Source organism: Lygodium microphyllum, chromosome 18, assembly GCF_053477565.2.
Source record: "Lygodium microphyllum isolate KBCC chromosome 18, Lygodium_microphyllum_v1.1.10, whole genome shotgun sequence".
NCBI lineage: Eukaryota > Viridiplantae > Streptophyta > Polypodiopsida > Schizaeales > Lygodiaceae > Lygodium > Lygodium microphyllum.
The window spans coordinates 77,665,718-77,809,896 of NC_141152.1; the positions used below are offsets into that span (position 1 = coordinate 77,665,718).

Below are 144,179 nucleotides of genomic sequence, written 5' to 3' on the forward strand. Positions count from 1 at the left end.
AATCCATGCTTCATACAAAAGAAAATCAGAACAAAACAGAAGCTAAACAGAAAGTATTCGAACCAATCAGAACCTCAACAGAACCTATCAGAACATCACAAAGCCTCATATTCCTACTAAGAATCATCATGAGCTTCCAAAACATAATCAATATCATCCAAAAAACTCTCAAACACTTTCAAAAACAACCAAGCATCACTCTAAATCCACAATATCAATCATTCAGACCTCAAAAACAACAAAAATCAGTCAAAAATTCAATCTTTTTCCACTCTCAACATATTTCCACACCTAGAAAGGAAGCGTCCTCGCGACCTAAGGAAAAGAAGAATGTAAGTTTAATAAAGAGCTCAATTCGATCTTCTTTGCTATCTTCAATAATCACCCAAACCACGACCCCAACTTATCACTTGTATCTAGGAAAGAATACTACTAAAGGAAAACATCGGTATGCGTTAACACATCTTATAAACAATAAAATGTCATGACAAATTTGTAAAGGATATAAGAGGTTCTTCAGCTTTGCATCGTAGGCTTTCCATCCACCATCAGCATCGATAGTTGAAAAGAGAGCTCTCGAATAAATTATTCAACCAGCACGAACTCATCACATACAAATTAATACAACACAAACACAAACACAACCATCTAAATGGCACCTCCAAAAAATATATCATTAAGAAGCATAGAATATACATTCAGGGGTATTAGTGAAGATGATCCTTCTTGAAGGCTTGATGATTACGAAAACGATCCAAGGATAAAGACTCATCTACAAAAGATTTTGGAGGATTCTGAAAGAATTGAAGGCAGCACATTTGTTCTAACAAAACAAGGTATCTGCTAGGTAGACAAAGGGCATGAAAATATAGGACATCCGACTGTTGGGAATCAATGTTCACATTGACATTCATACAAAGATTTGGAATGGCTTTCTGATCGTTATGGGAATGCCTATGCATATATGCTAGGTACCAAGCAAAATGGGCTGTCAATCTCACTGAAGGATCTAGAGATTGTGAATATTGTTGGGAAAAATGGAGATAATTTTGGTATGCTTGACTAGCAGTTGTCTAGTCCCCTGAAATTAATGGCCAATTAATATGTGGTCCCGTGAGAGAATCAGTTGAGCTCCATCCTCTTCTTCTTGGAATCTACTGATCAAATCCTTCATACCCACTAACCAACTGAGGGGGTGGCAGGAGATGGAAGAGGAATGAGTAAAAGAGGATGAAGAAATGGGTAGGAAAAGTCATAAAATGAGGAATAAGCCAAAGAAGAATTAGTTGAAATTTAAGTGAATCAGTTAGGAAAGGTGTTAATTGATAAGCAGGAAAAGTAGAAGGTATATGGATAGATGGGGAAGGACAAGGCGGAGAAGGGGAAAGACTCAATCTTCAATGAAAGAACAATAGGTAAAGATTGGAATTTGAGAAAAACCCTGAGATTGGAAAAGGAGAGGTAAGATGGCTGTTGAGTTGGATTGATAAAGGGAAAAATAAGCATCATAGCGATGGGCCATTTTTTGATAATACAATAAGCTAGGAATGGAGAGACCTAAAACAGATCGTCAATGGTAGGCATCAGAGAAGGATGAATCAAATGGATGGTTCTTGGGAAAATAAGCTAGGAGATCCACCCTCAGTTGGTTAGTGCTCTGCAAAGTAGAGGGTGTATTCTGTCGTTGGTTCAGGACTACAGAATCAATCATTGAATGCCATAAAGTGTCAGGGCAAGTAGCCACTTTAGAATAATAGCACTAGAACATGTCATCTATCTTCAACTCCAAATGGTTGACATACAACGCAGCTTGCAAGACCGCATCCCCTACATACCAAGCCAGATCAACATCATTTGAAATTAACAGATCACCACGTAGATACATATAAGACAACAGCATGGTATCCATCATCATAGAATCTTCAAAGACCATAATGACAACGTCTATTAGCAAATCAAAAGACCAGGCTCCACTCCAACCATCTTCTAGAAAGGGGAGATCCATCGTTGAGAGCTTAATATAGAAGGCCAACTTCTGCAGCAGCTGATATGGACAAAAAAGGAATGGTCAGGAGGAACATACTCCTGAAATTAGGTGATATAATGGCTAAGAAAACCCACCACACTATTCCAAGCCATCGAGTTAGCAGAGAGGTATGCTCGTAATTATAGAAAGGATATTCCTATGGAGGCTTCTATTGGACAACAAAGGATTGTTGCTAAACATGGCAACTTTGGTAGCAATTATGGAGGATCAAATACTTCATTTAACAATCCCAAAGTCCTTACATACCCTACTTTCAATGCTTCAAGATAGCAAAATTTCTCAAAGTGAGTAATCAACCATAAAGTGGAGCCTAAGAAAGGTGACAATAGATCCCAAAATAATTTAGCAAATAATGGCACGTTTATGCCTATGGATATTTTCATATGTGTATTCATGCATGCATGTGCACATACAAATTGGAAACTACAATCCTAAAGAGTCCATGCATATTCATGTGTGCACATGTCCTCCTACATGCCAAATTGGAAACTACAATCCTAAAGAGTGCGTGTGTATTCATGCATGCACATACCCTCCTACATGCAAAATACAAGTACTTTGAATGTCTCAAATTTATTAAATAAGTGAATAAACCTTCAATTTTGGGTGTAGTTTTGTTGTAACATTTCCAAATAGTAGTTGTTTACCACCTTATTAGTGTATGTCATGCTATTCACATCATCCCATGTAAGGTATTCATCATAACCTTTTTTAATCTTTATGTTTGTATGCTCTATCTGAAAAGCACAGAATAGAAGCTAGATAATAGTTTCCTTGAGATTATAAGCTTATAGCTATTAGCTAAATGCATGCTACTCTTTTAGTAACACTAAAAATTTGCTATTTTCTTATTGTGTCACTTCATGTCTATAGTTTTTATGACTATGATTTAGTAATCATGCTGTGAATTTATGCATACAAAGCATGCATAACCTAGGATACTTCCATGTGGAGGTATGTTGCATAGAGATATTTATATATAGGATTGGTAGGTTGCATAGAGATATTTATATATAGAATTGGTATGTTGCACAAAAAAGCTTGAAAAAAAAGGATTGATTACAAAAGAACGAAAACGAAAGCTCACAAAAATAAAATCCTCGAAAATAGCATTGTTAGTTAATGCATGGAATACGAGTGACAAGAGTATCTGCTCCTATAACTATAATAGAATAGCCTCAAAACTAATCTAAAACAACTAGAACAAACGAGGGTATCGCTATCCAAAAACTACAATCAAAAGAGTTCCAAAACAAATTGTCTATACTCAAATAAACTACTCAGACATAGTATTTAGCACTAATATCCATACAACTACAATAATTGACCACAAATCAGTAGGCAACTGACCAATGGAATAAGCTCCCACTACAAAGAATATCCAGATAGCAATGGTCGTAGACGTAGTTGTAGTCGTCGTAGTCGTGGTTGTAGTAGTAGTGGTGGTTTTCTTGTTTGTTGTTGTTGTTGTAGTAATAGTTTTTTTTGTTTTATTGTTTATTGTTGTCTAGTTTTCTTATTTGTTTTTGTTGTTGTAGTAGTGGTAGTAGTAGTAGTTTTTTCTTCTTTTCTTGTTTTTAGTAGTAGTTGTTGTTGTTTTTTTTGTTTTTTTTTTTAAGTAGTAGTAGTAGCAGCAGCAGCAGCAGCAGCAGCAGCAGCAGCAGCAGCAGCAGTAGTAGTAGTAGTTGTTGTTGTTGTTGTTGTTGTTGTTGTTGTAGTGGTAGTGGTAGTGGTAGTGGTAGTGGTAGTGGTAGTGGTAGTGGTAGTGGTAGTGGTAGTGGTAGTGGTAGTGGTAGTGGTAGTGGTAGTGGTAGTGGTAGTGGTAGTAGTTGTTGTAGTAGTAGTAGTAGTGGTAGTGGTAGTGGTAGTGGTAGTGGTAGTGGTAGTGGTAGTGGTAGTGGTAGTGGAAGAAGAAGAAGAAGAAGAAGAAGAAGAAGAAGAAGAAGAAGAGAGATATATATATATGTTTTGTTAAAGGAAATGAGAGAGGGGGAGGAGGAGAAAAAGGAAGAAGGAACAAGAGAGAGGGAATAAACATACAGCATAATAAAGAAAGAGAAAAAGAGAGAGATGGAAGGAGAGGAGATAATGAATAGATAAGAAACAAAGAGAGAGTGGTGGCGAGGTCCAGTGAGGTCCAGTGCAATACCACGAGATGGGAAACACTTCGGCATACGTTAATTTGTGGGTGGGTGGTTGGAGACTTTACGTACGTTAATTTTTGCCGAGTTACAAGAGAAGAAATCCCTTCTCAAACAATTTAAAAAAGAAAAAAAGAATGATAACAAAAACAAATTGTTGTCGTAACGTAGACAAAATGGAAAACGATGAAGGTTGTGATGTTCTCATAGGTATCGACAGGACTTGCAAGGGCAAACCATCCCTCAAAAAGTTCTTAGACACTTTTCGCTTATTCCCCGCATAAACCATATGTTTCATACGTCCGGCATGGCGAGCTTGACAATGTGGCATGCGCAGAATAGGTCCACAGATGGAGTTCAACGAATATCAGCGAATTTACGTGCATGGAGCCACATTGACTCTACCTTCCCAGGCTTTTCCCAAGAGCCAAGGAATCTTCGCCTCGGTCTTGCAATGGATGGCGTGAACCCATTCGGTTTGCACTCAACTTCTTATAGTGTGTGGCCTATAGTCCTTGTCAACTACAATTGTCAACTACAATATCCCTCCATGGATTTCTATGAAGAAAGGACATCTCATCCTTAGCTTACTCGTCCCCGGTCGCTACAAAGTCAAAAATATGGACGTGTATCTTCGTCCATTAGTCAATGATCTTAAGATTTTGTGGGAGGAGGGGGTCACCATGCAAGATATAAGCAAGCTCGATGGTCTGCCAATATTCGAGCCATTTTCATGTGGATGATGCAAGACTTTTCGGGATTCAGAGAGTGCTCAAGTAAATAGGCTTCCGTTCTCATTGGTAATATCTATCATAGCTCATTCAAGTTTGTATTCACTGGATAGAGGTGTTGGGACAGGTCTGGTTACCTCAGGTTATTATGCATGTCCATTGTGCGGGCCACAGTTAGACTCCCGAAGGTCACGAACCATAAAGAAGATGGTATATCAAGGACATGCTGCTTTCTTGCCAGAGGGTCATGAACTCAGTGAAAGTTTTCTTGGATGACATGTCTCTAGATTAGATGGCGAGATTCAGAGACATGGCGGACCAGGAGCATACAGGGGAGGAGGGTGATGGCTCGCATGAGAGAGTTGTGCCAACAAGTTTTTTGGCACAGCATCTTGGATCATTGGAAAAACATACCGGAGGGGAGCAAGGACTACATAGTAGCATCGTTGCATGAGAAGTTTTCGGTACCAACTGCAGCAGATAGGTTTTCTATGGGCTGAATGATGGAGTGCATGTGTGCATATATGTCACACGGACGATCGGATGCACGCAAGGCACTCAAGAGTGGGGCTGCAAAGCCCAAGTGGCTAAACATAGACAACTGGCACCGACTCAGGGAGGAGGCTACAGAATCTCCAGGACGTTGGAGACAGCAGCGCGAGGCGGCGAGGGCATGACTAGAGGCCGGAGTGGTCCATCATCTTGGAAGTGGCAACCATAGGACATATCTGGAGGACTTTGTAAGTTTTTCTTTTGTTTTGCTTGCTTATTTTTTTGCAATATCCTTTGTACTGACAATCATGTTTCTAACAGTTATTATTTTGTTTTCTTTGCAGCACTCCATTACAAATCACTATCCAATCGGCCTTGAGACCCGATATGCAGAGAGGCACGGTCTCACTGCATTGATCGACCGATTGTATGGACGCGATGGCCCTGTAAGTCACTCATCTTTCTTATCCGTAGTTACCATGTTTAATTAGAATGCATTATTGTATAGTGGACTGATGTGTAGTTGTTTCTTTTTTTGCAAAGTCTGTTCGATGCTCCTTTGCGGCGGCGGGATGAGCTTTTGGATGGCGATGATCTATAGCTCTCCCTTGGATCCCTGGAGCTCACACACCCTTCTTTTTTGGTCACGTGATCTGTGTAGACATTTTCTATGTAGTAGTGATATCTTGCTATGATTATACCAGTCGCTTTCATTATGAGATCGTTTATTTATTTCATGTATCAGTATTATGATTTAAGTACACTTTGTCTTTATTTACATGAGCATTGTACACAGTGCAGAAACTATTTTGTATGGCCCAAATAAAACACATAGTGCTATATGTGGCAGGGCAGCTTGATTTTTTTTTTCCATGTTACCGTCGCTATTAGCATCGCAAATTTACTGCACGTGTCATTATTAGCGTCGTTATCAGCATCATTATTTGAGTCGGTATCAGCATCGCAAATAGCGACACTGATAACAATGCTAATACTGACTGTTCTATGGCGTCGCAAATAACGATGCTTTTTGCGACAACGGGGGTAAATTTCTTTATTAACATTTTCATCGCTTTTAACGTCAGTAATGAGTAATCATTTGAGTATCTCTTATCTCTTGCACATAGGATTTCCCTTTCTTAATAATCAATAATCACATGCCTTTGGCTGACATAGGAAGGAATATTTCCTTGCTTATTTGTTTTCACATAATATTATGGTTGGGTAAGTAATTGAGATGAAGCCATAACATGGTAGTATAGGGGAACCTGTGGTGGCTAGATGGAATTTAAAATGACGATGGAGATACAAGCTAAAAGAATTACCAAACACATATGACAATATGACTAATTATCTCCCCATTCAATACACACTCTATAATCTATCCAATTAAGGACATGTTGGAGGATCCAGTTTCTTTGTTCATGATAGCCCTAATCCACCATAGCTCTACATACTATCAATGGTGTCTCACTTAATCTGAGCTTATCAAGTGCAACAATTCATGTGTCAACTTGGTGTCGCATGAGTTTGGGTCTCTTAGCATTGATACATCAAGCATATAATGTCTTGATCTTTTTTGAGTGAATAGGAGTTTGATGTAATATCCCAAAATGAATGCGCATTTGCGTCTATGTGAAAATGGGGCTTATGAAACTTTGGTAAATTAAATATTAGTAAGAAGTAAAAGACAAAAGAAAAACTTTTTCATAATCTTTTATTCAAATTCTCAATCTAGATTCACTTTAGTTTCATCTAGATATAGATGAGAGAAGCAACATCGATGAAGCAATACATGTCATTGCCAGCCCAACACATTTCCCAATATAGTGGATATGGGTCATAGATTCAATTTGAGGTAAACATGATTTGATCCCTCTAATTAAAATCCAAAGAGTGCATGGTTGAAGTAAACATAGCTTAAAAGCACTTCCAAGCTTCATCCCTTGAGAAAACTCCATCGTTCATTAGTGGCCAAATATTTTACAAGAGAGTTGTCAACTTAGCCAAAACTTTTAATAATATTTGTAAACAATCTTCTGAGTTTTATAACTACAATTTATTTTTGTTGTGATACCATGTGCAATGTGCCTATCTAATGAAAACTCAATAGGATGATTTTGGTAGTCTATCAACGGAAGTATATTTATATTTGTAGTAGTTGTAGAAGTCCTAATAAACTAATATATGATTATTTCAAGCCATTTTTCTTATTTCTTCTCTCAATATAATTGGTTTGGAGAGTCAGTGTTAATTGTAAAATGGAAAGGCGATAGAATGACAGAGTCAATTGGCAAAGGCTTTATCGACAAAGGCAGATAAAGCCTAGTAAAAGCAAAAGAAGTGCAAACCAAGCAAAATATGTAAGGGACACGATAATTTTTTGTCAATATCCACAGTCATACAAGTAATTGTCAATATCCACAGTCATACAAGTAATTGCCAATATCCACAGTCATACAAGTAATTGTAATATTATTTTGAGAGTTGGGTATAGCACCCATGCAAGTTATAATATTCTCTACCCAAAACAAAAACGTGCAACTTTGCAAGGGTGGGGGTTTTAGCTTTCATTTACTTTCATGATGACCCATGTAATCTAAATATGTATGCATAAATTGGGAAAGCCTGGCCCATAACGCCAAATAGGAGAGACAAGTGTCCAACTTGAGTGGAAGCTCAAACTCAAAACCCCGTGTATAAAAGTTAGAAAGAGAATGGATAAGTGCATTCTTGTGGTGTGCAATCTTTTCTTCTTGCTTCTGTTCTATCTACTTTTGCTTCATTTTAAGAGTGAGGGAGATTGAGAGTGTGAGAGTGAGGGACTTGAGAGGTGAAGCTTCTTCCTTGCATGTGCTCTTCTCTTCTTCTCCTTCTTGGTTGAGAAGTGGATTGGAGGAGAGGTTGGGTTGCTTCTCTTCTTCTTTGCATTTCCTTGTATAGATTAGGTGCTTGTGGATTAGATCATAAGTTATGGAGTAGAGGAGGTGGATCGAGTATCATTACATGGATTTTGGAGCTACCATCATCAAGCTTTCTCTTCATGGCATTGAGGAGAATGTAAGCTAGTGAGTTCACCCATGGGACGTCGTTGGGGGTCAAGACGCTTGTACCTATGCCACAATGTATTTACTTCACACACCTTGACCACACACCTATACATTGCATGTGATGGGTGCCCATCAATGTCACTTTATTCTTTATTCTTTCAGTGACTATTGAATAAGGGAAGACTAGTCACACATTGTGACTATTGGAGTTTCCACATAGAGTCTCTCTCTTTCTCTCTCTCCATCCACCATACCTCTTGCTTTGCTTTTGTTTCCACTCGCACTCTACCTTTTACACCACATCCTTGTTGATTCGTTTATTTTTGCTTTTGTATGGTTTGAGAGAAGAATGGATAGATTGATGAATGTGAGAGATGTGATGGCTGTGTGAGAGGCAGCCATTACCAAATCAAATGAAGCACTTGGAACAATAAGTGCTCCATCAAGTTTGATGGTTGAGGTTACAAAGGCTTTGACATTTTGGTTCCATTGCTGAGATGTGCCAAAATCATATGCGACAGTATACATTCTCCCTATCATGCATTAGAATAGAAGCATGACTTTGAAACCGAATAGAAGCATATACTTTGAAATAGATTAGGAGCGAGGCTAAAAACAAGTGTGGGATAGGATAGAGTGGATGGAGTAGGAGATATTAGATGAATTTTAGTTTAAAGAAATTGATGTAGAGTAGAGTAAGACGTTGAATTTGACCTTAGGAAGCAACCATAATCTTTTAAAAAGACACCAAAAAAAATTGGTCTTTATTTTGCATCTTGTGGGATTGGTAAGGAGCCTGCTTTGCAAGTTCGAAGAAAGGGGTTTGAGAAAGTAAGGGAGTGGATACAATCTATTGCCTTCCATATTCAACCCTCATTCAATCCAACCTCCCTAGAGGCTTCATTTCAATTGCATGGCCATGCAACTTTGATTCATTCGATCTAGTGGAAGCATTCTTGGTCTTCTTTTTTCCTTAGCGGTAGGGAGGAGAGAAAGATATCTTGGGTGTTTCCTAAAGAAAGTAGTTAAGCAAGAACACAATTGAGAAGGCTAATAAGGCCACAACCATTTAGATGGCCAAAGTGGCAATTAAGCTTTATCCACAACCAAAAGTCAATTAGATCATTCAAATGAACTGGCCATAGGCTCCTCTAGCATATTTGAACGATTACTTAGGCCTAATAAGAGGCATTGGTATAGGTAATGCCTTGGTGAGGTACCGACTTTATTTAAAGGGTCAATTCTTATGGGCCAAGTTGTCTTAATCAATAGGCGAATAGGCCAAATTTTTCATTGAAGTAGGCCAATTATTCTTGGACCAAATTTTTTATTGAGGAGTCAATTTTGCCTTGAGGCACTAAATTTTATTCAATACACCGCACTAATGATGTTGTGGTTGATTATTCCCCTTGGCTGAATTTTCATCTTAGACAAATTATTTTAGAATTGGTCCAAATTATCTTGTGAGTGAATTTGATCAAATGGGCTACCTTATTTAAGTGGTACGATTGTGAGTAGGTTGATTTTTGTGAGCCAAATTTTCATTCACACTAGTGGGCCGAATTGATTATTGAGGTTGATTTGGTGATGAGCATTGGGCCAAGTAGTTGGTTAATAGGTTGAGCTATTAATTATGGGTTGAATTGTGATAAAGGGGGTGAATATTTGACAAAAGTGGGATAATTAGTTACCAAAGTGGGTCAATTAGTTCAAAGTGGGCCAAATTTTTGAAATCACTCCAAATAGTCCATCACCTTCATTAAGTGCCTGAATTGGCCTTCACCCTTCCCATTTCCAACTTTAGGCCAAATATGCCATTCATGGGACAAATAGGGCCATTGTTAAGGTCATTCACTGGTAACATATGGGCATTCAAAAGAGCATCCACATGTTATTGCATGTCATTGAGTCATAGTTGGCTTGATAATCATTCCAATCATGGTCATCACAATAGGTGCTACTTGAGTGAGAAGTATTTGATTGGAGTAATCTCATGCCATGTTAGTTGAGTGATTCCATGCTATGTTGATTGAGACTATTTGAGAGATCTCATGCTATATTGGTTGAATCTAGAATCACCTTATGAAAGCGCCACTAATCATGAGTACAAGTGTTGAGATGGATCATCTAGGAAAAACCTTTTTTTATTAAAAAACATCATTCTAGTCTAGGGAGCATTCTTGAAAATAATTTCCATCAAGTTGATGGACACCTATTGATGTAGAGTAGGCCCCATAATGGAAGAAGAGCATCTATGTCACAAGTGAAACATTTAGTGATCGATTGCTTAAATGGGTGTATTGCCAAGAAAAGCAACCATTCCTAGTAAATGGTTGAATAGATGTTGTCCTTTCTATGTTTAGATTTCTTTAAGACATTGACTTCTCAAGACCCCCAACGAAAAATGCATATTGTGGTTGGTAGAGTTGACCGTCTCTTATGCACCAATTCTCTTTTAGTGCATTTATCCATACCATTGGAAGAAGCTTGAGATATCATTTGGAGTGCAAGAAGTGAGAAACTTATCAAGGTATACTTTGAAATACTCAAAGAAACTTATAATTTCATTTGTAGTAGTTCTAGAGGTTCTAATAAACAAATATTCTGTTATTATAGTGAACAAAATAGTAAAGACTATAAAAGGATATCACATTTATTTTGTAAGTACTAGATCTTTCAAGTTGACCCCATAAGTTTTACATTTTCTCTTATATAGCTCCTAATATGGTATTTTCTTGTGTAGCACCATTTGATTGAGGCAAAGAATATCCTTTTGTCGATAAATACGAAATTGTTAGCATGGGGCACCATAGGCATGAAGAAATGCACTGCCAAGCAAGGATGTTTTCCTTATAACCATAAGGCGTGATATCATGCTACAAAAAGCCTATGACAATAGATTGAGAAAATATAGAATGAGATCCAAATGTTACTCAATATGAAGCTTCTCATTACTGTAATGAGAATTTGTACAGTACATGTGATTCTAATCACAATGATTTGTAGAGAATTCAATCGAAGAGCCATGGGGTTAGTTTTTCCCATTTTCAACTTTGTCATCCTTCCCCCCCCCCCCCCCCTTCTAGCAAGATAACATTTATTGTGTTATGCATGATATTTTTTTCCTCATAGCCTTGCAATGGGAATTCTAGATAGATAAGAAGTCAAGATAGAACCACTATAGCATGGGAAATATTCACTTCTTGAACTTGTGAAGCCTAAATCATAGTTAAAATTCTTAATTGCAACATATGTTTCAATAGATATGACCTTGTTTCTATACATTTTTTAGCACATAAAATGACAAGATAGGATCATCAAATTCTTAGTATGGTAAACCTAAAAAATATTTAGGTTAAGCAAAGTAATGGTAGTCAAGTGCAAATTCACCTCAATCTTAGCCCTTGTGCTACCGGAATAAGCTAGAAGATGATCATCATAACAAACTTGTACCTATTAAACGAGTGAAAATTCAAGCTTGTATTTCATAACTTTCAAAGAATCTAGGGTATTGTTTTCCAAGGAGATTTCTTCATTGGTGTGATCCATAAAAGTCCTCTAATCCTCAAAGTTGTGCAATTTATCCATGCAATAGTCCTACCTAAGCCTTGTGAATTTCTTAACATCATTTAGCTAAAGAAATTTATTCCCAAATAGAAAATATTTGAAAAGTATAGGGTAAACAAGAAAAATCTAAGCTTGAAATTGACCTGAACCCTATGACTCATAGGGAGACGATCCAATAATATTGAATTTCCTTTTTGTGCACTATTAACTACAAAAATCTTAAGTAGAAAACATGACTCTTATTTCCTCTATATACTAGTGACATCAATTACTTGGAAAAAATGATAGTTATGTGAGCTAACATTGTAATCTTAAGGAGTATGATAATGCTACTTAGAGACAAAGTATGATAATACCAACTTCTTAGAGAAAAAGATATTATTAGTAGACAAAGTCTGAGATGCAAGGCAAACACTTATATAAATATGTAAATTTTGGATGCATTTTTTTTTTTGTGAGGATTTTGATCATTTTAAAGTGGTCGATTTTTCCATGCCATAGGGTTCTAGTCAGACAACACTAGAAAAAGTGCACTAACTTTCAACTTGAGATCTCGGAACGGGGTAATATTTGTACCTAAAATCATTAGAGTAGGCTTTTGAGCTCATCTACGGCCTTAAAATTATCAAAATCCTCACGAATAAAATATCCAAAATTTTCATATTTCTCCTAGTGTTTGCATTGCATCTCACATATTTGCTCATGATACTATCTTTTTCTTTAAGGAGCAAGTGTTATCATATTCCTTAAGAGGAAATATAATTTGATATAGAAACCTCAAATGACCTTAGCATAGACGACACTTGTATTAAAGAAGGAACTATTATTAGTCATGAGGAATTCCCAATTGAAAAGTTGTTTTTCTTTCTTTATAAGTTAGAGAAACATGTTGCTTTGAAAATTAAAAGAAAATATTCTATTGTACCCTACAATATGTCATAGCAAAATCCAACATTGCAATGTAATGATATCTAGAGTGAAAGTTACGGTACTTTTTGTGGTGCAGTAGTTAAGGACCCTACAACTATACATTGTAGGGTCTTGGTCAGATTGTACCACAGAAAGTGCCATAACTTTCTTCACATTGTAGGCCACCTCTCAATACCTAACAATGTGTTGACCTTCACATGTTGTATCCCTAGACCAGAAAATGCAAGAGTATCCTTGAGTTTCTTTAAAACACTCCTATGTTGAGGATTGAAAGGAGACAAGGGGCTACATGCAACATGAGCTTAAATAATCTTTAAAATTTTCTCCATTGTATTATTGCTCCTATTATGTATTAGATGCATTGAAAAAAGGAAGAGAACATGAGATGGAGAGAGAGGAACTGTAGGTATAAAAAAGACCCTTTGAATACTACCTTACAAGTCCTATTGAGAACTAGGTTCTACACAATTTCTCAAATTCATTACATTACAAATCCTTTGAGAGTGACAATCAGTATCGTCTCCATGTTTTGTAAAGATGTGGATCACTTCAAAGGGTTGTTTCCAATCATTTCAACTTTTTACAACTATCCATTCATGTGGCCAATGGGCTCACTTGCTAAATCTTACATATTACTTCAAAGGGTTGTTTAGTATCATTTCAACTTTTTTCAACTACAAAAGTGATAATCCATTCATGTGGCCAAGTGAAAGTTGGATGTTCTTGTTAGATCCTACATCATGTCTCCTAACTAAGAAAAAAGAAGAGGTTGCAAAGTTTATAAAAGACATTGATGCTTGATGATACCACAAAATGGAGAAAGGGATGTGCCCTATTTATCCATCCCAAGTCAAAGCAAGTATAAGCACTCATCCAAGTAGACATCATTGTAATCTTCTTTATGTGTTGCATCAATCTCATATGCTATAGATAGGAAGGGTATATATATCATTGTAATCTTCTTATGTGTTACCTTGATCTCACATCCTACAAATAGGAAGGTTACATAGCTAGCGATTGAATTGAGAAGCTAATGGACCATGAATGGGATGGGTAATGGTCCATTGGAAAAAGTATATTAACCTGAGATCAATTTGGTGATGGGATGAGACCAAGTGACAACCCATTTGTGTGGCTAGGTGATGAAACTTAGGTAGACTTACTAGATCTTACATCATATTTCCTTATTAAGAAATAAAAAAAGAAGAGGTTGTAAAGGTAATATAATACATTGACATGCAGTGATACCATATAGTGGAGAGAGGGATGTGCATTGCATCAATCTCACATGTTACAAATAGGAAGGGTACATAGTTAATTGTTCAATCGAGAGGCTAGTGGACCGTGAATGGGATGCACAATCGTCCGATGAAGAAATCATATTACACCAAGATCAATTAGTGATGGAATGAGGATTGATTTCTTAGTATATCTCAAGCACAATGTGCTATTCCTTTCACTATGCTTTGGTTCTTACTTAAATGGAGGTTGGGCACACATGCTCCTTGCATGTCATAGGGTCTGACCTCCAAACTGCCTTATTTTTAAAAAAAAGAATTTGTAATGGGCTCTTACAATTTTTGGACCCTCTACTAGTGATAATGAATTCTTCAATTATTTTTTTGGCAAGACTTGTGTAAGAAGCTGGTAGAATAAGGATTTAGTGTGTAAATAATATTGATGCCATGCCATGTCACACTGACATTGGTATAAAAAGAGAGGACATGTAAATTTTCTTATCTTTTTGGCGCATTAATACATTAATATCCTTCTCTTCACCTTGCTCTCAGCTTCAATGGGTTCTTTCTCTTTCATATCTTTCTTTCTCCTCGTCACTCTATTTCTCTCTCTTTTGCACTCTTCACTCTCCTCTTTCTCTCTCTCTAGTTTACTTATTGACAAGTGGTATCAGAGCATTGGTCTTTGATCCATTTTTTCTTCCATTTCAATCCAATTTTTCTCCCATCAAAATCAATTTCAGACAAGTACTTGACAAAGCGAGTGACTAGTAGAGGTTTGCAGAGACAGTGACTAGCAAAGACTCTTGCTTCATTCTCAGCCTCTGTCACTACCTTTGATCATTGGCAAATGAAAACACTCAGTAATCCTTGAAGATTGTTCTCTATTTGTGAATTTTCAGCCCTCCTGTAAACCCTAACCATGCAGTCCATGGACAGCCATGAAAGCCTCAGCCCAAGCTTTTATTTCTCAACAATTTCTTGAAGATTCTTCATTATTTCAGCCTGTGGGATCATTTCAGTAAGGATTCTTGAAGAAATTGCAAGGATTAAGCATGATTGGTCAAAGATTGAAGCTCAAGAGCTTCCATGGAGCCAAAATTTGGGGAAAACAGGTTTAATGCTTCAATCTTAAGCATTTGAAACTTCAAGATTGCTCTCAAGCATTAAACACACAAGTCTTGAAGATTATTTTGGCAACATTGGACCACCGGAGGCTTTATCAAGCATTTGAGGATTGATCAAGTCATCATCAACCATGTCAAAGGTACTCTTCTTCAATTCTTAATCTCTCTCATTAATCCTTTTACTGAGCTTAATCCACTTGATTGAGAGATTAAAGAATTGAATAATCTCCATCAAATTTCAGCCAACCATTTGCTTGAATCAATCCATTCATGTAATGCAATGTTTGCTCTATGCATATTAGTTCTAATCAACAAATTAGAGGCTTCAATTTGACATTTCTAATATTACATTTCAATCCAATTGATTAAGCCTATTGTTTGACGACGTTGTTCATTCTAAACCATTGATTGATTGAATTATTTTACCCAAGCTTGAAATATTGTAAAAGGATAAGTAGTACTAGCAATTAGTGAGTCACTGAATTGCATTGGTAAGACCCTCTTCCTATCCACTTTTTCAAGATTCCATCCAATTGCAATTCATGAAAGGGGCTGAATGAATATTTTAGAAATGCATTTCATGCTGATTGATTAGAGTAGCATGCTAGTGCCATGTTGATATATCCATCGAGGAAACAGGTGGATGTTGGGGGAGATAATGGGACAAAAGAGAGGTGACCCTCCTTCACTATTGAAGACCCCAAAGAGGTGCAACCAACTGACCCGAGGGAAACTTTGCCCACCTCCCAGTGATTCCTCTAGTGATTCGGAGCCCATGTAGGGAGTCTGTCATGTCGTTTTATCCCTCACACAGGTACAACAAGTGGAGAATTGAAGATTGAAGTGTTTTCAAAGACTCAACTACCTTCAGGAGCAAAACAGAGACTTTACAAGACACCTTACAGGGTGGAAATAGGGCATTCACTGGTTAAAACAAGGTGCAGCCCTAGATAGTTCAGACTCAAAGATCGAATTGCAAAATTTTCTATCCTAAACATGTTATAGCGTGTTAAGTAGGGAATCCTTGGCTTTTATTTGAGTTTAAAAAATTTTGAATTAGAGTTTCCTAGCTCAAGTTATAGCTGTTTTTCTTATAGGGAGTATTGCAGGACTGCACTATTATGGCAAGGCATAAAGGAAAAAATAAGGTCTAGGATGATTATGCTCAGCAAATCAGAGATTCTATGCTAGAGAATATACCCCAAGAGAGCCTCAAGAGCCCCAACAGCATGGAGAAATCAATGCACTTAATAATACCTTGTATGTACATGAACAAAGTCATACCCAAAGTCATGAGGACCTATTATCAAGAATGGAGCAGATGGATTTGTCTACTGATCAAACAAAGTCTTCTATTGAGAAATTAGTGGATTCAACTACTCAAACAAAGGCTTCTATTGACAAGTTAGTAAAATCTAACACTCAAATAATGGCTCAATTCTCCCAATGGATGCAAATGCAAATGGGTTTTAGAGAAGCAAAGGAGAAAGCTTATTCAAACAGTGAACCCTCGGTCCCACTTCAAGCACCTAACCAAAATGGTCAAGGTCATGGAATTATTGGACAAAGGGGTATCCCAAATAACCAATTTGAAGCAGGTGAGACTTCACAAAGACATGATGACTATTTGGTCAGTTTGAATGGTGCCAACTCCCAAGCTTTTGGGTTGAATACCCAACTTCCTAAAGGTCCTCTATCGACGAGAAGGTTTCATATTGGTTCTCAGCCACCTATTGGGAGAGTTCCATCACATTTTGGGGGTTCAACACCTAGTACTCATGACCAATCTATTTTGGGGCAACAACCCTTCCATGAAAGAGAGCTGAAAGATAACATCATTTTGGCCAAGTTCAATGGTCAGTCATCTTCACCATCTGATCTAGAGGAGTGAACTTCCAAATTGGAATCTTACTTTTACATAAAACTGATGATATGAAGATTCATTTTTTTTCCTTGCATTTGGAGGGATTTGCACATACTTGGTGGAGGTATATTAAAAATGAAAACATAATTATAGAGAATTGGTAACCTTTCAAGTCACTTATGGATGAAGTCTTTGTCTCCCCTCTTGAAAAAGAGAAATTGGCACAGATGTGGTATGGTTTAGAGCAAAGAGGTCTAAGTGTAAGAGAGTATACTAACCAATTTCTCAATCTAACCATGTATGTAGAGAGCATCAGTGTGATGAGGCTAAGCTCCACAAGTACACATATGGCTTAGAGCCATCCTTATCAATTGATGTCATGGCACAAAACCCTACTTTTCTTTTTAAAGCTATTGAGCTTGCAAAGTGCTATGGAAGGAAATATAGAAGGGAGTCCTCATTTCAACCTAGTTTTGGATAGCCAAGGAGTGTTTTAAAACATGGACAAGTTGGTAATATTTATGGTAGCAATCATGTGCCAAGTGGAGGTTTAAGGGTGCCAACTTATCCACCATTCAATGCTTCAAGACCTCAAAGTAATTTTAGGACAGCAAGCAGTCCTAGAGTTTACTTCAAACAAGGGGACAACAAGCCTAAATCCATTTAAGCCAATATGAATCCCAAGTCTATTCCTATGGACCTCTACAAAGAAAGAAAGGAAAAAGACTTATGCTTTAAGCGTGGGAAAAAGTATACACCTAATCATGTCTCAAACTGTGCATACAAAAATGCCAAAGACAAGCTTTAGAGTATGTTAGTCTTTGAGGATCCTGAAGATGAGATTGATAAAGCTAATGCAATTGCACCTAATGCTTAAAATGATGATCATGAGGAAGAAGTTGGGCAAGACTATTTTTATGATCTAGCTAACTCTTTTCCTTTTGATCCAGGTGGGAGTGTTCCTTTTGACCCAGGTGGGACTTATCATGAGGCACTTGCTGCCACTAGTTGTTCCATTTCCATGGATCCTTGGATGGGTTCTAAGAGTCCTAATGCACTCTGTATGAAGGGTAATATTCATGGAAAGGCTGTGTTCATTCTGATAGATAGTGGCAATACACATAGTTTTGTGAGAATAAGTCCATTATAGACAAGCTGAATTCTCTTCGCACTGATTTACAACATCCCATAAGAGTTCAAGTGGCCAATGGTGAAGAAGAAATCAGCACACAAATATATGCCCACAAGTTTGTTTACACTGACAAAAAATTTTGAAGCAAAAGTAAATTTGATTACCTTGGAAATGGGGCCTATAGATATTGTACTTGGTTGTGATTGGTTGATGACATTAGGCAAAATCACTATGGATTTTCCACAATTGTATACGGAGTTTATATTTGATGGACAGCTCATCCGTTTATAAGGAATTCCTAGTAGATCTGATTTTCAACTTATCACAATTTAACAACTCAAAAGGGAGTACAAGCGGCATTCACATATACTTGTTTTGCATTTGAATAAAGAGATTGAAGATCGGCCCATTAATTCAACAAGTCATCCAGCCTTGATAGCTCTTCTTGAGGAGTATAGGGATTTGTTTGAGGTGCCTACTTCATTGCCTCCCAAGAGAGCAGTAGATCACCCTATTGATTTGGAGCCCAACTCAAATCCAATCAATAAGCCACCCTATAGATTGTCCAAGTGTGAGCAAGAGAAAGTAGCCAAGCAAATCAAGAAACTTCTGGAGATGGGATTCATTGCACCTAGTTCTTCACCTTATGCATCTCCAGTTTTGTTAGTCAAGAAAAAAGATGGATCTTTTAGGATGTGCATTGACTACAAGGATCTTAATAAGATCATAATGAAGAAAGGTATCCAATACCTAGGATTGATGATTCGCTTGATGAGCTCAAGGGGGCTCAATTCTTTATGAAGATTGATTTGAGGTCAGGGTATTATCAAATCCGCACGCGAGAGGGTGATGAGATCAAGACTGCTTTTAGGACTGATCAAGGGTTCTATCATTTCTTAATGATACCATTTGGGCTTACAAATGCTCTAGCTACCTTCCAGAGCTTGATGAACAAGATTTTATAACCTTTTCTCTTTCAATTTGTCCTAGTCTTCTTTGATGACATTCTGATTTATAGTAAGACCCTTCAAGATCACTTATCACACATGAGGAAGGCTTTTGATGTATTGAGACATCACAGACTCTTTTCTAAGGAGAAGAAATGTTCTTTCATGCAGACTGAAGTGGAATACTTAGGACATATTATCACTGAAAAAGGGATACAGGAAGGTGCACTGTATTAAAGATTGGCCAACACCTACTACTACTACTTCTCTTAGGCGATTTCTTAGTCTGTCTTCATTCTATCGCCGATTCATCAAGCATTATGTGGCTATTGCAGCTCCTTTGACTGACAGGTTGAAGAAGGAAGTTTTATTTTGGGATGCTCTTGCAAATAGTAGCTTCAACTAGTTAAAGGAACTCCTTACTTCCGCTCTATTTTAATATGCCCGGATTTCTCGAAAGAATTTACCATACATTGTGATGCCAGTGACCAAGGTGTTGGGACTATTTTGCTACAGGAGGATGGAGTGATTACCTTTGAAAGTAATAAGCTTACAGATAAAGAAATGGCCATGAATGTTTATGACCAATAGATGTTGAGTATCTTGCATGCAATAAAGAAATGGCACCATTATTTGCATGGCAATCAATTTAGAGTTTGAAGTGATTACATGGTCCTTAAGTATTTTCTTACTCAGTCCAATTTTACTCCTAAACAGTGTAGGTGGGTAGCTACACTGCTGATTTTGACATCACTCATATGAGGGATAAAGACAATATAGTGGCTGATTCTCTTTCTCATATGTGGGCTTGCACAGTTTTAGTAATGACTGAGCTGCATAGTGATTGGATTGGAGAACTACAGGAGGCTTATCTTTTGGATGAAGAGCTTAGCCATATTTTTCAAAAATTACAGTAAGGTCTCATGGAAGATAACTTGCATTATTAGCTTAAAAATGGCCTTATTTGGTTAAATGGCAAGATTGTCATTCCTTCTACCTCTTCTTTTACACACGAAAAATTATGGATGAATTACATTCTTCTCCTTTAGCTGGACATCTTGGAGTTTTCAAGACCTATGATAAGATCAACAAAAGTTTCTATTGGAAAGGGATGTGGAAAGATGTCAAGGACTTTGTCATGAAGTGTATGCCTTGTCAACAGAATAAGGACAACACCTATAAGCCAGGTGGTTTGTTGCATCCATTACCCATTCCTATAGGTAAATGGATGCACATTACCATGGACTTCATTATTGGCTTTCCTACTACCAAAAAGGAATGGAATAGTATATATGTGGTGGTGGATAGACTCACCAAGGCAGCCCATTTCATTCCAACCAAGACCGAGTTTACTGCTTGTCAAGTGGCCTTATCAAGTGGCCAGTTAGTTTCATGGAGCAAATTTTTAAACTACATGGATTACCATAGGTGATTGTCATGATAGAGACTCAAAGTTCATGGGTAACTTTTGGGAGGGAGGCGGTATTCATATCCATGGGCACTAATTTGGCTCCTTCTATGTCCTATCATCCATAGATTGATGGATAGAAAAAAAGGCTAAATAAATGGTTGGAGACTTATCTTTGCCATTTCTGTTATGACATCCAAAATTCATAGGATTCTTATTACACTTGGCTGAGTTTGCATACAACAACTCTACTCATACTAGCATTCGAGTTTTGCCCTTTGAGGCTATGTATGGCTATAAGGTGCCCTTACCCATAGTCATCTTTAATGAAAGAATCAACCCTCATGGGAAAGAAGAGTTGGAAAGAATGCAAACCCTCTTCAGCAATGTAAGATGAATTTTAGGAGAGCTCAAGACCAAATGAAGATGTATGCGAATGAGAAGAGGTGACCTTTAGAGTTCCAAGAAGGAGAATCGGTTTTATTGTTGGTGCCCAAGTCTAGGTACTCCACTTTGAAAGATGGATCTAGTAACAAACTTGCTCACAGATTTTATGGCCCCTATCGGATCTTGAAGCCCATTGGAGACTTGGCATACAAATTGGAGCTACCCTCTTCCACTAATATTCATAGTGTATTTCATGTTAGTCAGTTCAAGCCTTTCTATGGTGATCATGTTGATATAGTTGATGAGCTACCCCTATTGATGAAGAAGGTCTTATTCAGTACATCCCAGAGGTTGTTACAAGTCAGCGTCGTGAGAAGAAGCTTTGATCTCATTCCACCATTGAAAATATGATCAAATGGAGATGTTTACCACTCAAGGAAGCTTCTTGGAGGTGTGATTCTATATTAGATGAGTTTCCTTTCCTAAGGGACACATTGGTGGGGTTGAAGCCTATTGATTATGGAGCTAGTTATGGTTTTGACATGGACAGGACAACATGCTATTTTAGAATAGTTTTTATTGTGCCTAATTTTCAGAATTGAGTCACTTACATAGGGTCAAAGTACTCTTCAAGAGCTACATTTTGACATGCGGCATGCCTCATTTGGGCCTCATTTGGACACTTCTACTAGAAGTTATGGCAGATTTGGTCCAGTAGGGTATGTTTACATAACAGGTGTCTACTTCATTTTGAGCTCATTAGTTGAAGATTTTATGCCTCCATATACTTTTGAAGCATTTTTTATCTTGTATATAGTTAAGGCCTACTTTTATTCTTCCATTTTAGTCCATATGTTTATCATCTTTAATTCATTTTTCCATTTGTAAAGCTGTAAAAAATAGAGTAGTACTCTGTTCTATCCATCCTTTTCCAGTCTTTATAAGTTTGTTTTTAAGGGCAAAGAACTTTGGGATGGGATGGATTGTAAGAAGCTAGGAAGAATAAGAATTTAATGTGTAAATAATATTGATGCCATCCCATGTCACACTGACACTGGTTTAAAAAGAGAGGACATGTAATTTTTCTCATCTTTTTGACACATTAATACATTACTGTCCTTCTTCTCTTCACCTTGCTCTCAGCTTCAATGGCTTCTTTCTCTTTCATATCTTTCTCTCTCCTATTCTAGTATTTCTCTCTCCTCGTCACTCTATTTCTCTCTCTTTTGCACTCTTTCTTCTCTCTTCTATAGTCTTCTCTCTCCTCTTTCTCTCTCTCCAGTTCACTTCTTGAGTCCAATCTGATTTAATCTTGATATGTGTCTTTTGAATGTGTTTTATTATCACATACTAGTTGATAAGTAGAAAAAAGTGTTTATAGTGATTCCCCTCATGTCTACAATGGCCGGTGCAAATATAATGGATTTCTTCTTGTAGAAGGTTGGGGTTTTTGTTATTAAAATTGTTTAAAGTATTCTAAGGTTGGTGCCTAATAAATTTCCCAATAAGCATTCAAAAAGAGTGCATCCTGTAATGGAGGAGAAACATCCCTCACTTAAAAGGGATAAAAATATATTTCTTTAGAGCCTTCAAGTGCCTCACCAATAAGATTAAAAGTCTATTCTATAAGTCAAGTAACTTCTCATATTCTCGAAGGTTGGATATTTTAGGCAATATTATGTTTCTCACAAAATTGACAACAATAGTCATTCAGACACATGAAAATTGACAACTGTGGTTAGTTTAAGGCTTTGCAAATCTTACAATACCATGATGTGGCCACTCATTACATTCATAAGCTTTTTTTGCCCTTCTTCCAATCCATTCACCATTTATACTAAATTAGGATCTCATATCCATAGTTTTAGAAAGAATTTGAAGGACCTCTTTTACATTTCTTGTTTACTGATAGATACTTTAGATCCTCGCCCTCCAAATAGATAGTCATAGTAAAGTGATCATTGCTTTTCTTAGAGTCAAAAAATTCCCATGCATGCTTAGTCCTCTTCCATCTCAAATATTTAGACAGCTAGATTTAGTGTTTGTCTTGGAATGTTGTATGACGAGGTGCCGATGTCTCTTGAACAACCACTATTGTAAAGAGATAACATGACTACCATAATGTCCTTGCCATATGATAATGTTATAATACAGTTTGAATAAATTACCTTATGTAGTGACAAAAAATATACTTTATTAGTAGTCAAAAGACAAAGCGGATTTAATCTTCCAAGTACTTTCACCACCCACCAATGTGATAAATGACCAAGAAAGGAAGTTCCTCTTGAAGCAAATTAAGCCTCCTCAAATTAACGGAGAAGGAACAAAGATAGAAACTAATGTTAAAACCTAGATCCAACAAATGGAAGACTACTTCTTTACTATAAGAACCAGTGTGGCATGTAATGATTGCATGTCTTAGGCTCACAGGTGAAGTACACGTGATGGATGCAATGGTGCCATGATAACACTATTTTTGAACCTAGTCTAACTTAGGGATAGATCAAGGTCGATATCTATCACTCACCTATCAAACCTTGAAGACAAATTAACTTTTAAATCTCAAGTAGCAAGGAATGACCCTTGAGGGATACTATTTCCATTTGTGCACTGCAAAAATATGCACTCCATATGTCCATCAACTAGCAAGTAGCCCACTTTTACCAAGGGCTCAATCATCCTCTTAATGGCCAGCTCAAGGCAATGAGGCCTATTGATGTGGAAGATGATCTAATGAGGGGCACATCCATTGCTAGCTACTCTCCATAAGAACAACAATAGGTTTAACATCCATCAAAATGACCTATCCAAAAAGGGCTAGTGTGAGCCAACAATGCAGGTACTATAATGGAGGTCATGCTAGTCTTGCCAACAATCGTAACAACAATAATGACAAGAATAATCAAGAAAGTCAATTGTGATGCTTCAAATGCAATAAACTTGGTCACTTTCAAGCTCAATGTCCCAATAAGGGGGTTAATGCCAACACTCCCCACATTCCTCCAAGAGGAAGAAGCTTTAACAATAGAGGTCATGGCCATGGAGTAGGGTATGGTGTGGGATGTGGATCCGGAGGACGCATGTATGCTATTATAGGTAAAGAGGTGGATGTGAGGACCTAAAAAGGGCCCGGCATTGGCTCTAAGGTTCTAGCCACAAGCCTCCTAAAATCACCAAACTACCCTCACGGCCTCACAGCTAGGAGAATTTGGTCGTATACTACTCTAAATAGATAACGTGTTTGTATCGATTGCAATCTATCACTAAATTGATTGCTTATTACACATTCTCTATTTAGTAAATTTATATCAATAAACTAATGACTCACTTTTATTTAAGTGTTGATGATGATCTAGCATAGCCATGAGACCATTTAGAGACCAGTATTCCTAGTGCATTACTTAATGGGGTGATCAGAGCACTGGGACGATGGGGATATCTGATACATGCAGTACAAGTTATGAAGGGGGAAGAAAGTGTCTGCCAAGTGTAAGAGTGTACACAAGAACCAAAGAGCTACACATAAATGAAGATGGATTGAGTTCTAAGAAGAGGAAGTGCATTAGCATTGTGTATATGTATTTATATGTGCATCCGAGGACACTTGGGAACGTTTACTTGTGTGTAATGAGCATTGCATTCATTTGAGGTCATCCTCTCCCTTACAAGTCAAGGTTTAAGGTCTTTTCTCTCTTAATGAATTAAGGAGAGAAGTAATTCTTTCATTAAGAAAGACGAGAGAGGTAATTCTCTCACTAAGAAAGATGAGAGACGTGATCCTCTGGAAGTGAGGAGAAGTGATTTTCCCTTTCTAAGGTCTAAGATGACACAAGCTTTTATGTGGAAGTCAATTATAAGGTTGAGGCCCAAGGCAATCTAATGAACTCTCCTTATGTATGGCTCAAGGTGGTTACATGGACCATAAGTTAAGAGTAGAGTTTAAAAAGCTGCTTTTCTTAAAATAGACATGGTGAATCCATTTTTAAAATATCTCACGATGATCTTTAAAAATGGCCTGGTGGGTTTTCGAAAACGACGAGATCTACAACTTTCGTGTTGGATATTTTTCCATCTGAGCGACGCACAGAGAGATATTCAAAAATTGGTGCTATAGAGTAGGTCTTGGAACAGCCACATCTTGCATGAAGATCAATCTTTCCAATCTTGGCACTCAAGTCTCTCTCCAAGAAGAGAAGCTCTTAAAGCCTATAAAAGAGGAGGCTCTCCTTGGGTGTGAGGGAGGTGAAGGAAGCATCGCTTTACATGCATCCAAGAGGAGAAGAGAAGGTGCAAGTGCTGTGAAAGCTCTGCTAAAATCAAGTTTCAAGAGGAGAAGAGAAGGTGCAAGTGTTGCGGAAGCTCTACTGAAATCAAATCCCTACACATATTGTGTAGAAGAGAAGGTGCAAGTGCTGCAGAAGCTCTACTAAAATCAAGTTCCAAGAGGAGAGTCCACATAATGTGTAGGAGAGAAGGAGAGACTCAAGAAGGATCAAAAGGTGCCAACTTACAAGTTGCGTAAGTGTTAGCCGGTTGTATACCATGCAAGGAACCATGATCTTGTTCCCAAGATCTACTAGTTAAGAATTGGTTTATGTATAACCGAGGAGCTTGCTCCTTGTCAATAATATAACTCCACAAGGGGGGGGACTGGTCCATATTCCAGTCCCTAGTGTGTTGTCAGTCTGTCTCTCTCTTTCTCTCTACATCTTTATTTTCTCTCATCTGTTATCTCTGTGCCATCATAATATTCACCATATATCTTTTAAGTATATAAGAAGGTTGAGTGTGTATCTCGGAACTTATAACACAATCCAATGGTTCCCTTTCGAACTCCATAAATGGAGTATCCAAGCATACAGGTGATCAACACCTTGATTTACACACATAAAAATTGCCCCCCCCCCCCCCCCCCCTAGTAGAATGTTGTGGCTCCTACATGGCTCTCCTACACCCTAAGGATTGGCCCTAGGATGCACCATCTTACACATAGAACATGAACATAACAGAGTCCTCTCATAATATAAGCATAATGATCTAGGAGACTATATAATTTTCCTCACTTAATCAATTTTCCCCAAGATATCAAACTAACCTATAGCAAAGGAAAATCTTACACTCTCAATGTTGGTCGTTCGTCACCTAAACATACAATTCCCATGCATCCAATAATTTATTTTCTGATAATACCATGTTTAGATTGCATATGCACATTATATGGCATTTTGTGCTCAAACAACTTAACTAAAACCAACCAATGTGAAGTGCACAAACAATATTTTCATAATTTCTTTCTACTATGAGTTGTGCGGCGTTGCTAAGGAACAGGATCAGGCTAACCCTTACTATTAAACCTCTTAAAACTTATACGAACCATGTTGTATATGCTAAGATATGTAAAGAAATTAGCAACTTAATCAAACATATTTCTGTTTCATGTCCACACCCCTTATTGTTTACATTTAGATTAATTACGAAAATGTAGGAGATTTCATGATAAATTTTCATAGAAACAAGCCCTAAAACATGTACTTTAATACATTAAAAAAGGCAAACTAAGGCCAATCCTCGTGCTTTACCTTCATTATACATTCACAAACATTTTCTTATTTTTCATAATTTTCTACACAAAAAAACTATTTTTTCCTAAAATTTTTCTTATTTTGACTATTTTCATGAATTTTTCATTTATTTCAACATAATTTTTTGATATTTCTAAATTTTCTAATTTGTATATCTTATGAAAAGTGTAATCCATTAGTATATTGATTTTCATTGCATATGAACATCATTTGAATCCCCAAAGCCCAAAAACTGATCCCATTTTTTATTCAATCCCTTGTTTTTGGGTTTTGTGATTTTATTATTTTTAATATATGGAACAAAAAATGAATGAGTTTTTGACATCGCAGACATCAACAAACATGTTTCAATCATTTGCAATGATTTTCTCATCATATGCACTAATGATTCATCATTAAAATTAAATAATGATCACTTACTGGAGAATTCACATATTATGTCTCGTATTTCAAGGAAATGGAGCCACTGATGCAATTTCCCAGCCGTGCTGGCACTTCCAAATCACCCAATCTATATTCCCTTACGCTTTCAAAGCATTTTTTATTGCCGATCCATCAAATCAGTCCTCCCTCCCTCCCTCCCTCCCTCCCCCCCCCCCCCCCCCCAACACACACACACAACCATATGAACAAGGAACGAGGAGAGAGAAATAGAAGAGAGAAATATTGATTTTCTATCTTGCTCAATACTACATAATTTCTCGTGTAGATCAGTGTGATTGATGGCAAAAAATTGAATTATTCAAGGCCTAAAAGCGGGGAGAGAATGATCATTGGCAAGACTGGAAAATGTCATTTTTTGGGGGATGGAGGCATTGAAAAAATGTCCTCCCCCTTCCCTTGGTCATGTTTTTTTGTCCTAAGCTTCTTTAAGCACGATTAGTTTTTAATCTTGGAAAAATCTGATTCACCCTTTTGCGTTCATACTCTCTTGTAGTGGTTTTGAGCCGAACATAGAGGCAAACAGTCTCAAAATCGTGATCCAACTAGATGGACAACTTTTTGGCATTGAAATCTATTACTTTGGCCTCTATCACATGCTTTTCGACTTCCAGATCTCTAGTAGCTACTTCATAATGCTAAATCTTATAGCCATCAAACGGGGGTCAAACAAACTCAAATTGATGAACAAACACTTGTGTTGGATTCTTGGCATCGAAATGCATCTAGGTAAACTCTAGCTCCTTGATCCAAAACCATTTTATTTTGCACTAAAAATGTCTCCTTTACGAGTCTCGAGGTCCTTTTGCACTTAAATCCTGGCTTTAAAATCCACTCTCATTGGCGACCAAGAGATAGGGTCACTCAGTCTATCGAATCCATGAATGTTTTTGCACAACCAAAAACCAAAAAGAGCATCAAGTTGCCACATTGTCAAGGAAAATTCACAATAGAGCATAAACATAGCTCGCACCTTACCCCCTAACAAAATCAAGGCATGAAGATCCACAAGGGATAGGCCAAGCATAATTTAACAAATATCTAGAGCTAATTGCTAAGCAATTGCTTTGTGATAGACCAGTTGAAAAAAACTATCAAAGGAGTTATCCTAAGTGGTGGTTTGATTGTCTACCTGACCTAGGATAATTGGACTAGGAATTCCTGCTAGACCAAGACTTCTATAGCTTGGTCAATTGAAAATCATATTTTCTCATGTTACCACATTTTCCTCTTTAGTATTTTATACTTAGGTGTGTAAAAATGAGGGATTTTTCTTGCTTGATCGAATCCTTGCTTCTTCTTCTTCACTTCAACCTTCAAATCGACCTCTCACTGCATAGTGGGAGGACTTGCTCGAGCTGTTTCACCAAACATACACCATACACACAAGAGGAAGCTCACTCAATAAGACAAGCAGAAAGATGAGGCATAAACATTTTCTTGCTAGTTTCTTTAGTTTCTTCTTCTTATTTCACATACAATACAATGTACACAAAGAGAATAGATAAGATATAACATAAAGGAAAGTAGCCTACTAAGCCAAATAGTGCAGAATTGATTATACTAATAGCTATAGGTAGGTGTGATAAACTAAATATAATAAGCGATAAGTCAATGGCCATGTGAGGATCATAATGAGTATTGATGTGCTAAGTGTAAATGTGTAGACCCATCTAAGTAGGTGGTCCATCATCAATTTCTACATGTATTGAGCTTGCCATCTAAACATGAAGTACTCCAAGAATTTGATATTGGAATAAAATACCACCTACAGAAGGATGTTAATGTTAGAAGTATAGGATGAGAACCTTATGTAAGCAAGGGTGCATGAGGGAAGATGAGGTGTGAATGGACTAGAGGATAGGGGAAACCCTAATCCTAGTTCACTTAGAGGCTATATAAGCATGGCCAAAGGTCACTCTCAATAGAGTGTACCAGTTGCAATTTCATGAGCAACTGAATAAGCAAGATCTTCTTCTTGTACTTTGTGAGCTCTCTTCTCCCTCTTATGCACACTCTTCTATGCTACAACTTTGATATTCCAACATGGTATTAGAGTCATCTATGATCCATCAATCTTCCCCTAATCCTATCTCAATTGAGTGTACAAGAAAGTTTCATTCTTCATCTTATCCTCTCAACCTCCATATCTAGATCTAGACCTATAGTTAGTGAAGGACTTTGTGAGGGCAAAGGAGGGCATATTAGATCCTAATTTCTTCTAGGTAGTTCTTTCCCATCTCAAGACGTAGTTGCTCATCATTTGAACCATCAACATTGTCACCTTTCTTAAAACAATGCAGTTTTTAACAAAGGATTTTGTTGATTCATGCGACCTATAAAAGGTTTGATCCCAATAGCCACCATGGGGTATTTGTAGTCCCCCAAGTGGGCTATCCCCATGTAAAATGGTTTTATAAAATTCCCTCTCTATTGGTCACACAAAGTGAAATCCTAACTGCATGTTTGGCTAGCAACCATAGCTAGAAAGATTCAAGCTCTCTTCTTTCAATCTTAATCATGTTGGTTAACACAGATAGTGATTCAAATCACTAACTAACCTTGTATGGATTTCATTGTTGCATATTTGAAAGCTCCATCTTAGGACTTGTGGACACATTTGGTGCACATCATCAAATCCATCAAAAGACTAATATTTCACATCTCAAGTGAGGCATAAACTATGAGATGAGTGCTTGTAAGCACTAATGATACATTTTCCTGGTTATTGCTGGCTAATTTTAATAAAAATTTTGAATGTTAAGTTTGAGATATGAATACCATTTAGTATCTTAATAAGGTAATTAAGTGCTTATCTCACTAAGTGACACTATAAGGCTATGTGTAAAATTATAAACATAAAGACCATGTCACTACTCTCCAAATGTCATCCTATTGACATTTTAATTAGATTTAAATCACTTTCATCCTATTACTTATTTGATATCATTTATTTGTTTTTGCTCTTATTGCCTGCTTTGTAAAGAATTAGACACGACCATTTCCTAGTGCAATCATTAAGACCTTTTTGTCATGGCCTATGTTGATGTAAAACCTCAAAATTGCAAGTTTGATGGGAAAGATGTAAAACCTCAAATTCACAAGTTTGATGGGAGAGATGCCCATCCATGGCATGTATTGGTAAAATATAAAATGATGGAGAGGGGTTACTAGCCCTTCATCAAAGGAATCAAGGCCATTGACCTAGATAATGAAAGAGCCCAAGTTATAGTAATGTTGCACCTAGATGAATCCTTAATCCACCACATTGATAAACTTGCAATTGTAAAAGAGAAGTGGGATGAGCTTGAGAAATTGTATGGTGCAAGAGGAAAGAAATCCAAAATTTTCCTCAAAACAGAGTTCTTCAGCTTGGAATACAAGCAAGGAGAAGACTTGGGAAAGTTCATTTCCCACATGAAGGGGCTAATGGCCCAACTAGCTTTAGTCCAAGCTTAAGTTGCTGAAGAAGATGCCATTGCAACATTTAAAGGCTATAAGAAAAGTCTTCCCAAATCTTGTAACTACTCTAACAAATATACCAAATCCTACACTTGAAGGTGTCATTCAAACTTCTTTGGATGAGGAGAAAAGAAATCAAAAGAAAGGAAGCAACAGTAGTTCAACATCTACCTCAATAACCCATGATACATACCATTTCCACTACATGTTTCTTTTGCAATAAAAAGGACATATTGTAAGCAATTGCTAGAAAAAATATCCCAAAGAGATGAAGTGCAACAAATGTAAGCAAATAGGATATATCACCAATAAATGTTGTAACTTCATTGAAGCACCAAAAGAATTGGAGACACCTTTTCTAGCATCCTTTATAACATCTTTCCATTGACAAACTTGTAGCCTACTTTATAAAGGCATCCCACTGGTTGATTGGGAGGGAGGAACATTTACATGCTATGTAATCCGATGCCACCTTGGCATTGAGGGGGGGAGGGGGTGTTAGAAGTATAGCATGAGGACACTATGTAAGCAAGGGTGCATGAGGGAAGGTGAGGTGTGAATAGACTAGAGGACAGGGGAAACCCTAACCACAGCTCACTTAGAGGCTATATAAACATGGCCAAAGGTCACTCTCAATAGATGAGAGAGTGTACCGATTGTAATTTCATAAGAAACTAAATAAGCAAGATCTTCTTCTTATACTTTGTAAGCTCTCCTCTCCCTCTTATGCACACTCTTCCATGGTGCAACTCTAATATTCCAACAATCGGGACCTAAAATGGGCCTGACAGTAGCTCTCACACACTCAAGATGGACCTCACAACACTAACCCCATGGCCCTACGACCATGAGCAATGGGAAATAGATTTAAAAATCTCTCTCTAAACCTTGACAAACTGCTTTCTTGTCCAATCTCTTAATTTCTTGCCCCAAAATCCAAGCAAAAGTACCTAAACTGAAGGTGTTGAGTACACCATACAAATGTCACAAAGGCATCTACTTGGCTAATTGTCATGGCCTCTAGATATAAGAATAGTCCTCTTATGACTACCATCGTTAGTCATAGCATTAGCATAACAAGAAGGCTCACTATAATCCATGATCATGACATAGTTTAGAGAGGAAGTATATCTAACTAGTAGTCTAGAAACCCTTGTAGACCTATGTAAATAGGCTCAACATGAGCCTCTAGTTGTCCCCACCTATCTATTCTATAAGACATGAGGTAGACCACTATCTTATGGCACTCCTACATCAATATTAGTAGGTTTTACAAGCCAATTATTATCAGAAATAGGTCTTTTGCTCGTGTATTGGTTGTCCATCATCCCGAAATATTACTATGTGAATGTCAATCATTTTGATAGGCTGCTTATATATCTTATTCTCATTAAAGATAACATCATGGTTGTGTACTGCCCTTCTAGATTTAGGACTCCACAAGAGATAGCCCATTTCACTAGACTCTCCATAACCAAGAGAGATACATTTCTTGGACTTGGAATCAAGCTTACTCCGGTTGTCCCTGTGTATATGGGTAAATGCCTCACATCCAAAATTTACGTAAATGATCATAACTAGGTCTCTTCCAAAATGATAACTCCTCTAATACCATGCCATCCATCCAATGGCTTGCTAAGAGACCTATTGATCAAATATATTATTGCCATCATAGCTTTATCCAAAAATCCATTCACGAGACTAGCATTAGAGAGCCTACTATGGACCTTTTGTTGAATAGTTATGTTTATCTTCATATCCACATTATTTTGAGCTAGACTCTCAAGAGTTGTTGACTTTATCTTGATATCATGTCTTGCAAAAAGTTTATAAAGGCATGTGAGGTATGCTCTCCACCATCATCAGTCCTCTAGCACTTAAGTTTCTTTCTTGACTCTCACCTACCAAGTTTCTTAGCCTAGCTTGTCTCTCCAATTTGGCCTAACTAAGAAACTTAATCCTAAGTCTAGCCTAACTATTGAAACAGAGAAAGGGAAGTAGATGAATAGCTCTCAAGATCTATTGATCCTGTGTAGCAAATCTTCAAGCTCTGCACCTCTTGATCCCATGGGCACATGCAAGAGGTAGCCATCCACTCCACAAGTTCCTTCAAAGTAGGACAAGTGTGCTTTGTGTGTGTGTGTGTGTGTGTGTGTGTGTGTGTGTGACTCTCGTTGTTTGCTCTTTATAAGAATCTCTCCTTCTTCTAATCAGGTTGTCACTATGAGATAAGGGAAAAAGTAACAGTTGAGAAGAAGTATATCCACAAACTCCCAAAATTTACTCTAGGAGAGAATAGCTAATCCATTCTATAAATATGGCATGCACATGAGTTCCACAAACAGTGAATGTGAAACAAGGAAGAGAGAGAAACTTTTTGAGATTTCACACATCGGAATTATTTAGATTGATTTTTTTCACCTTAAATATGAGAAGGACTCGCTTACAAATGGGTAGGGCCAATTAAATCATGGTGTTCGTGGCCAATAACTCTTTTCTCATGCAAAAATAGGGTTAATATACATGCCAATGCATCTCATTCAATTCCTTACTAACCTACTCACTCCTAACCCTTTATGTGCACGTAAATTTCTACTCGCTCCTAGCCCTTCATGTGCACGTAAATTTCAGATTACAAGTTGCAGAGGAGTGAGCTCGATGCTCAAATATTTTTTGACATTTTGTGGCTATTTTTGATTTTTTTGATGCGCCTTTCCACATTGAGCATTGGGCCGCATTCGTCAACTTTAAGTCTTAATCCATGTTGTGCCTTTGCTCCTTTTTTTTTTGGCCATACACCCACCACTCTTTTTTCTTTCTAGATGGTGAGGAGCAACTACCAACCTTGAATAGGATTAACGTTACCCCCTCAATATTGAGTGCCAAACCCATGGCACCCGATAGAATACACAAGATGTGAATGAAATGGTAGGCAAGGGTAAGAGGTTAGATTGATGACAATGTAGGGGTGGATCTTGATGGTTCTTTAGAGTCGAGCATGATGTGCCTACAAGGGAGAGCTATGCATCTAATTGGGGTGTCTAAGTGGAGGGTAGGTGGGTGATGTGTGATTAGGAGTTGGGTCTAAGCAAAATGAAACTTCCTAGGTATGTCCCACATTTGAGGTATGGTGATGTGCTAGTGGCACCTAGGGGGACACATCTACCAATTTATTGGGTTTTCCTGCTCTCGAGGAACCTCAATTATCATGTGGGGATAGGGCTAGGGGGTTGGAGATGGAGCCAACTAACTAAAGTTACTAGGCACTTCCAAACTTATGACCCCTAGGTGTCTATTTGTGCGTGCTCCTAAACTACGAGTGGAGTTTTTGCTCTCTTTTCTTTTTCTTTTTGTTTCTCTCTCTCTTTTTCTTTTCCTACTATCCTCTTTCCTTTTTTTTTCTTTGCCTACTATCCTCATTGTAGAGTTGTACTGTGTCAGTTAGTTTGGCCTACATCTTTAGAGTGGGTGGCTTCGATCTTCACCCATTGTTAGTGTTCACTTGCTTTTTTGGATAGTCCCAGCTTGGTAAAGACATCACCTTGTGTCAAGTCACCTTTTCTAGCCTTTATAGCAAGTCTAGTGTTGTTTGCACCACACCTACTTTTAAATGTACTTTCACTTGGTGCAATCCCTCTCTTGTCCCATTTTCTTAATGTGGTTATAGCTCATCAGGAGCTTGATGCACTTGGAGTAATCCGCTCCCCCTTCAAATCTTTGAAAGGTGAGAAGGATCGAAGCTTGCACTCGAGAGCTATGGCGGGAGAGCAAGAGCAAGAAAGAGAGAGACAAGAAATGGGAACTCCAACAGTCACAATGTGTGACTGGGCCTTCCTTTATTCAAACTGTCACTAAAAGAATAAACAATAAAGTGACAGTTGATAGGTGCCCGCCACCTGCAGTGTGCAGTGGCGCTGACTGTCAGTGTAATGATACACGGGCGGCTAGGCGGAGGCACCTTTACCCCCAAAAACCTCCCACTTAAAGGCGAATCTGCCCTAGGGAGGAGTGAAAAGAAAAAAAGAAAAAGACAGTACAACATGTACACATGTACAACAGGATGAGGAAAGATATCATCTCATCCCACACCCATCAACCTCCTGAGGAAGGCAAATTGCTCTGTAGAGAGGCTTTTATTTAGCAAATCTGCAGGATTCTGGTCAGTCGAGATCTTGACAAGGTCAACAGACTTATCCTCAACGACCCCATGTATGAAGTGATACCGCACCTCAATCTTGTTTCGTCTTCGCATGGAAGACCGGATTCTTGGCTAACTGAATAGCACTCATAGAATCCGAATGCAGTGTAGGGATAGCATCAATACCAAGGTCAGCAACCAAATTGCCTCCTTGCAAGCCTCAGTGGCTGCAACATACTCGGCCTTTGTAGTAGAAAGGTTCATGAATTTCTGTACCCTGGACACCCAAGAAACAACACCTCCAGCATAGGTGAATACATAGCCGGAAGTGGACTTCCTACTATTTGCATGTCCTACATAATCAGAGTCAGTGTACCCCATGACTCCTATATCCTGGCTGCCATAGCATATGCACATATCTGCAGTGCCCTTCAGGTACCTCATGATACCCTTCACAGCATCCCAATGCTTCTTGCCAGGTGTAGCCATATAGCGTACCACAACACCAACTGCAAAGGCAATATCTGAACAAGTGGCTATCATGGCATACATAAGATTGCCCACTACGGATGCATAGGGAAACTTGGCCATCTCGGCCCTCTGCTCATCTGTCTGTGGACAATCAGCCTGTGAGACCTTCACATAAGAAGGCAATGGACAGCCAATAGGCTTTACGTTTTGCATATGGAAGTGCTCAAGGACTTTATGAATGTACTCCCTCTGTGACAAGTAGAGGGGTCCCAAATTCCTGTCGCGTCTAATGCGCATACCAAGTATATGAGAGGCTTGTCCCAGATCTTTCATCTCAAAGCTCTTCTTGAGCTAAGCCTTAAGAGCATCTAGCTCATCATGAGCTTTCCCATCCACATAGAGTACCAAAATCAATAAAGAACCATCACAGGCTTTCTTCGTGTAAAGACACGGATCCATAGCACTCCTGCTGTAGCCCTGCGTGACTGTATAAAGGCATCAAACTTATGATACCACTCCCTAGATGCCTGCTTCAAGCCATAAAGAATTTTCTTCAATTTGCACACTAGGTGCTCCCTGCCAGGTTTTGCAAAGCCCTTAGGCTGCTCCATATAAATCTCATCATGCAAGTCTCCATGTAAGGAAGCCATCTTGATATCCATCTAGTATGAATCCAAGTCAAGCTGAGAAACCAAAGCCAAGACTAAGCACAAGGTGGTCATCTTAACCACAGGAGGAAAGACCTCATCAAAGTCCACACCATGCCCCTGCTTAAAACCCTTTGCTACCAATCTAGCCTTGTATGCCGGCTTGGGGTTTCCAGGGGTACTTTTCAGCTTGTACACCCACTTGCATGGCAAAGCTTTCTTGCCCGTCGGCAAGGAAACCAAATCCCAAGTGTCATTCTTATGCAAGGAGTCTATCTCAAACTGCATAGCCCTCTCCCAGGAGTGACTGTCACCCCTGTGCATAGCCTCATCATAAGTGAAAGGCTCTCCTGCACTGTAACCAAGACATAATGTATCAAGGGCTAAAATCTATCAGGTGGACATCTATCTTTAGTAGACCGTCTCACGGCAGGCTCTGTTGCCTGCCCGGTTGCTTGTCCAACACCGTGACCATGAGCATCTGCTGTAGCTGTAGCCTGTCCAACTGGCTATGCGGGAGCTCTCGGCTCCTCCTGAAATATGACCCTCCGGATCTCAACAACTCTCTTAGGCTGCCGATGCATCTTGTCTTCATGGAAGACTACATCATGACTGTAGATGACTTTCCGCGCCTGCGGATCCCAGAGATAGTAACCCATCTCGCATGTATCCCCATAACCAAGGAAAATGCATTTGACACTCTTAGGATCCAGCTTACTTCTCTTGTCCTTAGGCACATGGCAAAATGCCTCACATCCAAAGACACGAAGATGCACATAAGAGGGAGGTTTTCGAGTCCATACCTCCTCTACAACCTAGAAATCCAAACCACTAGAGGGTGATCTGTTTATGACATGCACAGATGTACTAAGTGCCTCAACCCAAAAGCTTTGTGGTAGGCCTGCATGGGTAAGCATACTGTGTACACGCTCTTGGATGGTTCTATTCATCAGCTAAGCCAGGGGAGGTGTAGAGGGCGGTCAACTGACACTTAATACCCCTCTCATCACATAACTGCTCAAAAGCATGTGAAAAATACTCACCCCCATTATCTGTTCTTAAGCATTTTAGCCTATACCCATACTTGTTCTCAACCAATGCAAGCCATCTCTGAAACACAGCCAAGACATCGAATTTCAGCTTAATGGGATAAGCCCAAACTTTTCGTGAAAAATCATCTATGAACGTAATAAAATACTTTGCACCACCCATAGACTGACAAGGCATGGGCCCACAGACATCCGAATGTACCAATGCCAAGGGCTCACTCATGCATGGCCTACCAGACTTCTTATGCATAGACCTAGTCTACCTCCCACCATAAAGACAATGCTCACATGAATCAAAACATGCATAATCAAGGGGCGGTAAGTACTGCAAACCAGAAAGCATTTTTATTCTCTTCAAAGACATATGGCCCAAATGGGCATGCCAAAGAGATACATGTGGGATAGAATCCACAGACAAAACATGATCAAGGGAAGAAGCAGATACAATCAAGGGATAGAGGCTGCCAGCCTGGGCACCTCTCGCAATCACAAGTCTGCCCCACGAGTGATCTTCCATGCAGAGTCTCCAAAAGATACATGATAACAAGCTGTCCAGCTGACAAGAGACTGCGTGTCAAAGCATGTACATGACGTACATCCTGCATAACAAAACCGCTGCCAAAAGGAAACTGCAGTCTAACATTGCCAATGCCCACAATATCAAGAGAGTTGTCATCACCCAAGCGCGCAGAACCCGAAACAGTACGATTTGAATGAAACCACTCTCGACAAGGTGTCACATGAAAGAACGTACCTGAGTCCAAGAGCCAACACTGTGCATACATAGAGTATATCTCTGTCATCTGCGAAGCACTAGAAGAAGCTACAAGGATATAATCATCATCATCAACATCCTCATGCTGCATAACGTTGATCTCTTCAATTTTAACACTAGACTTTGCAGGCACTATGCTGCAACCAGAAGACTTATCCTGCACTTTGTCTTTCCCCTTATCTTTGCGCCTTTCATTGCGTAGTTCATGGCATTGTGGCCTAATATGGCCCTTTTTCCCACAATGGTGACAAGTAACATCTACATTCCTACCACAGGATTTGCTAGTGACTTCCCACGAGACTTGGACTGAGATTTCTGAGAATCCCGTCCACGGCCACTGCCACCGCCATGCTTTCCATATCCATCATTCTTGCCTCTAACTGTCATAGCATGCGACACACGAGAGGCATCCAAATTCTTACGGTTAACCTCTTCCTACAGAAGAGCACTCTCAACATCAGATAATTTAAAGGTAGCAGTAGAGGCACATAATGCAATGTAAAATACATCCCATGACTCATTAAGAGTACCAAGCAAGAAAAGAGAAGTGACATCCTCTGCAAAAGTGATGTTCTGTGAAGTCAAGTTCTTGAATATAGAATGGAACTGGCTCAAGTGAGCAGACATGGTCACATTCTCCTTCATGCGCAGATCCATAAGCTGCTTCAACCAATACATCTGACTCGCTGGACTTTTCTTGTCATAAAGATTCTTGATTTTACCCCACAACTACCATGCACTATGTTCTTCCTCAAATACATTGTAATGAACCTGTTCTGTGAGAGATAATACAATAGTGGACTCGCATAACTCATCAAGCTCAAACCATTCCTCATCTGGCATAGTTGCAGGCGGCTGCCCGCCCGCTGAGCCTCAATGGTTTGATCTGCAATTTCTGCACCAAGACCTGCCAAATCTAGCTCTTCCAATAAGAGTAATTCGTACCATCAAGCTCAGTGATGTTGAAAATAGCATGATTAGTGGACGAACTCGCCATAATGCAGGCTGGAAAACTGTAGACAATTCAAAACTGCTTGATGTTTACTGCATAAAATGACCAAAAAATCACCAAAATTGAGAGAAAATGACAAGAAAAGTGTAACCAAAGCTGTTGCGCACCAAGTGCTAGTGAAAGTACATCATTTTAGAATATTTCAGCATTAAAAATCCATGTCAGTCCGGAGCACCAAGTCAATAAATGACAACCAAGACATGACCAGGGCATGAATTAGCACCAAGCAGTCATCAAGACCCTGAGCAAACACCCAAACATGTCACCAAAGCATCCGATAGTGAGTAGGCATACCCCCTGGACAATAGGGCAAAGTATACATAACACTGGCAAGACCTGACACTAGTAGGTGTATACTCACAAGAGTGCAAAGCCCAAGCTCAGGTCAAAAGAAAGTCCAAGATATCAGTGCATGGACCATGCATCATTTAAGTGTAAGAGATCCCAAAGTCTCAAGTATCTGCAAAATGCTCAAAATAGCATAAACCTCCTGCTCAATGTCAGTCAAGCATACAAGATGCTCCCACTGGCACAAAAGGCGAATAAACGAGCTCAACAACTCAATCAAACCAAGTCAGAGTACCAAAGACAGGTAACCAAGACAATGCCTCAATAGCATCCCAAGAGCATGACGGCTATAAAGCAACTGTAGGTAGCATCCATGAGCAAGACATACCTCCCAATAAATATCTCAGACAACCAAAATAATAGCCAATACAAAATTCTAGAATAGCAAATGAGAATCCAAGCCAAGTCTTCAGAGAGCACTAAAGCTCAACAAGTACATGGTACACTGTGCCAAGACAAATGCATCAAGCCGTAGGTGTTGGGTAAGCATGTACCCAAATAGCATATAACTGTCAAAGCACTGACCACTGTCAAGCATAGACAATGTCAATAAGTGCAGGCTAAAATAAGCTCAAGATTCCAAAAGCATCCGGATCCAATGACAAGCTCGAAGTCATCCCTTGAATATCAATACATCATAACATAACCCAAGACATACACCCGGAACCAATAGGCACATGTTAAAGCACGAAAGATAGCTTCATCCCAAGAGCATTCAATATGCATATAACCTTTGTAAACTAAGAAAATCAGTGCTCAATCCAAGCTCAAATCCATAGGCAAACCATAAGCATACATTCTCGTATGTATAGTTACCAACCGGGCATAATCGGGCATCAAATGCCAAGACTTGTAAGCATAAAATTGAAGTAATAGGTGGCAGCCCTGTTTTGGAAAGATCTGGGATTGCTCAAAATAGTCAATGGCTGAGCTAAATCAGCTCCAAATGCGTCTCACATAAGAGGCATAACATCCACAAGTGATCATCAATAGACATCAACAGAAGCATCACATAAGCCATAAGCATACAAATACATGTTGTCTCAGACCTGAAATCTGTTGCAAAATATTATGTCATCACAATTTGGCAAATCTGACATCACCATCGCGTTTGGAGCGTGCCAAAACCCCAACTTAGACTCTTACCTTGCCCGAATCGGGTTTCGAATGCCCGAGATATGACAAAAAGAGTGATTTTTGGGCCAGATTTTGAAACATGCGGAAAAAAAATGTGAGCTGGCTAGGGGGGTCTACTGTCCCACGTGTCAACAATGGGGCCCAAAGGGGGCACAAATGGGGGCCAAAGAAGGCCTACACCAAGCCTCAGCAAGCCTTGATAGGCTGAAAGCAAGATCCAGGTGAAGGAAGCTCCAAGAGATGTGAGCTATGGCTGCCCACAACCTGTGAAAACCCTGTTTACCTAGACCTGTGGACTGAGATAAATCTCTGAAATAATGAAGCAATACCTCAATGTCAATGCCATGATGGTGCCTCAATAGGCCTGAAGAAGCTCGGGAAGTCGGGGAGTGACGGGAGCTCAAGAGAATGAGCTATGGCTACCGGGAAGGAGACCCAATGCGAGTGGGGAGTCGATGGGAAGCTGAGAATACCACGAGCCAAGTTCAAGAGTTGGAAGCTGTGCTTTGATACCAGTTGAAAGGTGAGAAGGATCGAAGCTTGCACTCGAGAGCTATGGCGAGAGAGCAAGAGCAAGAAAGAGAGAGACAAGAAATGGGAACTCCAACAGTCACAATGTGTGACCGGGCCTTCCTTTATTCAAACTATCACTAAAAGAATAAAGAATAAAGTGACGGTGACGGGCGCCCGCCAGCTGCAGTGTGCAGTGGCGGTAACTATCAGTGTAATAATACACGGGCGGCTAGGCGGAGGCGCCTTACCCCCAACAATCTTTCCATGTATATCTATAGAACACACTGCTCCACTAGTTCCTTTGCCTTTAGTTTCCCAACTACAACCTTGTTGAGGTTTTGGATTTACTAATAGCACAAGTTGTTCCATATTTAGGCTATATCTTTCTTGCTCCTCCTTATTGAAAGGAAATTAAGTTTTGCTAATCTTTTGCGCGCATGACTTTGCCACTAGCTCTTGCCATTTCTTTTAGATTACCTACACATAAGAAGTCATGGTGAGAGATCCCAAATTTTGGAGAGCTAAAAGAATTAATTTGATTTTTTTGAATCACTCTATTTAAAGTGTTGGTTCCCCCACAGTGCCTAGTACATGTTTAACATATTTTCTCATTTAGTGTGCCTAAATTTTTATTTTCACAATTAAATTGTATTTTCCACTATGCTCTTTGGTCCCCTCTACTACTACAAAAGATTGCAATGCTTCCTAGCATTACAAGGGTGATCAATTGTTGAATAGTGGAAGATTCCATGGTGTTGAATTTTGGGTTATGTTTGAATAATGATGCACGAAATGAATATTTATTTATGTACAAAGGAAATGTGGGTTATCTACAAAATTGACTATTTATGCAACAGCCAATCAAAGAAGTGAGGTCATATATCATAGTGTTCCACGCCATATGGTCTTATGCCAATATGGGTGATGTAGGTTAGGAAATTGCTTGAATCTACTCTACTAGCTACATGCAATTCCTTCTCACCACTATTCTATCCACATAAGGGTATACCATTATGTGATCCTTCGAAGGTCTAGATCAAAGCGAGCATCAAAAAATATGTGAGAGCGACATAGGTTGATTCTTTGAAGGTCTAGTATGTATTAAAGCAAGCATCCAAAAAGATATAAGAGTTGTGTATCTTGATTCCATGCTATTGAACATTAGTTATGATCTGACTTTTGATCCTTTTCAATTGTGCTTGTTGAGTGAACCACTTCTGTAGAAACATGAATTCAAGTTTTTCTAATCAGTCCAAGTCATTAGTGTAATGGACGCTCAAGCAATGTAATGGATGCTAAAGCAAGGATAACCCTTGGTTCATATGCAAGCTTGTACAACCCCTAGCCATGAAGTTTCTAGAAGATTCAAAACATTCTAGAACATTCTAAAATATTTGAAAAACTACTAGACGATTCTAAGAAGGTTCTAGATAATTATTTGGAAAGTTCTAGAAGAGCTTGCATCAATGCTTACGTCAATATTGCTTATGTCATCACTTATGTCAACGATACTTATGTCATCATTTAGAAGCTTCCCCTTAACCTCCTCGATTCTAGTATAAATAGGGGCCTTGGGTACAAAACAAAACTTTCATGGACTATGGCTTTGATTCTAGTATAAATAGGGGCCTTGGGTACAAAACAAGACTTTCATGGACTATGGCATTGATAGTTGTTTTGTATCAAGTCTTGTATCAAAACAACTAGGTTTAGTGACACATACTTGGTGGTTATAGTTAGTTAACATCTTTAGAGGCATTGATTGTGGATACACAATTGGATTTTCCACATTGGATATTGTTTTTTGTCTCCTTTGGTTGTTGTTGATCATTGTCAACCTTGGTGGGGAAGCGATAGCCTTTGATAGTTGTGACTTTCATGGACTCTGGCTTTGAGAAGGTATAGATGTTGAAGATGGAGAAGAGTAAGAGAAAGTGGTATAGTCATCAATGGGTCCTCATGACTCTTCTCCTTGTGCTTGGACTTGTTGGTTAGTGGTGAGGCAAAGGTTGGTGGATTTGTTAGTACTTGTTATTGCACAATCGGGACATAAGCAGCTAGGTGTTATTGGGGTTCTAAATTCTTTGTTGTCACAACTAGTTGTGGTGGGAGTACTTGTATTTTTTGATTTTGAGGTAGTAGTGAACTGTGCTAAGCTTGCTTACAAAATAGATTCATTATTTTTATAGATAATCACAAGTTTGGTTGCTTTCTTTATATTAAGTTTTGGTTTTTGTTTGTGACTGTTGGGCTTGCTAGGTTAGTCACTGTTGTGGGTGTAGATGATCGAGCGATAGTTGAGGATGTTAGTGTAGTGGTGAAGGAAATGGATGTTCCTTGAAACTTTGATAGCCAGATCAATCTATTCGTTGCATATTATCATTGAGCATGCAATAAAGCTTTGGGGACCAATTGTGTCTTGGTGCTAATTCTTCTCGTGTAACTTTGATGTCTTGGTCTCAACTTGTGAGAAGTAGATCCCATTGATTGCTTTTGCAAAAGGGGTAGCCTCATTGCTTTTGCATTTAGTCTTGGGAACCCACTTCTCTTTGTTTGTCTTTGGGTTAGACAACTTTCTCACTAGTTGCTACTCGTCATTTTGTGCTTTGAGTAATTCCTTGAGCAATTTTTTTCCCTCCTCACTAGAGGTATCATTAGGTTTATTTGGAGACAAGTGACACCTCTTGCTTCATGAGAGCAAGATTGCCCTTGTTGTAATTCGTGATGATTTTCACATTGGGCAAGGCTAGATGTACATATTATGTGAGAATTATGTGTCATAATTGACATTGCACTTGGACTATTGCTTGAATGTCCAATCCAACAAAGTGTCTTTCCTAATTTCCTCTGCATTTGGTTGTACACACAAGATTGTGGGGAGGCTTTAAATCTCAATGGTCAACATCATCTTGCACTTCCCTAGCAAGGTGTAATGTGTGCCCCAATATGGGCCAACTTTTATAGAACTTTCATTGAATAAGCCTATCCCCTCACCTTCTAGAGTTTTAAGCTCCATATTACTCGTTCTACTAATTTGACACATGTAGAAAGGACCCATGCATTTGAATTTAATTCTTTTGTTTGTGAAATTTCATGGAAGAGCAATACAAGGTTGCCCTTTTCAAAGTCTCTTCGTTTGTTGATGAGAGAGAGAGAGAGAGAGAGAGAGAGAGAGAGAGAGAGAGAGAGAGAGAGAGAGAGAGAGAGAGAGAGGATGTGTGATAAGTTGACAAGCAATATAAACATGGTTGGATGTTTCACAGACACAGACACACACGTAGAGTATATGCTAAGAAATAAGATTAGTGCTACAAAACTTTATTCTCCTTAGAAAAACCAATCATGGTTTTCATTTAGGGAAAAAACAACTAAAAAGTGAAAGAACCACTCTCTTATTCCAATCCATACAAATCCCAATAATTTTAGAGTTGTTTAAATCAATAATTGAAGTTGCATTGTGTTGTAAGTTACTTTAGTGTACTTTTTGGTGATGTTCTCAACAATGAATAGAGTTGTTAATTTTGAGCTACTAAATAATCTTAGAAGCTATAAATTTACCTTTCTATTCGAGTTGATTTGCTAAGAATAAATCAAGCTGTCGAGACACACAAAAGTGAAGTGGCTTTGGCCCATATACTAGCCTTGAAAAGGGATGATTAGTAGAGATAATGTCTACCACAAGAAAGAATTCATGGTCTTTAGAAAATTGCAAGCTAGTCACACGTGATTTCAATATTTTGATTGGCGCAAAAGGAAAGAATAAAACTAGCACGATGACCTCTCGAAGGTTTTGTCCTTGACTTATCATGCTTAAAATCTCATTCCCCTTGACCTTGGTTGTTAGAAGACTTTAAACAAGTGAGAGTACAAATATGATGTAATAACTTCATGCAACTTTAAACGGGACCAAGTAGCCACTGAAAAAGTGGCATGGTTTAGATTTTCTAGAATCTCTTACAATTGACATGCATGTGATGGTTTGAATCATGATGGAATATGGGTAATTAAAGTACATTTTGATTGTTTGGAACAATATGCTATGTAACATAACATATTTCCCAAAAATTCCAAATGTCTCCTTAGGGAGTGTATGGTTCCATGTGCATCATAAAGCAAAGGAATCGATGGCATTAGATGTAGGTGCATATGTGTGACCAGTGCAAGCAAAAAATCTAGAGCCAAGCATTGGACATGGTCACCATATATATAAAGAAAAAAATAGAGGCTATCAAATACACTGTGAGCAAGCGTTGTGCCCATTCAAGATACAAAAGTAAAAAGTAATAGGCAAGTACACATAGGAGGAGAAAAATTAGGACAATGCAGTGAATGGAAAGGAAGTGATAGGCAAAATAAATAGGAGGAGAAAAATTAGGACAAAGCATTGATTGGAAAGGAAGTAATATGCAAGTATAAATAGGAGGAGACAAATTAGGACAAAGCATTGATTAGAAAGGAAGTAATATGCAAGTATAAATAGGAGGATGAAAATTAGGACAAAGCACTTAAAATAGAATGATTAGATGTAAGATAATTCAATGATATACCTAACGTGTAAAAGTAATGGTCGTAATTGATGTATTTTATGCTTAACCAAAAAACTAAAAATTCAAGCAAAAACAACAAATGGAGAAGCTAAAGACTAATTTACTTTGATCTTAATAACTTCGCTACAATAAGGTGTGCTATGCTTATGTTGTGCTATTTTGCTAGGACCAACAAACTAATTGCTCTCACTAAAATGAATTAGTTAGAACATCACTATAAACCCAACTAAAATGTCATATGGCTTGCCCATGAGCTAAACAAAAGGGCTAATGGTGAAGTACTATATAAACCACCATATCAATAAACTCTTAATTGTTTTGCTAACTTGCTCAAATATGAATAATCTACTAGACTAGGCATAATCCAAGTATTTTTCTTAAAGGTTTCATGTTGTGTCATCTCTCTTTATACATGTGATAAAACTCAAATGACTTAAATCTACAAAAGAATACCTCTCCTTTGGGAAAGGCAAAACTACTTTCTAACCTTTCCTTTTTCTATTTGTTTCACATATAACCTCTACCCTCTTAGCAACCCCAATGTAACACTTATTTGGAAGTGTAAGCAAAGAAGATTGTCATGATACTTATACAAAAGAAATGTGTGATAGGGAAGCATTACTCAATGCTTTGGAAAAAAACTATACAATTTTAAGTTGAGAGTGTTTGTGATGTTTCTCAAAAACATTTTCAACAAACACTCATTGGATATTCCAATCACATGGCTTTGTTCTTTTTGTGTGAAACCTTTTGAAATAAGTGCATATCGTTCTCCTAGTTTGATATGTGGCACAATCTCCTATTTTCACCTAATCATTTATAATCATAGTAGCATAGTTGTGCTAGGGTGTATCTTTGAAAGAAGTTGTTTAATGAGAAGGTCCACGGGGTCCATGACTCCAAATGCTTTGATTGGATTAAGTATGCTAACAAGATATTAGATCCATCACTCAAAAGTACACGTGTGGTAGGTGTAGCAAGGTAGCTAATATATTGACCAAGCTTCAAAGGTGAAGAGGAATCATAAAAATAGAAATGTATTATCTTAATAATAGCAACAACGTGAAAGTGGACAATAGAAGTTTTTTAAAGCCCGTTTTTATTGGTGGCAAGTCCCACGTTGCATTTGAAGGTGCAGTAGTGTGGAATTGAGCAATTATGGGTTTTTAACCTTTGACCTCCCATAACTCACACACATTACAAATCATTTGGGGTGCCATTCTTTGCTAGGAATAATAAAAAGTTTATTGTAATGCCATAAGTGTATTTAGAAAAGGTAATAGATGCACTATAGATATGTGAATCTACACCAAACTAGCCAACTTCACAAAAAAAAACTTAGCCGATCCTTCACACGTACAAGTGAGAGCACTTTGAATATCCAATTGGAAACCTATTTATCACATTAAAAACTCATCAATCTTAATAGATGGTGTTTAACACTTACCTTGATGTTGCCATATTCTGTAAAGACCAACCACATTTTTGCACCTTCATCTCTTGCTAGCGAGTGGTATCCCGACATGTTGGTAGAGTGGGTGAATTATTGGAGGTCTCTAGTTCAAAGCCCATATTTCGATAAATTTAGTATATATGATCCTTAGTAATGATATATGTGGTTCTATCGATTTGAATAGATTTGGTTGAGTGACTTAACCCAAAATATTATTGTTTGCTTTGGTTAATCCTTAGATTTAGTATATATGATCCTTAGTAATGATATATGTGGTTCTATCGATTTGAATAGATTTGGTTGAGTGACTTAACCCAAAATATTATTGTTTGCTTTGGTTAATCCTTCGTATAGTAGTGTGGATGAATGAAAAGGTAGCCAAAATTGACAAAGGTAATGGTCTCTGTCAAAGATGCAATAGGTACACTAGATCCCTTGCCCACCTTTTTACTTACAGCTCTAAAAGAATTGTATAGAAAAATGTTTTCTCGTCACTTGTAACCCTACAATTGGAAATAATTTGTCCTTAGGGAAGCTACTAGATTTCCACCAATCTTGTGGGCAATAATAAGGAGTACTTATATGTGGACGATTTGGTTATCAAGGAATGTTGTAATTTTTAACAATAAACCTATTGAAACACACTTGATGCTGAGAAATCTTTTGGTATTGTAGATAGACTTGCTGAAAGACAAGATCATCCCTGAAGCCACCTTGTAGCAATCAAGCCAATGTTGACCTACCTTTCCAAAAAGAAAAAAGCAGGAAATCGAAGTTGCGGAAATCTTGGTCTCTTTGAGATCCAGGATTTAATCCTTGTCTACAATAGAACTCAAGAGCCAATGCTTTAATTGGCTACCTCTAGAAATCTTTGTATCTCCTACCTACCCTTGGATGTTAGTCATAAGCTCTCTTCCTTCTTAGAACCCAGTGAGTCTTTTTGTTTCCTTTTTGAGGTAGGCTCTCCTAGGCTGACACAATGCAAAGTCCTTTTCATTAACTTCTCCATGTAATTCTGTAAATTTTTGAACACCCTCATTAGCACAAGGAGGCCAAGATGTTAATCAGCAGGTCTCCCAGCCTGCCCGAGTGACAACGTCCTAGGGATGCTCCTAGTTCCCTACTGATCCTACGTAAATATTTCCTTTTCAATACAATTTACTTCCTAGGGATGTTCCTAGTTCCCTAGTGATCCTACGTAAATATTTCCTTTTCAATACAATTTACTGTTCTCATTTTACGGTTGATTGCCTGTGTTTGTTCTTTTCTGAGAAAAGGAAGGAGAGCGAGTGATTGATATTCGCAGTTTATTGTCTCTAATATTTCAATATTTAATGCTTTCTCTATTTTACTATTTGGGCCTTCCCAAGTCATCGATCATTGAGGGAGAGATGGAGCAGGTCCTTTGTTCTCTCGCCTGCTCGTCCTGTGCCTGTGCGTATCTGCTTGTTCGTTATTAGAGAACAAAATGAAACCAGGAAGCATATGTTGCCTCCCTGATCTGCAGCTTCCATCGCTCCACCTGTGAAAAAAAAAATAAAACCCTAACCCTGTCGCATTGCCTCCCCCGATCACCACCATACCGTCGCCGCCCTCCCGGGCTGGTGCCGCCCGTCACCAGTACCTTCCCTTGCCTGAGCGCATGCCCGAGGCCGTGCGCGCATCATCTTCCATGGTGTCCGAGCTTCGGCCCCGAGGGCGTACCTCGAGTAATTCCTTACCTGCTTTCCTTCCTGACTGCGTTGCATAGTCCTCCATGTTTTTCCTGTCGTTTCTTTGTCCGATCCGGATTCTGACAGTCTTCAATAGTGGATTGAAGGCATGGTGGAACAGTATCACCATGAGATATGCCATGCAGCCGCCGGAGCTGGGGCAGGTTAGTGATTTTGACCTCCTCTTTTCTTTGTTTCTCATAAAGAATGCATTCTCAGACGTAATGCCACTAACTGCTCTTCAATGAGTCGAGAGAACGAATAGCATAACAAAATGCTGGGCCATATTGCTGCCCAAGGACAACGTGGAATTTCTCTTAATGGAGGAAAAATGATGCATTATTGGAGTCATCTAAAAGTTGAAACTTTTGGGAGTAAGCGTTCTGGAGCTACCATGATCCATGCGGCTCATTTTCACCGTTGTTTGATGGCCTGTGTGTTTGTTGCCTTTACACATGGGAACTACAAGGATTATACAGCTGCGTCACATAGTCGCTAGTCCATAGTATTACAATCGCATCTCAGTATTGATGCCTTGCATGGTTTTGGGACTAAGGTTATAGAAGGTCGCAGAACTCTTAGTTGAGGTTATTTAAAAGGTCTCTGGGATTATGTACTTGTCAGTGTGAAAGTTGAAGAGGCTAAAGAGGCATCTGTTTGTATTTGTGTACAGGAGCCATTGCTGCTACTTTTGTCTGCCCTCTTGATGTTGTAAAGACACGCTTGCAAGTCTATGGGAGCTCTGGGGCCACCTACTCGGGCGTCAAAGGTATAAAAGTCTTAAACTCTCTGTCAATTATTTTGCTGCTGTTAATGAAACAATGCCTCAAGGTCTAGGTGGTAGAAAGATGATACCAATTACCATATATCTCCTTGATTTGCAAAGTGCTTCATACTGAAGGTCACCTTAAGGAGCCATATGTAAGTACTCAAGTCATTCAAGTTACACTGTTTGTAGAGGTGACCCTTGTAGTCTCGCTGGATAGAGAGCGAGCCCCTCTGTACTCTTTGACTTTCTACTGACGTAACCTAGGTATACATGCAGGACATTAGTCTCTATAGTCTTTTGTTACTACCCCTATTCCTCGACCGTGGAGGATCCCCAAATTGGTTCTACAGTGGACCGAGCTCTTAGAGATTAGTCATCCCTTGGACTAGCATTCTCAGGCTACAGTTGGTGCAGTTAGTCCTCTCGGGTGGAGTTATGCATTTTTTCTGTCAGTCATGGGCATTTCCAGCAGTCACCAGTCGCAGTTACCATTTCTTGGGCAGGCTAGACAGGGGCAGGTGACAGTGCCATGTGGCATCCAATGAGGAAAGCGCTGATTATTTTATTGTTTGAGCAGTAGTTGCAGCTTTATTATGCTGGTCAGGCCAGTTTGCTGGCTGCCTGTAATATTTTATTGGTCCTTGTCTTTCTATTTACAGTTAGTGGGTTGACTACCCTTCTCACTTGTCTTTTCAAGTGGTGGAGAGAGATATTGGATTGAGGAGTTACTTTGACAGCCCCTTGTATATCTGCCTTCTTCATTTCAGCATTCATTGAGTGTAGATTTCTGCACTTTTTTTTTTCTCTTTTCTCTCTTCCTCTTCTCTCGTGTTCAGTCTTTCAATCTTGTCCTTACGCTTCCACATTTGCTGCACTCTGACATGGTATCAGATCAATGTAGAAAGAGGTTGAGGTGAACAAGTGAAGTGTGGAGAAGCAGCGAAGTTGCTAGTTTTTGCTGTTGGCAAAGTAGAAAAGGTGGCATTTTCAGCCTTTTGGACTGGATTTTGAGTTTTCATTGCCTTTGGTGGGTGAAGCTCTTTGAGGACGAGTGGAGGAAGCCCTAACAAGAACTGGCATTGTGCGTGGAGTCAAAGGGGGTTGCCCTTGTTTTTTGGCAGGTCATTCTATTACAATGTTGACCGAAATTGATGTAGAGTTTCAAGCTATTATAGAGTGTATAGTCCTCGTGTTGTCAGCTCTTCCTTCGGATCGAAAGCTCGATGGGGAGAACTGTTGCATTTGACACATAATGATGCTTGCCACATTGGAGTCTTATGATTTAGTGGAGCTCAATACCGAGGCTATAGATCATCCTATAGCCCTTGATGTCTCCAAGCTTTTTGTAGATGAGTAAGTGGAGAATGAAGGTATAGGTACATTGGGATGAATTGAATGTTTGTAATTATTCTTTCCTCTTTCTCTCTTACACTCCATCTGTCATTGCTCACATCGAGCACTTGACCGTGGCTCAAGAGAATTATGTGTTATTTTTCACTAAACCCTAGTTATGGTTGGCTTGCAAGTACCAAACATCTCCTTCTATCATAATTTGTACGATTCAATTTTATTGTTTTTGAAGATATGCAAAAAAACATTTTGGTTGAACTTTCTTTATATGATTTAGTAAGATGAGATTCTAAGGTTTACATTTTGTGGGATTTAGGAGCACTTTTTGAAGATTTGAAGCCAAAAATGAATAAAGAAGACTCAAATGAAGTATGTTTCTCGAGGTGGAAAGATTTTAAAGTGAGAAGTGAAGTGGAGTGTAATGTTGACCTTGGGGTAGCAAAGGAATATGCAACCATGATATCTTCATAAAATCTATGTGTTTGGAGCAAGAATTCATGGCAAATTCCCTTTGTTTGGTGAGAAACGGGTGTAGGACAGCAAATGGCCATAGTCTGCTCAAATTTAAAATGTGTATGCCCAATTTTAAAGGGGCACAAAACTAAGATTTGAAAGGGCATCAAGAAACAAGTCATGGAGAGAGAATGGGGAAGAAAATGTAATGAACATGGGCAACTCTATCCTCTTGATGATTTTGACCATGGCATGCTTGAATTCTCATCATTTGTCGTATTTGACATCAAGAATGAAACCTCCTTCTCCTCCTCTACAATAATATTCCATTTGTTTGTGATGAGGTGAAGGATTTCAAATTCAAAGATTTCAATATTTCTCTCTCTTGAAATGTAGTCAATATGAAATATTCCCATGGGCCGAAATTGGTTCTTGCTGATGGTTTTCATCTCTATTTTTGATTGGTTGTTGGTTTTTTCTATTTTTTGTTACGAAGAATAGTGGTTGGAGTTAAATATCAAATGTACAATTGAATGGCCGTGATGAAGTGGGTTTCTTTGGAGGTTCAGATGAGGACTTCGAGTCCTAGCAAGTTTTCTTCTATGCGGGAGTATGTCAATAAGCTTCGGCAATTGTAGATGTAGGCGTAGATCAGAGGGAAGGTGATTACGTCAAAGGATATGGCGATAACTCCTCTCTCCCGGCTACTGCTCCAATTTAGTGCATTTTATTTTGCCTTGATTGCTTCAAGGCAGACAAAGACTCTTAAGTGGGAGGGGTTGGTTCTTACGGTCTTGGACCAAGAGGAATAATTCAAAGGTTAGAATACTCCCAAGTCGAAGGCTTTGATCGGCCAGTCTTCACAACAGAAGGGAAAAAAGAAGAAGGAGAAGAAGAAGAAGAATGAGTGGAAGTCCAAATAGGACAAATCGAAGGAGTCTACATGCTGCATTTGTGGCACGGGTAAATCCTTCTTTAGATGAGATTGCATGCATGCGTTTGATGCACGGGTAAATTCTCATAGGTGACAGTTCTTTGGTCCCCATTAAAGGCAAGGGTGATATGCAGTTGATTTCAAATGGGCAAGGCAATGTCCATACTTCAGAGGTGCTCTATGTGGCGAGTCTACGGTATCATCTGCTTTTAGTAAGGATTGCAAATTTTTGCATTTTTCTCTCTTTTCTCTCTCCCTTTTCTCTCGTATTCATTGTCTTTCAGTTTTGTCCATAGGCTTTCACATTTGTTGCACTTTGTCACAAGTTGCATTATGGAATTTACTCAGCTCAACTCTTGAGGTGCTCGATCTTTTCTCTTCATGAGCTTGAAGGATTTCATTCTTAATACATATGGAGAGGCTTTGGACAACCATGGAGTTGTGGATGAAGTTCTTGTCTCTGTACCATTAGATCTTTGCCTACCATATTAACCTAGAGAGGAAACTTAGGATGCTCTGTTGATGATACTCCTTCTATGAAGGATCACATCAATAACTTGGAGGATATGCAAGATGATCTTGTGTTCCTTGTTTGGACTATCTCATTGGAGGATATGGCAATGATTCTCATGATTTGATTGCCATTTTCAAAGCATGATGTTTTCTACACTAGCTTGCTTACGTGCAAGGTTTGTGATACACTTCTTTGGGAAGAGCTAGCTTTGCTCGTCTTGGAGCACAATGAGAGACTCAAAGAGATAGGAGCTAGTGGATCTTGCTCCACGAAGGGTTTTATAGTAGGTGCAGAAGGGGCAAACAGGAAGGGGAACAAGAACGCTAATAACAAAAAGCAAGATGAGAAGAAGGATTGAAAGGATGAGAATAAGTCCAAGCCGAAGTGCGCACACTGTGGGAAAGGCACTTATCCGAAGAAGTGCTAGCAAAAATACCCCCATTTGAAGCCAAAGGAAGGTTACAAAGATTCAAACACTACCCTAGCTACTATAGAGGTTGTCTTCGTTGATCTATTCAAGGTTGAAGATACAATATGTGCTTCTTTTATAGTAACATGGGATAGGGGATGAGGGATGGGGATGGAGGACGGCCAAAAGCAAGGGATGGGGGGCGGGATGGGGGAGGGGACGACATACTTAAATAACATTCTAAATTTCATAGTTACCATATGTATGCATGTGATGTGGTGGGTGTCAAAAGATGGCGTACCAACGAGATAGTAGGGTTTGCAGGGAGGAACACGTAGTGAACTCCACAAACATGGAGAAGAGAAAAAGAGAGAAGAAACTCTGATGAATGGAATGATGAAGTTCTGAATCATGGAGTGAATGTGATACAAGGGAACAAGGGTGCCATAGCTCAAGGAAGATGATGAAGACAGCCACGAACCACGAACCACAATGTCCTCCTGAAGGGGTGTGAGGGTAGTGGAGAGGCTGGAGAGAAGAGGTGACGGACTAAATGAATCAACTGTGAGGAATGAATGAGAGAGTGGCCTATAAATAGGCATAGTCAGCCTAGGATGGTGCCTCTTTTTGGGGCTGCAAACCCTAAATGTAAAACGCAAAAACACAAACTGCAGGTGAAGGGTTTCTGAACACCCCCTCTCAGGCCAAAAAAGGGAAACAAGAGGAGTGAGGCAGAGATGCAATGCTACATGTTGAAGAATGCTCATGTAGCAAGTGCCACTTGGACAGTGTCCCTCCTGGGGAAATTGTTCACTTGCCCAAGCGCCCTAGTACAAAGATGGTGAAGACATGCAATGCATAGGAGGAATGTCAGACTTTGTGTGGTGCCGAGAACCATAAGGATATGCCCATACACGATCTTGGGAGGTGGCTCCATGTTGACCAAGTGACCAAGGCAAGAAGAGAAGAAAGAAGAAGATGTAGGGGATCCCTAAGATCCAAGATTTCCACCTGCAAGATAACCTGCAGCAAAGAACAATAGATAGAGTGAACTCGAGAACCTGAAATTCAACCTCGGGAGGGAAGCCACTAGCTTCATGCATCCAGACGGGAAGGAATATGAAGGCCTCGTCACCAAGTCGCGGATGAACCTCCAAGGCCCTGATCTAGGTAGATCCTTGAGATCTTGGGTATCAATAGGTGAGATGACCGTTGGAAGGAAGTCACTTCGTCCAAGGGTAGAGGAAGAAGGTAAAAGGCCTCCACCAAGGTGCGCGAAGGATTGAGCGGTGGGTGGGGACCCCTTGTGAAACTAGAGGAATAAGAACTCTCTCTAAAGTCTCAATAGATGTAGATGCCCCCTTCGAGGGCAAATAAAGATCATTCCCCTCTGAATCCCCCTCTGAGGTAGATAGGGAATCCAAAAACTCATGGATCACGGACTCCGAAATGGCTAAGGATGAAGGAAGTGCAGTCGGTCGTGTCGAAGAAGGTATTTGGGGTGGTGAAGAACGCCTCGAGTTGGCCTCTCGAACTTGAGAAGGCGAGGGTGGGGCTCGGACTGAGCAATGAGTGGGCAACGGTTGCTACTTCTCAATGGAGTAGACCGGGAAGCAGAAGAAGAGGAAGGAGTCGAGCAGCCACTCTCTCTCGAAGGAGTGGACTGACGAGGAGACGGTATTGAACAATCACTGTCTCTTGATGGAGCGGACTGCAAAACCATGGGCCATGGTAACCACTGTACCCGAAAATAGGTGGGAGAAGATTGCTGCTAGCATAGTGACGAGCTCCAAGAGGTCGTAGTGCCAATCAATCCCCCATGTGCTCGAAAGGACTTAGTGCGCATCGGATGCGTCTTATTGCCTTGAACATAATACTCTGATAGCCGATGCAGAACGATCTTTGTGACCCAAAAAGGAGAGGTGGCACAAGGAGTGCTTGGTGGAAGACGCATATACTCCGGAGGAGTGGGGAGCAAAGGTCAAAGTTAACAGTCTCTAGTGGGATGACCGTTCGTGTTGGAGTAGGAACACCCAGTAGACTGATCATCTGTTGGGAAAAAAGCCAAAGGTACCAGTGTGCCTTGCTGAAGAAGGAAGAGGTCAACCACGAACCATAAATTGCAATGTTTGCCTCAAGGGGTGTGAGGGCAATGCAAAGCACGAACCGCAATGTCTGCCCACACCCCATTGCCTCAAGGGGTATGAGGGCAATGCAAAGCACGAACCGCAATGTTCGTCTCAAGGGGTGGGAGGGTAGTGGAAGGGCTGAAAGTGAACTGGCAGTGGGATGAGGATACTACCAGCAGTAGTAAAAGGTTGCAACTAGTAGAAAAACGCAGGTGAGGAGAGAGAAAGACTAAAAACTCAAGAAAAACCAGTAGCGGCAGTCAATATGCTGAAATCAGCTTCGAACAGTGTGTGGTAGGCTGGAAACAGGTGCCAGACTGTTGTAGACAGCAATGGCCAGCTCGGACTACGATGTCCTCCACGTTCGGGGTGTGGGCAGCAAGCTGAAATACCTGAAATCTGCAAAAACGAGATTGTTTTCTGAATGGAGAGGCTTTGCTGTAAATAGCTGCAAATTGCGGGTGGAAGGCTGGAAACATGTGCCAGATTGTAGATGACAGCAAGGGACAACTGAGACTACGATGCCCTCCGCGAAAGGGGTGTGGGCAGTGAGCTGAAAACACCTAAAAACTGCAAAAATGAGATATTGATGGAGTGGAAGAAGAAGAGAAGTGGATGCCGAACTCGCCACCGGTCTTTGCCTTCACTGGAGTGGAGGATCTTTGTCGTTGTTTGAGCCGATCCAACTCTGATACCATGTTAAAAGATGACGTACCAGCGAGACAAAATGGTTTGTGGGGAGGAACATGGAGTGAACTCGGCAAACATGGAGAAGAGAAGAGAAGAGAGAGGAAACTCTGATGAATGGAATGATGAAGTTTTGAATCATGGAGTGAATGTGATACAAGGGAACAAGGGTGCCATAGCACAAGGAAGATGATGAAGACAGCCACGAACAATGAACCAAAATGGCCTCTTGAAGGGGTGTGAGGGTAGTGGAGAGGTAGGAGAGAAGAGGCGATAGAATGAATGAATTAGCCGTTAGGAATAAATGAGAGTGGCCTATAAATAGGCACAGTCAGTCTAGGATGGCACTCCTTTTTGGGTCTGTAAACCCTAAACGTAAAATGCAAAAATGCAAACTGCGGGTGAAGGATTTCTCAATAGTGGGTGGATGTGTAGTATCAAAGAACGAGAAAATTGCATGTATAATGTGGGCTAATTTGGTTTCACACGAGAGTATACTAATTTTGTATGTGTATATGTGGGACAAAAGAGGAATAAATAAGCATAAGTGACATATTACATTCCTTGGAAAAAGGCTATAAACACTTCAAAAACCCCAACCCGGGGGGGAGAGCAACATTCCTTATTTAAAATGTCCCCTATCAGTTGTTTCTATCAAGGGGATAGGTGGGACAAGGGGATATGGGATAGGCAACATCACCCATCTCATCTTGGTGTTCCCTTTAAAAGACTTGTTTAGGATGGTGTTTCCCTGTTGGCTCGTAGACAGTGGAGCCTCCAAACATATAATCTACCGACAAGATTGGCTTTGGATATGTGTGCTAGAGGCAGTTCTGTCTCCATTAGTGACAATCCTTCCGTTCGAGTTTGAAGAGTGGGGACTATTTCCCTTTTACCATATTCTCAAGATTCTTCAGTCAATGTTTTTTATATACTAGATTTGGGTTTTAACCTTCTTTTTGTCTATGGTTGTCCATGGTTTGATATAGCTAGGTACTCATGGGTTTTAACCTTCTTTTTTTCCATGGTTGACATATCATGAGGACACGTATTTTTGAAACCTCACTTAACATGTGGATTAATTTTTAATCACATGATTAAGTAAATGTTGCACATGTGAGGTGCAATTGGGCTTAAAGTAAATTTACGAGCTTGGGACCCAAAGAAATCATGGGATGGCAAAGGCAAAAGTTGCTATAAGTTATGTTGCATAGGTACTTGGTGGTATCTGGTGCCAGTTGTTGGCCTAGGTCGTCCATTTGGCCATAAGTATCAGTTGGTGAAACTAGAGAAGTGACATTTAATGGTACCTAACGCCAATCTGATGGTCAAAGATGGTGCAGAGACACTCGCGAATGGAAGTTGCCTAGCCAATTTATTTATTGACCAGTCATATTATTTTTCAGGCCACCGAAATTACTATTAGATTAATTTTCAATATTTAAAGATTGAAAATTAATATTTAATCATGGAAAATGCTGGAAAAACCTTTTGGAAAGGTTGCCACTTGTCAAAAATGGCCATGCAAGACTGAAAAACGTATTTAGAGGTTGGAGATGCACTTTTTATAAATTCAATTTGCAAGAGAGAGGGAGGAGAGGCTGTTGGTTTGATTTGCAGCCATTGGAGGACCTTTTGAGGTTGCCAAGGGCAGGAGAAGACCAATCAACAGTAGGAGACAGCATCTACAGGTTGCTGAGATAGGGCAGCAACAGTAAATAACTGATTTTGTTCAGTTAACAAAACATTTTCAAGCTAGAGAAAAGGAAAACTTTGCATCTACAAGCTGTTGGGTAGGGCAGCAGCTGCATTTGACTGATTTTTAGTCATTTTGTGCGACGAAACTTTGAATTTTCTCTCTCTACAGCTTTCCCTCTCATCTCCTAGCCATTTCACAGCTTTGCTCCGAAGGTCTCAACATTTGGACCCTTGGAGGCTGAGAAGGCCTTTTCCATCTCCATCAAAGCGGGTGAAGGCCAATTGATTGCTCGAATCAAGGGGCAAATCGGGTTAAAGACTTGCTGGTGATTCATCATAGCAGGGGGAGTTGGAATACCGAAAGGGATTGGGAGAATCCCATTGTGAATCAACTTCTTCTTTAATAAAGATAAAGAAATGCCAAAAGGGGCGTCAATTTTGGGGCCAATTGGGTGTGCATTGTCCAAGATCAGTAGGTAAATTTGTATTTTCAGATTTGCACTAATTGTTTGCTGTTGTAATTAAGTTGTAATCAGGCATTTACCACCCATCCACGGAAGGAAGGCTGGTTAAATGACACATCTAAGTACTCTGATGGTTTTCATCCAAGAGGCTATTATAGTTGAGGATTTTTTTCATAGGTGTTGTTCTTTGGATAGGAACATAGGAGGGTGGGCTTTACAAGCTCACTATTCTTGCTATCCGGTCTTTCCAAGAGCTTGGGCTATTTGTTATATGCTCGTTACGGGTACTTCAACTCATTCGACGGGCTTCTTAGTAAAGGGAGTGTGAGTATACCCGTGTGGTACACACAAAGAATAAATGAATGTATTCTTGCTATCACATCCAAGTATAGGTGTTTTGGTGGGCAGCCCAAAATCCTTGACCAAATGACCAAGCCAAACAACTTCTTTCAAAGCTTCAGTGGCTAAAATATATTCAGCCTTAGTGGTAGAAAGTGCTACTATCTTTTGTAATCTAGAGCACCAAGAAATGGCCCCACCAGTCTAGGTAAATATGTACCTGCTAGTAGACTTGCAAGTATCCAAGTCACTTGCCTTGTATGTATCACAATGTTTGTCTAGATCTAACGTACAGCAAATACATTTTCTTTGTGTGCCTTTTAAGGTATCGAAAGATGCATTTCACTGTCTCCCAATGTGCTTTGCCAGGATTTGACATAAACCTACTCACAACTCCCATTGCATGAGCAATGTCAGATCTAGTGGTAACCATAGCATACATGAGTGACGCACAAGCTGAAGCATAAGGAACCTCCTTCATAGAGCTGGCTGCCTTATCATCTTTTGGCCAATATGCTTTGCTAAGCTTAAGGTATGGCGGTAAAGGAACACCAAGTGACTTAGCATGTGCCATAGAAAAATAATCAAGTACTTTGTTGATGTACTTTTCTTGTGAGAGAAATAAGAGTTGTTGCTCTTGATCTCTCATCACACGCATGCCCAAAATGTGTTTAGTTGCATCCGAGTCCTATTGAGAAACCCATTCACCCTTCACCCACAGTTTGCATTTTTGTGTTTTGCGTTTAGGGTTTGCAGCCCCAAAAAGAGGCGCCACCCTAGACCGACTGTGCCTATTTATAGGCTACTCTCTCACTCATTCTTTATGGTTGATTCATTCAGTTCGTCACCTCTTCTCTCCAGCCTCTCCCTTACCCTCACACCCCTTTAGGAGGACATTGTGGTGGTTCGTGGCTGTCTTCATCATCTTCCTTGTGCTACGACACCCTTGTTCCCTTGGATCACATTCACTCCATGATTCAGGTCTCCATTATTCCATTCAGTAGAGTTTCTTCTTCTAGACCTGTAAGTGTCCTGTTTTGACCTTGTAATGCAAGAAAGTAACCTCAAATGGCTACCAAACCCTGCAAAGGGATATATAGGACCTGTGGGTACCCTGTAGTACCTGCCCCTGTACTTCAGTATCAAAGGGTGTACCTGTATCCACCTGTAAATACCCTGTGGGTAACCTGAAAATGCTCTGTTTTACCCTATTTTAATCCAGTAGGTACTTGAGTCGTTGGAAAGTCTTCAATCTTCAATTCTCCACTCGTTGTACCTATGTGAGGGATAAAACGGCAGGACGGGCTCCCTACACGGGCTCCGAATCACCGGGAGGTGGGCACCATATATTTTATTTGCAGCTAACTTTTTGGGACAGTATCTTTCTTCCCCTTCCACTATTCATTGGAGTGCTGCAAAACGTATTCTTAAGTACCTCAAGGGTACTAAGGAATTTGGTCTTATTTATCGTCGTCGAGAGGATTCTTCTTTATCTTCTTCAACTTCTCTTGACCTTATTGGATATACAGATGCTGATTGGGCAAGTTCACACATCCATGCGATCTACAAGTGGGAATTGTTTCTTTGTAAATGGATGTTTGGTTTCTTGGTCCAGCAAAAAACAACGATGTGTTGCAATTTCTACAACTGAAGCCGAATATGCTTAGCATATGCTAATTGCTACTGTTGGTTTTGCCTGCGTTTTTAGCCTTTCTTTCTCTTGCGGGCCGTGTTTGTTGTTTTCTCTCTCCTGCAGCCTGCTTTTTAGTCATTCTCTCTCCTCACATGCGTTTTGTCATTCTCTCTCCTCACCCGCGTTTTTCTACTGGTTGCAACCTCTTACTATTGGTAGCATCCTCCTCCCACTGGTAGCTCACTTCTAGCCCTTCCACTGCCCTCCCACCCCTTGTGGTTGACATAACACTAGCCTCACACCCCTTGAGGCGGACATTGTGGTTCGTGGTTCGTGTGGTGGATCTCTTCCATCTCTTCCTTCTTCAGCAAGGCACATTGGTGCCCATAGCTTCTTTACCAATAGATGACCCCACTACTGGGTGCTCCTACTATGGCATCATCAGACACACCACCGATGCTCGTCGACTTTGACCTTTACTCCCCACCCCCGTGGAGTATATGCATCTTCCACGAGGCACTCCTTGTGCCACCTCTCCTTTCTGGGCCACAGAGATCGTTCTGCATCGGCTATCGGAGTGTTATGCTCAAGGCAATAAGCCACAACCAACGCACACTAAGGCCTTTCGCGCACACGGAGGCTCTAAGACCTTACGAGGTGATAAGCCCTCTTGGAGACCACCCCACTACGCGGAGGTTTCCCCGACCCACTTGCGGGTATAGTAGCTTCCACGGCCCACATCTCCTCCACAGTCCACTCTCTTGAGCCCACGGCTGTTTCCTACCCTTGGCTCATCCTGAGCCTCCTTCTTCTCCACCCTCTTCCACTTAGGTTCGAGAGGCTACTTTTGGGAGCTTTCCAGCTTCTTCTTTCGAGCCCCAGATACCTTTTTGAGCATGACCAGCACCACTTCCTTCGTCATCAGATGCTTAGCAGTCTGTGAGCCATGAGTGGTCGGATTCCCTTTCTCTCTCAGATTGGGATTCAGAGGGGGATTTTCTTATTGTGCTCTTAGAGGGGGCTTCCAATTCTTCTTCAGCTTCAGAGGGGGACTCTTACTTCTACTCCTTCCAATTCAGAGAGGGACCCTATGTGCCATGAAGTTCTTCACACACCACCATCTTTCACTTTCAAGGAGTGTCTCTCCTTTGAGCAGTCATTTGCTCTACTCATACCTATGATCTAGAGGACCTACTTAGTTCGGGGCCCTTGGAACTTCAGCAGTGACTGGGTGGCTAGGCCTTCGTATTCCTTCGAGCATGGAGTCACGGAGCTAATGGCTTCTCTCCCAAGGTTGAGTTTTGGGTTCTACAGCTCATCCAGTCTCCTGACTATCTTCAAAGGTCTCCTTTCAAGTGGTATTCTCAGATTACAGGGTGGATCTTCTTTGTCCCTTGGTCAGTATGGAGCCTACTCCCGAGGTGGAGTACGAGCATATTCTTATGGTTCTTGGCACCACACAAAGTCCGACATTCCTCCTATGCATTGCATGATTTCATCATCTTTGTACTAGGGCACTTGGGCAAGTGCACAATTTCCCCTCCAAGGACACTATCCAAGTGGCACTTGCTGCACAAGCATTCTTCAGCATGTAGCATTCCATCTTTAGCTCACTCTTCTCTTGTTCCCCTTTTTGAGCTTGAGAGGGGGTGTTGAGAAACCCTTCACTCTTCACTTGCAATTTGCGTTTCTACGGTTTGCGCTTAGGGTTTGCAGCCCCAAAAAGAGGCGCCACCCTAGATTGACTGTGCCTATTTATAGGCCACTCTCTCACTCATTCTTTATGGCTGATTCATTTAGTTCGTCACCTCTTCTCTCTAGCCTCTCCCTTACCCTAACACCCCTTCAGGAGGACATTGTGGTTCGTTGTTGATGGCTGTCTACATCATCTTCCTTGTGCTACGGCACCCTTGTTCCCTTGTATCACATTCACTCCTTGATTCAGGTCTTCATTATTCCATTCATCAGAGTTTCTTCTCTCTTCTCTTCTCTTCTCCATGTTTACCGAATTCACTCCGTGTTCCTCCTTGCAAACCCTACTGCCTCGTTGGTGCGTTATCTTTTGACAAGTCCTTCATGGAAAAGGCTTAATTCAATTGTTTTTTTAGTGCATTAACCTAGCTTTTATGCTTACCAGCAACAAGCATATGATCCACATAAAGTACAAGGATTATAAGGCTTCCATCATTAGTCTTCTTTATATATAAGCAGTGATCTGCATTGGTTCTTTTAAATCCATGTGAGAGCATGAAGGCATTAAATTTTTTGTACCACTATCTAGGAGCTTGTTTTAAACCATACTAGCTTCTCTTAAGCTTGCACTCCAAATGCTCCTTTCCTGGCATAACAAAGCCCTTTGGTTGTTTCATGTACAGCTCTTCTTCTAAATCACCATGCAGGAATGCTGTTCTAATATCCATCTAATCAAGCCCAAGATCCATAGATGCTACAATAGCAAACAATACTCGAAGAGTGGTCATTTTGACAAGAAGTGAAAAAACTTCTTGAAAGTCAATCCCTTCTTTCTGTGTATAACCCTTAGCCACAAGCTTGGCTTTGTATTTGGGTTTGCCATCTACGCACTTGATTTTAGCTTTTCTATCTTTGGGCAATGGAACCAAATCCCAAGTATCATTTTGATACAAAGATTTCATTTCTTCTTGTATAGCTAACTCCCACTTTTTCTTAACTCACATGATAATGCCTCTTTATATGTGAGAGGCTCATCCTTATCTGCGAGTAAAATGCAATCCAAAGAGGGATTAAACCTCTGTATAGGTCTCCTGACACATATAGACCTTCTCACCCAATAATTTGTGTTATCAGGCAATGGATCCACATCCTAAGGAATGTCAATGACCTTAGTATTTGGCTGCTGAACTGAATTTTCAAGTAGCTGTGATACATTTTCAGGCTGCTGTAATTCATTTTCGGCATGCCGATTTTGTTGCCCAAGCTGATTTTCAGCATTCTTTTGCTGCCCATTTTCATCTGGCTCAATGATGTTATGCTGATTATCAAAATCAACATCAAATGGAGCTAAATTTTCAGTGGCTGATGGCAATTCAAGTAGCTGATCATGCTGAAATTTCACTTTCTTTTTGTTTAAATCACTAGATGTGGCATTTTTCAGCAACTTTGATTCATTAAATACTACATCTTGGCTGTGTAGTACCTTTTTCATGCTTGGAACCCAAACTCTATAACCCATTTTACCTTCATCTCCATAATCCATGAAGATGCCTTTGAGGGATTTCATGTCAAGTTTGGTTCTGTTATCAATAGGTATGTGTACATAGCATTCGCAGCCGAAGACCCTTAAGTGGTCATATGAAACAGGTTTGCCAGACCAAACCTCTTCAGGGATACCATTTTTAAGTGCACAATGCGGAGATGAGTTGCAAACATGTAGTGCGGTTTTAAGTGTCCCTCCCTAGAAAGATTGTGGGAGATTGGCTGTGGACAGTATGCACCGAATCTTCTTACATAAAGTGTGATTCATTCGCTCAGCCACACCATTAGATGACGGGTTATAAGGGGCTGTAAGCTCTTGTTTAATTCCATTTACATCACACAACTTATTGAATTCTTTAGATACTACATACCCTTCCCCATTGTCAGTTATTATGCATTTTAGTTTTCAATTTTTTTGAGTGCTAACAAATGCATAAAACCTTTTAAAGGCGTCCAACGCCTCGCTTTTTTGCTTAAGCAAGTAAACCCATAGCTTTCTAGAATGGTCATGAATAATAGACAAAAAATAACGGAAACCACTATGAGTTTTTATTAGCATGGTACATACATCAGAGTGAACTAAATCCAAAATAATGAACTCTTTACATGTTTTCCCAAAACATAGTCATCACAAAAGTCAAACTTTGAGTTTTTCACATCAACTCTTCCAAGTGAGAAAAGTGCCTGTAAACCCATTTGGTTCATGTGTCCAAGACGCTTGTGCCATAGCTCCATGTGTGATTGTGCTTCTATAAGTGTAACAAACTTTCCAAGAAGTGCCTTGTAGTGAAGATAATATAGAGTTTCCTTTTGATTGCCTCTAGTGCCTAGCATGGATTCTTTCCGTATCTTCCCACATTTCACCACCAACAAAGGTAGTGAAGTAACCCCTACTGTCTAACAGCCCAACAGAAAGCAAGCTCTTCTTAATGCCAGGTACATACCTAACATCACGAAGAATCAATTCTTGGCCATTTTCAAGAGCCAAGTGTATGGTCCCTACTCGTTCAATATCACATGCATGGCTATTCCTTGGGGAAACTTTCCCAAGGTTACCTGTTGCATAAAAAGAAAAACACTCCAAGGATGGAGTTAAATGAATTGAAGCACCATTGTCAACGATCCACGGTTGTGACAAACCATCATGAGCAAACAACAAGGCATCTATCACATCCCTTTTAGTGATATATATGTCTTCCACTGCCATAGCATGTGGATCTAAAAATGCAACCATCAAATCAACATCTTTATTTTTTTCTATCTCCTCAATAACAACATTAGATACCACATTTTTCTTTTGTGTTTCTTTAGGGGTAGAGTTGCCATCCTTCTCATTATTTTTGCCTTTTGCATTAGCTTGCTTCTTGTATTCTTGCTCCTTTTTATAGTATTTGTAATTGGGTTTTTTATGCCCTTTGTGTCCACACTGATAGCAAGTGACATCTTGTTGTTTTTTCTTGCTTTTGCTGCAATTTTTGTTCTTATTTGTAGCAATTGACCTCTTTCTTTTTCCCATGAGATGGACTTAATGTCAGAAGTGGAGTAGCAATGGAAGCGTAAACATATGCTGTAGTAAACTGCTGAAACACAAGACAAAAGAGAAAGGGAAAGAAAGAACATAATACAGATGAGAACTCAGATGTATGTTCGGGAAATGGAATCCATATATTAGACACGAGACTGTCGCATACAATAGTGAGTCACTGGCTGCGTGGGCATCGATACCGGCTCCTCTTTCCATGGGACCTTCAGTTGGTGAACTAAACTAGTGGAGGAGGAGGAGCCTAGAAAATATAGGTATAAATAATGCTATAAAATATGTCAGGTCGACCAACATTTAATGATGGCCTATTGGTAGCAATAAATGCCACAATAGCATAAAATGCTACACAATAAAAATGTCTAAAATAACTACATAAAGTGCCCAACCATAATACGTGCTCAGACTCACACATGAACTGATGTACTCTGCTAACATCCTCCCTTAGATTATGGGTGATCTCATACAATACAAAGGTACAACGAGAATGGATCAGAAACCATACAACATAGAACCACCAAGTAGAACCATGGATACCCAAGTAGTGGGTGATCAAGTCACTACCTAGGTGCCTCGAAGAGAACCTAATGTCGATGTCGATTGTACCAGCTTCGAAAATAGAGAAGATCATAGCATATCTTTGTGCTTGTTCCAATGTCTCTCAGTAGCATATACGACCATCTTGTCAAAAATACATCTGGAACATATGTGACCATGGATTCCCTTCCTTTGGCTAGATCACCAAAGTGTCTCTTCATATGAGCTCTAGATGAAAGCCACCCGCTCTCTGTCGAAGAACTAGCCCATCATGAACGTGGATGTCAATCCCAGCTCCAAGATTTGGACTTGCCAGACTTCGGTTGATGCGTCAGGGATGTCCCTCTTTGGATCCTATGCAATTGTATAGAAATATAGATTTAGGCATGGTTGCCCCATCCCACCGCTCTCTCAAACTCCCTCTCTGGCATTGGAGAGTCCTGAGGAATGACGTCATCACCACCACTAGAAAGTAGTTGAGGAAGAGGCCACCAAGCCCTTCCTACGATCTGAAGAAGAGGATCCCTTTCGTGTCAGGGACTTTGCCTTGGTCGGAGGATTTGAGTCGGAATCTGAGGTAGATGATGACTCGTCGAAGGAGTTTGTATCCTGCTTCGTATTTTGCTCCTTTTTCTTCTTGGAATCTGCTAACTTTTGTAGTCCTTTTGCAAGTGGCCCTTCTTGCCATAGTGGTAGCATTGGGCCTTCGACTTCATCTTCGAACCCCTCTCTAAAGTTGCAAGAGCCTCACTTGAACCTCCATAATGTGACGGAAGCCACCCTTGTAGTTGCAAAGTCTCCTCATTCTCAAGCAGCATCAAGGACATATGAAGAAAATTGACAGGAGTTGCAGATGTCTGTGCCCGAAAAGTATTCGCCACTCCATCAAACTCTTGAGGAAGCTTGTAGAGTACCGTACCAACAAGATGTGCCTCTAATAGGGCAGACTGCATAGTGCGAAGCTGGTCTTGGATTTGGGTAATTCAAAGTAGGAATGATTGGATCGTATCTTTGGTTTCAAACTTTAGTTGCTGGAGCTGGCCACAGAGAGTAACAACCCTCATGGTGGAAAGAGCCTTGTACATCAATTGCAATTTCGACCATATGTGTGAAGCTGTCCTACAGGAGGTGACCGATGGTAGGACTTCTGTGGAAATACATCGAAGTAAGGCCGAGTAAGCATGGGCATCATCCGAATCCTATGTAAGCACTGCTTCCTCATGGTTGTCTTCATCAAAATCAACTGGAACAGAAGGCCGGTGAGGATGTGCAATAGCTACGCTAACCATGTACCATAACCGCTTCTAGATAAACTAGGCCTTCATCACGGCACACCACGTGTAATAATCACATCCATGGAGCTTGTTATCAGTGGATGTGCATGGTGGAGCCATCTGTAGAGGATTTAGAAGAGGAGTAGAGAAAATAAGGTATTTGGAGAGGGAACACAGCCAAAACACGGGCACAGATTGCAAAAAACAAGAGTTCACATATAGTATAACCCAAAATCTGACCAAAAGAAGACAAAAGCTGCCGCAAAAAGTCAACAAATTAGTCAAATACTGCCAAAAACAGCAAAAACGGCTTGAAGGTACAGTTGTGTTAGCAGATATTAGTCAGCTCATGGTGTGAGTCTGTGTGCAGAGGCTGGGCATTTTATGTAGCATTTTATGCAGTATTTTATGGCACATTTTTGTGGCCATTTATGATGTATTTTTTAGCATTCGGTGCTGAGGAGCCCACGCAGCCAGTGACTCACCGTTGTATGCTGCTGTCTCGTGTTCGATATGGATTCCATTTCCCGAGCATACATCTGAGTTCTCATCTATCTACTGTGTTCATTCTTTCTTTCTTTCTTCTGTCTTGTGTTTCAGCATTTATTTCAGCATATTCTTTACGCTTCCATTGCTGCACCACTTCTGACATGGTATCAGATTTCAGGCTGCAACCTATTTGTGCTGTGTTTTCTTGTTGATTTCAGGATTTACACCCTTCTTGCTGATCAGCCAGCTGTCCTTCCTGCTGGCGACTGCTGATTTGCTGCTGGCGACTGTTGATTTGCTGCTGGCGACAGTGTTTCAGCATTTGCGTTTTGCGTTTTTCTGGACAGATTTGCGTTTACTGCTGTTCCACTCTTTGCTGCCCGTGTTTCTTTCATCCCACTGCTGGCAACAGTCTTTAGCCCCTGTTTCTTCAGTTTGCAGCCTGCGTTTTGCTGTTTTTGGCAGTTTTTGACTGATTTTTTGACTTTCTGCAGCAGATTTTGGCTTATTTTGGTCAGCCTTTGGGTTATATTGCGTGTGAACTCACTATTTTTTGGTGTTTTTGGTTGCGTTTTGGCTGTGCTCACTCTCCCAACGACCCTCTTTTCTTCTACTTCTCTTTTCTACCTCCTCCAGATGGCCCCTCCGTGCACCTCAAGTGAAGATAAGTTACATGGACCTGATTATCTCACATGGAGTGCTGTCATGAAAGCTTGGTTTGTGCAGAAGCAGCTATGGTACATCGTCTGTGGAGCTCTTGCTCGCCCTCTTCGTCCTTTTCCTCTTCCTGAAGACTTTGATGAGGACAACCATGAGGAAGCGGTGCTCACATGGGACTCGGACGATGCCCGTGCTTACTCGGCGTTGCTTCGGTGTATTTCTAAAGCGGTTTTACCGGCGGTTACCTCCTGTAGGACATCTCCTGAAGTATGGCAGAAGTTGCAGCAGATGTACGAGGCACCTTCCACCATGCGGGCTGTCACACTTTATGGCCAGCTCCAGCAGATGAAGTTTGAGCCGAAAGATACTATTCAGTCTTTTCTTCTTCGTGTTACGCAGGTACAGGACCAGCTTCGGCACATGCAATCTGCTCTTCCCGAGGTGCATCTTGTCGGGACGGTCCTCTACAAGCTCCCCCCGGAGTTTGATGGAGTGGCCAATACTTTGCGGGCGCAGACATCATCGTCTCCTGTCAGTTTTACACATATGACCTCGATGCTTCTTGAGCATGAGGCATCCTTGAGATTACAAGGGCGGCTTCCGGCACATTATGGAGGTGAGGCTTATGTAGCTTCAGAGAGGGGTGACGGGAAGAAGAAGTCGAAGGCCCAGTGTTACCACTGTGGCAAGAAGGGACATTTGCGGAAGGACTGCAAGAAGTTAGCGGCTTCCAGGAAGAAGGAGTAGAAGACGAAGCGGGATGCTGACTCTACTGATGAGTCCTCTCCTTCATTAGACTCCGACTCCGATCCTCCGACCAAGGTGAAGTCCAAGGTGCGGAAGGGATCCTCTTATTCGGATCGCGGGAAGGGCTTGGTGGCCCCTTCCTCGGCTGCTTTCTAGTGGTGGTGTTGAGGTCATCCCTCACGACTCTCTTGTGCCAGAGAGGGAGTGTGAGCGGGTGTTGGTGGGGCTGCAGTGCCTCATCTATATTTTGATATAGATGCACAGGATCCAGAGAGGGATGTCCCTGACGCATCGACGGTATCTGGCAGTGAAATCCTAGAGACTGGCGTTGATTTCTGGGTTCATGATGAGTTGTTTTTCTTGACAGAGAGCGAGAGGCTTTCGTCTGGAGCTCACATGAGGGGACACTTTGGTGGTTTGGCCAAAGGCGGGGAATCCATGGTCACATGTTCAGAGACATGTTTGGCAGATTGGCTTTGTATGTCCTAAGTGACATAGGTGACATTACACAGAGAGCTGCTATGATTCTTCTCTATTTTCAGGTGTTGTTGGTACGATCGACATCGACATCAGATACTCTCCGAGGCTTCTTGGTGGTGGGTTGGCCACTCACCGCTTGGACATCCATGGTTCTTCTGGTGTTTCTTTGTTGTGTAGTTTATGACTCTCCATCATTGTACTATTTTATTGTATCTGATCACACATGATCTGAGAGAGGGTGTTAGCAGATATTAGTCAGCTCATGGTGTGAGTCTGTGTGCAGAGGCTGGGCATTTTATGTAGCATTTTATGCAGTATTTTATGGCACATTTTTGTGGCCATTTATGATGTATTTTTTAGCAATTGTTGCTGGCCGACCAGCATTAAATGCTGGCCGACCTACATTTTATGCTCCCCACTTTTGTGGCTATTTATAGGGCTCCTCCTCCACAGTCTTTGGTGCTTCAGCCATCAGTGGAGATCCTTCTGGGAGAGAGGAGCCGGTGCTGAGGAGCCCACGCAGCCAGTGACTCACCGTTGTATGCTGCTGTCTCGTGTTCGATATGGATTCCATTTCCCGAGCATACATCTGAGTTCTCATCTGTCTACTGTGTTCATTCTTTCTTTCTTTCTTCTGTCTTGTGTTTCAGCATTTATTTCAGCATATTCTTTACGCTTCCATTGCTGCACCACTTCTGACAAGTTGCCCATCTAGGAAGGAGTCAAGAACACCAAAACGCAGACTGAGTGTTGCCACAAATAGGCTGAGTCGCAGCAGCCTGAAAATTGAAAACGCAGGTAGCAGAGGGGCCATAGAAAGTAGGTGATGGCAAATTTGCAGAAAACGCAGGTAAAACAGGTCGCCTGTATGGAGCAGCAGTCACCTGATTAGCAAGGGTGAAAACAGTTCTGAAATCAGCGAGAAAACACAGGAGCACAAATCCTGAAATTTGACACCATGTTAGAAGTGGAGCAGCAATGGAAGCGTTAACATATGCTATAATAAATTGCTGAAACACAAGACAAAAGAGAAAGGGAAAGAAAAAACACAATACAGATGAGAACTCAGATGTATGCTCGGGAAATGGGATCCATATATCAGACACGAGACTGTCGCATACAACAATGAGTCACTGGTTGTGTGGGCACCGGCACCGGCATCGGCACCGGCTCCTCTCTCCATGGGACCTCCAGTTGGTGAACTAAACTAACTGAGGAGGAGGAGCCCAAAATATATAGGCATAAATAATAAAATATATCAGGTTAACCAGCATTTAATGCTGGCAGATTGGCAACAATAAATGCCACAATAGCATAAAATGCTACACAGTAAAAATGTCTAAAATAACTACATAAAGTGCCCAGCCCTAATACATGCTCAGACTCACACATGAGCTGATATACTCGGCTAACACCTAATTGACAGGAGTTGTGTTCTCATACGTAGCCTTGAGTTTCTCCCAAACTGCATGTGCAATGGTGAGTCCCTTGATACCAACCAAGATATCATCTGTGACTGCCATTTTGACGTAAGTAATGCCTTTCTTATTCATTTTAGCCCAATCCTCATCTGACAAATCAACATGCTTATGTTCAACAAAAGCATCATCACAATCTTTCAGAAAAAATATACCTTGCTTACAATCTTTCGAAAGATCAAAGCCATTGCTGTCGAATTTGCGAATCTCAAAAAGATTCTTTGTGTTAGATGTAGATGCACCGTCAGCCATTTTCAGCAATAAAAACTGCAATAAAATGCTGAATACTTTAAGCCAAATAGTAAGGTTACTGAATATAACCGCAAGTATGCAAACTCGCACTTTCAAAGGTGCCCAAGAAGTAGATATTATACTGCAATTTCAGTCCCAAGGGCTGATTACAGCGTATATATGAACTAAATCTGATACATATGCATAAAAGATAGTTCCCACTTCAATAATACATCACCATAATGCCCAAATGCAATAACCCAAGTGCTGTATGTACCACTGTTTCACTGCACAATGAGCATTTAGCAATACATGTACCAAGAGAAGCTTCCCTTTTACAACATTTGATACATCCCAAGTCCAAATTTCTCTCACTCAATAGTGAATCTGCTGTAATTTCACTGTCAAAGCACAAATCAGCTCAAAATGCATCACTAATGTGAAAAGCCCCAAATTTTTTGCAATAAATCTGCCCCAATTGCATTAATAAATCATCCAAAGTGTCAAACACGGGCAAATCTTGCAGAAATTTCACAAATTTTGCAAAACCCCCAAAATTTGGGGTCCTAATGTGCACAAATTTCAGTGAAATTGGCTCAGCTGAGCAAAATTTCACTTGTAAATGAAAAACCCCAAAGTTTTTGGAGCAAAAGTGCACAATGTTTGCAATTTTTGGGTCAAATGTTTTTGTTTTGCATGAACAACATCAAATTTGGGAAAAGCCCCAAATTTTTGGTCACAAATCTTCACAAATCTGAGCGCTGTGCTTACGAGCGCAAACCCTCGTCAGTGAGCGAGGGGCGAGCTTGCAGAAATTGTGAAAAATATGACGAAAATTACCTGATATGTGTCGAATCAGCCTGTCACCAGCCGTTGACTATCACGCGAGTTGTGCTTGATGGCGCCCGGTTAGAAACATGACGAAAACTGTCGTGATGTGATGCCGTTGCCTGCTCATGACCTGCGCCTACTGCCGCTTGGCCACACAAATTGCCGTTGGTCAGAGTTGGTGCCGCTTGCTGCTGCGTTGGTTAGAACTGACCCACTGACTGGTCATACAGACCCCACCTGCCTTTTACTTGGTCATGAAGTCGTCGAAGGGCTGTTGCGTGCTGAAGACATTGTTGCTTGCACATAGAAATGACAACTTGCCACTCTCTTCGAGGGTGCATGCAAAAATTGACCTGTGCAGTCCTAAGGAAGTGTGCGCACTCTTGCCATAGCGTTGATGCCAGTTTGAAGGGGAGTGTGAGTACCCAGGTGGTGTGCGCGATGAGAACGGAGTGTGTTTAGCAGCTGAAAGAGCTAAGACTTGAGTTGAGTATGTACTAGTGTGGTACACACAAAAATAAAAGAATGTATTTATATTTAGGGTATGGTACACTCACACCCACAAGGGTGCGATGACATGTACAAGTAAATTTATACACGGGAGTAGCAAAGGGCTCGATCACATGTGCAACTAAATTTATACATGGGAGTAGCAAAGGGCTCGATCACATGTGCAACTAAATTTATACACGGGAGTAGCAAAGGCCTTTACACCCAACACTTAGAAGATTGTGGAGGGGGTTCCAAATTTTCCCCCATCCACACTTTATGCCCTAGTAGCTTACAGGGCAAGCAACATAGGCAACCTCATCCTTAGGTTGCCTTATGGAGGCCTACTACTTTGCTAGAGGTGGTGCATATGGACTTTTGTAGACCTATGGACATAGTCTTCCTTGGAAAGCCAAGTATTTAATGCTTATTGTTGATGATTTTAGCAAGTATGTGTGGCCTTACATCCTAGTCTACAAAATGGAGGAATATTCCAACCTTTGTTATTGGAAGGCGCTTGTCGAAAAGCAAACGACTTTTAGAGTTTCAAGTGTACGAGGTGACCATGGCAATGAGTTTTGCTCTAAAGACTTTAATCGTTTTGCAGGGAGCATCACATAATGGTGTGTTCCCATGTGAACACACCGCTTGGGAATGATGTAGCGAAGCATGTCAATTGGACCATGCTTGAGATGGCTTGATGGATGTTGGAGCATTGTGGTCTCTCTCACTCCCTTTGGGGTGAGAGAGTTTCTACATCGGTTCACATTTGCAATAGGTCTCCAACATCAACTTTATAGGGCACGACTCTGTATGAGGCTTTCTTTGGTAAGAAGCTTTTGTCTCTCATTTTTGCATCTTTGATGCTTATGTCAATGTTGACAAGAAGAAACAGGGCAAGCTCCACGCGAAGTCCAAGAAATTTATATTCGTTGGTTATAGTATGATCATGAAGGGTTATAGGGTCTATGATGCAACTAAGAGAAAGATAGAGGTAAGTTGGGATGTGATATTTTGATGAGATTGTGGCTTTGGGTACGCCCATTGATGGTGATGCTTCTACATGTGGTTCTACAGGTGCAGTGTAGGTACCATCGGTGGGCCACATGTAGATCAGCTAAGATATAGGTTAGGCAGGGTAGTTCTTGTGTCACGCATTTAACAAGATCATGAGCTTGCTGCTATTGATGAGGCTCTTGCAAAGGATATAGAGCATCGTGCTATGCAAGAGGAGCTTGATTCTATTGAGCGTAATCAGACTTGGGAGTTGGTTACGCCTCCAAGCAAGTGGAAGGCAATTGGTGTGAAGTGTGTCTATAAGACTAAATACCTCGTTGATGGCACCTTGGACAAGCATAAGGCTAGGCTTGTTGAGGGGCTTTGCATAGAGGGCAGGCTTGTGCTATTTAAAGATGTTTGCACCACAGTTATGCGCATGGTTGGGTTTATACACATGTGATTCAGCATACCAGATGTTAGGTATGTAGATGTATGAAAAGCCATTTTGTACTTGGCTCATTTTTTGGGTTATTAAAAAAATGAGTTCTGACTGGTCAAAACTGCTGCTTTTTGCCTGGTGATGTTTTTTCCTGAGATCTAGGCATTTTCTCCTGCAGATTACCTGCTTGTGCAGCCTGCATGCTCAAGCCTCATCTTGTTCGTGTGCAGCAAGATCGATTATCAGCCCGTGGATTGTGCAGAACTAGGGCAGTGCGTGCAGAAACTCAGATTCAGGGCAGCATGCTCAGCTTGTGCAAAAATAGGGCCGTGTTCATTGTTCAGCCTGTGCATTGTGTAGTGTGCTCATGCTGAGTGCCCAGCCTCCCTCACCATGTCCAAAAAGTAAGGATGACTGATCTTTCAATGGGGAATGTCCTTTGCACAAAAGAACGGATGAAGGGCAATTGCTGCCTCTTTCCTTCCTTGCATGTCCCAACTTTGAAACAAGGGACGTTCCCCAGCATTAGCTTTGCTGCACACGCTGCCCTAGTTCTGCACAGTGCATAGGTTGATGATTGATCTTGCTAGTTGCACATGAACAGGATGAGGCTTGAGCATGCAAGCTGCACATGCAGGTAATTTGTAGGAGAAAATTCCCAGATTGCAGGAAGAAATGTTGCCAAGCAAAAAGTGGCAGTTTTGACCAGTCTTGAGGGGTAGAAGCACGAAGTGAAGGGAGTGGAGATGGGGCCTGATTACAGTCCAAAGCACAATCCGATCTTTGATCTCTTCGGTCTTTGCAATGATCCTCTTGATCTTCTTGATTGTGATAGTCTTTGCAGCAATTCTCTCGATCTAGGGGGTCATACTGCCGGTCTTCACAAACCTGGTTGCTGCTATGTTGGTCCTCATGGACGTTTGTCATATTGATGATGCACTCGATCTTGCCAATTGTACCGGACCTTGGTCAGCCATTGCCCTTAAAAGAATTTGCAAAAGAAAAACACTAGAAACTGTTGCGTTTGGATGTCGGGAACTTTGGAAGGTGGAGAGGCTTGTGATGACAAAGGCTGTGAAAAGAAGGCAGCCTGCTGTAGAAGGACGTTTTGGGGTTCAGAGTGATGAAATTCTCACTAGAAAACTTGCATTTTGATGTTATGCAGAAGGCTGAGATTGAGAGAGAGTGAAGGTGTTTTTTTTTTTGGTGGGGTGAAATCTGGCTAGAAAATCAGGCTGAGTGGGGCACCTATAAACAGTTGGTTGATCCAAAACCTGCTGACCAACTGAAATGGAGACAAAATGCTTAAACTGGCTGATCATCAGCTTGAAGGAAACTGAAATGCAAATGCATGAACAGCTGTTAGAGCTCCTCTATCTCCATCAGACTTTGATAGAGCTCACAATCAGGAGATGAACAGCATTGAAAATATGAAATGCTAACAGTGGCAGCCTGTGAGGAGGCTATGATGAAAGAACTGGCCACCTTGCAACTTAGGAAAAGGGTGGACGATCTGGAAAGATGACCAAAATATGTCCAACCTGGACAGTGTTACATTGCACAATCACACTAGGATGCCCATGATAGAGAGCTGTACACAATCTCTCAACAAGCACCATGATTTCACCAGCCTCTTTGTCATATAGTGATATAGAGCCATAAGCATAGATGAGTCAAGTGATGGGTCTTACGTATTTATTTTCCTATATTCAAGTTTGCTTCCCATTTTTAGTTGCTCCACTTTTTCTTTACATCATGAAACATTCCATGCAGTAGTAAGAGGGTCCAATAGCGGGAGTAATGTACCTTTTTTGTTCTTTATTTCCTTCCTTCCCTTCTCTTCCTTGAGTGTGCTTCCAACAGTTCTTTCTTCTTCATGGCATGCCTGGAAATAGCATAAAGAATCAAACACACTAAATCATTCAGGCACAAAGAGCAGAGTCCAGACTGTTTTTGGCAGTGGCAAGCTTGAAAGTTTTAGATAATAGTATCTGGTTCTCACTTCTTGCCCGCCAGGATTTAAAAAGTTTTTGAGCAGACCAGTTCTGGGCAGTGTTCAATTGGGTGCCTATGGTACACCTTTTTGGTCAAGTGGACTGTCAGAGTTGAACTGTGTTATCATACTTCAGTCATTACCATGTTGTCTCTTGTTCGATTCGCTGGGGAGGTTTATAGAGCAGACCAGTTCTGGGCAGTATACAATTGGGTATTGTTTGCCTATAGTACACCTTTCTTGCCAAGCGGACTGTTAGTTTAACTGTGTTACCATACTTTGGTCATTACCATGTTGTATTTTGTTCAATTTTCTGGGGAGGTTTATAGCAATTGTTATGTTCTACGCAGGTGGCATCATTGTGGGAACATTGCGACAAATTTTGAAGAATGAGGGAATCAGGGGCTTGTATCGTGGTCTGTCACCAACCATGGTTGCTCTACTTCCAAATTGGGCAGTAAGTTTTGTGCAACTCAGTTTTGAAGGAGATTGAATGATCATATGATTCCTGTCTCTACTTTGTTGAGAACTGCATTTTTCTTCTGAAAGTGGTTTGTTGTGAGGTATTGCATCAGAAAAAATTGACTTCAGAATTTCATACTTGGAAGTGGAAATCTAATTTTAAAAATAGTTTCATCCCCTCAGAAGGGTAAGGAAATTTGTGTAGTTCCACAATTCAGTCTTAACTGGCTTCTAGGTCTCTAGACCACCTATGTGGGGGAGAAAAAAATCTATTGTAACCATGAGCAGAGTATAAGCTCTTTTGCTATCGTTAACCAATCAAAAAAATTCTAAAAGAAATTTTTATTGGGTTGGATTCACTCTATAAGCTGAGACAAGAATGGCCGATTGTTTTTGCAAGCAGATTCTACTAACAAGCAATACTGCCTGCACAGTGTATTCACGTGAAACATGAATTAAGACAATCTAGTAATAGGTTGATTCCAATCACTAGGCAACATTGTAATTAAGAGTATGTGACTACTATCAAGCAATACTGTCTGCACAGTATATTCTATGAAAGATGAAGTAAAACAATCAAGTAATAGGTTGATTCCAATCAATCTTTTAATCATTAGGGAACATTATAATTTAGGGCATGTGTTTGTGTGTTATATTCTTAAGTACTACATCATTGCGGGGATCTGGTTCTAAGATGGTTGTCTTTGATAATTGCAGGTGTATTTTACTGTTTACAATCATTTAAAGAGCCGCTTGGAAACAGAGCACATTTCGATTGATGGCAAGTTCTTTGATTTGACTGTGTACGGATTTGTTAATGCTTGTGCATTTATTTTCAAGGCGTCAGTGTATTTCATTCTTTTATCTGATGGCAAGTTCTTGAGGCATATATCAATACATGAATGTGATGTTATGCATCATCGATAACTTAAATTTGTTAATCTGAGATGTGGTATAACTAGCATGTGCGTATTCACATTTGGCTTGCAATACCTCGTTCCTTTTAATCTGGGTATTTATGTTGTTACTTTACTGAAAAGTATATAAGGCTTATGCTAAGGCTCCATCGGGAACTCCCTGGTTTTATCTCAGCTTCTGTGGGCATCAGAGGCGAGTTGTGGGCCAAACTATCTTTTGAATGAAAGATAAAGTATGCATTATTATGGGAAGCTCTTTCTGACACATCAATGACAACATTGTTGGGTGCAACTGAACTTCTGAAGCACAGTGATCATGTGGCTGTGGAGAAATTTTGGCTGTGCTGTGGATTGTTTCCGTCTTGTAAAAGCTTGAATAGATGTTTCAGCCTTTTGTGTTTTGCTGTCCAACCTTCTGTTTGCATAAATGCATTCAGATATTTATGTCCAGTTGGGTGCAACCGAACTTCTGAAGCGAGTGATCATGTGGCTGTGGAGAAATTTTGGCTGTGCTGTGGATTGTTGCTGTCTTGTAAAAGCTTGAATAGATGTTTCAGCCTTTTGTGTTTTGCTGTCCAACCTTCTGTTTGCATAAATGCATTCAGATATTTATGTCTACTGGAGGCCAAAATAACCTATGAAATCAAAGTTGTTAGTAGAACTGATTTGTGATATGCCCGAAAGAGAACATGATATGATCAATATGTGCAAGAGCTCTTGGCTTTCTGACCATCTACAATATCATTGGGTTATGCTGGAGGGATCTCAACTTTTTGTTGATAGAGTTAGATGAAGCGAATTGCCTTGAGAATGTTTGGTGAACTTGGAGATGACAGCACTGATTCTTAGATTATCTTGTGGGTGTCACTTGGTTGGAGGATGAGTTTTCCTTGTTTTGCATGCACTGTAGCTCTATTCTATAACTACCCCTAATAATCCTACTGATTGGAGCTGATAATGTTGGTCGAGTTTGTGGTCTCATGTCCTACACACCAATGCTTGCTACTCGACATCGGGCCATGTAATGTGTCTTTGAATTTTGTCAATGGGGGAAGGGAGGGAGGGAACTAGTTAGTTAGTTGCCTCAGCAAATAGTACAAGTTAGGAGTGATCTCATCATCGAGTGCAAAATGGTCAAATTGAGGAGGGAGGGATTAATGTATGCAAAAAGCTACCTTACTTGAGCAAATAGTACAAGTGAAGTGTGATCTCTCATGGAGTACAAATGATTGGATTGATATATATCTAAACAATATTGGGAGGCTGTGGAGATTATGATATCTAAAGTGGCTAGCAAGTCTAGGTAAATTTATGCAGATTAAAACACAAAAGCTCATAAGGCTATGAAATGATAAAAAGTGATGAAAATAATTTTACTCCTAACTAAAGATTGGATTAATGACATCCCAAGGTTGTTTCGGCCTTCAATATCCATCTCAAGAGTCTTGACAAGATCTTGTCCATCATCTTGGTGATGAGGTATCTTGATGGGTGCCTCCTATGGTGGGTGATGATAGCGTGGATCTATCAATGGTAAGGGCGATGGAGCTGTCTCCTAGGAGCTCTAGGGCATCTAGCTTCACTTAGGGCCATGGCTCATTCCAAGGAGCCGTTTCCTAGGAGGTCTAGGCCTTGACCTAAAGAGTTTGAGTGCTTGCCTTTTTGTAAAACATCATAATATTGAAGGCCTCAAACAAGTCAAGGGCCAAATGCTCTTTAGTTTTTCAAACATTTGCAACTATTTGGACATTAAACATGTGAGTATGAGTAAAGCTATAAGAATCAATTAAGTATTGCAAGATACTATAATAGGCAATGGCTGCACATAGCAATAATTTATGGTGCTCCTAGCACTCAATGTAGTAGCTTGTCTAGCTTATAGATTTGATATGTGTAATGTAGTCAATGGTCTTGAATAGAGCCTCTACTAGCATGGGAAGTGCAACAAGCTTTGCTTTGATAATCTCATGTGGTATTGAGGATTTAGCCCATAAGGGTTTGAGGTCTCTCCATTTATTGGTAGCCATGGTTGGATAGGTTAGGAGCCCATACCTGTGCTATATACATTTTAGCCAAAGCGACTAATTTATCTAAATTTGTGCCGATTTTCGAAAATGGGCTTGATGACACCTTCAATCCATGTATCACACTCTTGTGAAAGCAAGTTCTATGACGATAGTCTCATAAGTATTTGGAAAGGTGTCCTATGATGATAGCCTCACAAGGGAAAAATGACTCCGCGTGTTCGCAAAGGTGTCCTATGATGACAATCTCACAAGGGAAAAATGACTCCATGTATTTGCAAGGGTGATGCTCAAGTATATACATACAAGTCTTATAACTTCCATGTGACCGCTTATGTGTGTGGTCTTTGTTTCTCATATGGCCCTTGGATGTGTGGAAGACCATGATCCGGTTTACCAAAGATCCTTAAGGATCCCTCATCTAGTGCATCCATTGGGCGCAAAAATCGTATGTGTATCATCATGATGTGATCAGCATAGACTACCTACTCCATATGAATTTAGTAATCTCATCTATGTATAGACCAAAAAGTGTTGGGGCAAGTGTGCAACCTTGCCTCACCCCCATAGTGCTTCATATTTCCTTTGACAAACTGCTTGGGCATCTAACTTGCCATGTGACCCTCATCGATGTATACATCCAAAAGTGTTGGGGCGAGTGTGCAAACTTGCCTCACCCTCATAGTGCTTCATATTTCCTTTGACAAACCCCTTGGGCATCTAATTCGCCATGTGACCCTTTCTTATGTGCAATAATTCACCATACCATCTTTTATTATATCTAAGCATTTGTAGTCTTTGGAGAAGTTGATCTGGTGGCATTGTCTCTAAGGGTTTTGTTGGACCAAGAGGGGGCACAAGTGAGAGAGATGGAGGTCGAGTAGAAGTGAGCATGAGAGTGTGACGGCTGGGGAGAGTATGAGCAGAGTGAAAGTACGAGTCGATTAGAGTGTATCAACAATGTGTTGGTACACAAAATAAAATGTATTTATTCTTAGGGTACGTAAAGGGTGCGTTCACATGTACAATGTGCGTGTACTATAGACGGAGGTTACCGGGTCTTTATATCCCAACAACCTCCCACTTTAAAGGTCCGATATGAACCTCTAGCTAACCAACTCCCACTAGTCAAATGCAATGCTCGTGCTGAGCTTTGCTTAGACTTTTAGTGAGAACATCTGCAGGGTTATCTTGTGTTTTAATCTTGGTCAATGTGATTTGACCATCTTCCAGAATCTATCTGATGAAGTGATATCACACATCTATATGCTTTGTGCGTGAATGATAAATGGCATTCTTAGCCAGATACACAACATTCTGGCTATCACATCCCAAAATTGCAGTACCCATAGACATGCCGAGATCATCTGCAAGTCTACTCAACCGTATAGCTTCCTTAGAAGCTTCAGTAGCTGATATGTATTCAGCTTCAATGGTACTCAGTGCAACGATGTTCTGCAACGTGGAACACCAAGAAACAACCCCACCAACAATTGTAAAGACATATCCGCTAGTGGACCTATGAGTGTCCAAGTCACCTGCCATGTCTGCATCACAATAACCCTGCAAATTAAGTGTACCCTGTCCATAGCAAATACTTTTTCTTTGTGTACCCTTAAGGTACTGAAGAATACACTTGACAGCCTCCCAATGTGCTTTACCAAGATTTGACATAAACTTGCTAACAACTCCCACTGCATGAGCAATGTCTGGACGAGTAGCAACCATAGCATACATAAGAGAGCCACAAGTTGATGCATAAGGAACTCCCTTCATAGCATTTGCTTCCATGTCATCTTTCAGGTTGTTGGCTTTGCTAAGCTTGAGATAAGGAGGTAAGGGTACCCCAAAAGGCTTACCTTCAGCCATGTTAAATCTGTCTAGTACTTTTCCAATGTACTTTTCTTGAGATAAAAACAACAATTTCTTCATTCTATCTCTATGAATCCTCATGCCCAAAATATGCTCTGCATTCCCCAAATCTTTCATGGAGAAAGCTGATTTCAGCTGATTTTTGAGAGTATCCAAGCTAGTCTTTCTTTTCTCAGCTAGTAACATATCATCCACATACAAAACAAGTATGATGGGGTTGCCATCTGCATCCTTTTTCATGTACAAGCAATGATCTGCATGGCTGTGTGTAAACTCATGAGATAGCATAAAAAGTGTCAAACTTTTTGTACCATTGCCGTGGTGCTTGCTTCAGCCCATACGGACTCCGTTTTAGCTTACACACCATCTGCTCTTTTCAAGGAACTACAAAGCCCTCGGGCTGTTTCATGTAGATTTCCTCATCAATGTCACCATGCAAGAAAGCTGTTTTTACATCCATTTGATACAACTCTAAATCCAAAACAGCAGTAACAGCAAAAAGCACATGTAAAGTGGTCATCTTCACAACAGGTGAGAAGACCTCTTGGAAGTCAATCCCTTCCTTTTGTGCATACCCTTTGGTAACTAGCCTTGCCTTGTACTTGGGTTTCCCATCAACTGTCTTGACTTTGTACACCCATTTGTTTGGAAGTGGCTTCCTTCCTTTGGGCAATGACACAAGATCCCAAGTATCATTTGCATATAGAGATTTAATCTCTTCTTGCATGGCCAGCTCCCACTTACTGCTGAACTCACATGACTTGGCCTCTTTGTATGTAAGAGGCTCACCCTCATATGTAAGCATGACATAATGCAAGGAGGAGTCAAACCTATGTGGTTGCCTTCTTACGCGCGTAGACATGCGTACCCAATGATTAACATTTTCAGGAATTGGGTCTACATGTGGAGTTATATTATTTTCAGCATTTATTGGTTGATGTAAACCATTTTCAGCATGCTGTTCATGCTGTACAACACCTTCATTTTCATTTCCAGCATCTGCATGTTCATAATCGGCAAACCTATCTTGCAGTCCATGATCTCCTTGTGCTCCTATTTGCTGTCCATCATCATTTGACTAAAAAATAACCGGCTGATCATCAATTTCAGTCTGTGGTACAGCACCTTGAGGCTCGTTTTCTGAAGTAATGGGTGGCTACAAACTCTGAAATTTCACATTTTTCAGATCTTCATTAGAGGCTAAAGTGGCTTTCAATAAATTTGCCTCATTCAACACAACATTACGTATGCAAATAATTTTCTTGGACCGAGGTAACCACACTCTGAAGATGCCTTTGGTGGATTTTGGGTCAAGTTTATTCCTCAACTCATCCCTAACATGCACAAAAGTATCACAACCAAATATGCGTAAATGGTCATATGAGGTTGATGCTGATTTGCTAGACCAAACCTCCTCAGGGATGCCATTATTTAAGGACCTATTTGGAGAGTAGTTGCAAATGTGAACTGTGGTTTTGAGTGCCTCTCCCTAAAATGCATGAGGGAGATTAGCAATGGACAGTATGCACCGCACTCTTTCACATAAAGTCCTGTTATATCTTTCAGCCACCCCATTTGAAGAAGGGCTGTAAGGGGCTGTAAGCTCCCTCTGAATACCATGCAAGTCACAAAAAGACTTGAATTCAATTGATGTGAACTTACCCCCATTATTAGTTCTCAAGCATTTCAGCTCTCTACCTGTTTGAGTTGTCACAAATGCATGAAAAGTTTTAAAAACAGCAAACACTTCACTTTTCTTTTTCAGCAAGTACACCCAAATCTTCTTCGAACAATCATCAATAAAGGAGACGATATATGCAGCACCACCCAACGATTTCACGGGCATACTACATACATCAGAATGCACTAAGTTCAAGACATTGGACTTACGTGAGACACCAGAGTAAAATGAATTTTTTATTTGCTTTCCAAATTGACACTCATTACAAAAATCAAGTTTAGAGCCTTTTCCATCAACCCTCTTCAAAGAGGTAAGGACATCAAGTCCTTTTTGGCTCATATAGCCTAATCTCTTATGCCATAACTCCAAGTGGCTTCAAATTTCAGCAACTGCAAGAAACTTGCCATTCAAGGCTTTACAGTGCAAACAATATAAAGTGTCCTTCTTGGTTCCTTTTGCAATCAGCATGGAACCCTTTTTCACTTTCCACAAACCACCACCAAACAGTGTGGTGTAGCCATGCAAGTCAAGCTGACCAACAGATAGTAAACTCTTTTTAATGCCAGGTACGTATTTGACATCTTTTAGCACAAGCTCTTGACCATTGTTTAAAGACAAGTGTACTATGCCAATCCCATCAATGCTGCAACCATGGTTATTTCCAAGATACACCTTTCCATAACTGCTTGCATTGAACATAGCAAAACACTCCAAGTAACGAGTCACGTGGAAAGAGGCACCAAAGTCTACAATCCAAGTCTGAGTGACACCATCATCAACTGGCAAGAGTGCATCAATCACATCAACCTTGGTAATCTGCATATCTTGCATGTGATATACAAGGGCATCATAATCAGCTACTCATAATACATCAGCCTCTGTATCTGGAAGCTTCTCTATGACCACACTAGAGACCACATTGGCCTTTTCTTTGCCTTTGGTTGTTTTCGATGCACTGTCTTTTCTTCCTTCTTCTTTTTATCTCTTGCATTCTTTTTTCTCTCTTGTTCTTTCTTGTAATACTTGCAATCAGGTTTCTTATGGCCCTTCTGACCACAGTGATAGCAAGTAATGTCACTCTTATCCTTCCTTTGCTCTTGCTCCTGTTTCTATGTCTTGCATTTGCATTTTTCTTTTCAGCCCTGCCTCTTACATCATAAGTTGAGTTGCTGCCTTCTCCACTAGACATATGTCTAATTTCTTCATTCAAGATAGAATTTTCACCCTATCATACGAGAGATTGGGGTTATTGTTGAGTGAAACCACCAAGGTCTCCCAAGAGTTAGGCAGTGTCATGATAAAAAAGATCGCCCTAAACTTATCATCAATGTCCAAATTTGCATCTTTGAGCTGATTTAGAATCCCTGTAAATGCAATCAAGTGTTCAGCTGCAGGCTTTGACTCATCCAGTGGCATATTCACCAACTTGCGCATTAAATGCACTTGATTAACAGGTGTGGTGATCTCATAAGTAGTTTTCAGCTTCTCCCATATTGCATAACTTGTATCTAAACCCTTAATGTCTGTCAGAATGTCATCAATGACACCCATCTTTATGTAAGCCACAACCTTTTTATTCACTTTGGCCCAATCTGCATCTGACATTAGTGCTGGTTTATCTTCTTGCAAAGCATCCTCACAATCCTTTAGGAACAAAATGCCCTGCATACGGTCTTTCCAAAGGTCAAAGCTATGACATTCAAACCGTTTGATCTCCATCAAACTCTTGATGTTTGAACTGGAAGAAGTTGCAGCCATTTTATCATGAACACAAAAGTAAATGCACTAATCTGCAAAAGCACAAGCTGTACCAGCAAGATGCACTGCTGTTCTTTCTAAACCAAAAGTAAATTTCTGTTGTTTGTACATGAACCAGCCAACAAACGGGCAAAAGATGCAGAAATTTACAAAATTCTGTGCAAATCCCCAAAATATCAAGTTCAAAATTGCATAAATGTCATCCAATCTGACCCAGCTAAGCAAAACTTTGCCAATACATGAAAAGCCCCAAGTTTTTGGGATCCAATGTTGAGGAAATTTTGCTCAAAGGGGCATAATTTTTACTAATTTGGTAAAATCCCCAAATTAATTTGGGTCACTGCTTGCAATGTTTGCAATTTTTGACTCGATAGTCATTGACAGGCATGAGCTATGTCAAATCTGTGAAAAGCCCCAAATTTCTGGCTCGAATCCTCACAGATCTGTGATCTGTGCTTCTGGCGTGTGAATTCCCGTCAATGGCAAGTGGTAATGAGGAGATTAGAGAAAATTTTGATATTAAAAAAAAACAAAAGAACTGAAGGGGGGGGGGGGGGGTCCCGTTGACCCTGCCTTGTCACGTCGCGTTGCCCACAGACGTCGCCCGTCTGTCTAGTCGTGCACCGCCCGCAGAGGTCACCTGGCTGTCGCCTAGTTTCCCATCACGCACTACCCGTAGAGGTCGCCTGACTATCGCCTGTGGTCGAATGACTGTTGCCTGCGTGCCCTTCAACTGGCGTCCACTGCCTCGTCGTCGTTGGTTTGCAACGTGGTCTCTCCACACGCTTGCCTAGTCACCTCTATCAGTATTCTGCTCATCTTTTGCACAGCTGCTCAGTTGCAGGTCTTCTTCACGGGAAGGGTGTACAAAAGTCAGCTCTGATACCAGTTGTTGGACCAAGGGGGGGCACAACTGAGAGAGATAGAGGTCGAGTAGGAGTGAGCGTGAGAGTGTGACGGTTGGGGAGAGTATGAGCAGAGTGAAAGTACGAGTCGATTAGAGTGTACCAACAATGTGTTGGTACACAAAGAATAAAATGTATTTATACTTAGGGCACATAAAGGGTGCGTTCATATGTACAATGTGCGTGTACTATAGACGGAGGTTACCGGGCCTTTATATCCCAACAGATTTATGCTAGTCCACAAAGCAACAATAAAGTCTATAGCCTTGTGACTTTGCTTGATAAATCATGCTCTTTAAGGGGGAAGTATTATGGAAGAATTACTGGGGACATTGGCTTGTCAAGAGGCTCAAGGACCCTTCCTTTCTGTTAAGTCACTAATTGCTAAGATGTATCCAACGACGATTGCCTTGTAATTCCTTGGATCCATGGGATCATTGGATTTGTGCACGGGGGTGATGGTATGCATACTCTTAAGTATGGGAAAATCTCTTTACTAATTTGCTATTCAAGAGATGTGCTAGAAATGGAGCCATAATGGTAGAGGTGTAAGAGAAGTGCTCCCCTTGAGTCCCTAAATGATCAATAGTCCTCTTGAAACTAGCATTCCTTTGGAGAAAGTGGTAATGACCTGATTTAACTCTAGTTATAGCAAGCAAATAAATTCTCACATAAATTGAAATGCAAATGTTAGCACTTAATGTTGGACATTTGACAACTCATTGACCCTAAAACTTGGCACCCTTGCTAGCATTCCTTTGGAGAAACGGTGGTAATGACTTGATAACTCTAGTTATAGCTAGCAAATAAATTCTCTCATAAATTGAAATGCAAATGTTAGCACTTAATATTGGACATTTGATTGACCCCCAAAACTTGGCACCCTTGCTGTTTTTCTTTAACTTGAATTGCAAATGGATGGAGCACACTGAGTTTCTTCAATCTTGAATGCCAATCCAAATGCCTATTGCTGTCACAAATTATCAGCAAGCCTTCTTGTTAGCTTGCCCCTTGACTTGCCTAGGGTTTGACCTTCAATTGAACATTGGCAGGTCAAATCTGGCCCCAAATCTGATTGGGGTGGGCTGGCTTTTGAAATCCTTGGCAATTACTTGAATTCAGCTGCTCATTTCAGTGTACTAAGCTTTCAATGTCTTGCACAAGTCCCAAAGTGGATGGAGCACATTGAGTTTCTTCAATCTTGTCTACCAATGCAAATGCCTATTGCTGTCACAAATTATCAGCAAGCCTTCTTGTTAGCTTGCCCCTTGACTTGCCTAGGGTTTGACCTTCAATTGAACATTGGCAGGTCAAATCTGGCCCCAAATCTGATTGGGGTGGGCTGGCTTTTGAAATCCCTGGCAATTACTTGAATTCGGCTGCTCATTTCAGTGTACCAAGCTTTCAATGTCTTGCACAAGTCCCAAAGTGGCTGCTAAACCCTAATTACTCTTGTAACTAAGGGTTTATAGCAGTGATCACTCTGCTGTCCACCAAATTCTGAAAATTAATTCAGTCCCTTGACCCTACCATAAAATTGGTCGGGCCCATCTACAATTTAATTGGCTAGGTGCCATTTTGACCCCCAAGCTGTCCTACTCATTATTTGACCCTTAAACATGCATTAATTAATTAATAAATGCCTAGTCTTAGTGTCACCATTGACACTTATTGGTCAAATCATTTCTCTAGGCCCAAATTGACACCATGTACCACCTAGCATCTATCAAATATAAGTTATACAACTTTTTCCTCTGGCACCAACTTAGATCTTGGGGTCCTTAGCTTGATATCGTGAAATAGCTTGCTTGCAAATCACATGTGCACCTCACATTTGCACATTTGATTATTAAATTAATAAAATCCAAGCAAGGCATAACAAAGTATCAAAATTTCACGTCTTCGTGAACCTCCCATGGTATAGCCACCTAACAAGTTATTGTACCATGCTAGAGGTGAATACAAAAGGGTGGGTCTAGGATTGGGTGGGAAAGATGGTTGGGGTTGATCTGGGACCAGGGAGAAGATAATAATTAAAGACAAGAACTGAGTAACTAATTGATAGATATATGTCTAATTTGCATACCTCAAACCATGTGATACATGTGTGTAGAAGAAGTGCCTATGTTATGGACTCCATAGTGTGGTGATTACTTGAATAGTGGCAGTGGGTACAATGAGCCTTTGAATCATTTATGGGGCTCATTAAATTTCCTAGCCTTTGGCAATCATATAGCTGGTCTTCATTTTCCATGTGACCCTTGGCTTCATTAGACATGGTCAGCATGTTAATATGTAGTTTAGAAATACAATGTGCTATTTTGTTAGATTTCTTGCTATTTTTGTTAGATTTTCTTAGCTCGGCTTTTTACCACATGATTACTGGTTTTTCAGTTGACCATTTGAAGTCCTCTATGGTTGAAAGCTAAAATGGCTGACCATGTGTATATAGGTTCTGGAAAGTCAGGGAGTGAGCTTTTAAAAGTAATTTGATCTAGTCTTTCCTTGTGCAGAGTTAGGTAACCAAATCAAAACTGCAAGGATGTCTTTGGGTGCTAACATGTTGGCAGCAGCTGGAGCTGGAGCAGCAACAAACATAGCCACCAATTCTTTGTGGGTTGTGAAAACAAGATTACAGGTAAGTCATAAGGTTTTAAAAGGAAAAGTGGAAGAGCAATGTAGAAATAAATCTGTGTTCATAAGAAATCTGTTCTCTTGATGCTATAGCCCTGTAACTCGGCTGTGTTCATGCAAAAATGAACATAAAATGTGTTGATTATGAGGTTAGGCTGAACATGGGAGGCAGGAAGGTAGACTGTAAGGCCATCTGTTGTGGGTTCACAGGCAGTTTTAAAACTTTCTGTTCTATTGGAGTATATGCATGCACACATTCATGGTATATTGTGTTGCATGCACAGTGGCATTGGTGAAACCATTATAATGATCTATATCAATGAGGGCTGTGCTCAGTGTGAACATAACCTGTGTCAAAACCATTGAAATGAAAGAGAGTACAGATCCCTCCTCCAAAGAAAAAAAAGAAGACCAAAACATACATGTGCGTGCACGTGTGTGCTACACATTTTTTGGTGAAATGAAGTTTTCCAAATTAATGCAAATGTACAAGTTTGACACCGGTTTATTTTGCCTATACCTGTTAACAAATTGATGATGTCATTATTGTGCCCTCATGTTTGCGAGAATGTGTGTGCCCTCACATCCCACACACTGCATTTTTGTAGAACCGTTCTTTTGGTTAAGGTAATGGACAAGGGTAATGCTATCAAGGAAGCTAGCACGACAAAAAATGTGGAAGAAGAGAAGGGGCTGAAAAGGGGATGGTAGAAAGTTGCATGATCATGTGCTCAGTATTGTACAACAAATATAGGTGTGTGCACACACACACACACACACACACACACACACATATATATATATATATATATATATATATAGAGAGAGAGAGAGAGAGAGAGAGAGAGAGAGAGAGAGAGAGAGAGAGAGAGCGAGCGAGCCAATGCGATTTGGAGCATGCATAAATCGAAGGCTTGGTGGAAATTGATAGTCATGGAAGGATGGTTGAACAAGACCTTGTTCAAATGCAAGGCCTTTCTTTGGAGAGTGATCATTGGTGGGCTTCCCCTTGCTTCAGACCTTTCTAAGCGCCGAATCTCAAATAGCAATTGTTTTCTTTGTACAACCAACGTGAAATTTTCACGTCACTGATTTATTTCTTGCCCTCTCGCTAGGAAAATTTGGGCTTTTTTGATAGATATTTAGCAAGTGGTTGGTGGTCTATTGTTGCGTCCTTTTGATTGAGCCAAACGACCAAATATTCCACTCTGGTGTAGCCACATATGAAGGTCTTGTTCCATTTTTAAAGATTTTGGGGTTGTTGGTAGAGTAGAATCACTCTAAATGCTTTGGCCTTTGACTCTGCTAGAGATGTCCAAGGACACATAGCCAAACTCTAGGGTCTTCTGCACTGGTAGTTAGGCCTTGTTCAACACGTTGATATTCTCTCTAGGGAGGATTTAGCTCTTTGGCATACAACAATCTTTGTTGCTTCTTTTCTGTGACTTTTGTACTCTTTTAGTTATTTGATCTTTTGTAGAGCGAGTTTATGCACGATGGCCTAGAGTCATCCTGCATCTTGTAATCGTGTAATCTTGTACTTTTTCATAATTAATACAATTATCTATTATGAGAGAGAGAGAGAGAGAGAGAGAGAGAGAGAGAGAGAGAGAGAGAGAGAGAGAGAGAGAGAGAGAGAGAGAGAGACCCCCAAAACGGATGTAGCTTTGTTGAGATTTGAACCCGAGTTAGTGGATTAATAAAATAGGTGGCTTACCACTAGGGTATCCATTGGATTACGAGAGAGAGAGAGAGAGAGAGAGAGAGAGAGAGAGAGAGAGAGAGAGAGAGAGAGAGAGAGAGAGAGAGTATTGAATAAACGGGTGTACCTCGGTTGGTTAAGTTAAACACATGGTGACCAAATGGTCTTGAGTTCAATTCCCACCTTTGTAGTAGCAAATGGCTGAAAATTGGTTTGAATTATGATCTACAGTACCTTCTCTCTCTATCTCACACAAGCTGAAAACTCTTTGAATGGTTGAAACCAAGTCCAAAGATGTTTTCTCAGTTTGCATTGGTATTTTTGCCAAAAAGCAGCCTTCTAAACCAATTTTCAGCATTATCTAGTCATTAAATTAAAATTTAGAATTAAATAATTCTTAAAAAAATAATTTCAACCATTTTGACCTTGCCCAAAATCAAATATGTCCATCCATAAATAAATTAGCTAGGCCATTTGCAACTTGAAGTGGCCCGCAACCTTTGTTGATCCTTACATTGGCATTAGTTAGTTAATTAATGCTTAGTTCTTGTTGTCACTACTAACACTTAGTGGCCAAACAACTGTCCTAGGGTCCAAACTAGTACCAATTGACCACCAAAGCCTAGCTGGCATAACTTATCAGAACTTTTGCCATTGACATCCATTGCATTCTCGGGGTCCTTGGGCGTGTTACCATAAAATAATTGGCATGTGTGTCACATGTACTAAACAACCTTGCATATCCGATTTGTTACTTAATCAAATGTTATCAACAAGATTAAAGCATCTCAAAATTCCATGTCTCATGACAAACTTGATTCACTATATATGAGAGTTGTTCAAAATTAGTAGGGTGGAAGTCATACCTCTCTCTTGAGCATGAGGCAATGCTTGGGACTCTTGTTTTGCTGAATCCAAATGAGCCTAAAGTGAAGTTGGTTCCATGGAGAGAGGGAGCTAGTGCCAGTGCCTTAGAGACAGAGACTCGTTGTTGTATGTGCCATTCTCATGTTTTGTATATGGACTCCATTTTGTGAGCACATCTTTGAGTCCTCTTCTTTTGTGGTGTTTTTCTGTTTTATTTCTTTTTTATCTTGTGCTCAACAATTTATTTCAATACTTGTTTATGCTTCGATTGTTGCATCACTTGTGACAAACTGAGGATCCTTTACCAATTTAGCAAAGACATTTGTAGCTGTCGTCCTCCGATTCTTGAACCGGTCATCAAATTCCTCTTCATTTTGCTGGCCATCAGCCTCATTATGCCTTGAAGGCCCAACATCAACAACATTTTTAGTTTGTTGTCCATGGTTTGAGCCTTGTTGTCTTGAGGACAATGTATTTTTGAAAACCTCACTTACCATGTTGATTAATTTTTAATCACATGTTAAGTAAATGTTACACATGTGAGGTGTAATTGGGGTTAGAGTAAATTTACGACCTCAAGACCTAAGGAAATCATGGGATGTCAAAGGCAAAAGTTGGTATAAGTTATGGGGCATATGTACTTGATTGTATCTGGTGCCAGTTGTTGGTCTAGGTCATTCATTTGGCCATAAGTATCTTTTGGTGATACTAGAGAAGTCGTGTTTAATGGTACATAACGCCAATTCGATGAGCAAAGATGGCACATAGATACTCAGGAATAGAAGTTGCCTAGCCAATTTAATTATTGGCCACTCAGATTATTTTTTTGTCATCGAAATAATTATTGGATTAATTTTTAGTATTTAAAGACAAAAAAATATTTAATTATGGATAATGTTAGAAAATCCATTTTGAAAGGTTGCCACTTATAAAAAATGCTCATGTAAGATTGGAAAACGTCTTTGGAGGTTGGAGAGAGACATTTAGTGCGTTGAGCTTGCAAGAGAGAGGGAGGAGATGTTGCTAGTCTGATCTGTAGCCATTGGAGGATCTTCTGAGGTAGACATGGGCAAGAGAAGACCAATCTACAGCAAGTGATAACATCTATAGGTTATTGATTTTCTTAAGTTTTTTGCAAAGAAAGTTTGATTTTTCTCTCCTTTGCATTCTCTCTTATCTCCTAGCCTTTTTGTAGCCTTGCTTCAAAGATTAGAACATTGAACTACCAGAGGCTAAGAAATTTCAGATTTCTCTGCTGTAAACCCGAATCTGTAGCAGCAGAAATGTTGGGAATAAAGGTCCTCATGCCTTTTAATGTGCTTGAGTGTGAACACACCCTTAGCACTTGTACTTACATATATATATCTATCTAAAAACGTAAAGTGGTACACTCGTCATTGTACCCATAAATCGTGCACTCTCTCTATTCTCACTCTATCTCGGTGCTGCTAGCAACCACTAACTGTCTCGATCCTCGTGCCTCCTAGTCACTACAAACTGGTATTAGAGTATGCAAGGAGTGCACGCTTCTTGAGACGTCGGAAGTGAACTAGTTGACAGGCGATCTCTCAGCGAGTAACAGTCATGGGTCGATAGGCTGACGTAGGATCAAGGTAGGTCTAGCGTGGACCACGGCGACAATATACGTGAAGTAGTCGAGTGCAGCTAACGTGCCAGGCGTCAACAATTGGGTGCAGGAGTAATGGGCCAGGCGATTGGTTAGGTGCAGTCGTAACGACCGTTAGACACACGGATGACTAACGGGATTGGAGGCGATTGTTGTGCGACAAGACGGAAGGCTTGCGCATAACGGGGATAGGGTTTCGGGCTGCACGGATGACGGGCAGCAAGTCAACGGCCCATTTTCTTGTTTTTTTTCTTAATCTTATTTCCCCCCCCTTTATCGGGTGTTCACACCTACAAGCATAGAGTGCAAATCTGTGTCTTGAAATTTGGGGGTTTTCCCAAATTTGGTGCCTGACACACATTGCAGTGATCTCTGGACCAAAGATTGCAGACATTGAATGCACAAGCCTCAGAAATTTTTGGGGATTCTCAAATGCAAGTGAATTTTTTTGCTTGGATGAGTCAATTTCACTGAAATTTGTGCAATCTTGGCCCAGAAATTTGGGGCTTTTTCTGGATTTGGGGATTGTGATGCATGACAAGACAAATTGTCTTAGAAATTATAGGAATTTGTGACATTTTGTCCCGAAATTTGGGCCTTTTCATGTGCATGCAAAATTGAGCTGAAATTTACCCAATTTCTCGACATAGATGCACATTGGACCCTGTGCAATTTGGGGCTTTTGCTGTTTGGGCAAAATTTGTGCGCCATTTGGTCATTTTATGTACATGCGGGTTTAATTCCATGCAATTTGGATATCTAACACTTGGAAAACAATTGGGGTTCCATTGCCTCCATATGTGAAACTCAGTGCAGAGGAAAGCCCTACATCTGATGATGAGAAGGCTGAAATGGCCAAGATACCATATGCTTCAGTTGTTGGCAGTATGATGTATGGTATGGTCACTACACGTCATGACATTGCCTTTGCAGTGGGAGTGGTTAGCAAATACATCCCAAACCATGGTAAAAAGCATTGGAAAGCAGTGAAAGGTATTATGAGATACCTCAAAGGCACAAAGGAGTTGTGCATCTGCTTTGGAAAGTAGAAGGCATCTGTTGGCTTTACGGATGCAGACTATGTTGGTCATGTAGATTGCAGAAAGTCCACTTGTGGGTATGTGTTTACTTTCACAGGAGGAGCAGTCTCTTGGATCTCCATGCTACAAAAGTGTGTTGCATTGTCTGCTATAGAGGCAGAGTATGTGGTTGCTGCTGAGGCATGCAAAGAGGCTTTATGGCTTTCACATGTGGTGGGAAAGCTTGGCATTAGAGAGTCTCTTGTTTTCCATTGTGACAGTCAGAGTGCTATCATGCTAGCACGAAATCCCATCTTTCATGTGAAGACGAAGCACATACAGGTGAAGTACCACTTCATTAAGATGTACTTGATAGCAAGAGCATTGAGCTTGTCAAAGTGCATAGAGATGATAATCTTGCAGATCTTCTCATGAAGTGTCTTCCAGTAGAGCGGTTTTCTCACTGCGGATAGATGATGGGAGTTGGATAGGTATATGTATTTCAGCTTTGTACATACCTAGACTTTGTTGATTCTTTTCTCCTCTTAAGGCACACTGCCTTTAGGGGGGAGGTTGTTGGAAATAAAGGCTCTTGTGCCTTTTAATGTGCTCGGGTGTGAACACACCCTTAGCACTTGTACTTACACATATTTATCTATCTAAAAACCTAAAGTGGTACACTCGTCATTGTATCCACAAATCATGCACACTCTCTACTCTGCTCTCTCTCACTCTCTGTCTCGTTGCTACTAAGCAACCACTGACTGTCTCGATCCTCATGTCTCACAGTCACTACACAAAAATTAGGGTTTAACAACAGCTTGGGGGGTTGTGCCAGAGATTGGAAGCTCCAAGACTTGGATTCAACAAGGTTGAAGCTGTTTTTAGTCAAATTCAAGTGGAGGGATCGGGAAGTCAATGAATTTGGGGCATTTTTCGTCTGCATTAAAGTAGATGAAGGCCAATTGATTGCCCGAATCAAGGGCAAATCAGATTGAAGACTCGCTGGTCATTTTGGACAGCAAGGGGAGTTGAAATATCGCAAGGGATTGGGAAAATCCCATTGTATATCAACTTTTTCTTGAATTAAGTTAAAGAAATACCAAAAGGAGCACCAATTTTGGGGCCACTAGGGTGTCGATTGTCCTAGATTGTGAGTGAATTTGCATCTCTCAGTTTTGTAATAAATGTTGCTATCGTAACTAAGTTGTAATGAGGGAATTACTGCCCATCCACGAAAGGGAGGCTGGTTTCACCTGTCCAAGATCAACATTGCATTTTCTTCTTCCCCATGTGAGTGTCCGTATTGGGAGGCATCATTACTGCTTGATTCCATCTCATTGTATGAAATATTGTTGTAGTTTCTTAGCTGAGCACAAAAATTAGAACTAGCACAAAGCTTTGGCTTGCAATCAAGTGCCTGGGGCCCACCAAATCAAGGAATTAAGTGGTATCGCGGCAATGAAACCATGCAACCATTCTTCTTTCTCGGAGAGGGCGGTAATTCCATGATCAAGCACTTAATTATAGCAATCAAAAAATAAACATAAACTGAAATGTACAGTTTACCTTAGTAATCTTGGATAGTAGATACCCTGTTGGCTCAAAAAATGGTGTCCCTTTCGGTATTTCTTGAATTTTATTAACTAATGGATTGGGTACATGCTGATATTCTACAATCTCCTTGGCTGATCCAAAAGCTTCTTGCTGTAAATGTAATCAACACACAAATTGGGCCAATTGCCCCTTGAATTTTACTCAAGACTTGCTCTAATTGGACCCCAATTGGCCAAATGCTACCCCAAATTTACAATGGATGGGTTGGCATCTAAATCCTTGACAAATCCTCAATTTTCAGATACTAATTTTAGTGTATGATGCCTTCTATTCATGGCATGGGTCTTGAGTTAGTTGCTAAACTTTAAATTCTATAAAAGTTAAGGGTTTATAATGGAATTCCCTCTATTTTCTACCGAATTTGGCTAAGATCTACTCCAAATATTTGAGATAAGGTGAGATCTCTTGAGAATGGCCTGGAATAGGTGATAGAATGCTAGAGATAGAAAATTCAGAGATTCCTCGCAGAAAATGGTTGAATTTTGCATGCAGTTTGTCAAATTTGTCCTTGTAGCTGCTGCCCATTGCTAGAGAGGCCCAACATTGTTGTTACTAGCTTCAAGATGCTGCTGATCCGGATGGTTCTTCTCCTGCTGGTGCCTGTTCCCCTAGGGCCTCTGGCTATTGTTGCTTATAGAAAATGGTTGAAAACTGGTCTGAATTATGATCTGTAGCACCTTCTCTCTCACAAACAGGTTGAAAACTCTCTGAATGGTTAAAACTAGGCCCAAAACCATTTTCTTAGTTTGCATGGGTATTTTTGTCAAGTGGCAGCTTTTTAAATCCAATTTTCAGCATTATTTAGCCATTAAATTGATTTTTAGAATTAGATAACTTTGAAAATTAATTTCAGCCCTTCTAATTCTACTCAAAATTAAATGTGCATAACCATAATTAAATTGACTAGCCATTTGCAACTTGGAGTGGTTTCCAACCTTTGTTGACCCTTAGATTGATATTAATCAATTAATTAATACATAGTCCCTAGTGTCACCAGGTATACTTAGTGGGCAAACAATTGTCCTAGGGTCCAAACTGGCACCAATTGATCACCAAAGCCTACTTGGCATAACTTATTACAACTTTTGCCTCTGATGTCTACTATATCCTCGGGGTCCTTGGCTTGTTACCATGAAATAATTGCTATATGCATCATGTGCTAAACAACCTTGTAGATTTGATGAGTGACTTAATGAAATGTTATCAGCAAGATTAAAGCATATCAAAATTTCATGTCCTCGTGATAGATGGATTGCATTTAATGCAGTTGGCTAGTTGGCAGTTGTCATGAGAACATGCATTTTTGAAACCTCACTGAACGCGTGGATTAATTTTTAATCACATAGTCAAGTAAATGTTGCACATGTGAGGTGTAATTAGGATTAGAGTAAATTTACGAGTGTGGCTGTTTGAGAAAATCACAGGATGCCAAAGATCAAAGGTGCTATAAGTTATGCTGCACAGGTACTTGGTGCTAGTTGTGGCGTTTAATGGTACCTAATGCACATCTAGTGGTCAAAGGTGACGTAGAGACACTCGGGAATGGAAGTTGCCTAGTCAATTTAATTATTGGTCAATTAGGTAAAGTTTTTGGGTATTGATATAATTATTAGATTAATTTTCAGTATTTAAAGATTGAAAATTTACATTTAAATTATGGATAATGTTGGAAAAATCATTTGGGAAGATTGCCACTTGTCAAAAATGCCCATGTAGAATTGAAAAACGTCTTTAGAGGCTGGAGAGAGGCATTTGAGTGCATTCAACCTACAAGAGAGAGGGAGGAGATGTTACTGGTTTGATTTACTGCCATTGGAGGACTTTTTGAGGCAACTGGCGGGAGAAGACCAATCAACAACAATGACAATATCTATAGGTATTTGAAATAGGGCAACATCAGCACATGACCGATTTTGTTCAATTCGTTGCATCTACATGCTGTTGAGATAGGGTAGCATTAGTAAATGGCTGATTTTCTTCAGTTCTTTGTGAAGAAAGTCTGAATTCTCTCTCTTCTCAATATTCTCTCTTATCTCTTAGCCTTTCTGTACCCTTGCTTCGAAGATTACAACCTTGTGATCACCAAAGGCTGAGAAATTTTAGATCTCTCTGCACTAAATCTTAATCTGCAGCAAAAATTAGGGTTTAGCAGCAACCTTGGGAAGTGCGTTAGAAATTGGAAGCTCCAAGACTTGGATTCAATAGGGTTGAAGCTGTTTTCAGTCAAGTTCAGGTGGAGGGACTAGCAAATCAATGAATTTGGGCTGTTTTCCATCTCCATCAAAGTGGGTGAAGGCCAATTGACTGCCTGAATCAAGGGGCAAATCAGATTGAAGACTTGCTGGTCATTTTGGACAGCAAGGGGAGTTTGATATCCCATTGTACATCAACCTCTTCTTCAATTAAGTTAAAGAAACCCCGAAGGGGGTGCCGGTTTTGGGGCCAACAAGGTGTCCATTGTCTAAGATTGTAAGTTAATTTGCATTTCTCAGTTTTGTAATAAATGTTGCTGCTGTAACCAAGTCGTCATTAGGGAATTGCCACCCATCCACAAAAGGAAGGCTGGTTTCAGCAGCAGTCAGCCAGGTCGACTTGTTTTCAACATCTTTTGCTATATATAGCAGGCGATGAGCAGGGGCAGATCATCTCTTTTTCGGTCTTTGCAGGTTTTCAGCCAGATTGCAGTGTTCTTCTCCAATTGTGTGAGGATTGTTGGCTGGCCACTCTGTCACCATCGCCGTCTCCATTTGTGTCACCTTTATCATCATTGTCTCCGGTGCTATCATCACTTTCTAGCTTGATCCGGTGCCCTCATTGATACTTTGGGCTGATTAGTCCGTTGCGCACGCTCACAATTTGAACCTAGGTTAGTGGGTTAATAAAATAAGTGGCTTACCACTAGGGTAGCCACTTGATTATGAGAGAGAGAGAGAGAGAGAGAGAGAGAGAGAGAGAGAGGCCCAAATTACGAAAAAAAAAGGGAGGCCCAAATTGGCCTATGACTTCCAAGACAAATCATTGTACAACAAGTCCATGTCTTGAGTATCATCTAAAAATTGAAAAGAAACTAAATTTAGTTAGATGCATCTCATGTTCAATCCTTATCTAGCGTGTTGTAAGAAACAATCTAAGTGGTTAGATGATAACGGGAAAGTTGGGTCATTTGTTTTTAGTGTCTACCTTGATCTTGAGGGGTGGTGGTGGATGGTGTACTAAGTGAAGGTGTATCAAAGTTGTTAGGGTTGGGGATTGTAGCTGAATGTAGAAGAATGTGAATAATTCTGATGAATGGAGATGGATCTTAGAGGGAGGGAGTGCACCACAAAGTGTGTACTTCTTTTCTAAGGCATTGTGTCTATAAACCCTTATGCTCAAAGTGAATTGTGTCTTAAAAACCTTAGGGGGGCACTTCGGCAATCTGTTTCTATGTACAGCCCTGGAATTTTTGTTTTGAAATCGTTTCAACAGCTAGTCTGCTACAAGTTTAGAATCCCTGCAATGTCATTCTGTAGCCAATTTTGATTGAATTATGAGGCTAAATTGTTTCGCATTTGAATCAGCTGCTTTTTTTTGGTTGGTTTTTTGGGTTGGCAGACTCAGCAACTAAGGCCAGGCCATGTGCCCTACACAAGCACTGCCCGCGCACTTCAGAGGATCTATGCAGAGGAGGGTATACGAGGCCTTTACAGGTACAGTCATGCTAGGTCATCATGTTTTGGTTATATTTGATTAAAAAATGTAGGTTCTAATGATGCTCCTTGTTTATATTCATGAACAGTGGAATTGTACCAGCTTTGGCAGGAATAAGCCATGTGGCAGTGCAGTTTCCTGTATATGAGAGATTGAAAGAACACCTTGCCTGCAAAAGTAAGGTTTTTGTAAAGTGACATACTAACAAAGTTTGTTCAAGCATAATTTTGACTTCGCAGTGAATTAGTTGAGTATTTGACGTGTTTTACATGCTTGGTAGTTGAGATGTTTTATACAGGTGTTCAATTTTTCATGATTGACAGCAGAACATGATGTCTTCAGCACCATGAGACTATTGGATGGCTTCTTTAATCATGGTGTTTTTGAAGTTCATTTCCCTACCTCCGCCTTTGGAAGCAGCACCCACATATTATTTGATCCTACAACTAGGGTTGATAAGTTGTACGCCAAAGTTGTCTCTTGATACCCAGGAACTGCATATCTGTGCTAACTTAGCACAACAATTGTAAGACCACATTGCTCAGCAGAACGATATTAACTTTAGTACATCGAGATTTCTTGATTGAAATGCTTCACTCGAAATGCGAAAGTGGCATTGCAGCTAGAGACTTGATACCATCACCAGGAAGATCTTAGTGATAAGGCAATTACAAGTTCTTAGGAAAATAAGCCAAAATAGGCACACAAGTCATGATGATCTGACAGCTTTAGCTACCTCACATTTGAATGTTTGAGTGCCTGTAGAGACCAAGCAAGTTAAGCTGATGAATTTTCCTAGTCAGATTCTTGTGGAGCCTGTTGCCAATGGATGAAAATAATTGATATGCTAATTGCTTTCCACTTTGCACCTTTTTAATGGTGTGTATAACTACTGCTTGACAGTAGCGCACACTTTTTGAAAATTTTAATGTGCATGATCAAGAGTGTGATCTGGATCAAATAACACACCACACACAAACTCTCAGACACTGAGGCTTTGTTTTGGAAATCTCATCCAATTTTTTAATGACTGCAGAACTGCAAATGCCTATGTTGATTTCTGTTAATTGGCACCCTTGTACTGGTTCTCCTACCTTATCGAGAGGCCATTATTTTGGCACAATGCTTGACGAGAGGGCATACAATTTAGCTGCTAGAGCCCTTCTTGTAACTGCAAAATCACACTTTTGTCCCTCTAATCTTGCTATTCTTTAGGCTGTTATGGTTTAAAGACGTGACCTAATGGAAGTGTGCTGAGAGGTCAAGCTGTACAAGGGTTGAGATTTTCAGGGCAAGAGTAGAGAAGGCTGTGTTTTATGTTTTGGAGTGTGCATATTGTCCCATTCATATAGATATTGGAGTTGGCAGTTGATGCCTTACTTTGTTGATGAATTGAGTTGTGGCATGCTTGGTTTTTAATTTGAACTATGGCAATTCAATTCACCTAGAAAAACATGACATGGTGCTTGATTCGCTCTTGTTGAAAGTGCAAGTCAAACATGTATGTGAGGGTTGTATACTTGGCAGAATGTGCCATGCTTCATTTCCCAAGGATGGAATTATTTAAGCTTCTAAAAAATTGCACCTAGTACACAGTGATATATGTGGTCCTATAAAAATTTGATCCATAGGGGGATGCTTGTACTTTACGATTTCCATTGATGACTTACTTAACCCGTCATGGTTGTGTTTGTGCACCGAAGCACATATCAAAGGTGTTTGCTTGTTTTACAAGCTTCTTGGCCATGGCTGAAAATTGTAGTGGTTGCAATTTTGTCATTGTCATGAGGACATGAATTTTTACCTTTATGCTCTTTGGGATGCTTAAGTTGTGCACAAGTATTGTGAACACATGAGATTATGTTAGATGTGTGTCACAATGATAAATTATTCTAGCTTGGGTGATAGTGTATCCTAGCTTGGGCAATGGGAGATATTGGCAAAAGATGTTGTAGACATGCGCAAGTGGGTTATTTAGGACAGATCTTGGTCAAGGACATTGATTTTTCCCTTGGAAATTACTTTTGCTGTCATGGGGTTTAGAGATTTAAATAGTTTAATGTCCTAAACTAAGGTTTGTGGAAAGTTTGAGTAGTTTTAGATTCAAAGAGGTTAGGAATTTAAAATTGAGATTGAATAGCATTTAATGTTATTTTAATAAGGATAGAGCCAAAGGGCTATAGAGCTTGATTTGCATGTGGAAGCTCCGATGAAAATGGAAATTCATCAAATGTCAAGTTTGGGCCAATTTTAGATTACATACAATTGTATCTTCCATGTTGGGTTGAAACCAGCCTTCCTTCTTGGAAAGGGTGGTAATTCCTTGATTAAGCACTTAACTATAATAATCAACAAATGAATAGAACTTGAAATGCACAAATCATCTTAATAATCTCGGACATTGGACACCCTGTTGGCCTTAAAACTGGCGCCCCTTTCGGTATTTCTTTAACTTGATTGCCAATGGAATGAGTACAAGTTGAGATTCACAATTTCCTTCACTGTTCCATAAAGCCTCTTTGTTGTAGCAACAATCAGCAATCAATTCGGGCCAATTACCCCTTGATTTTTCACCCAGGACTTGTACAAACGGAACTACCAACTAGGCAAATGCTACCTTAAATTACAATGAATGGATTGGCATTTGAATTCCCTGACAATTACACAAATTTTGGGTGCTGAATTCAATGTACCGTGCCTTCACCAATTGGCACGGGTCTCGAGGTGGCTGTTAAACCCTAATTTTTACAAAAATTTAGGGTTCACAACAAAGATCTCTCTGTTGTCCACCAAATTTGGCTGAGATCTACTCAAAATGGCCAAAATTAAATGTGTTCCATCCATAATTTAATTGGATAGGCTATTTGTAGCTTGACGTAATTCCCATCCTTTGTTGACCCTTAGATTGACATTAATTAATTAATTAATTAATGCCAGTTCCTAGTGTTACCATTGACACTTATTGGTCAAACCATTGGGTCGCATTTGATACTGAATGACCGATAGAACCCAATCGGCATAACTTATCACAACTTTTGCCTTTGACACCCACTACATCTTTAGGGTCCTTGGCCTGTTACTATGGAATATTTAGCATATGTATCACATGCGTTTAAACAACCTTGCACATTTGATTAATGTTATCTGCAAGATTAAGGCATCTCAAAATTTATATGTCCTTATGACATGAGCTCTTTTTTTTCGTTTTGGTTCAGAATTTGAGGTTGGTTTGGACCATGTAAGGTTGCAGATGGTTGTGAAGATTAGTTTGGGATAATTGAAGGTAGCTAAAGCACAATTTAGAGCAAAGGACAATAGAACCCTAGTCTGGATACTTTGATAGTTGTAGAATCCTAATTTGTAATTGGCAATTGTTAGGGCATTTTCTATGTGAGAAAATCACAATTCTCTCTCAACTTCCACAAATCTTATCTAGTCTCTCTCTCTCTCTCTCATACACACACGCGTGCACGCACGCACGCGCACACACACACACACAGAGCCCTTGCTCTTTCCCGCCTCACCCTGCCCCACTCTCCCTCGCCCCACTCTACCTTGCCTTAGCCCTTGTCCCGCTTTGATTGTCTTGCCTTGCTCCACTTTGATTGTCCTATGCTCGCCCTCATTGTATCCATCTCCACTATCCCTTTCCTGCCCTCCTTGCACTCGCCTTGATTATTCTGCCCCACTCCAATCCTTCCTTGCCCTTTGCCTAGACCTACCCTTTTTTTCATTGCACTCGTCGTGATTGTCCCACCCTTACCTTAGCAAATGTGATGCCTCTACCTTGTCTACCCTTGTTGATTAGCCTTGCTCTAGTCTTCTTCTCAATTTCTCTTTTCAGCTCTGCTCCATTGACACTTCTCATAGACCAGTAACCTTAGGGTAAAGTAGTTCTTGCCACCTTAGGGCAAGGGACTACCTCTCAGATGGCTAGGATAGTGCAATGGCAACAACCTTGCGGTCCCACCTACATCCCCATCTGCATGTAGAGATGTCATCCAAATCGAGCATTTTCGAGGTATTGTCCTTGCCATTGTCGATAGCAACAACAAGGCCTTCCCCTTAGAAGTGATGCCTACTGGATATGGTCCAACAATTGCAATAAGAAAACAAAATATCAAAGGAGGAGTGGAATGGAACAATGAAGAAAGTTTAAGAATTGAAAGGGTATGTTAGCTAGATAAAGAAATGCGAAGACTCGACTATCCATCAAGTATAACAATTTGAACCATAGAAAAAGATCTTAGTAAAGGAAGTCATGACACAAATTGAAGAAAAGTAGCTTAAAACTTGGGTTGCCAAGGAAATTCGGGTAGGAAGCTTGGATTAGGGATAGGACAAGGTTGAAGTCTTAGAAGCTAAAGAGACCGAGAAAGTTATTTTTGTCTCAGAATATGAAATCATACAAAGAGGGGTGTGTAGAGCCATCCCATGTATTAACATTGGGGATCCTTCAATTGTAGTCAAAGGAATTTAAGATACAGAACCATGCAAGAAAAAATAGAAGTAATGAAGTAAACTAGATTCTTGCAAGGAACCAAGATATGAATGGTAGATGAGCTCACACTCACCTCAACTCAAGAACGAGAAGCAAGAATTGATTAAAGTTCATGAAGCCCAAAGACAGGGAGAATGGGTGGTCTATAAATACCGTAAAGGCATCATTGTAGAGTTTTAGACACTTGAGGCAGAAGGGAAGTGACCATTTGAAAATGTTTAGATGGAACTTTTGACATATTACACCCCTATCTTATAATGATAGGTTGACATTAGCGCTTACTTTTATTTTTCTTCTAAGTTCTGTTGGGTGTAACTTCGGGTGTAAAGTCCCTTAATCTCCATGTATAAACTTATACAGGTGCGAACACACCCTTATTTGTATCGTAACATATGAATAAAATGTACACCCTTATTTGTACCCTAACATATAAACACATTTTATTCTTTGTGTACCGTATCAATTGGTACACTCATCTTGGGATTCTCTCACTCTCACACTAACATTGCTCTTGCTCCACTTTTGACTTGCATTCCCATTGCGCACTCATCCCAACAAATTGGTATCAGAGCCATTGCAAAATCGTGTGCGCTTCTTGAGGACAGTGCGAGTTAGTTCCAGCGCGTGCGCGAAGGAGTTAGGTCATCACTTTTCAGTTAGTTATGTCTAGGGGCAGCAAGCATCGGTTTTGACTAGGCGGCAATCAGTTTTGACCTAGCTGCAGTTAGTCATGACTAGGCGAGTCAACTCTAACTAGCATGACGGTAGACAGCAGCACTTGATGGACAACGTGGACCCAGGCAACGGTAGGTGGCAACACCCTACAATTGAAAGAGACTAGGCGGCAACACGTGACAGCTAGTCAACTATTAGCTTGACATTGGTGCAGATTTGGACCCAAGAAATTTGGGGCTTTTGCAAAAATTTGCTAAATTTGTCTGTTTTATTTTCTCGAGAACTTATATTAATGCAATTGGGGCAGATTGGTCAGTGTAATTTTGGGGCTTTTGCTGAAATTTGTGGATTTTGGCAAAATTGATGTGTGAAATGAACTTTGGGGATTGCAGAAGCAATCTTGGTGTTGTAAGTAGTGTAATTTGAGTTCATTATCTCCCATTTGTGAGATTTTGAAGAAATTGCAGAGAATTTTTTGTGTTCTTTGTGTATCCGAAGTGCTTTTGGGCATATATGTATGCAGCACACATGTAGGCAGCTCCTATTGAGTTGATGTTTTGCTGAATATTCATGGTGCAGCAGTCTTAGTGATTTGGGATTATTGCATATCTATTTTTGGTGATATTGCTGAAGTGGGAGTCACCTTGCAGTGGTGTATGCATGGAATGTATGCTGAAATCTCAGTTATATTGATGAAAGTCATTCTTTCTACTGCTGTACATGTATTTGGATCAAATCTTGCTTTTATTTCTTGAAATTTTGGGCTGAAATTAGTTGATTATTCAGCGTGTTATTTACTGTCATAAATATAGCATTGATACTTGGCACTTTGCCGAAAAAAAATGGCCATTAATGCCTCTAGCAGCAGTGACACGAAATCTCTCCTTGAAATCAAGAGGTTTGATGGCATTGGCTTTGATTTGTGGAAGGATAGGATGCAAGGCATTTTGATTCTCAAGGACTATGATGATGCTCTTTTGGAAAACAACCTTGTAGCTATGGCAAATGAGGATTGGGCTAGACTCAACAAGAAGGCCATTGCATGTGTTAAAATGGTTGTATTTGATGATGTACTTACAAACATTAAGTGTCTTGATATGGCTTATGCCATATGGAAAAAGTTAACAGATACTTATGAAAATACAACTCTAGTGAATCAAGTGTATCTCATGCGTTAGCTTATGAACATGGAGTTGGATTAGTCTAAGTCAGCATTTGAGCATTTGAGTGCTTTCACAGGGATTTTGAGTTAGTCGTAGGACTCTAGTTTGCAACCCTTCAATGATAAACTGAAAGTTATTTTCTTGTTGATGACTTTGCCTGATAGCTGGGAGTCTTTGATTGTTTAACTTAGCTACAACCTTGCTTTAACCTTTGATGGTGCTAGGATCTCTATTTTGAATGAGGAGATCAGAAGAAAGTCCAGTGGGGAAAATAGTGGTTCAGAATATCATCTTAGAGGTAGGTCAGAGAAGAGGGACAATACAAGAAATTAAGGCAAAAGTAGGAGTAAAAGCAAGGGCAAACAACAAGATGTTATTTGCTATTGGTGTGGGTATAAATGGTATAAAAAGCCCGATTGCTTGTACTACAAGAAAGAGCAAGAAGGAAAGAAATAACAAGGAAATAAAAAGAAGGATGACAAGAAAGATGATGACAGCTCTCCCTCAAAAGAAGTTGTAAAGGGAAACGTTGCATCTAGTATGGTCATTGAAGAGCTTCTTGACACTGAAGAGATACTTGTTGCAACATCATGCAATGATGTAGATATTATGGCAGCAATAGGTGATATGCACATCACCAAAAAGGAGGTAATTGATGCTTTAATTTCAGCTCATGATGGGCTGTCCCAATTATGGAAAGTGGATAGCTGTGGCTCTTTTCATGTTACTCCCCCTTTGGAGTCCTTTTTAGAATATATTGCAGGTTGCCTAGGCAAGGTTTACTTGGGCAACAACTATACATTCCATTCTAGGGAAAGTGCATTTGGTTTGTTAGATGAAATGCAGCTTATATGGGCTGAAACAAGCCCCTAGGTAGTGGTATAAAAAGCTTGATACTTTTATGTTCAACCATGGATTTAAATGCAATCATGTAGTCTTATACATTGAAAAGATTGATGATGGAAAGCCTTATTGTGCTGGTCTTATATGTGGATGATATGTTGATTGCAAGAAAACATAAGAGTACTTTGAATAATCTTAAAAGGCAATTGAGTTCAGCCTTTTCAATGAAAGATTTGGGGGCAATCAAACACATTTTGGGCATGCACATTAAACGATATAAAGGGCAACACTTGTTTCCCTCACAGGACAAGTACATTAGCAAAGTACTTGATAGGTTTAATATGGTTGATGCTAAGCTTCTTGGTGTGCCTTAACCGCCACATACAAAGCTTAGCAAAAGTGATTGCCCAAAAGATGATGAAGTTGCTAGCGCTATGAAGGGCATACCTTATGTATCAGCTTGTGGTTCTTTGATGTATGCCATGGTTGCAACTTGCCTTGACATCGCTCATGTGGTGAGAGTTGTTAGTAGATTCATGTCTAACCCTGGCAAGCGACATTGGGAAGCAACGAAATGTATCTTTAGATACTTAAAAGATACACAAGAGAAGTGTATATGCTATGGAAAGGGTACACTAGAGTTGCAGGGATTTTGTGATTCGGACATGGTAGGAGATCTTGACACTAGAAAATCTACGAGTGGGTATGTCTTTACTTTGGTTGGTGGGGCTATCTCTTGGTGTTTAAGATTGCAGAAAATTGTGGCACTGAGTACAACAAAGGTTGAATATATTTCTGTCACAAAATCTTCTAAGGAAGCTATTTAGCTTGGTCGTTTGGCCAAGGATTTTGGTCTCTTTTTATGTATTCCAGTGCTTCTTGGTGATAACCATAGTGCTATATGTTTGGCTAAGAATGCCATGTTTAATGCACGTACCAAAAACATAGATGTTTGGTACCTCTTCATTTGATAGGTCTTGGATGATGGTCTTATCACTTTGAGAAAGGTCAAAACCCAAGATAACCCTATGGATGTTCTCACTAAAAGTCTTCCAAAGGCTCACCATGAGCATTGCATCTGATTAGTGGGAGTTGGCTAGCTTAAAGGTATCACTTTGGGTCTTTAAGTGGGAGGTTGTTGGGTGTAAAGTCCCTTAATCTCCGTGTATTAACTTATATGGGTGTAAACACACCCTTATTTGTACCCTAACATATGAATAAAATGTGCACCCTTATTTGTACCCTGACATACAATTACATTTTATTCTTTGTGTACTGCGATCAGTTGGTACACTAATCTTGGAATTCTCTCTCATTCTCTTACACTCAACATTGCTCTTGCTCCACTTTTGACTCGCATTCCCATTGTGCACTCATCCCAACAAGTCCTAGTTGATTATGCTTTTTTGGCACCCAAAGTGGAATGTACAAGTGATGATTGATGTATCTCATTTTGTCCTTTAGGTCAGTTTTGATCTCCACAGGACTTTAATGTAACTTTCTTTCTCTCTTTTCCAGTTCGTTGTTGGATTGATCAATCTTTCAACAATGAATTTCTTGACACAATTTTGAATTTTTGAAATTAGGGTTTCGTAGTTGTCTCGAGAAGCATGCCTTCAAAATCTCAGTTAGCTTGAGTTTCAGCCTTTTCATCAGGCAAATGATGGCCATGTATTGGTTGAAGTAGAGGGTTGCTGTTAGGGAGTTGGAAACAATTATGAGATGGTTGTTGGACACATTGTGTGACACAGGAAATAGTGCAGTCCACTCCGTGGTAGAACAAGAGTTGCCATTGGGCATGCACATGGTAATTCTCTTGCACAGGCACTTGTTGCTACATATCCATTGAAGAGTCTATTTTATTTGAGAGTGCAATGGACAATGAACATTGAGTGGTGACATGTAGTCCATTGCCAAGAATGACACATGGGAGTTATGCGACTTAATGCCATAGGGGCAAAGTGGGTCTATAACTTCAAATGAAAGTTAGATGGAAATCATTGAATGCTCTAAAGCAAGGCTTGTTGCCAAAGGGTATGCCCAATAGCATGGGATTGATTATGATGAGACATTTGCATCTACTTCACATATGACTAATGTACGCAATGTCATGCATTGGTAGCACATTTTTGAATGCCATGTGCATTAGTTGGATGTGATGATTGTCTCTTTGACTGGTGAACTATACAGAGAGGTTCATGCTACAAAGCTTTCAGACTTTGTTCAAAATAGATCAGAGGGCAAGATGCATCCTTTGCATAAGGCATTGTATGGTTTGAAGTAGCGTTGTATAAGAAGATTCATGCCCACTTGATTGCCCTTAGTTTTTGCAACTCACCTATAGAAAGTGCACTATATGTTTGCAAGATGGTGTGGATTTGTTGATCCTTATTTTGTATGTGGATGACATGCTATTGAGTGGGTCGAATAAGTCATTATAGTTTTAAAGGCTGATTTTGATTCATCTTTTGATGCCATTGATCTTGTCTCTTGCAGTACTATTTTGGTATCTAGTTTGCATCAGTTGAAGGGGTCTTATCGTGCATTAGTCCAACTACATTGGACCATTCACTTTAACATTTTCAAATGGAGGATTGTAAGCCCATCCTCTACACTAGCGAATACAATGCACAGATTTTCACTTGGTGATGTAGGGGAACTGTTTGATGCCTCTTGTTATCAACATACCATTATATGCTTATTGTACTTGTGTAATACATGATCGAATACTTAGTTTGATGTCTCCCAATTGGCATATTTTATGTAGAGCCTTGGCACGCAGCTTTAATATCAACCAAACATGTTTTTAGATAGCACCCGTACATTGGGACTCTTCTATGCTTGAGGGTCTCATTTGCACTTTGAAGTGTAATTAGTTTCATGTCACAAACAAATTGTGTGGCCATCTCTTGCTGTGATGTAACTTTACCTAGATACCTTTTAGTTAGAGCTGGGCTTAGTCAGGTTTAGCAAAGTAGGGATCCAGAGTATTACTTGATGCTGCAGGGGAAGAGGTGACACTTTCACTCTTCCACTTGTTACAGCTCTTGTATGTAGTGGATCTGAGATATATTTAGCATGTATTCGAGATACTATGTCATTGTAAAATATATGTTGATAAGTATGGTTGTTACTGTGGCTCTGAGATTATACTTTTGCATCAGTTTGGAATCAGTTCATGATCAATTGGGCATGAGCTTTTGCCTTAATTTTGAGATAAATTTTTGATCAATTTCAGCTCAATTTATGGTCAATTTGAGAACAATTTATGATCATTTTTGGGATTAGTTTTGCATCTGCTTTTGCATTAGTTATTGATGTTTTTAGAATCAGTTTGTGATTTGTTCGGGGCCACATTTGCAGTATTTTGTGATCAGTTCTCAGATCAGTAAATGATAAGTTTATGATTTGATTATGCTTAGTTTTCAATGGTTTATAGCTTGTACCATGGACATGTTAGTAAATACCATTGATAGTGTTATGGATACATCTGATGAGTTTCTGGCAACAATTTTGAATTGTATTTTAGATTTATATCATGTTTATGCTGGTTGGAAACTTTCAGCAGGTTTTGGGGCTTATGGCATGGTTGGAAAACAGTGGGCAATATTGTGATTCTAATGTCTTTTGGAAATTCGAGTGCAATATGCTATTCCTTTGGTACAATGTAGTGCAATCGAGAACGATTGCAAGGATTTCAAGGGGGAGGTTTGTGATGGGATGTTAAATTTTAAGATGCTTTAATATGATTGATAATCCTTGATCAAGTTATTAATCAAATGTGTAAGGTTGTTTAGCATATGTGATGCACATGGTAGTTATTTCTTGGTAATAGGTCAAAGACCTTGAGGATGCAATAGGTGTCAAAAGCATAAGTTGTGATAAGTTATGTCGACTTGGCTTTGGGGATCAATTGGTGTTAGTTTTGACCCTAGGACAATTGTTTGGCCAATAAGTGCTATTGGTGACACTAGAGTCTAGCATTAATTAATTAATTAATGCTAGTTTAAGGGTCAATAGAGGCTGGGGACCGCTCCAGGTTACAAATGGCCTATCCAATTTAATTTTGGATGGGTATATTTGATGTTGGGTAGGGTCAGAAGGGTTGAAATTAATTTTCAAGATGATTTAATTCTGAAAATTAATTAAATGGCTAGATAGTACTCAAAAATGGGTCAGAAGGTTGCTACTTCGCAAAAATGCCTATGCAAACTGAGAAAACGTTTTTGGGGGGTTGAGTCTTAGCCATTCAGTTAGTTTACAACCTAGGGGGGAGAGAGAGAGAGCTATCGGTCCTTTTTTTGATAAGAGAACATCAATTTGCTACAGAAGATAGCCATATAGGAGCCTCAACAGGTAGGAGACAGCAAGGAGCCACCTTTCAATGGCTACAACAACATTGCTGATCAGGGGAGCATTTTGGAGGTGCCTTGCAGTAGGTGACTGTATTAAATGTCGGCTGGAGCAGACAACAGGTAGATATTAGGGTTTTCTTGCAGGAAAATCAGGTCTCTCTCTCATCTTGGCTTTCTTTGACCTTCTCTAGTACTTTCTCAAAAGATCTTTGTACTTCCCAATCACTCTCAAGAGATCTTAGTTAGATTTGGTGGACAGTAGGAGGATTTCTGCTATAAACCCTATATGTAGAAATCAGGGTTTGACAATCACCTTGGGACTTGTGCCAATAGGAGAAGGCATTATTTAATGAAATCAGTACTTGAAATTTGTGGAATTGACAGGGATTTCGGATACTAGCCCATCCATTGTAAATAGGGGTAGCATTTGGCCAGTTGATGGTTCTAGTTGTGCAAGTCCTAGGTGAAAATCAAGGGGCAATTGGCTCAAATTGCTTGCTGATTGTAATTTCTCTCTAGTTTCTATTTTGCCTCTATCACAATACGTAAGGCTCTTCACGAAGCACTCACATCGCGCACCTCTCACCTTGAGAAAATGCCATGAATAGAATGAATGCCTATTGATAGGCTTGCAAATATTGTGGCAAGATCCAAACCAATAGTGTTCAAGTTGAAAAGGGCCACACTTGAAAGTGCACACACACACAGATGTGTTGAGCTCTACTTGGAACTAGAGGAGATTGATCCCCATCAAGTTTCACGTACTCCTAGGGTTACAATTGGTGGCAACACACAAGTTAAAGGTAGGAGTTATGTGAAGCATGGCCTTGGGAGCTCACCTACTGCAATTACCAATGTTTGTTTGGATACTCCTATTTCAAGAGTCAGAGTATGGTGATGGTGACAATCTCTTTGGAAATGGTGATTTTGGTGCAGCCTCATGAGACTATCATGAGTCTCTCTTTAGTGATGGGCTTGAGGATGTGTGTAATATAACCTCTTAGGTAGCAAGGTCTAGGTCCATAGTCACATAGATCAGGAAATAGGGACAGGAAATAGAAATGAGGATGTCCACCGATCGCCATTTTGTGCGAGTAGAGTCACATGGAATAGGCATGGGGATGGGAATGGAGAAGGAGAACAGAAATGGATGACCCAGAAATGGATGTTTCTTGTGACTCTGCCTGGGCCCTCTAGAGTGTTTTGTTTAGTGACTAATCTTTTCTATTTGCTATGGATAGTGACTCAATGGCAAGTTGGTACTTGTTACTTGCCCCACTCTGTTTGTTGTATGCACCTTGACTCTTCAGACTCTGCCTGGCCCCTCTAGAGTGTTTTGTTTAGTGACTAATCTTTTCTATTTGCTATGAATAGCGACTCAATGGCAAGTTGGCACTTGTTACTTGCTCCACTCTGTTTGTTGTATGCACCTTGACTCTTCAGAATTTATTAATGATATTGGAAATTGGATTCATATTTGCCTGAAATAGTGTTATAGTGGCTTGAAAGTGAAACATTGAAATGGAAATGTTTCAGGAACTCCGAAATGTGTTTTGAGGTTGTCATTTTTTAATTTAAGTAATTTTTAAATGAGGTTTTCATTTTAATCTTTATTTTGCTGTTTAGGGGAGTGGCCCTGAAACTTTACCCATTCATGTTTCCATTTCATAGTTCTACTTTGTTGCATGTGTTTGCAGCTTGTTTCTCTTCATTACAGCCATGCATAGTGAGAGAATGCATGAAGTCCATACAGCGATTTGTGTAACTAAAGTAGTACTAACTTTGATCATTGTTGGCAGCCAGTCCACATGATAGTGTAATGTGTATGTTTGGCAATGTAAGCACCTATAATGGAAAGGGTAAAGTAGCAGATTGTACTATAACTAGTTACTACACACGTTTATGTCTCTATTTATATATTTATGTTTTTTGGGATCCTGTTTTGCCATTTAAGACTGTGGCAGTCCTCTGTTTCACTGGCAATGTAAGCATCTATAATGGAAAGGCTAAAGTAGCAGCTTGTACTAGAACTAGTTATTACACACATGTTGATGTTCCTTTTGCCATTTCAGACAGAGGCTGTACTCTGTTTCATGACTCTGAAACACGTTTCTGTTTCCCAGTTGCTGAAACTCCTAGGAACTATCCTTGGATGTTTGTCATTACTTGTCTTGTCACTATATTTAGATTTTGTATATGGTTCGCGATGCATCATGTTGAAGCAACAAGTTTAGAGTTTATATTCAATGGAGTAACATTTGATTTCTTATGTATTTTTAATGATTTCACGAAACACAGTCTTTATTCCTATCGTGCAGCTGAATTTGTAATAGAGCTGCCACTGTCCTTCTGTGACTGTAAGCAAACAATGTTGAGCTTCTTGATGTGTCTTGGATTTGAATCTGTATGCAACAATACTTCCTCACATCCGTTATTGCATTTACTATCAACAATAACTCTTTGCCAATAAGCGGAATACTGTAAGTTGGTTTCCTTTAGCTTCTGGTTCTATAAGCCACTAGATGCTTTACTTAGCTGAAATACTGTGCTCATACAATTGCTGCTGGCTTCAGAGATTGTCTCCAAGGATAGAAAGATTTGATTGTCTTCAGGTCCTCGAAGGCTTATTGATATTCTCAATACTGTCTTTGTAGCACCTTAGAATACTTTCAAACCCTAGAACACTTGCATCTTTGGCTCATGCTTTGATACGTGGCATTCAAGTACGAGGATAAGCTTCTTTTGGGGTCTGTACTTATGACCTTGTTGATATAGTTTGACCCAAATAGCTAAGGGAGGTGATAGTTTATTTGTACTCCTCTCTGTTAGAGGGGTAGGCCTTGTTTAACTCCAATAGCTTGCACATAGAACTCCTCCTGGAACCTGCTGTGGATGTTTTACAGCAGGTTTGAATTGCTAGAATAGTAACATTAAGTACAGCAGTAGGTGCCAAAATGTCTGGTGCCCACGTGGTTCTTTATATTTTGATAAAAGTGTATTATTTTCAAAGATTCCTCCACTACTAGGTTACAGGGCCCTTTTTGACATCTGTGTTATTCCAGGTTTCTGAAATGTAAAAGCTTGAACAGTTCTGGACATGTTTCTTCTTATACAACTTTTATGTTTAACAGAGAGAACGAGGCCAGACCAACTGGGCAGCAGTGATGTGGCCCTTGCCTCTTCATTATCAAAAGTCGCAGCATCAACACTAACCTACCCCCATGAGGTACGTTTCAATTATCCATAAGAGTTTACTTACTGGTGTCATCTTTATTTTTCAATGTTTGCAACTATGGTTGCCAATTTTAGGTTGTTCGGTCTAGATTGCAAGAACAAAGGCACTTCAAGAACGCAGAGCTGCGTTACAAAGGTGTTATTGATTGCATCAGGAAGGTTTACCTAAGTGAAGGTATTGCAGGGTTCTACAGTGGTTGTGCAACCAATCTGATGAGGACAACTCCTGCTGCTGTGATCACATTTACCAGTTATGAGTTTTTGTTAAGAAAATTGGAAAAGTTGCTCGCACCAGATACACATTCTGAAACCACTCCACCAGCTCGGCAATCTGGAGTGGGGTCATTAGTTGAACATTCTACACCCGGATATACAGAGTCTCAAGGTCCAGCAAATATGAAAGGCTTACCTTTGTCTCAGAAGGATCTTCAAGCATCCCGGCAGTAACCATGTTATGTTGAGATTTGTCTATGTGAATTGGATCCATGGGTAACTTGCTCAATATAGCATACTGGTACAAGTCCAACACTGGGCTTTAAAAATGAAACAAACGTGTCATATACAGTGGTAGCCAAACAGTTTGTGCACTTCTCAGTGTACTCAGCATAGAGTGTAACTGCCTACCACGTACAGGCTAGCAGGAGTCATTCAAATATCCTGTAAATTATCTATTGGATATCTGCCAACCTGATTCTGAAATGGGCGACCTTTTTAGGAAAGCCTAAGATCTGTACACTGTCAGACTAGGACCAAGTTATTGATAAAATTTACCACCTACGAGCTGTTTAAGCTCCTTAGCAATTGCCATGTAACTCGATCAGGGATGTTAAAAGCATGTAAGTTTTGGCCAACAAAATTGTTGGTGTACTATGATTTTCGAATTTGTACTAAGTAGCATGTGTGTCAGCCTTTGCTGCAACAGGATGCTGCCTTTGGCTGGTCATCTGTGCTCCTGGCTAAGTAGCAATAATTGTAGTTGTTTTCTTTTGAACCCAAGGACATCTTGATACAATCACCTAATATGGCCTCTATTTCGAAGATTTTCCTGAGCTTGCCTTTTGGCTGCTTCTGAGTCTATGATGAAAGCAATGCTGCAATAAGACATGGATTTGTTATGGAGATCGCTGCAATGCACTATCTTTTTCCCAGGGATTATCTAGGAACTGGTTTGAGATGAAAGTTGAACCTTAAAGAAATGTTTTTGTCAATGCTCTGATTTCCTTTTTAAGGACATCAAAGGCTAATAAGTATGTTCTTAAAAATAAATAGAAGATTGTTGGCACGGCCATTCAAGCCGAAAATCAACAGAAGATTGATGTTTTCCCAAAATAAGTCTTCCATCTTTAATTGGAGTCTGTCAAAATATGCCTTCTCTCAATATGCCAGGCTTGGCTTGGTGAAAGGCGGTTTCTAGATTCTGAATAAACCTTGGTAAAGGTTGTTCCCTCGTTTCCATAATTGGCAGCAATCTATGCTCTTCATAAGCGGATCTTGGCTTTCAATTTTAGTTTGAGAGATTTGTGCTAAACCATTTGGAAAGTACTTTTTCTTGTCATTTATGGGTCACAAATGGCGTTTGCCATATAGAGGAAAACAAGAAGAAAGAGAGTATGTGATAATAACCTTTAGTTGTAACTTGGTCTCTAGAGAGTGTAGATCTCCTCCAAGAGAATGATTTGTAATTTTCTCTCCATAGCATGTAAATCTACTCTTAACACATAGGGACTGGAGACTTGACTTTTAATGTTTTGTTAAGGGTTCTTTTCCCTTTGTAGCTTGGATTGTTGATGAGGGGGTATGAGGTCTTTGTTAGCATTGCCCTTAAGGGCATATGCTTATGCAATGGTGCGGTGACAAGGTGCAGGTCCCAAATTTTTTTACACAGTATTAACTTTAGTTTAAGTGGTCCATTGAGCATGGAAGTGTGGATATCTTGTTTTTTGAGAAAGAAGGGTTTATTTTTAGAAAATTAAAGGAAAAGCTCACACACACACACACACACACACACACACACACACACACACAATACACAAAAGAAGGGTAGGGGCATCCTTGTCTAGTTTACTAAACTGGTGGGACATGGGAGGTGTACAATATGCTTTGATGCCCCATTGAGTGTGTCAAGCATGAATCCTACAGTGGAAGCACCTCAATGACAATGATGTTAGCAACTAGATAATCTCCTTGCACATGTAACACATTTTGTAGCCCTGTGATGCCTTGTGTCTCCAAAGGCAAACCATATGGCAAGTCTACCACCATCTCTACCATCAAAATTTCGAGTGGTTTGCATCACCATCACTCCCCATCAAGATCTCACCCCTCAGTTCGACTTCCTAACACGTGTGCATGTGTTCCTTATCGTTGTGTCTTATAACTCTATATCATTCCTATTAAAAAATGATATTGTGAGTGCATGGATATGGATGTAAGTGTGTGCATACACGTGTTTTTGTGTGCGCACATGCGTATCAAAATTGGATAAATTAATCACACATATTTCCCTAAGCAAGTAATCTTATAGGTAAGACCTCTCAAATGATTTGTAGTCATTAGCACTAACTCAAAAGTAGCTAGACAAGTTTAACGACTAAGGTGTTCATACCAAGAGTGCTAAAGCACTAACTCAAAAGTAGCTTGATAAATTTAATGACTAAGGTGTTCATATTAAGAGTGCTAGCTCAAAAGTAGCTTGATAAGTTTAACGACTAAAGTGTTCATACTAAGAGTGCTAAAGCACTAACCCAAAAGTAGCTTGATAAGTTTAATGACTAAGGTGTTCATACTAAGAGTGCTAATGGTTACAAACCATTTGAGAGGTCTTACTTATAAGATTATTTGTTTAGGAAAATATTTGTGATTAATTTATCCAATTCTCGCGTGTGTGTGCGCGTTGTCGTATCGCTACGTGCACACCATGCGAAACTCTCTAAAGTGCGATTTTTTTATTGATCGCGCACATCATGTGAAAAACTCTAAAGTGCGGCTTTTTTATTGATCTAGAGAGCTAATGCCATTTTAGACATTAGTGTTAGGGTCCATAGTTCAAACATATTAGTTTTTTGGACAAGTGTAGCTGGTTTATGATGTTTTAGACATTATCTCTTGTAAAATCTCCAAAAATTGTAGACAACTTTTAGATTAGGATGACATGCAAAAGAAAATATGTAGCTTTCAGCCATCTGTGAGGATTTTATGTAAAAAGAGAGATGGACGAAATCGCACACGTCGCGATCGTTGTTTTCAAGCAGTGAATATCACCCAAGTGGGAGATGGAGTGATCTGGCATAATTTTGATGAGATGTACTAGTATTTTACCCCCATTTTGGAGCCAATGGAAGCATCAGATTGGCGGTTTGAGCAGTATAGAGGAAGGTATTATTTTGTGTACGTTTTTGTGTACAAGAGATTTGTCTTTTGATAATGGAGATATAAACTGAAATGCTTCAATTATGTGAGTATTATTCTACGTCTTCTATTTCTTTTTGCGAGTATTCTTTCATATCTTCTTTTTCTTTCAACCCCTTCTTTTTTGTCTACTTCACTCCTTGAATCTCTATTCACTCTATTGTCTCTTATCCTTGCGGTAGACTTTCGACCGCAAACGCTTCGACAGTGGTGAACCCGACGTGAAAGTCAACAACAGAGGTGTGTAAAGATGAGAGATTCTACAGCTTCAAACGGTGGTGGATGCTTTACAACAAATGATTGCTTTGTTGCAACAACAACAATAGCAGTAGTTGTTGTTTCAACAACATATGCAAACTCGGCAGGAAGCAGAAATAATTGATTCCTTAGCCATGAATGCATTGCAGGCAGTGGGACAAGAATTGTAGTAGTTTAAAAGTCAAAAATGTTTCGGTCTTCATTCGACTGTATGAAGAAAAGATGTTTCATGAGATACTGCAGTATGCATGGAGTCGGTATTTCTCTCGTTTGGCTATGCATGCTTTGAGTGATCGAATTGATGAGTTACATAGAAGAGATGCTGATTGGGTAGCTTTTAAGAAAGCTTTGAGAAAAGAGTTTTTCTTGGAAGATGTAGGATTGGTAACTAAAAAGATATTTATAGATTGGATTGAAAAGCCCATGAAAGGGTTGGCTGCTACAACTTTGCTCCGTGAATTTGAAAGTCGGTATGCACAATTGGATGCCGATGAGCAGTAATCATTGGAGAGTCAGAAAATTGATTTGTTTTTGAAGGCTGGAGATCCTGACTTGCAAAAGAAGCTGACTAATCGCTTAGAAGATGCCTCTTCTGAAACATGACTGAAATCAGATTGGGCTAATGTAACTGAAGTAGCGCATATGTTGGTAAAGAGAGAGCGAATGAAATTAAGATGGGATACATGTACTATAACTGCCAGTGCTCAGAAGGGGGTTGAAATTGCAGCCAAGGCACTTGTAGCTATGGCGGAACAACCAGCTATACCTGTTGGTCCAACTCTTAAAGGTGATGATGTGGATGGATTAATCACAGGCATGCGTGATTTGAGGTTGAATTTGATATAGATCTATGCAAAGGTCGAAAAGTTGGACGTTAAGGTAGAAGAGAAGACTCAGACAATAGCCCAAAGACTGTACAAAGAAGGATACAAGAGGAGATGCATTTGGTGTGATAGTTTACAACATGAAAAGCGAGATTGTACAGCTTACCGTGAAGCGGAAGCAAAAAGGTTAATCTTTTGGAAAGATGGAAAAATACATGCAACAGAAATTGGTCTTCCAATAGAGCCAAAATTTGGAAATGGTGGCATGTAGAATAAGTTGGAAGATATGGCTACAAGGATAGCATTTGCTGCCATAGATGCAGCCACATATGGGTTGAGAATTGAAAGGACTGATGAAGCTGATAAAGGAAGCATGGCTGAAGCAAAATCTTGTGTTTGGATGCAAGCAATAGATTGCATGGAAAATGGCAAAACAGCAAAGTCTGAATTGGTTGATGCAAGTCAGAGTATACGAGGGAGAACATGATGGAGTGCACCAATGGACTCATTTTCAGCCTATGCTTATTTGGCTGAGGTTCATAATCAAGAAGCTCTTGTGGAAGAAAAGAGAAGAAGAGATGAGGACACTGCTGGTCCTTCCACTTCACGCCCATCTAAACGCATAACACGAAGTAAAATGGAGCAACAAAAAGAGATTGAAAAAGCAATACCTGAGCATGTTATGGATGATGCATCTCAAGAGAAGAAACAAGAAGGAAAGAAAAGGGGCAATCAATCCGGTTACAGGTTACGATTAGATCTTGAGACTACCACAAATCTTAAAAAGTCTTGGAAGATCGCATACTTGGCAGTAGAGTGGAATTCACACTTGGCGAAGTTTGATGGTGAAGTTTTGCAAGCATTGATGTAGGTTGACAAAGACATAGAGAAACATCTTCAGAGGGAATATAATGATATATGTAATGTTGTTTTGGAACAGGCTGATGTTGAAAATGGGCTAGATGGAAGTATAGATAGCAAGCTTGTGGCCGAAAATGGTATTATGGGTAGCACTAAGCATAGAGAAAAGGCTATGTATAATAGGGATGTCCATCAACAAGCACATGAAGAAGAAGATGCTCATTTTATTCCAAGCAGCCATTATTCACGAATGCATTGGGCTCGTGCTACAACAGAGACAATTATTAAAGTGGGAGAAAGAGAGATGCCTTGCATAGCTCTCTTGGATCATGGTTTTGAAATCAATGTTATGGCACACAGTTTGTATGAGAATGGAGGTTGGCCAATTGATGCAGATCTAGGATGGCATATGCGTGCGGCAAACAATTCATTAGGGGATCTTTATGCAGCTTGTCCGAATGTTCCCATGACTATTGGAGATGTTAGGGATGAATATCATTTTTTTGTGCAAGATTCATGGAGTTATCCAGTGATTTTGGGGCAGCCCTATATTTTAGAATTAAGACTGGAAACAAAAGCCTTGGATGATGGTTCTTCATATGCTTGGGTTCAGATTAAAGATTGTCAAGAATCGCGTGGTGGGGGGACTTGCTCAAGATGTTGCGTCGAACACACACAGAATGCACAAGGAGAAGCTCACTCAAGAGACAAGAAGAGAGGTGGAGGCCAAAACGTTTTCTTGCTGGTTTCTTCTTCTTCTTCCACACACTTTACAATGTACACAAAGTATAGATAAGATACAACATAAAGGAAAGTGTTCTACTAAGTCAAACAATGCATAACCGACTACACTAGTCGACTGGCGCTATAATTATGCCAACTGTAAATAGGTGTAAAAACTTGAATATAATAAGTAATGAGTCAGTGGCCATGTGAGAGTCATAATGACCACTGACGTGCTAAGTGTAAACGTGTGGACCCATCTAACCAGGCGGTCCATCATTAATGTTCGCATGTGTTAAGCTTGTCATCTCAACACTCCCCCTTAAGCTCAACTGCATCTCTGCAACGCCAAGTGAGCTTCGAAACTTTTGAATCTTCTCTGTACCCAATGCCTTTGTGAAGACGTCAGCTATCTGATCCTGTGTACTGACATGCACCAAGTCAATCTCACCTGCTAGTACCTTCTCTCTCACAAAGTGGTAGCGTACCTCAATATGTTTTGTCCTGGCATGGAACACAGGGTTCCTAGCCAACTGTATACCGCTCATGTTGTCACAATAAATGACAACTGGACCTTCCACCTGCACATCTAAATCAGCCAATAACTTTTGCAGCCATACTACCTCACATGCTGCAACAGTAGCACCTCTATACTTAGCCTCTGTACTCAACAAAGCAACTGTAGATTGCTTTTTGCTGCTCCAAGTAACTGCTGCACTACCAAGAGAGAACATGTATCCGCTGGTAGATCTTCTATCAGACATACTACCAGCACAATCTGCATCTGTGTATCCAAACACCTATACATCTGTACCTGCCTCATAGAAGAGTCCATAATATAATGTAGACTTCACATATCTCAATATGCGTCTGATTGCATCCAAATGTGGCTTTCTAGGTACTAAAACTGACTCACAAGACCAACAACGTAGCTCAAGTCTGGCCTTGTAATGGTCATGTAGATCAAACTCCCCACTATCCTCCTGAACATAGTAGGGTCTTCTATCTCATCCTCAACCATCAGCACTCAACTTTACATTCTGCTCCAACGGGACTGAAAGTGGTTTGCATGCTGTCATACCATACTTGGACAACATATCCAAGCCATACTGTCTTTGGGACAGCCATATACTATCATCACATCTGATCACCTCAATGCCAAGGAAGTACCTTAGCTCACCTAAATCCTTCATCTCAAACTTCTTCTTCAAAAAGTCCTTGACTTTAGCAATCCCACTATCACTATCACCTGTAATAATCAAGTCATCCACATAGATGACTATGATGACCAAACCTATATCTTTCTTTCTCACATAAAGAGAGTGATCAGTATCAGAAACATAAAATCCAATATTGACAAGATACTCTCTGATCTTGTCAGACCATGCTCTAGGTGCTTGCTTGAGCCTATAGAGCGCCTTCTTCAACCTGCACACATACGTGGGGTGCTCTAAATCTTCATAACCTACTGGCTGATTCATATACACTTCTTCATGCAAATCACCATGCAAGAAGGCATTCTTCACATCCATTTGCTGCAACCTCCAACCTTTGGCTGCTGCCAAAGCAATCACACATATCTGAAAGTTGCCATCCTAGTAACTAGATTGAAGGTTTCTTTATAATCTATGCCATATGTCTGGGAATAGCCTTTTGCAACCAGCCTAACTTTGTACCTACTAATAGAACCATCTGCATTGTTCTTAATCTTATAAACCCACTTACATCCAATAGCTTTCTTGCCCTTCAGTAATGATACAAGATCCTAAGTCTTATTGGCCTCTAATGCAGCCATCTCCTCATCCATTGCTGCATCCCAATGAGCATGACCAACAGCCTCCTCAAAACATGCGGGCTCAACATCCTCAATCACTTTTACCATATAAGCATAATGGTGAGTTGCATAACCTTCAAAACCAAATCTATTAACAGGGTATCTCACCCTGCTAGATCTGCGTACCACTGGATCACTCAATGGAGTCTTTGCATTGACGCGTGCTCTCTGCACACCTGGAGTCCTTACTGAAGGAATGCCAAGCTCATCATCCAAGCTCTCTGAGCCACTGGAGTCTCCATCAAGAACTGCATCAATGCCATCTGACACTTTATTCTTTCCTTTGTCTTTACCTATAGTGCTACTAGATGCACCTGAAGATGTAGAGCTACTCCTTAGTCTCCCAGACCAAGGACTACCAGATGATGTCTCTGGTCCACTAAGAGTCTGTGATTCTTGCTTTTCAGCCTGCACATGAGTGTCATGATCATCATCATCATCCAATGCATCACCACTAGGGATGCATACCAACTACTCATTTCATCAAAGATGACATCCCTGCTCACTTTGAATTTACATGTGACAGGGTTATAACAACGATACACTTTCTGCTCTAAAGAGTATCCAATAAAAATACATTTTTCTGCCTTTGGATCAAGCTTCTTCCGTAGCTCATCTGGCACATGAACGTATGCAACACAGTCAAATACCTTCAAGTGCGATACATCAGGTTTCTTGCCAGTAAAGCATTCGTTAGGAGTCATACCATGAACTGCAGCTGTGGGGGTTCTGTTCATAATATAAACGACAGTATGAACAGCCTCAGACTAAAAATGCTTAGGCATATTCTTTTCAGCCATCAAGACACATGCAACTTCTGCAATATGCCTGTTTTTCCTTTCTGCAACCCCATTTTGCTGTGGGGTATACCTGCATGTGAACTGTCCCTTTATCCCTTGAGACTTCAGAAAATCACTGAACTCATTCGAGAGGTACTCTCCCCCTTCATCTGACCTCAAACACTTTACTTTCAAGCCTGTTTCTCTTTCAACTACAACCTTGAAAGTTCTAAAGTGCTCAAATGCTTCACTCTTTTCCTTCATAAAATATACCCACAGCTTTCTAGAACAATTATCAATGAATGTGACAAAGTATGAACTGCCTCCAAGAGATACATTTTGTGTAGGCCCCCAAATATCTGTATGCACAACATCAAGGATATTTCTGCTTACATCTTTGTCATGTGAAAAGGGTTGTCTTGTCTACTTATTACCAAATTGACATGCTTCGCATACCTTATGAAATTCTACAATTCTAAATGTAGGCAAACTTGCCCTTTGGACTGCATTAATTTTAGCCTTTGTGCATATCCAATGCATTTGTACCAAATTTCAATATCTGCAACAACATCTTTTCCTTTAGCATACATAGCAGCATTCGTAGTAGGAATTCTAGCATCCAGAATAAACATACGTCCAACTCTACTTCCCTTTGTAACCAACGTGCACTTGTCATTGAAGTCATCTACAAAGTAGCCCTTTACATTAAATCTGACTTGCAGCCCTTGCTCTACCATTTGACCGACAGATACCAAGTTCTTTGTAATAGATGGCACATGCAATACATTTGAAAGACTCTTTGTATTACCATCATGCAAGGACAAGGAAAATTTTTTAATGTGTGAAATTGGGTGGCATGAATCATCACCCATCTACAAATAACCTGTATTTTGCAAATCTTGCATCTCTCCAAACCATTCTGCATGGTTGGTCATATGATTGGATGCACCTGAATCAACATACCAAACATCATCATGTATTCCCTTTCCTATAACAACATTCAACATATGCTGCATAACAAACAGACGTTCATTTTTGTCTTCATTCTGTCGTGAAGAGGATGCATAGTTCCCTTGCTGTAACTTACCACTACAAATATAATCTTTCTTAGCATAACATTGGACTGTAATATGACCTGTTTTACCACAGTAGTAATACACAATACCAAAGTTGTTAGAACATCTGTTTTGCCATCCATCTCTTCCTCTAAAGCTCCTCCTACCTCTAAAGTTACCATGACCTCTTGAAACTTGCATATCACCAAACTGTTGATTCAATTTGTTTTGCTAGTTCTCACTACCATGTCCTGTACCACGGCCTCTTGAAGAGGATCTATCACGTCCCCTTTCTGAACTCGAGTAAAATGCTTGGACATGTTCACCATTTCTTTCAGACAAATCACCCTGCATATTGATCTCTTCAGTAATTATGAGAGAGATCAGCTCATCAAAATCTGAAAATGGCTTCCGTACATATACTGAAGTAAAAAATGATTTCCATGCTTTCTCATTGTTAAGGCCACTCAGAGTGGATGAAACCAAATCATCATCATTCGGCATTGCATCAATCGCTGCTAAAGCATCTGTAATGCTCCTCACCTTCAACACATACTCATTGACAGACATTTTTCCTTTCTTCAAGGCATTCAACTCTTGCTTGAGTTGAATCTTTTATGCCTTTGTGTTTACTGAAAACATACTCTCAAAAATCGTCCAAGCTGCATGTGAAGTTTCTGCATTCCTAATATGTCCCAGCATAGTATTATCAATTACTGCAGATAGCCAGTACATCATCTTTTTGTCTTTCGCATTCCACTCTTTCCATTCTTTTAACTCATCTGCAGTTGGAGGGATACCCAGCTCTGGCTCCTTTTCTTCACCTGAGACAAACTCATAAAGGCCCTTTCCAATGAGGAAGTTCGTCACACAGAACTTCCATGAAGGGTAGTTGTTCTTGTCGAGCTTCCCAATAATGGGATTTCCACTGTTCTCTGCCATTATCATAAACAATGATATAGCACAACAAGCTAGTCTTCTGCAATCTTCCACAACACATACATAGTAATACACCAAGCAACCTTTTTCACAGATTGCTCAACAATACATGTAATCTGCAACTTGTTTACAAATAAACCTTATGTTTGCTTCCTCTAAACACTTCAAAAATTACAAATTCACAATGTGTAACCTGTGCACCCACTTTCGGTCAATACAGCCGAAATCACAGTATATCTTGAAATTGTTGTCCGCAACCTTGCGGCTCTAAAACACGGCTTGAAACGGCCCAGATGCCCAAAATAACTGCGAGAAAGCCTTGAAGGGCCGATCTACAGAATATATAGTGCTCTGCTCGCACACCAAATCTCATAGCAATCTGAGATTTTTTGCTCAATCCTGCTTCCGGTGCCTCCAGAGGCACTATCTAAGAGAGAGAGTGGAAGGATGGGAGAGCTTCTTACCCGTGGCTTGCTTGCTTGAACCTTGCTTCTTATCCTTCACTTCAGCCTTCGAAATCAGCCTCTCTTAGTGGACCTTGCTTAAGATGTTGCACTGAACACACACAGAATGCACAAGGAGAAGCTCACTCAAGAGACAAGAAGAGAGATGGAGGCCAAAACGTTTTCTTGCTGGTTTCTTGTTCTTCTTCCACACACTATACAATGTACACAAAGTATAGATAAGATACAACATAAAGGAAAGTGGCCTACGAAGTCAAATAATCCATAACCAACTACACTAGTCGACTGGCGCTATAACTATGCCAGTTGTAAATAGGTGTAACAACCTGAATATAATAAGTAATGAGTCAGTGGCCATGTGAGAGTCATAATGACCACCGACGTGCTAAGTGTAAACGTGTGGACCCATTTAACCAGACGGTCCATTATTAATGTCCACATGTGTTGAGCTTGTCATCTCAACAAAGATAGTACAAAGGCAGTATAGTTTCTCACTGTTTGTGTGAAGCATCCCTGCAAAATCGGGATAAGCTGTGGGATAATCCCATGCCACCTAATGCACGAGAGTGTAAGGGTTTTTAGATAGCACTGCTATACAGGGTGGCTATGGAAATGCCTCTAGGAAAATAATTATGCCTCCAAGAAAGGGGGAAACTATATTTGTGTTTGGATTGCACGAATGGACAGCATGTAGTCTTGGCAGTTTTAAGAATGTTTCAGCCATGTGCACGGCTGAAAAGAAATATGTAGGATGGGCTGAAAAAGAGCTGAAGACATGGTTTGATGGCTGCAAATGAAGGTATTTTAGGACTATTTTCAAGGCTAATTGATGTTGATATAGTGGCTGCAATTTTTGCAGCAATTAATGTTGAAAGCATGGCAGAAAAAGAGGTTATTTATGTTGACACTTTAGAAATGTATGAAGTCATTCAAGAGTTTGCCAAGCATGAATGTTATGGGTTGTAATATGGGCTGCAAAACAGGGTTGAAGCAAGGATGGATACAAAGTACAAAATAGTTACAAAGAAGGTTTAGCCTAGGGCTTTGCCTTTACCACCTGAAAGTGATGGGTTGGCTGAAAAAGTGACTCAACAACCTAGTTTACAGGATCCACATGGAGTGGGACATAAATTTACAGTTCAAACTTTACAAAAAAGATGAATATTGGTGATACAAGCTTTCTTTTACCTGCTGTTGCAGAAAGAGCTTGTTTCTTGTAGATGTTGGCAAGGCATGGGAAAGCCTTTGTATTTCAGCCGGATGAAATTGGATGTGTTGATTCAACCATAGTTGCACCTATGGTGATCTTTATAGTATCTCATGTGCCATGGAATTTAAAGCCTATTCCAGTACCTCGGGCATATTTGCCTAAGTTGCTGAAGCTTTTGAACGAGAAGATCAAGATGTGGATTTTGGAGCCCTCTTTAGCTCCACCAACCAGTTAATAAAGTCACCATAAGGAATGCTGGATTAGACTCGATAGTGGATGAATTTGCAGAAGCATTTGCAGGCAAGGCAATTTACTGTTTGGGAGTTTTATATTCAGGATATGATCAGTTCCAGCTTGCATTAGAAAGCCAGGATATCACTACCATGAAGACACCACTTGGATTGGTTAGGATGTGTATGCTTCTACAGGAGGCAACCAATTCAATGGCGCATATGATGAATGCTAAGCATAAAGTTTTGAGGGAGTATATTCCTCAGTTGACCTTATCCTTTCTTGATGATGTGCCGATAAACGGGTGCAATATCCATGTGAAGAATGAAGAGCTGAATGATCAGGGATGTAGAGGATTTGTGGTTGATCATATTGTTGATTGTGACAGGATTTTGAGCCGTCTTGAAGAAGTGCATTTGAATATGTCAGGAGAAAAATCAATTTTTGGAGTAGAGGAAGTATTGGTTACTGGGCACATGTGTGGACCATATGGAAGAAAGCCCTCACCAGTAAAGATTGATGCCATAAGCAAGATGCGGGAGACATGTTCGAATGTATCCGAGGTAAGAAGATTTTTGGGTGCATGCGTCTTTTACTTGATATGGATTTTGCATTTTGCTCATGTGGCTGAAAGTCTATATCAACTCTTGAGAAAAGGGAAAAAGTTTTGGTGGGAAAAACAACATACAAAGGCAGTTCAGAAGTTAAAGAGCTTATTGATTTTAGCCCCAATACTAAAGAGAGCAAATTATGAGAATGGGCAACCTGTTATTCTCATTGTGGATACAAGCCCAATTGACATTGGTTGGGAAATGGGTCAGGATGATGCTGATGGGAATTGATATGCCATTCAGTTTGGAGCAAAGGTCCTCAATGAACGCCAACGACGGTATTCTCAAGTCAAAAGAGAGCTTTGGGGTGTAGTAACAGCCCATTAGTGTGATAGGGAGTATTTTATGGGAGCTTATGTAGTGGTAGAGACTGATTTTCTACCTCTATTGGGCATGATATCAAATTGCTCAACTTCTGATATTGCCATGTTATGATGGATTGCATATATAAAGTCACTTAACCCTAATTTTCAACATATTGCATGTAGAGAAAACCCCGTGGCTAATATGCTTTCACGAGTGAGATTTGAAGATGAAGAGGAGTTGATGGAAGATGAAGATGATGATGTGATAGGTGCAAAAAATAACTTTATGACAATAGGGAATGAGTATGCAGCTGCTGCTAGTGTAAGTATAACTGTTGTAACAAGGGTTTCAGCAGTAAGAAAAGAGCTTACAGCCATGGAGAAGAAATGGGCAGTAGAGAGAAAGCATCATCAATGCTATGCTTTAGTGAGAACACAATTTTTGGAAGAGTTGTATGAGGATGATTGGCTGAAAATAGGTCAATATCTTAGCCTCATGACAAACAAGGTTGAATGGTCTGAAGCTGAATTCAAAAGGATTAAAAGAAAAGCTTATGGGTTTTTCTTAAAAGATGGATGTTTATGGAAGCATGCAAAGAAAAAGAGAGGAGCTCCAGTACATGTTTTGGAAGATAGGGCTTCTCAACAACAAGTGATGTAGGAGTTTCATGAAAGCTTATGGGTTGGACATAGAGGAGTTTGGGACACATTTGCCAAGATCAAAGAGAAGTATTGGTGGAAAAACATGTATAAATATGTGGAACATTATGTGGAATCATGCAATGTCAGTCAGATGTATTCCATGGTAAAGCATAGAGATGGGTTGCAACAGACCTATCCATTGTCTATGCATTACAAATGGGTAGTTGGTTTGGTTACCATGCCTACAGGTTTATGGAATATGAGATATCTTGTGCTTGCATGAGAAGACTTGTAAAATCAAGTGTAAGGTCAGCTTTTAGTACAAAGACTACTTAAGCAGTTTGTAGGTTCTTATTGGAAGAAGTCTTTTTCATGTATGGTTGTGTTGGTAAAGTGGTTGATAGGGGAGAATTGGATGTGGATGAGGCTCGTGACTTCTTTTCATGATTGGGTATCAAGCTGGCTTTAACTTCAGCCTACAATCCTGAAGCAAATGGAAAAAGTGAAAGAGGTCATTAGCCTATCATTAAGGCATTATCAAAATCATGCAAGGGCAGGATGAAAGAATGGCCAAGAATGTTACCCTTTGCTTTGTGGGTTGATAGGATCACTGTGTGCAGTTACAGGGTATATTCCTGCTGAATTAATGTATGGACAACAACCAATCATTCCTATTGAGGAGACTATTGCTACTTGGAGTGTTCTACCATGGGAAGAGGGTTTGAATAGAGAAGAGTTGCTGGTCCTACGTATTAGATAGCTAGAAAGAAGGCCTGAAGACATTGAGACATCCATGAAAAAGCTGAAGACTGCAAGGATCAAGAACAAGAAGAGGTTTGACAAGTGACACAGACTTTGACCACGACCTATACAAGAAGGAGACTGGGTGCTAGTTTATGACAGTAGCTTAGAGAATCAACATAGTGCCAGTTAGAAGATGACAAAGCGGTGGTTTGGTCCATATGTGGTAAGGTTTGTTTTTGACAATGCTACCTATGCATTAAATGAGATGGATGTGACAACTCTAAGGATTCCAGTGGCTGGAAAACGTATCAAACTCTTTAAACGTAGGGAGTCTTCGGCATATGAGTTGAAGGAGCTGGATACTCAGCATGAACATGAGAATATGGAAGAAGAAGAGGTAGAAGATGAAGACATTGATGTGATAGAGGATACTTCTTCTGACACTGCGGATCCATAAAACTTTGGCACATGCCAGAGGATGTGCAGGTTAGGAGGGGGTGGATGTCGTGCCGCTACGTGCACACCATGTGAAAAACTCTGAAGTGTGGCTTTCTTATTGATCGCACACACCATGTGAAAAACTCTAAAGTGCGGCTTTCTTATTGATCTAGAGAGCCAATGCCATTTTAGACATTAGTGTTAGTGTCCATGGTTCAAACATATTAGTTTTTTGGACAAGTGTAGCCAATTTATGATATTTTAGATATTATCTCTTGTAAAAAATCCAAAAACTGTAGATAACTTCTAGATTAGGATGACATGCAAAAGAAAGCATGTAGCTTTCAACCATCTGTGAGGATTTTATGTAAAAAGAGAGATGGACGAAGTCACGCGCGTCACGATAACTATTTTTAGGCAATGAACAACACTCCAAAGTGGGAGATGAAGAAGGAGTGATCTGGCAGAATTCTGGTGAGATGTGCTGGTGTTTTACCCCCCTTTTGGAGCTAATGGAAGCATCAGATTGGCAGTCTGAGCAGCATAGAGGAAGGTATATTTTGTGTACGTTTTTGTGTATAAGAGATTTGTTTTCTCATAATGGAGAAATAAACTAGCAGGCCTCAATTTTGTGAGTATTATTCTATGTCTTCTATTTCTTTTTGCGAGTATTCTTTCATATATTCTCTTTCTTTCAACCCCTTCTCTTCCGTCTACTCCACTCCTTGAATCTCCCTTCACCCTACTGTCTCTTACCCTTGTGGTAGACTTTCGACCGCAAACGCTCCACACACACACACACACACACACACACACACACACACACACACACACACACACACACGTACGTATGCATGCATGCATTCACAATATCACTTTTTAATAGAAATGATGTGGAGTTATAAGGCACAACTATAAGGAACACATGCACACGTGTTAGGATGTGGAATTGAGGGGTGAGATCTTGATGGGGAGTAATGGTGATGCGAGCAACCAATCAAAATTTTGATGGTAGAGATGGTGGTAGAATGGCCATATGGTTTGCCTTTGGGGACATAAGGCATCACAGAGCTACAAAAAGTTTGTTACGTGTGCAAAAGGAGATTATCTAGTTGCTAACATCATTGTCATTGAGGTGCTTCCAATGATTCAGGATGTTAAGTTGTGTATTAGATGTTCGTGATGACTATGAGAAATTATATTTTTGGTAATCAAATTGAGGAGGTATTGGTGCTTGTTGATCATGGCAAATGTCCTTTATGATGCCTCATAGGTGTATAGAATCTCATGTATCCTTATGCAATCCACTTTTGGCATGCTAAAATCACAAAGCTAGCCTATAATGAAACTCTTGCATAAAAGTCTTGGTTGCACAATGTACCACATCCACTTGCCTTCCTTCAATGGTTCCTTCATCATGGTGATCTCTTATGGCTTGTCCTTAAGCTCATTTGGTGTGAGTTCATTTTTGCAGCCCACATCTTGGTGCCCTCGAGTTTGTTACCTTGTCTCAAAAAACATATTTTTGATATGAAGTCCACAAAAACAAGGGTGGCTTGATACTCTCCTCATTTGTGGATCTCCCATGGTTACTTTGGGACACACAAGAAGCCATACTTCTTAAATGTGTTGTTGATCTTATTGGTGAGAAAAAATATTGGCATGTCTTCCCTTAGGGCTTAGTATATGCAAACTCTCTTCAATTTTTTCATGCCATCCTATAGGAAGGTCTTCAACTCTAACATGTGGTTGGATTTGTTTTTGGAGCTCATATTCCCTTATAAATTTTGTCACGAGATCCAATGTCATTGGAGAGGGCACCTTTTTCTCAAAATACTCTTACACCACCTTGATTGCATTCTTGAGAGCTTCTACTTCTTTTGTGGTTGCTTTAAGAATATTTACTTGGGTTGCACCATTGTTGATTATTTATTTAACGATTGCCAAATGATAGGTTATTTCCTCTATATGTAGCTTTAGGCACTCTCTTGTTGAAGGAAGTGGAGTTTGAATAGTACTCTATCCCCTTTGGATTATTAGCTCCTATACTACTTTATATTTTTGATGATGTCACCATTTTGTAATTTCTCTTGCTCTTTAGTAGTTATTGTGTTGATTTCATATTCGATCTTTTTATCGGTTGCAACCACTTCTAACGCCAAACAATTGTTCTAGTTTTGCCAACACATAAACACTCTGGCATGCGAGTTTTTGAAAACCACATTCTTTGCTTCCAAGTTGTGAACTTGCTTATCCCATGAGCTTGACTTGTGATTTGACTTGGGTTGTGGTGCCAACGTTAGTGAGAAAGTCTTTGGGTTAATCTCACTATTATGGTAAGATCTTAGGTCTATCTCTCACCCTTAGCTGCTACTTGGGCAAGATCTTAGGTGCAATTCTAGCCCCTAGGGCAATATCTTAGGCTTAACTCTCACCCCTAGGTGCTATCCTTACACCATAGGGGAGGTGATAAGGGAGATTAAAAAATGCCTAGCTTATTTGTGCAAATAAATGCTTATGTAATGATATTAGGAGAGAGCGGGGTATTGAAAACACTAGATAATTTGATTGTTATGAAAATAAAAAATTCTTGGACTATGAGAGATGGATTTGATAGGTGGACTATGAAGCGTTAACTATGGAACACAAATTGTGGTGACAAAATTAGTTGGAGAAATGAATTGTCTTGGGATGGACTATGGATGATAGTGAATAAGGAGGTAGATTGTGAAGACAAGGTAGACTATGGATATGACATGTTATGGGGGAAAGAAGGAGGATCAATATCATCCCATAATATATCTTATGGGTCTATCCCACATGGATAAGCTTAATTGTTGAAGTATGGATGCTTGATGGCATGCTAGAATTGTTTGCATCCTTTGGGGTGGGGGCGGGGGGTCAAGCAAGGGTGTGGGTTGACTAGACATAGATGGCACACTTTACATCTCTTGGTGGCTATGTCTAAAACCGATCCAAACTATGCTCTAGAGTGTTAGATAAAGTTGTAGGTCTTAAGAAATCACTAAGTATGTGTTACTAGTATATCTCCAAGTGCCTCCCTTGGTAATATAGGAGGTACTTTTTATGTTTGTGCAACTCGAAGAGTAAGATTCCAAGTGCGTGTTGATGTAGGAAGTCCATCACCCTAGATACTAGTCCTAATCCCTCTTGGAGTAGAAAGTCAAAGAACCCTTTGATCTCATAGTACACTTGGCACTTGCACATGTATTGCTCGTTAGTCATTAGCTTAGACTACAAAAGCTAGCAGATTTGGTCCTTTGAAGGGAGAGAATTTGCTTCATAATAAAACAAATCCCTATCTGTAACTAGTATCATGATAAGCGGAGCTAACCAATGTATACCATACTATAGGGATAAGTGCATGTCTGTATACCTCCACTAAATCGCAAAGTTATCACTAAGTAAATGTAGAATACATTTTTGAAAGAAATCCATCTTAGCCTCTAGATCATCGGTAGGTGTCAACCAAGTCCTGGATTTGTTTAGTTGAATAATATCCCTCCTGATGATCCTATTGAGGTCCTCTTGATTGAGCTATAAGAAAGGAGAGTCCAAAGCTATACTATAGATGTGGAAGGTAATCCATATGTAGCCCATGTAGTTGTAGCTATGTGCTTGTTTGAGCATATTGGCACTCAGTGTCACCTTACAATGCTAGCTTTCTAGATAACTGTAGAGAAAGTCTAGAGTATTTATGTCTTGCGAGGTTCCAAATCCTATGGATTAAGATGCCTTTGTGGAAAAGGTTTTGAGCCGCAATAGGCGTGCTTCCATCCCTATCCTGACTATCTCGTGTAGTGGTGAAGACTTACTCTTGATTATAGTAGTGATCATCATCACAAGGGGCCTTGCGTTGTGCTCCCATCCATCACAAACATCCCCTCTTATCTTTTGATGATCTAGTTTGTTGTGGATCTCCTCTAGTGGTGGAGGCTTGATCCAAAATAGGAGCTCCATATAAGAGTGTTAATGTAAGAAATGTGTAAGATACCCATATCTTTTTTTGGGCTTCTTGATGGATCCTAATGTTGCATAGGATTGAGTTAGTTGGTCCTTAGTTTCTTTGTTGAAGTGAATGTTGCATAGGATTGAGTTAGTTGATCCTAATGTTGAATAAGATTGAGTTCGTTGATCCTTAATTTCTCTCTTGAGTGAATATCAGCCTTGTAAAAGTAATCACCAAGTAGATATATCCTCCCTGTAGTACTACCTACACCTTTGTCTCCCCATTATATGTAAACTCCGGTACTATTCAAGATTTAGGCTAATCCACTGGATGAAATACCATAACTTTAAGGGTACTCAAAGAGACATACCACACACATAGCCCTTTCAAGAAGGCATATGTAGCCATATATTCCTTGGAATTTTCCATGCTTTGTACTCAGGCAAGGCAAAAGAGTGATGCCTTTAATTTTGGCCGATTGTATCTATTGGTCTCTCAATCACTAGTGTGCAATTTAGTTCCATGATAGCCCTTAATTCCTGGATGTACATACTTCTACATGCACTATGATGATTACCTTTATGGGTATAGTGGACACTAATCATACCAATAATAAGGCATGTTTAGGCAAACATTTAGCATTCTCTACTCACCTTCTCCATACTGGGATAAGCTTGCTTATTATCCTTGTTTACATGCTTCTTCCCCAGGGTATGGAGTCCACTCATCCCTATCTTGAAACCACTTGTAATGCTACTTGTTCCTTAGATCCTTTGCTCAACAATCTTGAAGACACCCTATGATGTAGTACAAACGATGCAAAAAAGAACATGATTGCATTGGTCCTATAGATAATCATATATGTGACTTGAACAAGGTATCTAATTAGATACGGTGAAAGGGATCATGATTAAGTTATGCTTTAAACACAATCATAGTTGAGAGCTACAAGAATTTACTATTGTCCAATTTTGTAGCTATTTATGGAAACTTGTGAAAATGATGCTTAGCTCATAATGTTCTTGGTAACTTTTAAGATAAGACAACAACTATTTTTAACAATCACCATTTTTAACGGATACTTCAACGAAGCACACCTCAAATAGATTAGACAAAAACTATTTTTAACAATCACATTTTTTAGATACTTCAAAGAAGCACACCTCAAATATTCATGTGGATCCAACATAGGGCATTACCTTAGGAGAGCCACATAGAGATATAAATCTACTTCATATCCCCGCACAAGGTAATGTTGAAAAATACGTATGACATTGGCACACCATCGAGCTCATAAGCCTCAATAGTATAGCTTGACTATGATTGATAGAACCATGAGAGACATCATGGGATGTTTTTACTCCTCTACTCAGTGTTGAGATGACAAGCTCAACACATGTGGACATTGATGATGGACCGCCTGGGTAGATGGGTCCACACGTCTACACTTAGCATGTCAGTGGTCATTATGACTCTCACATGGCCACTGACTCATTACTTATTATATTCAAGTTGTTACACCTATTTACAGCTGGCATAGTTATAGCGCCAGTCGACTAGTGTAGTCGGTTATGCATTGTTTGACTTAGTAGGCCACTTTCCTTTATGTTGTATCTTATCTATACTTTGTGTACATTGTAAAGTGTGTGGAAGAAGAAGAAGAAACCAGCAAGAAAACGTTTTGGCCTCCATCTCTCTTCTTGTCTCTTGAGTGAGCTTCTCCTTGTGTATTCTGTGTGTGTTCGATGCAGCATCTTGAGCAACTCCCCCCACCACGCGATTCTTGACATGGTATCAGAGCCGCACCACTGAGAGAGACTGATTTCGAAGGTTGAAGTGAAGGAGAAGAAGTAAGGTGTGAGCAAGCAAGCCACGGGTAAGAATCTCTCCCATTCTTCCACTCTCTCTCTTGGATAGTGCTTGTGGAGGCACCGGAAGTAGGGCAGAGCAAAAATCTCAGATTGCAGTGAGATTTGGTATGCGTGAAGAGCGCTATCTATTCTACAGATTAGCCCTTAAGGGCTTATCGCAGTTATTTTGGCATCTGAGGCCGTTTCAGGGCCCGTTTTAGAGCCGCAAGGTTGCGGACAGCAGTTTCAGGGTACACTCTGACTTTGACTGTATTGACCGAAAGTGGGTGCGCAGGTTACAGATTTCAGATCTGTAAGTTCAAAGGTGTTTACTAGCAAGTAAACACAAGGTTTATTTGCAAACTGGTTGCAGATTGCATGTATTGTTGAGCAGACAGTGAAAAAGGCTGTCTGGTGTATTGCTGTGCACTACAGGTCGAGGGTTGTAGAAGATTTGCTTGCTGTTTGGTATTAGTTTTGTGATAATGGCAGAGAACAGTGGAAGCCCCATCATTGAGAAGCTCGACAAGAACAACTACCCTTCATGGAAGTTCCGTGTCATGAATTTCCTTATTGGAAAAGGCCTCTACGAGTTTGTTTCAGGTGAAGAAAAGGAGCCGGAGGTGAGTGATCCTCCAACTGCAGAAGAGACAAAGGCACGGAAGGAATAGAATGCAAAAGATAAAAAGATAATGTATTGGTTGTTTGCAGTAATTGACAATAATATGCTGGGACACATTAGAAATGCAGAGAATTCATATGTAGCTTGGACCATACTTGAAAGTATGTTTTTTGTAAATACAAAATCAGGAAAGATTCAACTCAAGCAAGAGTTGGAATACATTAAAGAAAGGGAAGATGTCTATCAATGAGTATGCACTGAAGGTAAGAAGCATTGCAGATGCATTGGCAGCGATTGATGCAATGCTCGATGATGATGATTTGGTGTCGTCTACCTTGGGTGGACTTAACAATGAAAAGGCTTGGAAGCCTTTTGTAACTTCCGTATATGTCAGAAAGCCATTTCCAGATTTTGATGAGTTGGTCTCCCTTATGATCACTGAAGAGATCAACATGCAGAGTGAGACATCTGAAAGAAGTGGTGAACAGGTCCAAGCTTTCTACTCCAGTTCAGGAAGGGGACGTGGCAGGTTCTCTTCAAGAGGCCGTGGTACAGGACGTGGTAGTGACAACCAGCAAAACAGATTGAATCAGCAATTTGGCGATATGCAGGTTTCAGGAGGTCGTGGTAACTTTAGAGGCAGGGGGAGCTTTAGAGGAAGAGGTGGATGGCAGAACAGAGGTTCTAACAACTCTGGTATTGTGTGCCACTACTGTGGCAAAACAGGTCATATTGCAGCCCAATGTTATGATATCTGCAGTGGTAAGTTGCAGCAAGGAAACTATGCATCGTCTTCACGACAGAATGAAGACAAAAATGAACGTTTGTTCGTTATGCAGCATATGCTGAATGCTGTTATAGGAAAGGGAACACATGAAGATGTTTGGTATGTTGATTCAGGTGCATCCAATCATATGACCAACCATGCAAAATGGTTTGGAGAGATGCAGGATTTGCAGAATGCAGGTTATGTGCAGACGGGTGATGACTCATGCCACCCAATTTCACACATTGGAAAAGTTCCCTTGTCCTTGCATGATGGTAAGACAAAGAGTCTTTCAGATGTATTATTACATGTGCCATCTATTACAAAGAACTTGGTGTCAGTCGGTCAAATGGTAGAGCAAAGGTTGTAATTCAGATTTAATGCAAAGGGCTGCTTTGTAGAAGACTTCGATGACAAGTGCAGGTTGGTAGCAAAGGGAAGTAGAGTTGGACGTATGTTTACTCTGGATGCTGGAATTCCTACTATGAATGCTGCTATGTATGCCAAAGGAAAAGGTGTTGTTGCAGACATTGAAATTTGACACAAACACATTGGACATGCAAATGTACAAAGGCTGAAATTAATGCAGTCCAAAGGGTTGGTTACAGGTTTGCCTACATTTAAAGTTGCAGAATTTCATAAGGTATGCGAAGCATGTCAATTTGGTAAGCAGGCAAGACAACCCTTTTCACATGACAGAGATGTAAGCAGAAATATCCTTGATGTTGTACATACGGACATTTGGGGGCCTACACAAAATGTATCTCTTGGAGGTAGTTTATACTTTGTCACATTCATTGATGATTGTTCTAGAAAGTTGTGGGTATATTTTATGAAGGAAAAGAGTGAAGTGTTTGAGCACTTTAGAACCTTCAAGCCTGCAGTTGAAAGAGAAACATGCTTGAAAGTAAAGTGCTTGAGGTCAGATGGAGGGGGAGAGTACCTCTCAAATGAGTTCAGTGATTTTCTGAGGTCTCATGGGATAAAGAGACAGTTCACATGCAAGTATACCCCACAGCAAAATGGGGTTGTAGAAAGGAAAAACATGCATATTGCAGAAGTTGCACGTGCCTTGATGGCTGAAAAGAATATGCCTAAGAAAGAGGAAAGAGATTAGTCTTTTTTTAATTAAACATTTTTCTTCTCCCCCTCCCCCCTGATCTCTCTCATGTATAGGGCCTAGGTTCTCTCTCTCTCTCTCTCCCTCTCTCTCTCTGTTAGATTAAAATTTTTAATGTAAACATTTTGTTTAATTAGAGAGAGAGAGAGAGAGAGAGAAAGAGTAAAAAAAAGAAGAGGAGAGGGAGGGAGGGAGAGAGAGGAGGAACAGAGAGAAAGAGAATTATAGAGAGAGAAAATATAAAATTTAAGAAAGAGAGAGCGAGAGAAAGAAAAATAAAAAAGAAAGAGAGAGGAGAGAGGAGAGAGGGGGAAAAGATAGAGAGAAGAAAATGAGAGAGAGAAAATAAGAAGAGAAAGATTTTGAACATAGTGAGAGAATCATAGAGAGAGGAAAGATAAAAGTTAAAAGAAAGAAAGAGAATTATAGAGAGAGAAAATATAAAATTTAAGAGAGAGAGAGAGAGAAGAAAAGAAAAAAGGAAAAGAGAGGAGAGAGAGAGGGGAGAGAGAGAGAGAAGAAAATGAGAGAGAGAAAATAGGAATAAGAATTATAGAGAAAGAATTTGAACATAGAGAGAGAATTATAGAGAAATGAAATATAAAATTTAAAAGAAAGAGAAAAGAAAAGAGAAAAAGAGAATCTTTCTTTTTAATTAAAATAAGGAGAGAGAGAGAGAGAGAGAGAGAGAAAGAGAAATATACAAAGATCAAAAAAGAAAGAAGAGGAGAGGGAGAGAGAGAGGGGGGAAACAGAGAGAAAGAGAACTATAGAGAGAGGAAATATAAGTTTTAAGAGAGAGAGAGAGAGAAAGAAAAAAGGAAAAGAGAGGAGAGAGGGGAGATAGAGACAGAGAGAGAAAATAAGAAGAAGAAGAGAGAGAATTTGAACACAGAGAGAATTATAGAGAGAGGAAAGATAAAATTTAAAAGAAAGAGAAAAGAAAAAAAAATTAAAGAGAGAAGAAAAAAAAGGAAAAAAGAGGAGACAGAAAGAAAGGAGAGGAGAGAGAGAGAGAGAGAGAGAGAGAGAGAGAGAGAAAAGAAGAATAAGAAGAAGAAAGAGGAAAAGAGAAAGAGAGATGGGGAAAAAGAGAAAAGAGAAAACTGAAAATTCTTTTTAAGAGAGAGAGAGAGAGAGAGAATATAAAATTTAAAAGAGGGAGGAGAGAAGAAAAAGATAAAATTTAAAAGGAAGAGAGGGAGAGAAAAAAAAGGAAAATTAGGAGAAAATGGAGAAGAATAAAAGGGGGTAGAGAGAGAGATAATGAGAGAGAGGAGAAGAAGAGAGAGAATATAAACACAAAGAGAGAATTATATATAGGAAAAAGATAAAATTTACATACTTTAAGAGAGACTGGGGGGAAAGAAAGTGAAAGAAGAAGAAGAAGAAGAGAGAGAGAACATGTAGAGAGAAAAGATAAAATTTAAAAAGAGAGAGAATAAAAAATAGAGGAGAGAGAGAGAAGGAAAAGAGAGGAGAGAGAGAGAAAAAAAGCGCAAAGAGAAGAAAAGGAGAGAGAGAGAAAAGAAATGAAATCTAGAGGTTTTGAGAAACCATACCATACCTTTTTAGCAAATTCAAAGCATACTATCTCTATGAAACCATACCATACCATTTCAGCATATCTAGAGGTTTTGAGAAACCATACCATATCTTTTCAGCATATCCAAAGCATAATATCTCTAGAGGTTTTGAGAAATGAAATCTAGAGGTTTTGAGAAACCATACCATACCTTTTCAGCATATCTAGAGGTTTTGAGAAACCATACCATACCTTTTCAGCGTATCCAAAGCATGCTATCTCTATGAAAACCGTATACACTCTAGAGTCTTAATTATCTCTGTACCAATAAGTAACATAGCTATAGCTCTCCTAAACCCTTCATCTCAAACTCAACTGTCAGAAGACTCTTCACATGATCAATCTTTATCTCATCATCATCCACAATAATCAAGTCATCTACATATATGCTAATTGCTATAATGCCCACATCACTCTCACATACATAAAGTGAGTGATCAATCTATGCTCTAAATAATTTAGTGCTAACAATATATATTTCAATCCTATCATGGCATGCTTTGGGTGCTTGCTTCAGCCCATATATAAGGCCTTATGAAGCCTATACCCATTTGAAGCATGATATGACCCTAACAATAATTGTTAGTGTGTTAGCTAACCGACATAGAGGATATACCAGTGCTTCTATACCTAGACTACACCCATATAGTCCACTTTTGGTTATGGCACATTCATTATGCCACCTCATATATCCTTACCAAGTTCACACTTAGTGACCACATGAACATATGTTCTAGTACTTTTACATTAGTGTTTTATCATGTTGTAGACTAAGTTCTTTTTTGTGAAAGAAGAAGGAAGAAAAGGAAAAAGATTTTAGCCCTACTTCTATGTGCTCAAGTCTCAATCATAAGTGTGCTCTTGGTTGCTTCACCTCACTCTCCTCTTGTTTATTTACATGGTATCATAGCAGTCCTATGGTTGCACAAAGCTCAATGGCAGGTTGAGGTAATGACAATCAAGCATGAAAGCAAGCAACAAGTAAGGGGTGAGAAGCTCTTCCATCTTGTTCAATTAGTTGTAGAAGGATCTTGAGGCTAGTAGGGCAGTAGTCTCCAATTCCCAAGGGGGGAGGGGATACAAGTTTAGTAAAGTAAAAGGGGTTATTCTATGACCTTATAGCATGTAAAGAAAGAGTTTTAAGACCCTTTGCACGGTATGTAGATGATTTATTATAGGTGTTACTGATAGCTCCGATTCCAATGAAACTTGTAGAGCATGAAGAGTAGTGCATATACTAAGATAGGTCCTTTAAGGCTTTCTCATAGTGATTTTTGCCATTTGAGGTCACTTTGGCCTCTATTTTGGCATTGCAAGTTAGTTAAGAGTAGTTGCCAGATGTACTATAGATTCAAGTGTATTTGTTATTTTCAAGTGTAAAGGTTACAAATTCTAAATCTACAAGGTTTCAAGTGTTTGCTAGGTTGTAGGTATAGAGAGCATCTATATACAAATTGCAAATTGCAATCCTTGTGGGCTACGTGTTTTGATTGTAGTGGACCTAGTATTTTCTTGGTTGCAAATGGCAAGTTTAACAAGCCTTATTGTCTCATCAAAACGTCTGACAATTTTAACCAGATTGTGAGTGAGAAGCTTGATAAGAAAAATATTTTGGATGGAGGTTTAGGATGAAAATTTCCTTGAAGGGAAAAGGTGTTTGAAACTATATTGAAGGAGGCATGGCAATGGCACCTGAAGTTCCTCAATGGAATGATACTTCAAAATAAATAAAGGCTAAGAAGGATTGTGAACAAACACAAAATAAAGCGATGCATTAACTATCTATGAGTATCATAGATAATATGATGGGCTATTTGGAGGAATATGAAATATGTGCTATTGCATGCAAGAACCTGGAAAGATTATTTAAGATGAATACAAAGGCTAGAAAGCTATAGCTCAAGTCAAAGCTAAATCAAGTTAAAAGAGGAGATCTATCTATCAATGACTATACATTAAAGATCAAGAGTATTGTGGAAGCTCTTGGATTTATTGATATAGTAGTTGATCATGATAATTTTCTGTAAGCATGTTTAGATGGACTTAGAGATGAGTACAAGAGCTTCAAGTTATCTATGCATACTAGGGATGAAATCCCTAACTTTGTAGATTTGATTTCAATGGTGATACTTAATGAGAAGAACCTTGGCTTGGATTCCTCTTCTTCTCAAAGTAAAAGCAAGCCCAAACATGTATTTTACTCTACTAGTAGAGGTAGAGATTATGAATAAGGCCAAGGTGGTGGTCATGATGAAAGTTATGGTACACATGAAAATGGGGGAGGACAATCTGGAAGGGGGAGCCAAAGAGGACAAGTTAAGATTTTAATCAACAACAATAGAATTGTTTTCATAATAGGGAATGATGGCATTGTGGTGAGAAAGGTTATATTCCTAATAATTTTTTTAAAAAGGTTGAAATTAGAAATGAAAAAAAGAAACAAAAGATAATTATGCATCCACTAGCAAAAACAATGATGAAAAATGCGAGGCATTCTTTGTCATGCAACATTTTATGAATACTATGACTAATAATGGTTCATCTAAGAATGACGTTTAGTATTTAGACTCAAGTGCCTCCAACTATATGGCTTCTCATGAAGAGCTATTTAGAGAGATACGTAGTTTAGATTCCCTAAGCTATGTGGAGACAGGGAATGATTCCCTAGGCTATGTGGAGACAGGGAATGATACAACCTATCCCATTACTCATATTGGAAACATACCTTCGAGTATACATGATGGTAAAACAAAATATTTGGTTGACGTACTACATGTACTGTATATAACTAAGAACCTAGTATTCGGATATATTACTTATGTGCATATTTCTAATGAGTTGCATTGTAAATTGGATCCCAAAGTAGAAAACTATATATTTGTGGGATATTCACTTGAGCAGAAGGGATATGGATATCATAACCCTTTTACACGTGAGTTGAGAGTTAGTAAGATATTATCATGGGTAGCTAGTATAGCAATGTGCAAGATATAGTTGGAGATAATGTGCATGAGAGTATGGTTGTGTATAAACAATCATAGACATTGTCACCAAGTACATCACAGATAGGAAAGGAGGCAAGTAGAAGGTTGGGGACTTAGCTATTATGAATAATGTATCATTAAGTTTCTATGATATTCATATGGATTTAGATTATTTCGAGTAAAGCTTGGATGAAGAGTTTGAGATTCTATCTATAAAGACACCTAGTGTGAGGAAGTCACAAGATGATACTAAAGCATCTGGTAGTGATCTAGGTCCACACAAGTCAACAGAGTAAGAAAGCCCATGTAGGGATTGATATATGATAGCTATGTAGCTCATCACAAAGCATAGATGGCTAAGGTTGTGCAGGTTATAGAGCCCACTAATTGTAATGATAAAGGGGGTAATGAGAATTGGAATAATAATGCTATGGATAAAGAAATGGTTGCACATGATGCAATGATTTTCCCAAACATATTGGTGGCTAAGTCACTACATTAGCATAGTAGCCTCCTACTCATAGCTTAACTATCACGGTCTCTAAAATAGGCATTACTTATTAAGACTCTAGGAATTAAATATTCGGGGAGTACCCATGTGTGCCCATCTAAATACACATAATGTGACACACATATTCTCCACATATCCTCGCTTCAATTCCAAAAAGAGCCTAACAATGCTAACCAATAGCTAGGACACCCTTCCCCACTTGGCCATTGCAATTTGTAGAATAGAAATGAAGAAGAGAAATCCTACCAAATATCAAAAGAAATATAGAAAGCAATATCTTTGAGTTTTTGTTGAACTTGGATGATTTTCCATTTTACCTTGATAACTAATTTTACCAATAATTGTAGTACTTAGAATTAATATAGTTTGCTCATTCTATTATGTCTCATCCTTCTTCATTTTAGCAAAGGCAACTACAATCTTGATACATACAAACTTTCACAAGGTTAGAACATATCTCTTTTCCTTTTTTCATAATAGACAGTAAAGGAAGGTAAACGAAATTGCATATCTTCTACAAAGAATAGGAGAATAGCACATTTCCCCATTATTATAAAACAATGAAGAGACTTGTGAGCGCTCTTTGGTATGCTACTTGTGTAGCATATTTATGTGTTTTCTTATGTTATTGCTATGCTTTTGCAAAGTTAAAAGTTAGCCAAAAATTTTGGTGAAATATGAAAGCCACCACATGTCAAACTTTACCAATCAATTTTCTTTTTTAGGGTTTCATATTTTACAAGGTACTCTTCATAAAGAGGACATCTTAGGCTATACGATAAGTTTCTAGCCAAGTCTAATTAGTTCTAAAAACTTGTGAGTAACTAAACTCATTCAAAAACTTCTTAAAAATCGTGTAGTTTTGTCAAACATAGAGATTAAGATGCAAAGCACCCTCTACCAAACTATTTAGAAATAAGCACATGAATTAAAAACAAATACAATACCACTACATGAACTTGGTTGCACATGTCAACCTGGTTCATATTTAAGCTAAGATATTTAAAATATGTGTCTTCCGCATGTATGATTATTGACACACTAGACACATATATATATATGTTGAGCTAGCTTATAAGCTTGAGATACAAAATAGTTATTTAAAAGAGTTGTTTGAATATTTATGCATGAATCTTTTGTTATTAAAAATGGACATGGAGCTAGAAAAGACAAAGAAATGTCCTTCAAGAAGTGTTTGACTTCAATCAACTTATGAGTGGTATATTTGTAAGAACTTGGTCTTTTTTCGTAAACAATGAACATGAAGCTAGAGAAGAGAAAGAAATGTCCTTCAAGAAGTGTTCAACTTGAATTGGCTTATGAGGGGCTATATTTGCACAAACTTAATATTTTGTTGTGATGAGTGGAGAATACCACAAGTAAGATTGAAGTAAGTCGGTGGTCGGTAGAGCATTCCTGGGGATACTATACCTTATCATGCATGTGCTTTATTGAAAGTCTTTACCCGAAAAAATGAACCGTTTGTTCGAAGAGGTAAGATTAAATAGACCTTTTGTACAAGAGTAAGAAGCTACATATAGTACTATTGGCTTCTAACTAAAATATGAAGATTTATATAAACCAACAATGATGTGCACAAGAATAGGAGAAAGCTGGAGGGAGGCTAGAAGCTTGAAGATATTACTATGTGGAAAAGTCTTTTTGAATCGTACAAGGAAACCTTTAATAGAAGAGCCAAGTCTACATTAAAGTTTTATTTTGTAACAAATGATGGAAAAATAGCTAGGTTGGAAAGTGAACCTTATCATTGCTTATGATAAGCATTTTAGCCTATATGTGGAGAGACCTTCAACTTGAAATTCCAAAGGGACTTTAGAAGGAGATTCCTAGTAGTTGCAACTTGCCATTTTGATAACTAGGAGGTATGTAAATCTCAAGGTTTTAAAACTTCTTTGACAGGATGTGAATGTCACTTTGACAAATTTATATTATTAAACCTTGGTGTTTGGTAGACTTGAAACTTATGACGTGAGAGTGTCAAGGAGATGTTGGGGAGCTGCCCATGTGTGGCTTTGTATGGTTATGTGGCATGTGACAGGTTTATTTTGTGCAAATAATGAGTGGGCAATGGACATATATATTGGTCAAAATAGATGAAATATACAATTCACTTTACATTCAACTTTAGTTTTTAGTGAGCATTGGTAGGGAGACGTTAGCTTGCCATCTCGAGGACGGGCAGGGGCAGGACTCTCATATGTGATAGTGGGACTTTGTAGACGAGTGAGCATTGACGGGCAGCAGGGTTCTCTCTCTCTCTATCTCTCTCTCTCTCTCTCTCTCTCTCTCTCTCGTCTGGTCGTCCTCCTCCTCCTCCACCGTGGCCAACAGTATTAAGCACTGAGCTGCAGCAACAGGACCACCATGGCCCAACAGCCCGCTGCTAGCAATTGGTCCCCGCCCATATTCCTTGCACCGTCGAGCCAGCTGCTGGGGGTAGTCGACGTGGCGCCGTCGCCGTCGCCGCTGGCGGCAACCGGCTCCGGGACCCACGTGCCGGTGGCGGAAATCGTGGGCGGAGCAGTGGCTGGTGCGGTGGCGGTGGCGGCGGTTGCCAGCGTGCTGTCCGCCGCGACGGCCGGCAAGGTGGGCCTGGCCCTCCTGCAGCCCGCCTGGAGCCTCCTCGCCTCCCTCGCCCGCAAGCTGCTCCCGCCGCCCCGCCCCTCCCGCTCCTCCTCCTCCTCCTTCTACAACCAAGCCCAGGACCGCTTCTCTTCCTGCGCCCGTGAA

The 144,179-nt window shown here is 39.9% G+C and overlaps 2 protein-coding genes across 3 annotated transcripts in view; both read left to right on the forward strand.

The window, feature by feature from the left end:
- Window positions 1–47,988: 47,988 nt before the first annotated feature.
- On the forward strand, window positions 47,989–113,714 carry NDT1 (NAD+ transporter 1). 2 transcript variants are annotated; one of them, XM_087698890.1, is made up of 10 exons: window positions 47,989–48,345; window positions 48,446–48,512; window positions 49,022–49,117; window positions 75,499–75,605; window positions 76,328–76,391; window positions 87,281–87,405; window positions 97,828–97,922; window positions 98,012–98,100; window positions 112,592–112,686; window positions 112,770–113,714. In XM_087698890.1, exons 2-10 carry the CDS (start codon window positions 48,458–48,460, stop codon window positions 113,139–113,141), a joined length of 1,098 nt encoding a protein of 365 aa, XP_087555016.1. In that variant the 5' UTR covers window positions 47,989–48,345; window positions 48,446–48,457; the 3' UTR covers window positions 113,142–113,714. The 2 variants fall into 2 exon arrangements, with proteins under 2 accessions (XP_087555016.1, XP_087555015.1); XM_087698889.1 differs by having other exon boundaries at window positions 48,456–48,512.
- A 29,884-nt stretch (window positions 113,715–143,598) lies between these two features.
- LOC148021049 (uncharacterized) overlaps window positions 143,599–144,179 on the forward strand; it is a 7,377-nt gene continuing 6,796 nt past the window's right edge. The window contains exon 1 of the mRNA XM_087698202.1: window positions 143,599–144,179. This exon is cut by the window's right edge and continues 73 nt beyond it. Within this exon, the coding sequence (XP_087554328.1) occupies window positions 143,814–144,179 (366 nt within the window). The 5' untranslated portion in view covers window positions 143,599–143,813.

What these genes read in the sequence shown, in the direction of transcription:
- NDT1 (XM_087698889.1), top strand. Translation starts at nt 48,279, where the DNA reads ATGCCCGAGGCCGTGCGCGCATCATCTTCCATGGTGTCCGAGCTTCGG. An exon ending in TTGTGAAAACAAGATTACAG is followed by an intron (nt 87,406 to 97,827) that starts GTAAGTCATAAG and finishes TTGGGTTGGCAG; the next exon opens with ACTCAGCAACTAAGGCCAGG. An exon ending in AGAACACCTTGCCTGCAAAA is followed by an intron (nt 98,101 to 112,591) that starts GTAAGGTTTTTG and finishes TATGTTTAACAG; the next exon opens with AGAGAACGAGGCCAGACCAA.